The 144,179-nt window shown below is 41.6% G+C and overlaps 1 protein-coding gene across 2 annotated transcripts; it reads right to left on the reverse strand.

Annotated features, from left to right (window-relative positions):
• Positions 1–29,704: 29,704 nt before the first annotated feature.
• ercc6l2 (excision repair cross-complementation group 6-like 2) lies at positions 29,705–116,169 on the reverse strand. 2 transcript variants are annotated; one of them, XM_078396148.1, is made up of 20 exons: positions 116,125–116,169; positions 114,215–114,302; positions 113,664–114,085; positions 108,754–108,873; positions 98,227–98,420; positions 94,339–94,500; positions 92,008–92,215; positions 89,497–89,637; positions 85,669–85,785; positions 82,562–82,681; positions 70,987–71,058; positions 61,703–61,848; positions 61,492–61,587; positions 60,059–60,158; positions 55,932–56,084; positions 53,466–53,546; positions 41,581–42,760; positions 39,751–39,905; positions 36,955–37,025; positions 29,705–33,699 (listed from the first exon to the last, which is right to left on the reverse strand). In XM_078396148.1, exons 2-20 carry the CDS (start codon positions 114,225–114,227, stop codon positions 32,946–32,948), a joined length of 4,305 nt encoding a protein of 1,434 aa, XP_078252274.1. In that variant the 5' UTR covers positions 114,228–114,302; positions 116,125–116,169; the 3' UTR covers positions 29,705–32,945. The 2 variants fall into 2 exon arrangements, with proteins under 2 accessions (XP_078252274.1, XP_078252275.1); XM_078396149.1 differs by lacking the exon at positions 29,705–33,699 and having other exon boundaries at positions 37,009–37,085.
• Between the last annotated feature and the right edge of the window lie 28,010 nt (positions 116,170–144,179).

The following is a 144,179-nucleotide window of genomic DNA, read 5'->3' on the forward strand; positions in this document are numbered from 1 at the left end:
TTTCATTGAAATCGGTGTTATATTTTTAAAGTTATTCACATTTTAAAGTTTAAATCTATCTCCTAGGGAGGGAGGAGGGAGGGAGGGAGGGAGGTGGAAGGAGGGACAATAAGGGGGTTGAGGGGATGGAGGGGAGGGGAGGGGAAGGGGAAGGGAGGGGGAGGGGAGGGGAGGGAGGGGAAGAGGGGAGGGAGGGAAGGGGATAGAGGTGTGGCACCAATGCAGGAGAGGTTTGGGCCCAACGGGTCCACTTGGTCTAGTATATTGGTGCTCTGTTTGTGCTCTTCCTGATTTATAGATTATCTCGCACATTCATGGACACTTTCCTCTTTTTAAAAATGATTGCAAATAAATCAGATATTTTGCAATAAGTGACAATGAGTAAGTTACACCCAAATATTATGAACAATGCTGTTTTAGAATATCCAAGCAGTTTTGAAAGTCCATTTTCTATCTTGGAGTTGTATCAGCACCAGTATCATCGTTTTCTCTCAGTGAAGGAGCTGACAGCCCATCTGATGTGGGAAACTTCTCTGCATAAATTAGTTGCTATATTGCCTACAATGGAAGTCAGAATCCAGTTGCACCTGATCCACTAATAATCAAAGATGCTGGAGTAACTCAGTGGGACAAGCAGCAACTCTGGAGAGAAGGAATCAGTTACTTTTCAGGTCAATTTATTCACAAAATGCTGGAGTAACTCAGCAGGTCATGCAGCATCTCGGGAGAGAAGGAATGGGTGACGTTTCGGGTCGAGACCCTTCCTCAGTCTGAAGAAACGTCATCCATTCCTTCTCTCCCGAGATGCTGCCTGACCTGCTGAGTTACTCCAGCATTTTGTGAATAAATCGATTTGTACCAGCATCTGCAGTTATTTTCGTATACTTTTCAGGTCAAGACCCTTCATCATTCTGAAGAAGGGACTTGACCCGAAACGTCAACCATTCCTTCTCTCCAGAGATTCTGTCTGTCCTGCTGAGTTACTCCAGCATTTTGTGTCTATCTTTGGTTTAAACTAACATCTGCAGTTCCTTCCTACTGCTAATAATCAAGACCAGTTTTGATACATTTTATTTGGTAACATTCCTGTGATGTATCATGGGCCGTATTGCTGAATAGTAGAAATACATTGTCATCACTGCGGCATTTTAGGGACATCCTATGGTGAGGAATCATGCTAGTTTACAGGAATTTGAATCAGGTCTCTCATGCAGAGGTTGTGGCTCGAAGGTAGACAGGGTTAGGTATCTCCTACGTTCAAAGTTGCCCACTCTGGTTGAACATATTCCTGGAGGTCCCATCACATTACTTCTCATCACATAACCCCCAATTACTGACAGGAACAGTCAGCTTACAATAGTTTTCTGGATAATATCACCCCTCAGCCTCTAGTGTTCCAAAAAATAAAATCCAGGCCTGCCCAACCTCTTCCTATAGCTCAGGCCCTCAAGTCCTGGCAACATTCTCGTAAATCTTCTCTGCACTCTTTCTAACTTAATGACATCCTTCAAAAAGGAAGGTGACCAAAACTGAACACAAAATTCCAAATGCGGCCGTACCAACATTTTGTACACTGTAACATACCATTCCAACTATACTCAATTCCCCTTCTGATGAAGGTCAATGTACTGAAAGCCTCCATGACCACCCTATCTACCTGTGACACTACCTTCAGGAAACTATGTACCTGCATTCTTAGATCCCTCGGCCCTACAACACTCCCCAGGGCCCTGCCATTCATTGTGAAGTCCTGGGTTTGCAAAATGCAACATCTTGCACTTATCTGCATCGTACTCCTTTTACCATTCCTCAGCCCACTTGCCCAGCTGATCAATTCTTGCTGTAATTTTTGATAACTATCTTCGCTGTCTACAGTACCACCCACTTCATAAAAGTTCACAGTTTAGATCAGTGTTGTGTAGCGTTCAAGAGCCTGATGGTTTTTGGGAAGAAGCCATTTTTGAACCGTGTGGTCATAGCTTTCAGACTCCTATACCTTCTTCCCGATGGTAGGAGTGAAATGAGTGACATGCCTCCTGCAGATCCCATTGATGGTTGAGGGATAAGTACCTGTGACAGACTGGGCAGCGCTTCGTTGTGAGAGAAGATTACCAGGGAGAGCAAAAGATACAACATCTGTTCAAAGCGTCCTTGAAGAACTGTAACATCCCCTCTGCCTGCTGGGAATCTCTAGCCCATGACTACTCAAAGCAAAGGAGAAACATTCAGGAACATTGCAAACCTCGATGCCCTTCATCACGAGCAAACAAAATCCTTGTGCATATGATGGAAGGGTGACACTACCTCACAAACTAATCAGCCCATCAGTCTCCTCCTGCCCTGCCTATAGAAGAGTCTACAGGTCCCATATTGGTCTCATTAGCCATCTCAGAATCCAAAACACTGGGGCTGGAGCAAGTCATCCTTGATCCTAAAGGCTAGCTTGAGAGAAAGAAGAGAGTGAGAATTGGAAAGAGTCTGCACATACCATGGAAGGACATGTGGTTTTATTCTTGAGTTGTCAGGATCACTAACAAGATCAACATTAATTATCAATCCCTGTCTAGTATATTCATCGGACTGTTCCAAGCATTTAAATGTTTGTTGACCACTTCTGATGACAGCTTACTGGTGCTGCAGGACTAAGGCTGTGCACAGACCAGCTTGAATGAGCCGGCATTCTTATCAAGACTTTTACAAATGAATTCACATTCCTCCTCTGCCGTTAGAACACACCTTCCCCAAAAATTCCACTCACTGGACATATACTTTAGTAATTTAACCACTAAGTTATAATACCTGCAATTCCCTGCTGAATGTTTTTCAGTGAAAAATGTTCCCATTCATTATGGCTGATTCCTTTTTTGCAATGGCAAGGACAATACAGCGTTCAGTGCTGTAAATGGATACCGCTAATTACATGTATCCCTCTTCAGTTTATCCTGTACCAGGGGTCTCCAGTAACTCTTAGTACGGGATCTGTGTGCATCTGTTGATCAAGAATGTTTCTGTTCTCCTGGCATGTTAACACATGCAGGACTATAGACAAAAATGTGCCTGAATTTGCTGTTTTTTACCTCCACTTTGCAAAGGTTTATTCTCGTGAAAGATTTTTTCTCAAGTGGGTAATGTCCCTCCAAAATAAAGGAATATGGCAACATGGATATTGGCACAATTTGGGGAACTATTTAATCATCATAGGTTTCACTATTCTAACAGCAATTCCCATTTGAACCATGTCTTTTATGTACTGGAACCCTTTTACATACTCCTTTCTCACTAAAGTGCCAACATTTATCCCAATTTCCGTATTCTGGCTTAATTTTTTTTAATGTGCAGCTAAAAGATGCCTTCTTCCATCAAAAAATGTTTGCATTTTATGCAATAGTCTAGTTTAGTTTAGTTTATTGTCACTGAAGTGCAGTGAAAAGCTTTTTTTGGTGCATGCTACCCATTGGGTGGAAAGACTATATATGATTACAATCAAGCCGTCCACAGTTTAGTATAGTTTAGTGTCACGTGTACCGAGGTACAGTGAAAAGCTTTTTTGTTGCGTGCTGACCAATCAGCGGAAAGACTATACATGTTTACAATCAAGCCGTCCACAGTGTACAGACACTGGAAAAAGGGAATAAAGTTTAGTGCAAGATAATGTCTTTTGAAATAATTAGTTGAAATGTGGTTGCCTTTCTCAACGTCAAACTTCACAAGCAAGACAGGAATCTAAATGACTTGTTCTGTAAACAAGTCAAAACAAGAGATGTTGTAAATTAATTTATGATCAAAGTAAAAAGTTGCTTCTCGAGGAATCTAATGGAAAGTGGGATCCACGTTTTTTTAAACTTCATTGAGAGACAGGCTCTTATTTAAGTAAAACTGTAGGCTTCTCCGAATATGTTAAGCTGGGATGCAAATGGGTCATTTGCAACATTTGGTTGAAAAATAAATCACGTCATTTTCAAATTCCCATGGCCTCAGAAAATCTTCCAAAGCTGTTTTAGTCAATACCCTGGCTGATCATATCACTGCTCAAGAAATATGTTCCGGAAATATCATTTTAACCTCTTTTAGATAGATTTCAACATAAAAAGGCTTCAATATTCTTAGTGCTCTCTGCATCATCCAACTTCTAAATAAATCTATCAGAATGGCAGGCAGTGACTAGTGGACTAGTGGGTTACTGCAAGGCTCGGTGTTGGGACCGCAGCTATTTACAATATACATCAATGACTTGGATGAAGGGATTAAAAGTACCATTAGCAAATTTGCCGATGATACAAAGCTAGGTGGCAGTGTGAACTGTGAGGAAGATGCTATGAGGTTGCAGGGTGACTTGGACAGGTTGTGTGAGTGGGCGGATGCATGGCAGATGCAGTTTAATGTGGATAAATGTGAGGTTATCCACTTTGGTGGTAAGAATAGGATGGCAGATTATTATTTGAATGGTGTCAAGTTAGGAAAAGGGGAGTACAACGTGATCTGGGTGTCTTAGTGCATCAGTCACTGAAAGGAAGCATGCAGGTGCAGCAGGCAGTGAAGAAAGCCAATGGAATGTTGGCATTCATAACAAGAGGAGTTGAGTATAGGAGCAAAGAGGTCCTTCTGCAGTTGTACAGGGCCCTAGTGAGACTGCACCTGGAGTACTGTGTGCAGTTTTGGTCTCCAAATTTGAGGAAGGATATTCTTGCTATTGAGGGCGTGCAACGTAGGTTTACTAGGTTAATTCCCGGAATGGCGGGACTGTCATATGTTGAAAGACTAGAGCGACTAGGTTTGTATACACTGGAATTTAGAAGGATGAGAGGGGATCTTATCGAAACGTATAAGATTATTAAGGGGTTGGACATGTTAGAGGCAGGAAACATGTTCCCAATGTTGGGGGAGTCCAGAACCAGGGCCCACAGTTTAAGAATAAGGGGTAGGCCATTTAGAACAGAGATGAGGAAAAACTTTTTTAGTCAGAGAGTTGTGAATCTGTGGAATTCTCTGCCTCAGAGGGCAGTGGAGGCCAATTCTCTGAATACATTCAAGAGAGAGCTAGATAGAGCTCTTAAGGATAGCGGAGTCAGGGGGTATGGGGAGAAAGCAGGAACGGGTTACTGATTGAGAATGATCAGCCATGATCACATTGAATGGCGGTGCTGGCTCGAAGGGGCGAATGGCCTACTCCTGCACCTATTGTCTATTGTCTATTGTCTATTGTTTTTAAGCTCAACTGATGGCTGAGCATTATGTTATGGAGTTACGGCTATGCTCAGCACTCATTCAAACAAAGAACATAGAAAATTACAGCACCAGAACAGGCCCTTCGGCCCACAATCTCTGTGCCGACCAACTCTTATCTGCATGCACATAATTCATATCCTTCCATTCCCTACAAATCATGTGCCTGTCCAAAAGTCTCTTAAATACTACTACCACAACTGCCGCACCACCACTCCCAGCCACATGCTCATGACCTGTATTCTTTCTTGGGCTGTCAAAATTTAACACAGTACCGTACTGAAGACTCAATACAAACACAGCGCTGTAGTTTTAATGTGATAGCTTTCAGCAAGATGATTCAGCATTTAATTCTATACTCCTTTCGCACTCAAATTCCAACAATTATCACAGTTTCAGTATTTTTGCCTTTAACTTTCTATCTGCAGCTAATAAAAGGTTTTCTTCCTCCATGCAATTAGCAAGATGTTTATATTTTATGCAATGGCCTTTTGAAATAATTAGTTAAAATGTTGTTACCTTTCTCAAATTCAAACTTCATAAGAGAGACCCGGAATCGAAATGCTTTTTGTTCTGTAAACAAGTCAAAATAAGAGATGTTATAAATTAACTTATGATCAAAGCAGAAAAGCTGTGTCTCAAGAAATCTAATGGAAAGTGGGATTCACAGATTTTTTTTAACTTCATTGAGAGCCAGGCTCTTATTTATTGGAAAACTGCAGGAGCTAAATCTAAAATGTAGGAAGGAACTGCAGATGCTGGTTTAAACTGAAGATAGACACAAAACAGGCAGTGACGTTTCGGGTGAAGACCCTTCTTCAGACAGGCCGCGTTGTGCAAACGTTTTGAGGAGTTGATGAAGGTGATTGATGCGGGAAGGGCAGTGGATATTGTCTACATGGATTTTAATTTGCCATTTGATAAAATATCCAATAGTTGACTGATCCAGAAGATTACGATGCACAGGATTCACAGTGACCGTTATATGGATTCAGAACTGGTTTACTGAAATAAGACAGGGTTGTGGTGGAAAGACATCATTCAGGTCGGTATCCAGTGGGGGTTGTGCTGGGATCTGTGCCTGCTGCCTCTGATGTTTGTGATGTAACAAGAGGAGTTGAGTATAGGAGCAAAGAGGTCCTTCTACAGTTGTACCGGGCCCTGGTGAGACCGCACCTGGAGTACTGTGTGCAGTTTTGGTCTCCAAATTTGAGGAAGGATATTCTTGCTATTGAGGGCGTGCAGCGTAGGTTCACTAGGTTGATTCCTGGAATGGCGGGATTGTCGTATGTTGAAAGGCTGGAGCAATTAGGCTTGTATATACTGGAATTTAGAAGGATGAGGGGGGATCTTATTGAAACATATAAGATAATTAGGGGATTGGACACATTAGAGGCAGGAAACATGTTCCCAATGTTGGGGGAGTCCAGAACAAGGGGCCACAGTTTAAGAATAAGGGGTAGGCCATTTAGAACGGAGATGAGGAAGAACTTTTTCAGTCAAAGAATGGTGAAGGTGTGGAATTCTCTGCCTCAGAAGGCAGTGGAGGCCAGTTCGTTGGATGCTTTCAAGAGAGAGCTGGATAGAGCTCTTAAGGATAGCGGAGTGAGGGGGTATGGGGAGAAGGCAGGAACGGGGTACTGATTGAGAGTGATCAGCCATGATCGCATTGAATGGCGGTGCTGGCTCGAAGGGCTGAATGGCCTCCTCCTGCACCTATTGTCTATTGTCTAAAACGTACACGGGTTGGTTAGTAAGTTTGCAGATGACATCAAGATTGTTGAGGTCACAGATTGTGAGGAAGACTGTCAAGGTATACAGCGGGATGTAAATCAACTACAGAAATTGGTGGAGAAATGGCAGATGGAGTATAATCCAAGAAAGTGTGAGGTGCTGCACTTTGGCAGGTGGAATGTAAGGGTAAAGTATATAGTAATGGCATGACCCTTAACAGCATTGATATACTGAGGGATTTTAGGGTCCAAATCCATTACTCCTGCAAGTGGCAACACAAGCAGATGGAGTGCTAAATAAGGCATACGGCATGCTTGCTTTCATAGGTCAGGACATTGAGTATAAGAGTCAGGAAGTCATGATGCAGCTTAACAGGACTTTGGTCAGACTACATCAAAAGTGTTTAATTGTCATATATATACTGAAAAGGAACAATAAAGCATTTGCAGTATTGTGCATAGCTCTGGTCGCCCCATTACAGGAAGGAAGTGAAGGCTTAACAATTTAAAGAATGAAATATGACTAAAACTTGAAATTGGGTCACTGAAAACTGTTCAGAGATACTGCCCGTCCCACTGAGTTACTCCAGCTTTTTGTGTCTATCTTCAGTTTTAACCAGCATTTGCAGTTCCTTCCTTCACATCCTTACTCAAGAGGGGAGCTACCGATCCCATGGCAGGCCTGATCCACCACAGGCTGCTTCAACAGATTATGTACCATGAGAGATGGGGAATTGCCCTGACTGTGCACGTGTACTCCATGAAGAGTTCACCAAGTCCAGGTATATTCATTCACGCACACTTGTGTGAAAATCCCTAAACATTACGTTAATGCAGGGAATTGCCAGCAGTTGAATGTGGAACTATTTGAATTCCCAAGCCATCATTTTGTCCCAACATTTCTGCTATATTTCCTCTAGAGGCCAGTAGAGAGCCAAGAACATAGGAGTCTTGCATTGCTGCAATGAAAGAATGCTTCAAGCATTTCCAGACTTTCAGAGTGGAATGGCAACGCATATTTCACCGTGCGCAGTTTGTTTCCTGGTACTGCTATTTTCTTTTCAAGACGTCCTTTGCTCTTGGAGGTCTGGCTGGTTGAACCGGCTTAGCTTATTTAGTTAGCAAATAATAGAGCATAAAGAGTGACTACAGAACACTTAAAATCCATTAAACATTATGCAACTGCCTGTGTCTGTTTGCATAACAGCTTTCTGTTCCCCTTAATCCAAGCACAGATCTAGTTTGGACAGTGTTCAGGTGGGTGTATTCCATAAAAAGAATGAAGACCACACACACACGCATACACACACACACACATACAAAGCGTGTTTTTTTGCTTGATTGATGTTATTTTCCTCAAAATGAAAGTGGGAATGAATGACAGGCTAAAACTTTATAAGTACGACAATTTGTTTCTTTGATTTTCTGAAGCATTAGCAGAAGCAACATTTTTTTAATGCAGAGGCAGCTGAGGGAGAATTGGAAAAGTTACAGAAATGCAGATTGTGGTCAGCTTTAGAGGGGAAGACTAGTATGGAAGCCAAGCTCCATAGAAGCCAAGCTCACTCTTTTCACCAAACAGAAGCAGAACACAGCATTTTCCTTTTCATAAACTGGGATGTGACAGGTTGATTTGTTCAATTCCCCAAAATAAGACAGCAACATTCATAGTGTGACACATGGACATACATCTACTTTGCAATAAATCTGAAGAAAGGCCACATTCAAACGGTGCAGAGCAAATTGAATACTACACAGGCAGAACCTAAAATGAGTGAGGCCAAATTATTAAAAGCCAGTTCTTCGAAGCAATTGCCCATTTCAATAGAGCTCGGGCTGGGCTTGGTCCTTTAGGTTTTATTGTCCATATGTAGGCACGTCCGAAAACAGAGTTACTCTTCAAGGAGCAGCGATTGTATTTGAGATTCCGAGTACTGCATCTGAGGGGAGCTGAAGCTGCTTCAGCAGGGGATCAGTCAGTTCAGCATGGTGTGGTGGTAAGAGACTGAGACATTCTCAAACCTGCCGAGTGTTTTCAGCAATTTTGGGGTGGGGGTATCTGGCTTCCAATGTCGTCACTTTTTTGCATTTTGATTATTTTCCCAGCCCCTATCACTGTTTGTAGCTTCACAAATGGCAGCTAAGCTTGAATTTAGAGGCTCGGAATTAGAAGCTTGGAAAAGATCTTGCTCATTCTCGAGCTTTTCCACCATATACAATGGAACAGATAGACTGGCTCTGAATGAGTTACAAACTAAACTAAATAAAGAAGTGTGGGGTAAAGAAAGAATTTGGCTTCTCTTTTAACAGATGAAAGCAAACCAGGCTTTCAGGATGACTGGGGCTTCATTTAAATGCTGAAGTCATATTATTTGTACTATTTTCAATTGCCATGAAGATTTGTCTGCTTCCTTACTCTTATGGTCTATGAGCCAATGCTTTAGGCCACCCAGGTTGCTCGAAGATCAGATTAAGCATGTCAAAATCTGTCAAATTTTACACAATTAAAGGGAGTCTCATTTATTTTGGTTTTATAGAACCATATTTTGATGTACTTCCTTTAAAAAAAAGGGATGTGAAATAAGAGAGTGGGTAGCACTACTGATCACATCAGTACTTAGGATGTACTGGAAGGAGTGTCCAATGAGGTAATTTAGGTAGAATTTGGCAATTAAGATGTGATAATTCTTCTGGAATTATACTATTGGCCTCCCAATAATCAGCAAGAATAAGCAGAACAGATATATAAGCAAATCACAAAAAAGGTGAAGGGCAATAGGGTTATCATCGTGGGAGATTTTACATTTCCCAATATTGACAGGGATTACTTTCCTGGAAGGATTTAGACGGGACAAAATTTGTTAACTGCAACCTCAAATTAATGTCTGAAATATAAAGAAGGCCGATTCCAATAGCATAAGAGAGTAGCTGGCAAAAGTTGATTGTGGACACAAGAAAACGTGGATGCTGGAATCCTGAGCGAAAAACAAACTGTGGTAGGAACTCAACAGGTCAGGCAACCAGGGCCGTCTTAACGCATGGGCCTGATGGGCACTTGCCCGGGGGCCCACGAGCATAGGGGCCCCATGCTGATCTGCGTATGTTAAGTGACTTGCAATAAATAAATACTACTTTAAAAATGTAGGTTCAATAAGTGCTTTTTTCGCAACATTTTCGGTCACTAAGTGCTTCTCACAGCGATCTGTAAGTACTTTTCGCAACAATGTAGCACCCTAAGTCCATCGCTAAGTGCTTTTCGGTAAGTGCTTTTCGCCGGCACGACAGGGGGGGGGCTGGTAGGGAAAGGGGGGTGGGGGAGAGTAACGGTAGGGGCCCCAGTACACTGCTTTGCCCCGGGGCCCATAATGTTGTAAAAACGGCCCTGCAGGCAACATCTGTGGAGGGAAATGGACAAATGACATTTTGGGTTGGGACCCTTCTTCAGACGGCGAGGTAGATTGGGAGCAGATGCTGGCGGTTAAAGCAACATCTGACAAGTGGGAGTCTTTTGAAAGAGAGTTAGCAGAAGTTCAGGGACGGCATGTTTGATAAAAGGCAAATTTGGTATGGTCAGGGAACCTAAAATTGAAGGTTTGATTTCGAAAAAAAAACTGGAAGTATATGACAAGCATGGGCAACTTGAATTCAGTAAGCCTCTTGAGAAATGTAGATGGTGCAGGGAAAGAAGTCAAGAAAAGAATTAGGAGGGCAAAAAGGAGTCAAGAAATATCCTTGGCAAATAAGATTAGGGAGAATTCAAAGACATTCTGTATGCATATGAAAAACAAGTGAGTCGACAGGAAAAGAGTTTGTTCCCGAAGGGACCAAAGGGACAAACATGGATAAGATTCAAAATGAATATTTCTGATCTGTATTCACCAAGAAGGACATGGAACCTAGTGAGTTCAAAGAGGGCTATGTTCAGTTTGGAACAGGTCAATATTAACAAAGAAGAGGTGTGAAATGTCATAGAACACACCCTGAGTCAATAAATACCCAGGGTCAGATGCGATCTATCTCAGGATGTTGTAGGATCCAAGTTAGAAGATAGCTCAGGTCCTGGCAGAGATTTTTGCATCTTCATTTGCCATAGGTGAGGTGCCAGAAGACTGAAGGATAGCTAGCATTGCTCCTGTATTTACAAAGGGCAGCAGGGAGTTCCTGTATTTACAAAGGGCCAGGTAAGCATATGTCATTGGTAGGGAAATTATAGGAGAAAATTCTGAGGGATGTGATTCATGCACATATTGACAGACAAACAAAGGTACTAGTAAATGGATTGTTTTGCCTCTGCATACCCCCAAATATGCTCTGGTTGTGACAAGGTTGGCTGCGCAAGGCACAGTTGGGGTCAAAGACTGAACGGCAGCCAGGTGAGGTGAGGGAAGATGGTTTGTGGGTCAATGTGTGCGGATCGAGGAGTCAGTCGAGTGGGCTGCTGGAGGCCCTGCATCAGCCTGGGGCGCAATTGGATCGGGTGCATGGGTCTGATGCGGCATCCGACAACTTAGCATGGCAAGGCCGACCCTGCAACGCCACCAGGACAACAGGCCTTTATGGCCAAGTGAAGAACTCTACATTTATAACAAGTTTCAGACTTGAATAAGAGTAATGGTGTATTATTCCTATACACTTATAATTAACTAAGGTTGTGCTTATGTATAATAATACTTTTACTAATCTGTATGCAAAAAAAGGAATTTCACTGTACCTTGGTATATGTAACAATAAAGTATCATTGAACTATTAGTTCCCCTCCTGTTCAGGTGCAACCCGCCCCTCTTATTCAGGTCATCTTTGCCCCAGAAGAGATTTCAATGGTCTAAAAAATATGAATCCCTGTCCCTTGCACCAGCTCCTGAGCCACACATTCATCTGTCCTATCTTTCTATTCCTACCCTCACTAACAGCAATACGGCGAATAATCTAGAGTTTACTTCTCTCGATGAAAGCTCAATGAAATTTATCAGAATTTTTCATTAATCTCGCTTACTGATGCTCCCATTATACCTGAAGCATAATGAGTCAGCCTCATGCATTAACCTTGCTTGAGTCAGAAGTCTACTGGTTCAAACCTCATAATGGCAACTATGAGCACATAATCTAGGCAATCGTTGTCATGTACATTTAGCTGGCAATTCACTTAGAATTGCACTGTCAGACTTACAATCTTTTAAAAGCCAGGCTTAACTTCGTGAAAATCAAGAAGAAAATTGTACAAGTTGGAAAATCCAAACTGAAAACAGAAAATATTAAAAACATACAGCAGACAATGCAGCATCTACTGAAAACGAAATATGTTAAAGTTTCAGAATGAAGACCCTTCATTTGAACTGGGAAAGTGAGAAATAAGTTGGTTTTAAATTGAGAGAGGATAGGACAAAGGGAAGCTCTCTGACAGGTTTGCTGAAGTGATTCCATTTGTCAAATATTCTTCCATTGCTGACCAGGAAATGTGAGCAGAGCAATAAATGTGTTTTCTTATTGCCAAAGTTTGTCGCTTGGAAAAAAGAGTGTTTAAATCAAGAATGTTAAATCATTTGAAACTAGTTTTTATTTCTTTTTGATTAACAGTTCACTCTCACAACAATTTGTTCAAGGTGATTAGCAAATGACTTTGTATCACAGAGAGCCCCAGCTCAATCAATGAGCTTCAGATCACCATGGTGTAGACAATAGACAATAGACAATAGGTGCAGGAGAAGGCCATTCGGCCCTTCAAGCCAGCACCGCCATTCAATGTGATCATGGCTGATCATTCTATCAGTACCCCGTTCCTGCCTTCTCCCCGTACCCCCTGACTCCGCTATCCTTAAGAGCTCTATCTAGCTCTCTCTTGAATGTATTCAGAGAATTGGCCTCCACTGCCTTCTGAGGCAGAGAATTCCGCAGATTCACAACTCTCTGACTGAAAAAGTTTTTCCTCATCTCTGTTCTAAATGGTCTACCCCTTATTCTTAAACTGTGGCCCCTGGTTCTGGACTCCCCCAACATTGGGAACATGTTTCCTGCCTCTAACGTGTCCAACCCCTTAATAATTTTATACGTTTCGATAAGATCCCCTCTCATCCTTCTAAATTCCAGTGTATACAAACCTTGTCGCTCCAGTCTTTCAACATATGACAGCCCCACCATTCCGGGAATTAACCTAGTAAACCTACGTTGCACGCCCTCAATAGCAAGAATATCCTTCCTCAAATTTGGAGACCAAAACTGCACACAGTACTCCAGGTGCGGTCTCACTAGGGCCCTGTACAACTGCAGAAGGACCTCTTTGCTCCTATACTCAACTCCTCTTGTTATGAAGGCCAACATTCCATTGGCTTTCTTCACCGCCTGCTGTACCTGCATGCTTCCTTTCAGTGACTGATGCACTAAGACATCCAGATCACGTTGTACGTCCCCTTTTCCTAACTTGTAGTGATGGTAAACCTCTCGATTAAAAAAACGGTGAGCAGAAAGAGGACAGATACAATTGCTGATATTCAGAGAGAAGTAGAATGTATTTACCGTTCCAAAATAAAAAAATCGTTGGCCAATTTGCGTTATAAACAAGTTGTTAATCACGATCCGATTATTCATTTTAATAACTGAATAAAGGGTGAAAAACATCCTGTGGAACAAAGAAAAACTCATCTTAGTTTTTGTCAAATAGTGCCAGTGGATCATATATATGTTGATATGTTCACCTGCATAGTCAGGTTGCATCACAGCTTAGTTTGGGAACAGTTCTACCCAAGAGTGCAAGAAGTTTCAGGAAGTTGGGGATGCAGCCCAGTCCATCACACAGCCCAGACTTCCCACCACTGACTACATCTACACTTCACGCTGCCTTGGGAAGGCAGCCAACATAATCAAAGACCTTTACCACCACTGTCAATCCTTCATCTATCCATTCCCATCAGGCAGAAGATAAAGATGCTTGAAAACATGCACCATCAGACTCAGACACAGCTACTTCCCCTCTGTTTTCAGGCTTCTGAATGGTCCTTCCATAAGCTACTTTTAGATTCTCCTCTACCCCTTTGACATTGGAATTATCTCTGGAATTGCTGTGTTCCAATGCTGAGAACTATATTCTGCAGTCTGTAGCTTTCCCTTTGCTCTACCTTTTGTACTTGAGCTTGGCCTGACTGCATTAGCTGATTTGATTGGATAGTATACCAAACCATGATTTTCACTGTACCTCGGTCAGTACAAATGACAATGATAAACCTAAACCTGTGACAGTAGACCCGGAGCCTGGAGAGTGGAGGAGGGGGCCACTGGCTGTGAAGGACGCGAGGAGTGGGCTGGTAGGACAGGGACTGGGATATTGCCTCCAGCGCCTTCAAGGTTGGCTGCAGGAGGCGCTCCCGGGACACACAGGCAGTCGGGCGAGGAGTGGGATATCGGGTCGTGGGCTTGCAGCATCCTGGGGATTACCTGGATTGGTGGCACTCCAGCATTTTCAACATGTGGACAGGAACTTGGACTTTGAACTTTTTCTTTGTAATCAATGCCAAAATATGGTGACTGTGCTTTTGAGGGTTGTGCAAAAGAATTCCACTGTGCTGTGCATGGGTGGCAATAAAGGATCACTGAACCAATGAACCAATGAACCATTGAAGGCCTTGGTGTAACCTCTTCTGATACAGCATATCCATATGGGAGCATTTACTGAGTAGTGGCTTGTCAGTCTAGAATTTTGTGTTCTTAGCACTTAAAATGTTCTAATTCAGAGGCAAGTGAATTTCCAAATAAGCCACAACTTAATTTGTATCTGGATGAGAAAGTTACCATCTCCTCATTCCAATTGGCCCTCTGCAGAATTTCTATTACTGAAAACATATGCTGACATGTACAAAAGTGATAAACATTGCTGTATTGTCTAGTCAGCAGAAACTGATCACTTCTCAGACTAGAGGGCTCAGCTTTAAGGTCAGAGGGGGAAAGTTTAAAGGAGATGTGCAAGGCAAGTGTTTTCATACAAATTGTGGTAAGTGTTTGGAACGGCTGCCTCGGTTGGTGATGGAAGCAGACACAATTGTGTAATTTGAGGCTATTAGGCACTTGGACATGCAAGGCAATTGATGGATACGGATCACATGCAGGCTACGGAGATTAGTTTAAATGGGTATCATGTTTGGCACAGAAATTGTGAGGCGAAGGGCCTGTTCTTGTGCTGTACTTGTCTAACTTCTATGTCCTATTTCCCTTCAGCATGGTATCTTTATAACTCATACCCACATAATTGAAACTAAATAAGAAAACACATTGCCAAAGTTTGGGAAATATGTTGCACAGTGGGTGAGCAACCTAAAGCAGAATATTGCAGTAGTTAGTTAGTTGGTTTAATTTATTGTCATGTGCACCGAAGTACAGTGAAAAGCTTTTGTTGTGTGCTAACCAGTCAGTGGGAAAGTCAATCAAGATTACAATCGAGCCATCCACAGTGTACGATCAAAGTCTGATTAAAGATAGTCTGCGGGTCTCCAATGAGGTAGATAGTTCAGGACTGCTCTTAAGTTATGGTAGGATGGTTCAGTTGCCTGATAACAGCTAGGAAGAAACTGTCCCGAAACCTGGAAGTGTACGATTTCACACTTCTATACTTCTTGCGTGATGGGTGAGGGGCGAAGAGAGGGTGGCCAAGGTGCGACTCATCCTTGATTATGCTGGTGACCTTGCCGAGGCAGTGTAAGGTATAAATGGAGTCAATGGAAGTAAGGTTGGTTTGTGTGATAGTTTGGGCTGCGTCCACAATTCTCTGCAATTTCTTGTGGTCTTGGATGGAGCTGATTCCAAACCATGCTGTGATGCATCCCGATAAAATGTTTTCAATGGCGCATCTGTAGAAGTTGGCGAGAGTTGTTTGGGACATGCCAAACTTCCTAAATCTTCAGAGGGAGTAGGGGCATTGGTGTGCTTTCTTCGCTACTACTTCCATATGGGTGGTCCAGGAGAAGTTGTTGGTGATATTTACACCTAGGAATTTGAAGCTTCCAACCATTTCTACTTTGGCACCGTCAATGAAAACCAGGGTATGTGTACCTCTTTGCTTCCTGAAGTCAATTATTATCTCCTTTAATTTGCTGACATTGAGAGTAAGGTTGTTGTCTCAACAAGGTCACGAGGTTCCAAATCTCCTTCCTGTACTCCTTTTCATCATTATTTGATATCTGGCCCACAATGGTGGTGTCCTCTGAGAATTTGTAAATTGAATTAGATTTCTACATGGCTCCGCAGTTGTGGGTATACAAGGAGTAAAGAAGGGCTCTGAGAACACATTCTTGTGGAGCACCAGTATTGGGGATTATCATAGTAGATGATACAGTGCCGTCCATAATGTTTGAGACAAAGACTCATCATTTATTTATTTGCCTCTGTACTCCACAATTTGAGATTTGTAATAGAAAAAATCACATGTGGTTAAAGTGCACATTGTCAGATTTTCATAAAGGTCATTTTTATACATTTTGGTTTCACCATGTAGAAACTACAGCAGTGTTCCCTCGTTTCATGGCACTGTAATGTTTGGGACACAGCAATGTCATGTAAATGAAAGTAGTCATGTATTTTGTTGCATATCCTTTGCATTCAATGACTGCTTGAAGTCTGCGATTCATGGGCATCACCAGTTGCTGGGTGTCTTCTCTGGTGATGCTCTGCCAGGCCTGTATTGCAGCCATCTTTAGCTTATGCTTGTTTTGGGGGCTCATCCCCTTCACTTTTCTCTTTAGCATATAACAGGCATGCTTAATTGGGTTCAGATCGGGTGATTGACTTGGCCACTCAAGAATTGACCATTTTTTAGCTTAAACTCCTTTGTTACTTTAGCAGCATGTTTGGGATCATTGTCTTGCTGTAGAATGAGGTTTGAGGCATTTGTTTGAACTTGAGCAGATAGGATGTGTCTATACACTTCAGAATTAATTATGCTAGTACCATCAGCAGTTGTATCATCAATGAAGATAAGCGAGCCAATACCTTCAGCAGCCATACATGCCCAGGCCAGAACACCCCCACCACAGTGTTTCACAGATGAGGTGGTATGCTTTGGATCTTGGGCAGTTCCTTCTCTCCTCCATACTTTGCTCTTGCCATCACTCTGATATGTTAATCTTTGTCTCATCTGTCCACAAGACCTTTTTCCAGAACTGTGGTTTCTCTTTTAAGTACTTCTTGGCAAACTGTAACCTGGCCATCTTATTTTTGCGACTAACCAGTGGTTTGCATCTTGTAGTGTAGCCTCTGTATTTCTGTTCATGAAGTCTACTGCGGACAGTGGTCATTGACAAATCCACACCTGACTCCTGAAGAGTGTTTCTGATCTGTCGGACAGGTGTTTGTGGATTTTTCTTTATTATAGAGAGAATTCTTCTGTCATCATCTGTGGAGGTCTTCCTTGGCCTGCCAGTCCCTTTGCGATTAGTAAGCTCACCAGTACTCTCTTTCTTCTTAATGATGTTCCAAACAGTTGATTTTGGTAAGCTTAAGGTTTGGCTGATGTCTCTAACAGTTTTATTCTTGTTTCTCAGTCTCATAACGGCTTCTTTGACTTTCATTGGCACAACTTTGGTCCTCATGTTGATAAATAGCAATAAAAGTTTCCAAAGGTGATGGAAAGACTGGAGGAAAGACTAGGTGCTGAGAGCTTTTTTATACCTGCATTAAGGAGGCACTTAAACACACCTGAGCAATTACAAATGCCTGTGAAGCCATGTGCCTCAAACATTATGGTGCCCTGAAATGGGGGGACTATGTATAAACACAGCTATAATTTCTACATGGTGAAACCAAAATGTATTAAAATGTCCTTTTTATTAAAATCTGACAATGTGCACTTTAACCACATGTGATTTTCTCTATTACAAATCTCAAATTGTGGAACACAGAGGGAAATAAATAAATGATGGGTCTTTGTCCCAAACATTATGGAGGGCACTGTATGTCCCCTGTCCTCACTGATTGGGGTCTGTTGATCAGGAAGTCGAGGAAACAGTTGCACAGATGAGTGCTGTCTCTAAGTCCTGCGAGTGCAAATAATGTCTCCCCACAAAAGTGAACAAAATGTAATTTTGAATATTATTCGAAGGGGAGTACATAAAAAAAAAATTAACAGGCTTCACCTGTCTTGTTGGAAATAGCACCTAAAAGCAAGAATTCTTTGTGAAGGCTGATCTGACAAATCACCTTGCCATTTCTTGACGCTACTCAGCTCACACTGCCAGGCAGTGGTAATGTGATTTTCTGTTGGGGTTTCAATTTCTGAATGTACGAATTCAGCAACACTAAATGAAACATGAGATTAAAAGCTTGGTGCTCAGCAGTAAACAGGATTCACTGCTCAAATGTGACCTTTGGTGGAAGCATCCAATGGAATTCACTAAAACTTAAAACCCGAGAAATATTAAGGACTTACCTCTTTATCATAAGATCATAAGTGATGGGAGCAGAATTAGACCATTCAGCCCATCCAGTCTACTCCTCCATTCAATCATGGCTGATCTTTCTCTCCCCCTTATCCCATTCTCCTGCCTTCTACCAACTCTTATCAACCAGCCAAAATCAGCTGCCTACCTTATTGCCCGATGTATGGAATATCTTTGCACAATTTGGACTGAAATCCAGACGCACCACAAAGAGCATACTTTTGTTTAAAAACAGCTGTACAGACCAGTGCACAGAAATCACATTCGTTCTTTTATGTTTTGAGCTCTATAAGAGAATCATAGTTCATGCTAAAACATGTTAATATAACAAAGATTGCTTCAATGTTTTCAGGCTTCACTTGTTTTGCAAACTTTTATGCTGAAACTTGTCAACAGGCAAGGGAATCGCTAAAGCATTCAGAGTTTGAACTGCAAAACACCAGTCCAACCTTAGTCAAATGTTTTTACTTGTCTATCAGGTAAAGTTTACATGCAATTAGTACTGCTTGTGTTCTTGTAGTTGTGGATTATATGCATTTGGCATTCACCTCCTGAACACCTCATTCTATATCCAATCTCAAGTCTGCTGCCCAGTTACAGGTCTCCATAGTGAATCTGTTGGTGCCGATGGATATTTGGTTCTTGTTTAGGGTCAATCTAAAGCAGTCAAGAAGCCACCTAGTGTGAAAACTTGGAGAAAGGCATGGTAATACAGAGTTGAGATATGGCAATCAAAATTTCAGATGATGAGTCCGGATACCTTGATAGACCAAGTGGAGAGAAAGAGAGGTTCTCCTGGCACAGGGACCCAATAAATCCCAAGCCTAAAAGGAAAATTATTAGTGGGGAAGTTAATGAGTTATTTCAAAGCCAGGCGCAAAGTCAAAGTAATAGATGTAACACTGTCAAAAGTTTAATGATCTCATGTATGGATCAATCAAATCCCACTTTCCACCTTCCAACATCTGCATTAAAACAATACAGTGCATTCAGAAAGTTTTCAGGACCCTTCACTTTTTCCACATTTTGTTACGTTACAGCCTTATTTTAAAATGGATTAAATTCATTTTTTTATCATCAATCTACACACAATACCCCAGAATGAAGAAGCAAAAACAGGTGTTTAGAAATTTTTGCAAAGTAATTAAAAATAAATAACTGAAATATCACATTTACGTAAGTATTCAGACCCTTTGCTATGACACTCAAAATTGAGCTTAGGTTCATGTTGTTTCCATTGATTATCCTTGAGATGTTTCTACAACTTGGAGTCCACCAGCGGTAAATTAAATTGATTGGACATGATTTGGAGGCACATACCTATCTATATAAGGTCCCACAGTTGCATGTCAGAGCAAAAACCAAGCCATGAAGACGAAGGAATTGTCCGTAGACCGCCGAGACAGAATTGTGTCGAGACACAGATCTGGGGAAGGCTATAAAACAATTTCTGCAGCATTGCGGATCCCAAAGAGATCTTCATAGTGCTGGCCGCCTGGCCAAATTGAGCAATCGGGGGAGAAGGGCCTTGGTCAGGGAGGTGACCACGAACCCGATGGTCACTCTGACACAGCTCCAGAGTTCCTCTGTGGAGATGGCAGAACCTTCCAGAAGGACAACTATATATGCAGCAGTCCACCAATCAGGCCTTTGTGGTAGAGTGGCCAGACGGAAGTCACTCCTCAGTAAAAGGCACATGACAGCCCACTTGGAGTTTGTCCAAAGGCATCTAAAGGACTCTCATACCATGAGAAACAAGATTCTCTGGTCTGATGAAACCAAGATTGAACTCTTTGGTCTGGAAGAAAGCAGGCACCATACCTACGGTGAAGCATGGTGGTGGCAGCATCATGCTGTGGAGATGTTTTTCAGCGGCAGGAACTGGGAGACAAGTCAGGATCGAGGGAAAGATGAACGGAGCAAAGTACAGAGAGATCCTTGATGAAACCCTGCTCCAGAGCGTTCTGGACCTCAGACTGGGGCGGAGGTTCACCTTCCAACAGGACGACCCTAAGCACACGGCCAAGACAACGCAGGAGTGGCTTTGTGACAAGTCTGTGAATGTCCTTGAGTGGCCCAGCCAGAGCCCGGAATTAAACCCGATCGAACATCTCTGGAGGGACCTGAAAATAGCTGTGCACCGACGCTCCCCATCCAACATGATAGAGCTTGAAAGGCTCTGCAGAGAAGACTGGGAAAAATTACCCAAATACAGGTGTGCCAAGCTTGTAGCATCATACCCAAGAAGACTTTAGTCTGTAATCGCTGCCAAAGGTGCCTCAACAAAGTACTGAGTAAAGGGTCCGAATAGTTACGTAAATGTGATTTTTCAGTTATTTATTTTTAATTACTTTGCAAAAATTTCTAATCACCGAGGAGGAAGATCTCTCCATATGGGATGCACATCAGTGTGTCATGTAGATTGTCATAGAATCGGTCCATGTCTTCAGCCACGGCAACCAGGGTTGGTGTATATGCACTGATGATGTTGATGAAACCTCCTTTTGAAGGAAGACGGAGAGACGCGAGGCGCTCAGATTTTGCTGTGGGGGTCTCCAATGACTGCAGTAGTCTGTTGGAGACAGCGAATCCTACACCATGTTCCCTGCGATCATTAACCCTTTTGCCGTGCCAGTAGAAGATGTAGTTGGTCTCGCGGATGGATCCTGTCAGGAAGTCTGACTTCTTGGAGTGCAGCAATATCGATGCCGAAGTCTGTGAAGTTCGCGATCGATAATAGCTGTCTTCCGACAGTCAGAGATAGACTGCAAGTTCTCATTGATGCCAGGGCACATAGTCCTGACGTTCCAGCTGCCAAGCTGGAGACGTTTCGTCTTTTCTTTTTGTTTCTTGGGTACCTGGTTGACGTCTGCTTGTCAGGAAGTGAACTGAACTAAACAAGTTACCAAAATCTCCTATTGCTTGGTCTTTGTTTAACCGTAAAGAACACCACTTTAAAAATAAGCGAGGCAATGACCTTCAGATTTTTTGCAAAGTTTCTTGCCTTATTAATGGATCAGGACATATGCAGAAAAGCTGAAAAATTATAATGATCATTTCATCACTTCGCAAGCTTAATTTGGCACTGGCTAATTTCACAAGATACAAACTAGTTATTGCATTCAGAAGAATATGAATTAAAGTTAAGTCAATAACAATGGTTTAAAGGAAGAGAAGGGCTGGGTGCAAGGGTGGGGCTGGGACTGGGTGCAGTTAAAGACTAGAGGACCCTAACGAGATACATGGTTTCAATCATTATGCCTTCGGCTCTTTCCAGTTTAGAACAGGGAACATCATCAGGATCTCCTGATGGATTTGCACTCTCATCTCTGAATCAGAAGGAAAGCATTCCAGGGGTGGAGTACATAATCTGGACTGGCATATGTTATTTATTAAGCATTACCTGTATAATGTCAGAGATGCAATCATGGATCATGAAACCGAGTATTCAACTACTTCTCCATGTAGATATTTAATTGCTCATCGTAAAATATTGATGCATATAAAAGGACAAAATATAGAAGTTGGTTATGGGCTTTCTTTAAAAATGCCTTTTACTACTTGTGGCCTTTCTGTGCTTCTCTGACCCAGCACAGAACATCAAAATGCCTGCAGAGGAATCAGATTTCAATCAGAAATCCTGAAATAGTCGCGACTCCCCGTTAATTAACATAGGTGACCCAATGCCAAAACACTGCCTTATGGGGTGAGATGGATTTCAGGCGTTAATTGGTCCTTTTGATCCTGGAAGGTGCTTTTTTTAGAGAAAATATATATTTGCTCATTAAAATCTTATTCACTGTCTTTTGATGATCGCCACATACAAATGTATATGTATGTATGTATGAGGAGGATTAATACATAAAAGAACATTACTATAATAGAACACATCCCTCTTCCTTTTAATAACACTGGGTTCAGGATAATGGAGGTGGACAATGAAGATGGACTTTCCAATCTAAAGTAGGATTCATAGCTGATAGATTTCTATCACTTGCCAACCCTGACCACGTCACCCGCTCGTTATTTACCCTTTCCATAAGCTGTTAAAAGAAAATTAAATATCAATAGGTATGTAGGTTAATTGGCTGGGTAAATGTAAAAAAAAAAAAAATTGTCCCTAGTGGGTGTAGGATAGTGTTAATGTGCGGGGATCGCTGGGCGGCACGGACTTGGAGGGCCGAAAAGGCCTGTTTCCGGCTGTATATATATGATATGATATGATGATAATGTTAATTTTTTTTAAATTTAGCCACTTTTCATCACATTTATCAGTGTGCAAGAGATTAATCATTAACTCTCGTAGATTCTTTGCACATCTTACAAGGTTTAGCTACATTAATTCCAGTGGTCAATAGAAATGCTGCCCAATTGTTAGCGCTCTATAAAATTATAACTGAAGGGTTACTGGTGCTTGTACAAGAAACATGAGATGCTGCAGCTGCCCTTTAATATTCTTAACAAATCCTAAAGGTGCTGCCAAGCTTCATATCACATTTCCCTAGCCTCAAAACCCTCACTAGAAATTCGACTTCTGATGTGCAGAAATTGAAAATCTGAACAATTGCTTGTGAATTTCAATAATTTCGCCAAATTTTGTGCTCATTTCCATGGATGTCTGGGGTTCTATCCTAGTTATGCAAAATAGACCACACGATGGCTGCCTCACCTAGTCTGTCTGTCCTTTTCAAATGCTTTTTGTTATTTTTGGTAAATTTTAAGTTTGTGTAAATGTTCCCTTGTTTGTTTTATGTGGGGGGTGGGGGAGGGGGTCGGGGGAATCTTTTTTTTCAATCTCTTAAGGGGCTGTCCCAGTTACGCGATTTTTAAGGCAACTGTCAAAGTCGTAGCAGATCGCCAAAAAACTTAATTTTTTTTTACCCTACGACAATGACCACGACAATACCCGTGACAACCTACCACCTAGGCGACGGCAAGCTGTGGACAACCGGCAACCCAGTCTTCGCAACCTAGGACGTCCACTACGACAGGGACCATGACAAGCTTCGACAACCGACGACAACCTGACCTCCGCCCTCGACAAGCTTTGACCCTGTCAGGTCACAACTGATGACAACGGGGGCAGCCATTTAACGTGATTTTGGCAAGTGTCTGGCCCCCTTTGACAGCATCGTGGTCTCCGCCTCCATTCCACAGCTGGCTGTTGCAGCTACATTTCTGTGGACGGGTTTTGACCACAGGTGTTAGCCACGGAGGCGCCAGTGACGTGGTAGTGGTCTGGCCGGACCTTGCTGTCGGTATGGTCAGGTGTCCATACCCACTTTAACAGCATTAACTCAGTTTGTCTTTGTGTTAGTTGTAAATGATAAGTGTTTGCCTTTCAACGTAGTGAAATGCTTGTGTATGTGTTTGCTTCATTGATCTAAATAAATGAATGAAAAGAGTTCTCATTTACATGCAGTGCAGTGCCTGTGTCAGTGTTTATTTCATTGATCAAAATGAATGAGATTAGAATCTTTGAATGAGATGCCATGATAAAGTTATTAGAAATACAATAAATTCAGACTCCAATTTTTTTTTAAATCACCAAAATCAACTTTATTCAAACAGAATATATTCTTATGAAAGATGGATAACACCATGCAAAAATCTTTTTAAAAAACTTCAAACAATTACAAAATATACCTATAAAGTGGACTGGTCGGACCTTGCTGACGGTATGGGCAGGTGTCCGCCCCCCTTTGACAGCCTCGCGATCTCCGCCCCCATTCCACAGCTGGCTGTTGCAGCTGAACTTCTGTGGACGGGTTTTGATAGTTCCTGTCGCACCTTGTCTTCTCCTGATCCCGATACCTGTCGCCAGTTGACGTTGGTAGTCGACAGTGAAATTAATCCGTCCTCAGTACCGGCGACAACCTACCACACCTGGCGACAACCTGCGACAGCGCCCGTGACAAGCTACGATCATTGGCGACAAACCAGCTGTTGCCGAAATATTTTGAACAGGTAACATTTTCCGCGATGAGCCAAGATCTGCTACGACTCATTGAAGACTACTCACGATCATGCCCGCGACACCCCGGCGAACGTGCGGCGACAGCCTGGTTGCCGGCAGTCGCCTTAAAATCGCCTAACTGGGACAGGCCCTTTACCTTGCCGGAGATCCAATTGCTTTCCGGATCGTATCTCCGGTCGCTCTGCGGCCTAATATCATGGAGCTGGAGGCCTTGCCTGGGACTGACTTTGAGCCCCCGTGGACTTAACATCTGAGCATGCGATCCTTGCCTAGGATCGACGCTCCAATGCGCCCTTAACATCAAGGAGCTCGCAGTCTCGGGTTGGGACCAGTCGGGAGCTCCAAGCTGCACAAGGTTCGACTAGTCCCGACCCGGGGTCAGATCGTCGGTGCGGGGGCGTTGAGATCCCCCCGATACAGGAGCTTGATCGTCCCAATGAGAAAAGCCTGCCACTGGCTACGGGAGTATGATCGTCTCATCAACGGAAGGTTAGAGGCCCCCGATCGTTGGAGGACAACGAAGGGAGAGATTGAACTTTTTTTCGCTTTCCATCACAGTGAAGAATGCAGAGGAGTCACTGTGGTGGATGTTCATGTTAAAATGTATTTTGTGTGTCCTGTTGCTTTTTATTGTTATGACTGTACAGCAAATGAAGTTCCTCATATGTTGCAAAACATACTTGGCTAATAAAGTGTGATTGTGATTGTGAACAAAAACAGGTTTAAGGTGAGATGTATGTCAACGATAATGACAAATTATTAGTAATAGACATGCAGAACTTCCTAATGTTCTCAACAAAAGATACGCATGTGGCATGAGATGAAAATAATCCCAAAATAAACTTTTGATGTCAGTAGCCTTTTGATAAGAAACTTTAAAATGCTTTAAGATACTTCCTGGGAGTTATAGAAAAATAACATAACATATAGTCAGAGTAGTTTTAAAGAATGGCTTCTCGGAGGTGAGGAAAGGGAAAAGAAAGGCTTTGGCTGGGAATTAATTCTCGAGTCCAAGGCAGTGCTCCCAAAATAGAGTTGTTGAGATTGGCAATGAGGAGGATTAATACATAAAAGAACATTACTGTAATATAAACATTGCACAGGAAAAAGAGAGCAACAAAGATAAGAAACCAGATGATGCTTTCCTACAATTGCATTATAACAGAGACAATTAAAATAAATTTATATTGATTTTGAGAACTTTCTTTCTCTGTCTACATTGATAGGATTGATTAGATCATTGCTTTATTTATCAAACTTTGGATGAGTGGCAGTGAAGTCAGGCGAGTATACACATTTGCATATTTGTCTGATTTAACCATAGATATTAGCTCATCAATCGTGGGCAACCAGTGGGCATTATTTGTCACTTTCCCCGAGCATGAAGTTCACAGATTGCCTTATGAAAATAAAGGGACTGATAAAAATCACGTTAATAGGCATTTATATCCTCAAACGTACACCAGGAAATAACATCAAATTTTATGTGACATAATCCGAGCACTTTCAACTATTTTGAGCTAGCAGCAAAATCTTCATTCAAAGCTACATTGGCAGGTTCAAAAGTAGAATCTAAATGTTCTTCCAGTTTATTATATATTAATAGGAATTATGTAGTAGAGACGGCTGAGTAATAAAAAAATGACTGACATTTATATAACATCTTTAACATGGAGAACCCATAAAGAAACTATATAGAAGAGAAGAGAAAACTGCAGCAATAATACATTACGCAGTGAATATACTTGACAGTGAATAATACCATGGAGAATCAACAATTTAAAAAAAATTAGGCAGTGAAAAATTATCTGGAAGAAAATTGTATTTTTGGGTGTCCTTAAAAGGCAACACATAAGAGCAAAAATATTCAAAAACATGTGTCTCTGTTTCAAGAGGACTGAAACTACAAGTTGAACTGGGCCTCGGCCAGACCATCTGGAGTTCTCTATTGAAAGTTAAGAACTGAGGTTCAGGAAAGATACTTCAGATTTTCAATGCAGATTTATCAGAAAGGGTTAAATTATGACAGTTGTAATTTGAACTTATAGTCATGGAGTCATAGAGTGATACAGCGTGGAAACAGGCCCTTTGGCCCAACTTGCCCACCCCGGCCAACATGTCCCAGCAACACTAGTCCCATCTGCCTGTGTTTGGTCCATATCCCTCCAGTTAATAAATACTAATTAATCATGCTAATTAGGTCTATGCTAATTGGAATTCAGATGAGGACTTTATTGAAATGTGAGATTCTGAAGCAGATTGACTGGTTGGCAAATGAGAGAGTATTTCCACTGATGGGATTATCTAGAATCAGGGGACAGAGTTTCAGGATAAGTGATTGCCCATTTAGAATGAAGATGAGGAATTTCCATTCTCCAAGGGATGTGACTTTTGAGTTTCAGAGGTGGAGTTATTGAATACATTCAAGATAGAGACCAACTACATGTGATCCAATAGGAATGGGAAGAGAGCAGAAAAGTGATGTTGATCCCATTTATCTATGCACAGATGCTGTCTGACCTGCTGAGTGTTTCCAGCATCTACTGTTCTTATTACTGCAGAATTCAAGAGAGGGGCAACTGGAAGTTCAGGGCGAGCTCACAGACTGAACAGAAGTGCTCTGCAAAGTGGTCACCCAACCTGCATTTGGTTGCATTTAGTGAAGGGACCACACTAAAAACCACACACTAAATTGGAAGCAGCCCAAGTGCATTTCTGCAGCTTGAAGAATTCCTCAGGTGCCTAAGAAGTGGGAAGAGAAGAGGTAATAGGGTCATTATGAAAAAGGGCCTTGACCCGAAACATCACCTATTCCTTTTCTCCAGAGATGCTGCCTGACCTGCTGAATTACTCCAGCATTTTGTGACTATCTTAGAGATAATAGGGTGATACATGCAAGGGGAAATGGTGGGGTGCCATGTCTCAAATTATGATACAAAGGCACTCATTGCCCCAAATGAGAAAACCTGCTCACCAAGAGTCAGTTTGAAATTATAGTCACAGCATCATAAAGCACGGAAACAAAACACCACATCCAGGCCCACCCATGGGCATTCATCCACATTAATCCCATCTTCCAGCTCATTGACTTCTGTGCCAAAGTGATCTAATTCTTGTCTAGACATTTCTTAAATGCTGTCAGCAGCTCTGCTTTTACCTCTCTCTGACAGTGCATTCGAGGTACTCACCAAAATGGATCCCTTCAGAACCCCTGAGACTATTACTCCTTATCTGAGATCTATCTCCTTTAGTTTTATCCATCCCTCATAAGGGGAAAGGTATCCTGTGACCCTCATAATTTTATATACCACAATCATGTTCCCTCTTAACCTTCTCTGCTCTAGGGAAAATAGACCTAGACTCTCCACTCTCCCATCATAACTGAAACACTCCATCTCAGGCAACATCCTGGTGAATCATCTTTGTACCATCTCCAGCGTTACCACATCTTTTCGATTGTGTGGTGACAAAAACTGCACACAGTACTCAAGCTGAGATCTGACCAGGATCTTATATAAAAAAACACAAAGTGCGGGAGTAACTCAACATATCAAATTGTATCTCTGGAGGACATGATGGATCGGCAAGGTTTCAAAATGGGACCATATGTCAGACTGATTGGGGTTTTTTTGGGGGGGGGGGAGAAAGCTGGAAAAGAATTGGCAGAACAAAGCCTGATAAGTGATAGGTAGATACGTGGGGGGAGGGGGGGGATTGATTGGCAGACGAGTGGATAAGGGCCAGAGATGAAAAGGTGCAACAAGAGGAGTGAAATGTGAAGCTAGAGGGCGGGGTATGGATGGAAGTAGAGCGATGAAGGAGGGCTGCATAGTGGGGAAAAAATGGCATACTAGGGTGCGGCACATGGAAGAGAGGGAGATAACAAGTGCTAGGGATCTTACCTAAAATTGGAGAATACAATTCCCGCCCCTTTTTGTTTCTCCCCCCCTCTCTTCCCTGTGAACATCGAATTTTCCAATCTGGTGGTACGTGCTTTCAAGCTTTCGTATTTTCTGCCTGATGGGAGAAGGCAGAAGCGGGACCCTTATATAAAAGGTCCTTGATTATGCTGGCTGTTTTCCCGATGAGGCGTGGTTTCAATGGAGTTGATGGGGGCGGAGGAGGCTATCAATGTTAAATGTATTTAATTTGACCTGGTATTCCTGATACTTCACCAGAGCACATCTTGAGAATATCAAAGGCAGATGGCTAAATTTATTTTTGTAGGTGTCTCTACCCATTAGGGTCAAATTGATGATCAATTAATATAAATGAATAAGGATGCTAATATATCTATAATTTGCTGCTTCCTACTAGTAGTTAGATTTGTCTAAATTTGATCTGTTACAATCAGCTCTGATGTTGTGCAGACCCTCCCTCAAGGTTCCTGTGAAAAAAAATTCATCAATGAGGTGGTCATGCAATTTCTGCATTGCGTTTATGAATGGAACCACTGGCTTTCTGCAGGACTCTCAAATTAGTAAGAATGGGATTTGCCATGGTCAATCTTTGGTAACAGACTAAGTCTTGCTCTTACTTTCTCTTAGGAAAGTATTCAGTGTGCATTTTTAACATTATCCTTCACTTCCTTTATATATAATCATTTATAGACAATGAGGCAAAATTACCTGAAAGGCAAGCTTCATTGTGCTGTGCTCAGGAGAAGATATGCAAGTGACTATTATAGAGTTAATGAACACTATAACTAGCCCAAAGGAGGCACAAAACCCTTCTGATCATGTTTAGTTCAATAAGAAGTGTTAAAAACCATGTCAGACATACTATTACATAATTACATCAGATGCATGATTTTCATTGTACACTCAACACGACGATTACATCCTCTTTGATTTGATCTGCAGCAGATGAATATTCTCTTGAACTTCTACGGGTGTATGGCAGAGAGCTGAGAGCTCTGCATTCAACACCATTGTGCCAGAGCTACTGCACTCCAAACTCCCCCAGTTGACTGTGCCTGAACCCCTCTGTCAGTGGATCACCAACCTCCTGACAGACAGGAAGCAGCAATGTGAGGCTGGGAAAGCACATCTCGGACCTGCTGACCCTCAGCATAGGAGCACCGCAAGACTGTGTACTCTCCCCTCTCCTTTACTCTCCCTACACCAACGACTGCACCTCCACAGACCCCTCTGTCAAGCTTCTCAAGTTTGCGGATGATGCAACCCTGATTGGACTGATCCAGGTTGGGGAGGAATCTGCCTACATACAGGAAGTGACACAGCTGGCGTCCTGGTGCCATCGCAACAACCTGGAGCTCAATGCTCTTAAGACAGTGGAATTGATTGTAGACTTTAGGAGAGCTCCCCATCCCCTCCCCCCACTCACCATCAACAACACCACAGTCACATCTGTGGATTCATTTAAGTTCCTTGGAACCATCATCTCCAGGGACCTTAAATGGGAGGCCACCATCGACTCCACAGTCAAAAAGGCCCAACAGAGGATGTGCTTCCTGCGGCAGCTGAGAAAACACAGGCGATGATGGTCCCGTTTTATACTGCCATTATAGAGTCTGTCCTCACCTTCTCCATCATGGTCTGGTTTGGCTCAGCCACCAAGCATGACATCCGGAGGCTGCAGCACATCGCTCGATCAGCCGAGAAGGTTGTTGGCTGCAGCCTTCCTCTCATTGAGGAACTGTACACTGCAAGGGCCAGGAAGCAAGCTGGTAAGATCATCTCTGACCCCTCTCACCCTGGCCACAAACTCTTTGCAGCACTTCCCTCTGGAAGGCGACTCTGGACTGTCAAAGCACGCCACAGCCAGACATAAAAACAGCTTTTTTCCACGAGCAGTAGCTCTACTCCACAGCCAAAAGTCTGTAGCCTCCTTTTTCTCTGGTATTTTATTTCATTCTTCACATGTTTAAATTATAATGTGTTATTTTAAATTGTCTACTGTATATCATGGTGTTACTTGCGAGCAAAGCACTAAGGCAAATTCCTTGTATGTAAACATACTTGGCTAATAACATTTATTCAATTCAATTCAATTCAATATTGACTGGTTGTATCACAACCTGGTTCAGTAACTAAAATGCCCAGGAATGTAGGAGATTACAAAAAGTAATGAACACTGCCCAGTCCTTCACAGATACTGACCTCACCATCCAAAGGATCTATATGCTGCCTCAAAAAAGCAGCTAACATCATTATGGCGGCTCACCACCCTAGCCATGCTCTCATTTCATTCCTGCCATCAGGGAGAAGGTATAGGAGTTGAAATCTGTCACTCCAGATTCAGGAACAGCTTCTTCCCAACAATCAACACTACAAACACCAACTAAACCATGACATGTCTAAGTTGCAAGAGGGACTTTGGGCTTTTGTTTTGCACTTGTATCGCTTTTTAAAAATTAATTGAACTTTTTGTTTATTTGGTTACTATGAGAACTGTGTTTACGCACCCGTTATGCTGCTGCAATTAAGAATTTAATTGTTCCATTTTCAATACATGAGATAATTAAACACACTTGACTCTTCACACCTTTGCCCCCCTAATTACCATCTGTACTGCTGTATCATCTTAAAGATGTTTTTGGAGCACAGCAATTATTTTCTGCTTTGGTTTTGCAGGGTATTGGAAGAGTTCTTAAAATCCCATCATTCAGAGTTGGAGCAGCGATCAAAGCATAAAGGAAGACGAGGGAGAGCAGGAGGAGGCGGAGTGGAAGTGGGGAGATGACAATGTTGATAATGCAGACCACCATGCATCTTTATACCCAGCAGCCTATAGCAGTGCCTCAGATAATGGCACTGTGAGGGATGAAGAGTTAGAGAGATAAACACGCCACTAGCACACAGCAGCCTGACAACAGGTAATGGAACTCAAGTGCTGGAGATTACCCAAAGGTTGAGATGGGTGGTGTTCTGCTGCGGAGGAGTCTAATGAGGATTCAGTTGCTTCCATCAATAAAGCTGGTTTCAATGCACAGCCAGGTGGTTTATATGTTTACCGGCCTGTCTCACCCAAACCAGAAGGTGACAAGCAGCATAAAGGAATCCATCTCCAACTTCAGTCTGAAGAAGGGCCTCGACCCGAAACGTCACCCATTCCTTCTCCCCCGAGAAGTTGCTTGACCCGCTGAGTTACTCCAGCATTTTGTGTCTACCATCTCCAATATCTTGGACCTAAGAGGCCAGACCTTCGAGGTCATCTTTTCATCTTTGTAAGACTTGGTGGTGATCTCATTGCACAGTGCCCACTGGTGCAGATGAAGTAGCACCTGCTTCAGAGGCAGATAAAAGCTGCAGTTTTTCTTAAAACCCTAAGGGAACAAGAACATTGCACCAGCAAAAAGCCTGATATCCTCAAACACCAGAAATGCCCCTGCAAGCATAGAGACCATTGCACACGATAGCAAGATTTTGTTCTCTTGGAACAAGGGATGCTACACATCAGCAACTGCCTGTCCTGCATAAATTGCTCTCCTGCAGAGCAGAGAGATGCCAGGATGAACAGGTCCCTCACTAAAAGGTTGTATGCAGGAACGTGTCTTTCTGCAGGAGATGCACCCCACACCCAACCCCTAACCCACACATCCCTGTGTTGCAAACACGGTCCAACTCGGGTTGTAATAACCTCTTGTACAATTTATCATAATTTTGGATTGAAATGTTCTGAGGAAATAGATGCTATTTAATCCAATTTCAAGGCTATAATTTCTTCTGGTAAAGAAACATGGAACACAGATATATAATCTTAAAGTTGGATCTTGGCATGAAAGAGCATCAGGTGATGAGAAGAATTGAAAACCTGCAATGCTCTCCCCAGATGTTGAGAATGCAGAGCAAACATAATTTTCAGTAAATAAAACAATGATGGGTAAATAAAGAGAAGAGACTGCAGATGCTGGAATCTTGAGCTAATAATCAAACTGCTGAAGGAACTCAGAGGGTCAGGCAGCATCTATGGAGGGAAATGATCGTTTTGCTCCACTTCAGAAGTGCTTCAGTCTACTTGCAGGGCTTACTTCCACATTTTGTACTAGAAACCTTTAAATAATATCAAAGGGAAAAATAATCAGACAAACTAAAAAATAATGTTCTTCCTCACACCAACATATCTATTGTTTCGGACAGATTAAAATGAAGAAAAGTTAAAACTAACCAGACCATCATAGACTTGCTGAGCTCGTGCTCCCCACCAAAGCTTTGATTCTACCACTAAATATCCACAAACACTTGATTAATACATTAAAAGGAGATACTCTGTATAAAATTGACTGCACATTCAGATACTGAAAATGTGAAATAAAAATGTTTCTGAGAATAATCTTAATCAATGTAAAATAGTACCCATTGTAATGTCCCAAATGGCCAAGTTCCAATTCTATATCATGTTACCATACCATTCTTCTGCCATCCTATGAAATGCAAATATATCAATTTTGAGAAACAAGCAAAATTCATAATTGCACATTTTGCTTTACAGTTGCGGCATTTAGATCAACTAAAACATTATTCATTTGCACATTTCTTCCTTTCCCCATCCAAAGCTTGAAAGTTCAGTTTCCACAGTTGGCAACTTGCCAAAGATGTGCCAGATGTTGATGCGCTGTAGTCATTCTCTAGGTCACTATTTTTTCCATAAAAACTTTTCATTCTTTTTCCAAAGAGACCCATCACATTCTTTTCCCTTTCCTTTAGATTTCAAAGGTGCACTTTCACACAACCTTTTAATCACTGAAAAATCTGTTAGTGCACTGATATGCTCTTCATTACTTTTATTGAGAAAATCCCAGAAATCCTTAGGCTTGTTTTTTCCTTTTAGCACATGCCCAGAAGCTTTCTTTGGCTGTGCAGTAAGGTTTTTCTTTCTGTCGAACAATGGATCCAGTATGGAGGTGTCACCAAGCAGCTCTGTGATTGAGTCGGTTTTGAGTTGCCTTATTTCTTGGTTGTTATCTGACTTACACTTTGGCCCTTCTGTTGGTGGTCCAATCTCTTCATGATGTTGAAGTTTCACAGCCCCTCTGGAGCTTGTCCCACTTCTGTGCAGTTTCCTCTCTGAGAGCGCAGCAGTTGAAGGACTCGAATAATCCATGCAGATTCCATCATCAACCCCTTCAGCAAAATCACCATCAGATTTGTCAGCCATCACATTATCATTTTTTTTATGAGGCTGCTTTTGTGAACTAGCTTTATCTTGCATTTCAAAACACATCTTTTTCCTTAAATGTTTTACGCTGCCAGCTGATGCTCCACAAATAAAGGAATTGATTGCTTTTTTCGGCCTTTTGTCCCTCGGCATTTTCATTTGGTGCTGCGAGGTGTTGCTCAGAGCATTCTCAGCTAAGCCTTCCGCAGAAGCCATGTCGCAGAATGGCTTTCTGTAACAGAGGGATAGGACTGTGTTCTTAAAATGGAACATTATTGAGTGAACAATTCAATATTTAAATAAAAACAGTAGATTAGGAAGGGGCTTTTAGTTAAACGGGGGAAATTATCTAAATCGCTTCACCTATGGACTATTCATCAATAAACTATGGACTGCTGTTGGTTGTGCTAAGGTCTTCGGGATTTTCATTTGCACTAGTATTGGAGTTATTAAGGAAGTGGCGGCACTGCATTACAGCTGCGGCTCGCGTGTAGTTCGTTTGTCTTTTGTATTTTTTGTTGTTTTTTGTCTTAATTGTAGTGTTTAGATGTGATGTAGTGTTTTTTGTGGTTGTGTACTATGTGTAGGGGGGGGGAACTGTAAAATTGTCTCTTCCGAACGGAGACGCGACCTTTTTTCTGGGTCGTGTCTCCGTTCCCGCTGCGGCCTACCGTCGGCCAAACACCTGGAGCTGGCGGCCTCCACCTGGGACCACCTGGGACTCTGGTCCGCAGAGCCCGCGGACCGGACTTACCATCTGCGGAGCTGGCTGCCTTCGGAGGCTGTGGCGGCGTTGCGAGCGCAGCTGCGACTCGCCTTCGGACGCTCCGGCATGGGCCGCATGGATATCGGAAGCTCGCAGGCCCCTGGGTGGGGGCCGACATCGGGAGCTCCGAATCGCGGGGCTTGGGTCGGCCCGCTGCGGACCTTTCACCATCTGGCACGGCCTGCAACAGGCCGTGAGATTTTCTCCGCCCGGCGGGGGCTTCAATGTCGGGGCCCCGACCGCCCCGACGTGGCAACATCAAACAGCCTGACCACGGGAGAAGACACAGGGAAGAGAAAAGACATTCTGGCCTTCCATCACAGTGAGGAAGTGACTGGAGGAGACTCACTGTGATGGATGTTTCTTTTTTTTGTTTTGTGTTGGTTTGTGATTGTGTGTGTTATTGCTCTTATTGTTGGACTGTGGGTACGGAATTTCGTCCAAAAGACTTGTTTTTTTGGATGACAATAAAGGCTATTCTGATTCTGAATCGATTTTTTCTGTTATATATTACATATTATCTATGTGTTTTGTGTTACAGGACTGTTATAGTGCCATAGGTAAGAACATTGTTCTGTTTCGGTACACATGACAATTAAACACTTGACTCTGCGGATGATACGAAGATAGGTGGAGGTACAGGTAGTGTAGAGGAAGCTAGGAATCTGCGGAAGGACTTGGACCAAGTTGGGAAAGTGGGCAAAGAAGTGGCAGATCGAATACAATGTAGCAAAGTGTGCTGTCATGCACTTTGGTAGGAAAGACTATTTTCTAAATGGGGAGAGGATTCAGAAATCTGAGGTGCAAAAGGACTAGGGAGTGCCAGCGCAGGATTTCCAAAAGGTTAATTTGCAAGTTGAATTGATGATAAGGAAGGGAAATGCAATGATAGCATTCATTTCGAGAGGATAAAAGCAGGGATGTAATGTTGAGGCTTTATAAGGCACTGGTCGACTGCATTTGGAGTATTGTGAACAGTTTTGGGCCCCATATCTGAGGAGGGTTGTGCTGGCGTTGGCGAGGGTCCATTGGAGGCTAACGAGAATTATCCTTCTGAAAGGCCTGGATAAGGTAGATGTGAAGAGGATGTTTCCACTAGTGGGAGAGTCTAGAACCAGGGGGAACAACCTCAGAATAAATGGATGCACGTTTGGAAAGGAGATGAGGAGGAACCTCTTTAGCCTGAGGATGGTGAATCTGTGAAATTTATTACCGCAGACTGCTGTGGAGATCAAGTTATTGGATATTTTTAAAGCAGAGGTTGACAGGTTCTTGATTAGTACGGGTGTCAAAGATAGGAGAATGGGGTTGAGAGGGAACGATAGATCAGCCATGGAATGGTGTAGACTTGATGGGCCGAATGGCCTAATTCTGCTCTTATGACTTATGAATTTTTATGACTCGTGACTGATTTCCCTTGGAACCTCTGCTAACATATTGTAATCATGGGTAACCCTAATTCTTCTGTTGATTTAAATGAAAAATCTTAGACTTTTAAGAAATTAGAAAAAATGTGTTTCTGGACACATTTATGTTTATCTAACCAGGATGTGGCAGGAAGCCCTGTTGCCAGTTATTATAGTAACAACAAAGTATTGAACCGCTACCAACACTTTCTTTATCTTACGCATCCTCCCACCCTCTCATTATCACACAGATATGGGATCCAGTACTTTTTAAATCAGGTAGCAATGTGCATAAAGTGTAAAATTTCCTTCATGCAAGGTAATTCAATACTTTCCTAATGAATCCTCGTATTCTGGCAACAGAATTACAGCAATATGTTTCCTGTCACAACTTCCAGTTTAACATGTTGGCATTATTTTTAGATCTGTCACTAATCCTATTTGCAAGCTCTTTCTTTGATGGTGGGCAAAAAAAGTGTTCGTTGGGAATGTTTCTACAGCTGCAACACCAGGTTTTGAGCAGAGACTGCCTGCATCTGCAATCGAGTCTTCAGAACCTGTGTGGGCTGCGTGCATTATTCAGCACATCGCCAATGAACAGCCGAACACAAACAAAAAAACTGACCATAACACATATGCAATCTTGAGGCTCACACATGATTACAAATAAAGGCTCAATTGTCATTTACCATATAATCAATTCATGCCTTGCTTTCACATTCATCATTGCTCAATTATTGTATGATGGCAATACCTGTCAAAACAAAGCTTCTTGAATCAGTGATCTAGAGAATGAGCCTGAAATCCTGTACAAATTTCCTTACAAAGACCAGATTCACAGAGTACGTGCCACAACAATGTAATCAGAAATGACAGGAAACACAATGGTTTTGGAGAAGTACTGGCCTGCCACTCAAAATGAAGCAGTGCTGGCCAGTCTGCATTCCTAGACTGGCTCTGCAGCTGCGACTGCCTTTGACATGTCCTGCACTCTGACATCTTTACCTCTATGAAATGCTTTAACATCCTGAACGGAAACAAAGTGATCAGTGGAAGAATAGGCTAAGTATTTCCTGTACATGTATTCTGCTGCTGTTCCACCATTTGGCAAATACATTAGGTCAGCCTGCCTATCAAGAATGGTCTGGACTAACAGGATCACATTACCAGTGTTCAATTTCTTCTTGGACACATGCACGTACAAAAGGAACACCTATGGTGTCATCTTTAGGTAGAAGTATCGTATGACGACGCAAAGAGATAATGAGGAAGCAGGGCTTTTTATCCTTTGACCTCGGTCTTCTAGTTCACTCACCTACAGATTCCTTTTAGTGTATCCCCAATCAACGTGCTGGTGCCAGCTGCTTCTTGGCTCTTTCCCTCCGTCTGCGGAGAAAGTTAGGATAAGTTTTGACCCTTTTTTGTTCGTGCTGCTGAAAGCATTTTCTAGGGGAACAGAGTATATGAATAGCTCCATGAAATTCCCAGAATAAAACAAAGTTAAATACTTGCAAGAATTTGGTCTTAAAAAGATTACATGGGATTCAATCCGCTGCTAATTCCAGATAAAAGTAGCTGATCCAAACAAAAAATTCCAAACACCCTATTTACTCTCAGATTGTTTATAATTAGTTCTCCTTAATGTACTACGAATCAACGTTGCATTAGAATGGAATTTACACACTTTAAAACATGGTCAAACAATTAAAGATTGGAAGAGTTATATTTTTAAAATAATTATTAAAGGTAATTGTTTCATAATTCCTCATAGCTTTTTATAAGAGATGATTTTTGAAGCATTTAAAATCTTCATAGGAGACACACGGGACTGCAGGTGCTGGAATCTTGCACAAAAAACTGCTGGGAATAAAGTGGTTTCGATCATTTGCAGGCAGATGAGATTAGTTTACCTGGGCATTAAGTTCAGCACAGACATAGTGGACTGAAGGGCCTGTTCATGTGCTGTACTATTTCTATGTTCTATTTTGCTATTGGAATTCAGTGGGTCATGCAGCCTCCTTTTACTCTGATGCTGCCTGACCTGCTGGGATCCCCCAGCAGTTTGTTAAAATCTTAACAGATTTCAGAATCGGCTGAGTCTGGGGGTGTGCAATGGCATTTGGTCAAAGCTATTTTTCAGTTGTTTCATGGCAGAACTGACCTAATCTGCACATGCCACACAGATCCGGCTGCATACAGGATCTTGCTACTTTAGATCAGGACAGCTTTGCGTAATAAGTCAACATTGGTAGGCGAGTCAGAATTTGTCATATACCCCTGTGGTGAGTGTGGGAGGCTTGCTAACACCTGCAAATTCTAATCCTATAAACAAACATTAAAAATGTGCAAGTAGAGGAACACTAGATCTGTCCAGATTTGGCAATCTTCCACTCTTGGAACAAGGATTTTTTTTTTCTTGAAGGATGAGAGACTACCGTTATGTAGATTCAAAAAGTTGGAATTGTTCTCTTCAGGCAAGATGAAATATAATAGTGACATTCAAAAACATGGAAGTGTTCAAGAACCAAACAAAATAAATCCTGGTTTAACACCTACTGGGTTACCAGCCAGAAGGCACGGTTAAGATAGTTAACAAATAAAATGGGGCCAATATGAAGAATTTTATTTTGTAACAAGTGATTAGGATTTGGAATGTCCTGCTTGGTAGAGCAGTTAGTTTCATGACATACAAAAGAAAATGGGATAATTAGGTTTGAGCAGAAATCTCAGAGGTGTAAGGTAAAGAAAAGAGAATGTTGATTCCAACTAGATTATGCCTCAAGTGCAACTGCAGAATTGATGTGTGAAATGGCCTCCCTCCATATTCTATGTTCAATATTCTGTTACTTTCCATCCCTTATTGGAGCTCAATTATCTGATCCCAACCCTATGGAGACCAACAAAATATGTTTGGGTCAGGTCCAAAGAAATACGTTTTCAGACTCGGGTAATGAAAATAAATTCTGCATTGGTCAGTGTAATAACAGGGAACATATGTCAGTATACTAAAATCAGCATGGAATAAGTTGAAAGATAACTTCTTTAAGATGGAGTTGATGATGATGATGTGGAATTGTGGCTCAAAGGCGATGCCTTTACATTTGAATCCCCAAATCCAGAGATTTGGGTCATAGATTGATTACAATGTCGTTATAGAAATACAGCCTGCTGCCCAGAGGATGGAGGTTACCATGACTCAAGGAGCTTCTTTCCCCTCTTTGCCCGACCGCACCATGTATTCATGCTGGGCATTAGTGATCTTCCCTCTCAGTCCATCATCCCCACATCCAAAAAATGCTGGAGTAACTCAGCGGAACAGGCAGCATCTCTGGAGAGAAGGAATGGGTGACGTTTTGTGTCTACCTTTGATTTAAACCAACATTTACAGTTCTTTGCTACACATCCCCACATCCTGTTGCTAGAGCCTGGCTATCTGACCCAAACCTGATGAACACAATTATATGTGTTAGGTTCAGGTATCAAAATGTTCAAGTTCTCAGGCTCAGATGAAGTTTGCATCAGCCATAGGCAGATCAGAATTTACTCTTATATAGGTTATATATTTTTATTCAAATAAATTCCAATATTCTAAACAAAACTCAAAATATTCCTGTAGAATTTGAGGATAAAAGTGTTCCTTCGCCACACTTAAAAGAATTGCGAGAGCAAGAAATGTACATTTCAAAACAAACTTCAGAAAATGTAGCCAGATTACCTCAGAAATGGTAATAATTCCACATATAATTTATAGTCATTCTGAAGGTCAAGTAATTTTATTAATACAATCCTATCAATTTTGATTAACTACCTGATTGTCATAAAGAGATTTGTTCATTGTGATGTAAGAATTTAAGGTGACATTTTTAAAGGACAAGAGCAATTGACCTTTAAAGTAGACTGGACCAATAAATACTATACTAGAAACTTGAGGTACTAATCGCTTGTATGACTTACATATCAAAAATATGTGACAGTAGAAAATGTGTATTATATAAAATGTGTTTCTTTTGAGGGTCTGTTTAATTTCTTGACAAAACATTGGTATTTTATTGACATTTTCAATTCCTACTACAGGAGATCCCAAGATGATTCCCTTCACTGCACAACTCACCTCACCCAAATGGAAGGCAACATTTGCAGGAACCTGGGAATACCGTCTTAGTTCAAATACATCACGAATTGCTGTACGGGTCATTTGGTTTTCCGCCTTGCTGGATCCAACCACATGCTGGTTTGAATGAACGAAAGCCACTTCTTGTACATTACCTATTAATTGAAGTATTAATAGTAGTTATCAACAATCCCTGATGCTTTGAACATTTTTGATGAAGTGTCCTGAGCAAATCATGATTTTAACTTCTGGTTTGCCACTTCTCTCAAATGGGCATAATTTAATTTGATTTTTATCTCTGATAAAAGTTAAAGGCTTTAAATGCACCAATGTGCTCCACAATTGATGAGACTCAGCTTGAGCGGATGAATATCAGGCAGCAATGTATATCTTGATTCTCAGAACAAGTCTGAACTGAAAATATCCTTCTTTTAAAAATGCAGACTGCTTAGATCTTTGGATTTATTAATCAAAATTCATTGTTTATTTCAGCAAGGATATGGACAGTATAAAATCCCTCTCTTGGAAGCATGGCTGTATGGTAATTCGCATATCACTGTACCTTAATTGGTACACGTGACAATAAAAGACCTTTGAAACCTCTGTTAAAAAAAAAATCTTTGGCAAAGGTGCCCTATTTGACCATTTTTCTAATTAGATCTAACCTGAATAATTCCCTATACCAGCTGTAATTGGGAAAATTCAACAATTTTAATTGAGGCGCACCTTTAAACTTTGAAGGGAAAAATCATCCTTGCAAATATAGGGACAGTTTCTGGTTCTATTCTTCCAGCTTCAAAGGCAGAATATGCCAGAAGTGGGCATCCCAAGGACACCAAAGGAATAGACATTGTCCAAGTCCCAACATATTTGAAATCAGAGTTGGCAAACCTCAAAGATTGACTGGATGTCTCCAACAATTGAAGATTCACCTCTGGACAATTCTCCAAGCAAGAAGATTGAACTTTTTTAAATCTTCCATCACAGTGAGGAATGTGGGGAATCCGCTGTGGTGCATGTTTATGCTAACTTTTAAGTAGTTGTGTGTCCTGTTGCTTTTTTTTTTTCTCGTATGGCTGTAATTCATATATCACTGTACCTTAATTGGTACATGTGACAATAAACGACATTTTAAAATCTTTGAAAGTGGCCATACTTACGTGAGTTAGTAAGAGTTAGCAATAAATGAGTTAAAAGTAACTTGTCAGGATCACATCTCCATTTATATTATAATGACCCCGTGGAAAGCAGTTTCATTTAGTGGTCCATTTTCTAGGAATGTGTCTAGAGCACTAATCGTGGTATTACTGTGGGTTCCTTTACAAAAATCAAATGTGAAATAAAACAGATATGATAAATTGCCCACAAAATAATCCTTAACTGGAGAGACTTGATGAGTACTTGCTGACGTGCAAACATATGTGCTTTAGGTTATTTAGCCTCCTTGTTTCGGACTATTAGGAAGAGGGCCTTAGAAATGTCATAGTTGGATTACTGCCTGCGCTAGGTAGACATGACACTGTTGGATACTCCATTTACAACAGAAAATCAGACTACAAGTACACCAAAGTTTACCTCACAGAAAGTACAGCTTTCCTAACTTCAGTAGTTGGAAGCATTAGTCTGCTTCTACTCTGATTCACTTGGACCTTCACATTAGATTCCTTCCAAGTTTAGTGCCTGTGAAAAGTAGTTTCAGCATCATCCAATTGTTGTGAAATGCCAAGATACCATTAATCTGTACATCCCTCAGAGACAGAAAACATTTGCAATACACGGATAACACACATTCTGACTACTTCATTCTTTAAATGAAAGATCTGTAGTTACCCAACAATTTATCCATTGATGCCAACTGTTCCCTGTGATTTTGTGATTTCTGTTGCTTGGGTACAGCATCATCTTTGACAATTGCACTCTGCCTCTGGTGGGATCCAAACTGAACTTTCTTGCACTCTTGCTTCGTGTTCCTTCGACAGATCTCATTGTTTGCTCTTAATCGGGTCTGCTTGGTGGGAATGTCATCTTCAGAGGACGAAAATTCCTCAATGTCATATCGTTGCGTCCTTCTTTTAAGAGTAGCTTTAGCATTACAGTGAAGGATTCTTTTGCCATCTTCAACTTTGTGATCTGATGGATTGGATGGCATTTCTGGTGACTCTGTGGATATTTCAACATCATCTGACTCATCACTGATGCTGCCTGTCTCCTTCAACTGTGTCTTCAGTTTGGCAACATGGCTCAAAGGTTTGCCCTTTGTTATTTTCAGAGAATCGCCAACAATGCCTGGTTTTGCGCCAACACATTCTGGATTTTTAGAACACAATAAAGTCTTTTGTTTTCTAAAAATATTTGTAACATTTTCATTGTTGGAATCCTCTGAATCTGTAGACAGGAAGCTAAGATTAGATTTCTTCTTGACAAGCACTTTTTTCTTTTGTCCCATCACTTGTGAAATATTAATCACATCATTCTCTTTTCTGCTGTCGTTGGCTCTCATGTCAGTTGTTAATTCGGCCTTGCTTTCAGATTCAGTGGAAGAGTCACATTTCTGACAAAATTTGTGCCTTTCCTGCTTAGAGTTCCCACAAACCTCTTTTATTGGTTGAGCATCTGAACGAATATCTGGAGCCAGGTAACCAGAAAAATCCTTTCCTTTTGCTACAGTGGCACCCAAGCTTGTGCTTGCTTCTGCATCCTGCTTCTCTGATATTTCACCATCAGAACTACAGTCACTTTCACTGGATTCCTCACTGCTGCTTGCTTTTCTGTCAAAAAATTTGGAAATTCCACATTGGAGTAATGTGAGCTGTCCACTAGTCTCCAGTTGATGATTGATTTCTATCGGATCCACCTTGCTATTCTTCAGTTTTGCCACACTTGAAGCCTCTGTTTCACTGTCGCTACTGAAGTTAAAAAATTGTTCTGATTTTCTCAAGACTGCCTTATTTCCTTGTTGCTTCAACAAGTCCAGATTCTCGTCTTCCATTATATATCCGTGGTCCGTGGTCTAAATATTAAAGAGAGTATCAAACATTTATAGATGTACCAAACAATATGTACAAATAAAAACAGAAAATTCCAGGATAACTCAGCAGGTCAGGTAGTATCTATGGAGATAGAATCGGAATTAATGGTCCAATGTTAATGGAAAGGCAGTTCAAAAAACCATGAGTGAACTAAACATAGAAATAAATTTAGTAAGTTGGATTTTGATATGATTGGGTTTTTTCTTTCTAGATTTCTTGACTCCAAGTTGTACATCACAGAGTTATGTCACCAAGAAGCAGGCCTTTCGGCCCAATTACTCCATGCCAGTCCATGCTTAATCAATTTAATCCCACTTTCCTGTGCCTGGCCCATATTTGTCCAAATCTTTTCTATCCGTGTACCTGTCCAAGTGTCTTTTAAATGTTGTGATTATACCCGGTTCTCACACTTCAACTAGCAGCTCGTCCCATATGTGTGAAAAAGATGCCCATAGGTCCATGAGCCAAAGGGGCTATGGCTATGACTATGGCTATGACTATGTATAATGCTGTCTTATAACTCATGTGCTATGGAGTGGTGGGTACATGGAACAAACTGCCAAAGGAAGTAGTTGAGGCAGGTACAATAACAACATTTAAAAGTCATTTGGACAAGAACATGGATAGGAAAGGTTTATAGGCACGTGGACCAAACGCAGGCGAATTGGACTACCTTAGATGAGGTATCTTGTTCGTAATGAGTGTTTTGGGCTGAAGGGCCTGTTTCAGGCTGTATCTATCTGTATATCTATCTATCTATATCTATCTATATATATATATATATATATATATATAACTTTTTTAAAACAATTTACCTTATAAACTTTAATAAATCCGTTGTCTCCCCCCCAAGAGGGCCAGCGGGAGGACCGGCGCCCTTCCCGGTCTGCCCCGAGCCTGACCTTACTCCCATATTGCAGCGCGCCTCTGAGGCTCTGGCAGAGGTTCTAACAAGATGGCTGTCACCCGCTACCCGCAGCAGGAGAAATGCCGCCGAGGTCAGTGCCTTCTCCCTGTCCACTCTCGGCCACCCATGGCCCCAGGAGACGCTACCCGCCCGGCAACAGGTCCATGCTGTCCCCCCCGTTCCCCGCCGCAGATTGCAGCCGAGATGCAGGAGAGGCTTCGGCCCCAAAGGAGAAATGGGGCCGACATCACTGTTTCTCCCCTCTCACCCCTTGCTGGCACACGGCCACGGGGGCACTCCCCACCCGGCAACGGCTCCATGGTTGGGCCGAGGGGGGCTGGAGGGGAGGGGTGGAGTGGGAGGAGGAGGGAGAGGGGAGGAGGGGTGAAGGGGATGGAGATGTGGAGGGAGGGAGGGAGAGGGGAGGGAGGGGTGAAGGGGATGGGGAAGGAGAGAGGAGAGGGAGGGGGAGGGGTGATGGGGGTGGGGAGTTGGGGGGAGGGGGATGGGGAAGGGGTGAAGGGGATGGAGGAGGGATGAGGGTGAGGGGTGAAGGGGAGGAGGGGGTGCTGCACCAATGCAGGAGAGGTTTGGACCCAACGGATCCACTTGGTCTAGTATATTACTAAACCTCTGTGTCGCAGTGAGGGATGTGAGGATGTTTGTTATTTATTTTGGCTGCTTGTGATATAACCGTATTTGTGCCCCCGTCACACGTAGCGCGACAATTGTAGGACCACCTTCCTCACCTTTGCACTGGGGACCCTTTCATCCAAGTTTCACTCAAATTGGTCTTATGTTTTTAAAGTTAGACAGATTTTAAAGTTTAAAAATTCGCATTATAAACGGAACTAAACTGGCATGTGACGTCATAATGGGAAGGGGGGCACAACCAATGAGGGAGGGGGCGGGACCTTCGATCCAGCTCGATGCCCGATAGGTCCGGGTCCCACGTGGGGGCGGGGGGGGGGGAAGGAGGGGCGCCGCCCCAGCTCTTCCCTCTCCTTCGAGCTGCATGAGGAGGCGGCAGAGGGTCCAACAAGATGGCTGTCGCCGTTGTTCGCCGTCGCTGCCATTCCCCGCCAATCAGCGCTGCACGCGCAGGGCACAGGTAACTGGCTTTCGCCGCCAACAGATCCATGGATGGTAGGGCGCTAGACTGATGCAGGAGGGGCTTTGGGTCCATGGTTCGCTCTGGCTGCAGCGCTGGCGGCACCGAGCCGAGGTGAGTGGCACCCGCTCCCCTTCCCTGTTCCCCCTCACCCGCCCATGGCCCCGGGAGACACTCCCCGCCCAGCAACGGGCTTCGTCAGTTGGGGAGGGTTCCCGGGCCCACAGGATCGTCAGTTGGGGGAGGTTTGCCCACAGGAGAGATTTGGACCCAATGGGTCCACTTGGTCTAGTAACTCTATAAAGGCACAATTGACAATGTTGCATGCACTTGATTGACAAAACTTTTTTTCTCAGGAATGCCCAGATGATAGATATTGGTTTATTATTGGCCCCACTGGAAAACAGAGAAGGGCACATGTTTAACATTACGATGGGAAACTCATTTACTTCTGATACAAAAGCAGCAGTGCTCCTGTTCTTCATGATGAGATTCCTCATAACTTTCATGTGCCACGATTGAAAAGGGTTTCCCATGTTTCCCAAGAGATAGCCCACAAGTCAGCTTCCTGGAACAACATGTTTGGAATGTTGGATTGTACTGACATAAACGCATCACAATTGCCCTGGGAATCTGGCCTGTACTGGCATGGCTTTTATCAGTCGCAAGGGGCTTTAGTGTTCAGCTGGTTGACTTTAGTGTTTCGTCAACCAGATGAACACTGAAGGCCCTTGTGGTTAAAACTCTTGCCCATTGTAGTGGAGCTGGGATTGCACACTTACATTTAGTGAACACACTGTGTGCACATGGGAAGGCAGAGGAGAATGAAACGACCTACTTATTCCAGCTTTCTTAGTTACAGAGGAAATTGGTTGGCCTGGCAAACAATCCAGCTGCACACATATTATGGCCACCTGACTGTGTGACCCTTGAAATACTATCAGCAGTTCTGTGGAAGGAAATAGAATTAAAGGAATTGAGGTCAGGGACAACCATGCCAGAGGTACACAATGGTGAACCACCATGTAGTGTAAGAAAATAACTAAAGATGCTGGTACAAATCGAAGGTATTTATTCACAAAATGCTGGAGTAACTCAGCAGGTCAGGCAGCATCTCAGGAGAGAAGGAATGGGTGACGTTTCGGGTCGAGATCCTTCTTCAGACTGATGTCAGGGGGGCAGGACAAAGGAAGGATATAGGTGGAGACAGGAAGACAGTGGGAGATCTGGGAAGGGGAGAGAGGAAGAGAGGGACAGAGGAACTATCTAAAGTTGGAGAAGTCAATGCTCATACCGCTGGGCTGCAAGCTGCCCAGGCGAAATATGAGGTGCTGTTCCTCCAATTTCCAGTGGGCCTCACTATGGCACTGGAGGAGGCCCATGACAGAAAGGTCAGACTGGGAGTGGGAGGGGGAGTTGAAGTGCTCAGCCACCGGGAGATCAGGTTGGTTAAGGCGGACTGAGCGAAGGTGTTGAGCAAAGCGATCATCGAGCCTGCTTTTGGTTTCGCCGATGTAAAGAATTTGACATCTAGAGCAGCGGTTGCAATAGATGAGGTTGGAGGAGGTGCAGGTGAACCTCTGTCTCACCTGGAAAGACCTGGAAAGACATGGTGAACCACCATGTTCAGCAGGGAAATGTTGATCTTGAAGGAGACTACAGCTGTTTAAAACCAACAGCAATAGCAGTAGGCCCTCCCGCAATGTCTCCTGTAACTTAGTTTTAGTTTTTAGTTTTAGTGATACAACACGGAAACAGGCCCTTCGGCCCACCAAGTCCGCACCGACCAGCGATCCTCGCACATTAACACTATCCTACACACAGTACGGACAAGTTACATTTATACCAAGCCAATTAACCTACAAACCTGTATGTCTTTGGAGTGTGGGAGGAAACCGAAGATCTCGGAGAAAACCCACAGAGGTCACGGGGAAAACGTACAAGCTCCTTACAGACAGCATCCGTAGTCAGGATCGAACCTGGGTCTTGTTACTTTTGTCTACTTGTTACTTTTATTCTTCTAACTGGTGTCCTGCATCTCATTCCTGTACATCTGTTTTTTTATTGTGATTATCTCCCTCGCCTGGTATACTCTCATAAATACCCATGGCAACTCCAGCCCGATGGCATACATTTAGAACTTTGAAAGCTTTGACAGCACTTAAAACTATGATTTATAAGTATTTCACATTAATGATCAGAACCATGCAGATATGAGCCAACAAAGAACCAGAAGTAAAGAACAAATGGGTCAAATAAACAACTATTTATGATCATCAGCTATCCAAATAAAAGAAGAAGCAAAGAACACAATCTAAATTTGTAATTCTGGAAGAACACAGGATGCCAAATAAAAAGATGGTGAGTTTCACCAGAACAACGTTGAATGCAAAGGAGTGGGAGTGGAAGTAGTTCAGAGAATTAAAATGCCAAAATTAAAAGCGACCAGGAACTCGGTGTCATGATCATGGGCTGAACAGGAGATACAGTGCCCTGCGTAAAGTTTGGGGCAAAGACCCATCATTTATTTATTTGCCTCTGTATGCCACAATTTGAGATTTGTAATAGAAAAAATCACATGTGGTTAAAGTGCACATTGTCAGATTTTATGAAAGGGTATTTTTATACATTTTGGTTTCACCATGTAGAAATTACAGCTGTGTTTTTACATAGTCTCCCCATTTCAGGGCAGCATAATGTTTGGGACACATGGCTTCACAGGTGTTTGTAATTGCTCAGGTGTGTTTAATTGCCTCCTTAATGCAGGGAGAAGGGAGCTCTCAGCACCTCCTTTTTCCTCCAGTCTTTCCATCACCTTTGGAAACTTTTATTGCTGTTTATCAACATGAGGACCAAAGTTGTGCCAATGAAAGCAAAATAAGCCATTATGAGACTGAGAAACAAGAATAAAACTGTTAGAGACATAAGCCAAACCTTAGGCTTACCAAAATCAACTGTTTGGAACATCATTAAGAAGAAAGAGCACTGGTGAGCTTACTAATCGCAAAGGGACTGGCAGGCCAAGGAAGACCTCCAAAGCTGACGACAGAAGAATTCTCTCTATAATAAAGAAAAATCCGCAAACACCTGTCTGACAGATCAGAAACACTCTTCAGGAGTCAGGTGTGGTAGTAGCATAATGAATTCTGAAGTGTGTAGACACATCCTATCTGTTCAAGTTCAAACAAATGCCTCAAAACTCATTAACCAGCGGTTCATGATCAGCAAGACAATGATCTAGACTTTCAGAAAGCCTTTGATAAGGTCCCACACGGGAGATTGGTGAGCAAAATTAGAGCACATAGTATTGGGGGTTGACATGGATAGAGAATTGGTTGGCAGACAGGAAGCAAAGATTAGGAGTAAACGGGTCCTTTTCAGAATGGCAGGCAGTGGCGAGTGGAGTGCCACAAGGCTCGGTGTTGGGGCTGCAACTGTTTACCATATATATTAATGATTTGGATGAAGGAATTAGAAGTAACACTAACAAGTTTGCGGATGACACGAAGATGGGTGGCAGTGTGAACTGCGATGAGGATGTTAGGAGGTTGCAGGGTGACCTGGACAGGTTGAGTGAGTGGGCAGATGCGTGGCAGATGCAGTATAATATAGATAAATGTGAGGTTATCCATTTTGGCGGCAAAAACAAGGATGCAGATTATTATCTCAATGGTGTCAGGTTAGGTAAGAGGGAAGTGCAGCGAGACCTGGGTGTCCTTGTACACCAGTCACTGAAAGTTGGCGTGCAGGTACAGCAGGCAGTGATGAAAGCTAATGGCATGTTGGCCTTCATAACGAGAGGATTTCAGTATAGGAGTAAAGAGGTTCTGTAGTTGTATAGGGCCCTGGTAAGACCACATCTGGAGCATTGTGTACAGTTTTGGTCTCCTAATTTGAGGAAGGACATCCTTGTAAATGAGGCAGTGCAGCGTAGGTTCACGAGATTGATCCCTGGGATGGCACTCTCTGGGTGAAAAAGTTCCTTCTCACCTCAGTTTTAAATGGCCTTATGACTAAAGATTGAAAAGACTAGGTTGTATTCACTGAAGTTTAGAAGGATGAGAGGGGATCTTATAGAGACATATAAAGTTATAAAAGGACTGGACAAGCTAGAAGCAGGAAAAATGTTCCCAATGTTGGGGGAGTCCAGAACCAGGGGCCACAGTCAGAATAAAAGGGAGGCCATTTAAAACTGAGGTGAGAAGAGAGAGTTGTGAATTTGTGGAATTCTCTGCCACAGAGGGCAGTTGAGGCCAAATCACTGGATGAATTTGAGAGTGTTAGATAGAGCTCTGGGGGCTACTGGAATCAAGGGATATGGGAAGAAGGTTACTGATTGTGGATGATCAGCCATAATCACAATGAATGCGGTGCTGGTTCGAAGGGCCGAATGGCCTCCTCCTGAACCTATTTTCTATGTTTCTATGATCCCACACATACTGCTAAAGCAACAAAGGAGTTTTTCAAATGTAAAAAATGGTCAATTCTTGAGTGGACAAGTCAATCACCCGATCTGAACCCAATTGAGCATGAAAACTGCAGGGGACTAGCCCCCAAAACAAGCATAAGCTAAAGATGGCTGAAATATTGGCCTGGCAGAACATCACCACAGAAGACACCCAGCAACTGGTGATGTCCATGAATCGCAGACTTCAAGCAGTATTGCATGCAAAGGATATGCAACAAAATACTAAACATGACTACTTTCATTTACATGACATTGCTGTGTCCCAAACATTATGGTGCCCTGAAATGGGGGGACTATGTATAAACACTGCTGTAATTTCTACATGGTGAAACCAAAATGTAAAAAAATGGCCTTTATTAAAATCTGACAATGTGCATTTTTTTCTATTACAAATCTCAAATTATGGAGTACAGAGGCAAATAAATAAATGATGGGTCTTTGTCCCAAATGGAGGGCACTGTATAAAAATAGTTGATGAATTTGTTTTATGGTTGTTTATCCAATAAAATGAAAGTTTGCATGCGTTCCTTGTATGCACAGCAGAGAAGGAAATTAAATTCCACTAAGCAATACTGGAGTTAGAATAAAACAAAATCAAAATAATGTAAAGCTCAATTTTAAACTATATTTGTTCCAGAATTGATATAATTCAGCACAAGAGGCTGGCGGGTAAACATAGGTAAAAAAATAATTTTAATTTTGAGGAATAACATGTGGGGCTCTGTGAACAGTAAAATATTTAGTTTGACATTGTTTACTCTTGTTTGTTACAAAAAAATGGTGATTTACACAAAGCAGTAACAGTCACTTGTGCAGATGGTTAAAGCTGGGATTTTTTTAATTTGCCTTGGAAAGGTGAGAACTGGTTTCAATTTTTTTGTTGGGAGATTTTGGCCTGAAGTTACAAATTCTTTGGACCCGAGGTCCCAAATATAGTACTTACAGAATTGTTTTTTTTTAAAGTTTCATTAGTTTCAAAATCACTGTTATACAAAAATCAGTACAGATCACTTGGATCTGGTCTGCAGATTTTGAGATTAGTTGTAACTATTTATGGCATAATTTTGATTGAATGATAAGCAAGATGATGCATCGTGCAATCCACCCAAACATTCCAATCCCCCTCCTCAACCCCATCCTTCATCAATTTCTCCCATTATCACTATTCCCTCTAATAGCTTGACGGAGCATAGTCAAAACAGTTAAAATGCCAGATAAAATGTGAGCGTTTCAATAGTAATTACCAATAAAAGAGAAAGAAAAGTAAACTTGTAGTGATGCAGCTCTTTCATAACTTTGGGCCATCATGAAGTAATTTAAAGCGGATGAAGTAGTTTTGAAGTCTAAATACTTGTAGGAAAATATGTAAGAAATGTGGCACTCATCTGAGCGGTGAATTCTCACAAACAGCAAAAAGATTAAGGTCAGTTTATTTGTTTATCACTAAAATTTGTTTTAGTGATTTGCTTGAGGGATAAATGTAAGCCAAGACACCACTGATCAATTCCCTGATTATTTTAGAAATAATGCCACAAGGCCATTTACATCACATAAAAGTATGGCTAGGGTCTCAGTTTAATGTCAGACCTCAAAGACAATACCTCTGATAGTGCAACTAAACTTTAGCATTCCACTGAATGCCAGCCTAAATGTTTACATTTATGTTTCTGGAACTTATCATATTTTGATTTAGGAGGGGGAATATCACAAAATGAGCCATCAGACACAAGAAGTTGTGCTCACATTACTTACGAGTGGGTTGACTGCTGATTTTTAAAGGGATCCACTAATGATTTTGGAACCCAAGTTCCAAATATATAAAAACAAAAAACTGCAGATGCTGGTTTAAAACAAAGATAGACACAAAGTGCTGGAAGGTCTCAGTAGGTCAGACAGCATCTCTGGAGAAAAAGGATAGGTGACGTTTTGGGTCTGGATTCTTCTTCAGACTGCAATGCAGGCAACATTCACAGTAATGGTGGACGTAATATGGGTTATTCTATGGTGAGCAAGAGCTTTATCTCATCAGCACAGATACATCCTGAGCTATTATCCAACACAGGGAAACTATAAAATACTGTAACCCCAGAGGTGCATCAGGTTTACTTCCATCTTTTTTCTGGAAATGTGGCACAACTTAATCACATAATTGCTGATTTTTAAATTGCTAAGTCAAGTCAAGTCAATTTTATTTGTATAGCACATTTAAAAACAACCCACGTTGACCAAAGTGCTGTACATCAGTTCAGGTACTAAGAACGAACATACAATGGCACACAAACATAACAGCACATACATAAACAGTTCACAGCGCCCCCTCAGAGGGCCTCAAACGCTAGGGAGTAGAAATAGGTTTTGAGCCTGGAATTAAAGGAGTCGATGGAGGGGGCAGTTCTGATGGGGAGAGGGATGCTGTTCCAGTCTAGGATCTGCAACTGCAAAAGCGCGGTCACCCCTGAGCTTAAGCCTAGATCGCGGGATAGTCAGTAGCCCCAAGTCGGCCGACCTGAGGGACCTGGAGATAGAGTGGTGGGTTAGAAGATTTGTGATATGGGGGGGGGGGGCAAGTCTGTTTAGGGCTTTGTATGTGAATAGGAGGAGCTTGAAGTTGATTCTGTACTGTACTGGGAGCCAGTGGAGAGAGGCCAGAATCGGGGTGAAGTGGTCCCTTTTACGGGTACCTGTCAGGAGTCTCGCTGCGGCGTTTTGGACCAATTGCAGGCGGGACAGGGATGATTGGCTGATCCCAGTGTATAGGGAGTTGCAGTAGTCTAGGTGGGAGGAAATGAAAGCATGGATGATTTTTTCAATGTCGTCAAATTGGAGGAATGGTTTGATTTTAGCTATGGTACGAAGCTGGAAGAAGCTGGCTTTTACCACAGTGTTGACTTGCTTGTCAAACTTTAATGCAGAGTCAAATATCACGCTAAGGTTTTTGACAAGCGGTTTGACTAGGGAGGATAGGCTTCCAAGGCTGCCTGTTATCGTTTCGATGGAGTCGGGGGGGGGGGGGGGGGGGGGGGGGGGGGGGGGGGGGGAATAGAATTACCTCAGATTTGCTCTTGTTTAGTTGAAGGAAGTTCTGTGCCATCCAACATTTTATGTCCTCAAGGCAGTGCACGAGGCTGATTAAATTTGACCGGTTGTTGGGTTTCAGGGGGAGATAAAGCTGTGTGTCATCCGCATAGCAGTGGAAAGAAATGCCGTGCCTTTGAATGATTTGGCCGAGGGGGAGCATGTACAGAGAGAAGGGAATGGGGCCTAGGATGGAGCCTTGTGGAACCTCGCAGGAGAAGCTAGCTGGGGAAGAGGAATAATTGCCTATGTTGATAGAGAAACTCCTATTTTTGAGGTAGGAAACGAACCAGCTCAGGGCAGTGCCATCAACGCCAACTCCGTACCGGAGACGGTCAATAAGGATGGTGTGGTCCACTGTATCGAACGCTGCGCTGTCGAGAAGGAGCAAGATTGCACAGTCGCCTGTGTCGATGGCGAGAAGCTAAGACATTTGACCAGGAAGTTATTTGGATGTTGACTTTAAACATTAATGTAGTATAAATCTTAATCAGGAAAGAATTTATGATTGGGATTGGGCTGAAGAATTTTTTTTAAATAATTGTCGGGACGTTGACCACTTGTACCAAAGGGAATTTCAGTATGATGGAGGGGGGCATGGCCTGAGTAGGTAATAAATATGGTGCTGAGTGATCAAAGGAGCTTTTCATATTCCTACATCATGTTTCCAAATGCACTCCTTCTTGGAGTGCACAAACAGCTCTGGAAAGAACAGTTCAAAGTTTCCCATGAAATTTTAGTTATTCACATATACATAAAGTTTGGAGTCATCTGCTCATCCTTGACCAGTACTAATGACAAATGTCAACTGATCAACTAAAAACATACATTGCGAGATATTTAGATGTTCTTAGATTATACAAACACATCAGGGAGCATTGCATGCAGCAGCAATCATCCTGTGAAAAGCATGTTTTAAAAGGTTATGTAATCAAAATCTATCTTATTTCCAGATGAGCCACCCACCCAGAGCTAGAACAGCACAAACCTATGGGAAAGTGAACTATTAACCCAAGCACGTCATTGGGAAGTATCAGGAGGGCGAGGAGTCACTGGAGGTCATTAATATTCCGTGATTTTCAGGTGAAATATTGCATGCCTGCTTGAGATGACAAAAAAACTCACTGTTTCCTGTCTTTCCACTGGAGGTTCTTCTCTCAGCTGTGTAGTGGCTGTCATCACTCCTGCTTCCACTTGGCCTTCCCTCTGCAAAGAAACATACAAGAAATCTCATGCCTTAGTTATATTAAAAACAGAAGAGATCTATGCAATGTCCTAAGGATTTCTGTTGAGCTCTTAAAAAGTCTCAACGAGAAGCCACAGAAACGTAAACCTATTCCACTTGATTGAGTTTACAATTGCTCTCTAAACATTGTATTTTCCTGAATGTAATGAACTGTGACAATCCAGTAGGTAATTTCAGGAAGTGATTCGTTGGTATTTATACCTAGTGGCTCTTTGGGGAAAGACCCAAACTGGTATAAAAATTCTGCATGATTTTAGAGGAATACAAAATTGCATACATTTAAATAACATTTTTTACAGGGTCAAATGTTTCATAGACTATTAATTATTGTTGCTAGGTGGTATATAAAATGAGACACTTAATCCATTCAGGCTCAACAAGATCAAGAGTGACAAAAAAAGGAATGCAGCTGGAAGAACTCAGTGGGTCAGGCAGCATTTGTGGAGGGAAATGGACAGTCGACATTTCGGGTCGACACCTTTCATCCGGAATAAAGGTTGAAAGGAGAAGAGGTGGGAGGGACAGAAGAGGAGGGACAGGGGGTGGCAAGAGCTAGCAAGCAATGGGTGGGGATAGATGGGGAGGAATTGATTGGCAAATAACAGTCAGATGGGGAAAAAAGAGTGGAGATAGCAACAGGGGATGAGAGGTGAGAAGTGCAGATGATAAAGTAGTGGTTGCAGAGACAGTGAACATGGTCATCAAAAATAACATGGCTGTTCATCAGCTGGGCAAGTGGGCTGAAGAATGGCTAATGGAGTTTAAAGCAGAAAAGTGCAGGGTGTTGCATTTTGCAAAGTCATAGCAGTTCAGGACCTTTACAGTGAATGGTAGGGCCATGGAAAGTGTTGTAGAGCAGTTGGGTCTAGGAGTACAGGTACATAGTTCCCTGAAGGCGGTATCACAGGTAAATAGGGTGGTAAAAAAGGCTTTTGATACATTGGCCTTCATCAGTGAGGATATTGAGTATTGAGGTAGGGATGTTATATTATAGTTGTACAAAATGTTGGTGAGGCCGCATTTGGAATACTGTGTTCAGTTTTGGTTATCCTGCGATAGGAAGGATGTCCTTGAGCCGAAAAGAGTGCAGAGAAGATTTACAAGGATGTTGCTACAACCCAAGGGCCTGATTTATAGCGAAAGGTTGGACACACTTAAGACTTTATTCCTTGGGGCACAGAGGGCTGATCTGATAGAGATGTATAAAATCATGAGGGGAATAGATAGGGTGAATGCACTGTCTTTTACTCAAGGTAGGGTAATCAAGAACCAGACATAGATTCAAGGTAGGAAGGGCAAAATTTAATAGGAAACTGAAAGACAACTTTTTCACTCAGAGTGTGGTGGGTACATGGAATGAGTGCAAGAGGAAGTAGTTATGACAGGTACTATTACAGCCTGGACGTGGACAGGTACATGGATAGAAAAGGTTCAGAGGAATAAGGGCCGAATGTGGGTAAATGGGTCTGGCTTAGATGGGGCATCTTGATCAACATGAAGGAATTGGGTCAAAAGGTCTGCTCCCCTGCCGATCCATGCACTTGTTGATTTCACCGTCGATTACTGAAGTACACCCCTGGACACCCTTCTTTGTCTTCTCTTCTGTGGACGAGGTCATCCCTGTTGACCAATCCATCATCCCTGTGATATACTTTGCAATGGATCTTAACTGTTTACCTCACCCCATGGATGCTACCTGACCTGCATGGTATATCCAGCATGTTCTGTTTATATATCAGATTTCCAGCACGGCACGTTTTATTTGTTTTTCTAACTGCCCTCTTTATCCGACATCCTGAGCATTCCTAATTTGATTTTTTCAAGCTTTTAGTTTGCAAATAATCTTGAACTCTGAAGAAATCCTTTCCTTATGGACATCTAACCTAGCAAATTTGATTATGTCAAAGGTGTATACGAAAAAATGTTGTACCTGTTATTTAAAGATTTGAGAAAGACATATGAATTAATAGGATTCACAATCTAAATTGAATTTTCCTATGTAACTAAACAAGACACCAAATATTCCTTTGTTCATGTAGTAACCCATGTACAGTATGACAGCAAAAGTCTAAAATGGGGTAAAGAGTACTTAACATTCACTCTGTAATATCAGAATGATAACAATTGGATGGGGGCATTTGAACGAGGGAATGTTGTGCTGAGAAGAGAGAAAGGAGAATTCCAGAGATTATTGAAATGTGCAAGCAGGGAGCACAGATTGAGACATAAAGTTGGAGGAAGGGAGAGAGAAAGAGAAAAGTGTCTGGAATTTCATGATTAAAGTGATATTTCTGACCAAAAGTTGCATATAACCATATTCTGCAAGCTTGATGCTGCACTCTCACCTGAATGATGTCCCGAGTCAAGCAGGATCCCCCTGTCCGAAAGCTGAAAAGATTCTGAACTCCAAATAATTCCCCGACATGCTCCTTTGATCCTTGCACTGCGTTAAAATAGCGCTTTGCATTTTCATTTCCAACAGCAGCACAGTGTAGTTGCTATTGCAATTGAGAAAATAAATATTTCACAAACATCCAACACAGCTCCAGTGTTTTGTAGTTTTCAGAAAGTTGACGCGTGGCTTTAATTTGAGACAACTATTAATTCTATAGGGTATCTAAGTTGCCAAACTTACTTGAGTAGGTGTTATCATTGTGGTTAAACATGGGTCTGGCTGAATGCTTTGAATACTTAGATATATTTATAGTCTAGTGTATCAGAATGGGTGAGCATCACTGACACAGCTGCTCACCCATGGTGTCCAGGTCACCCTGCAACCTCCTATGTGACAGATAAGGGAATCACATTGGGGTGCAAGGATGATTCTCATCCCAAAGTGTATAAATAAAACTGTTTGTGTGGGCCTGCTGCACATATTGACAGCATTTGAAGTCCATAGATGGCAACCCTTATTTCTACTCAACATCCCCATTTCCCTGGACCTAGCCTGGATTGTTCAGGGGAAATGGGGGTGGAGAAATAGGTTGTAGATTAGGAGGAAGGCCTGACATCCGGAGGCACAATTGTAGTGGGATGCAGTGATTGTAGGAAATACATGAGCCTGAGATTGGAGAATTGGGAGGAAGGACAAATGGAAAGAATGTGAAGGAGTGGAGCCTCGAGGTCAGGGGTTATGTTCAGGTAATTGGGGTAGATGGAGGGGAGTGGGTGTGGGAGGGAGGGTGAAAGCAAAGGATGGAAATCAAACAAGACACCAAGTCTGTTTTCCAAAGGCAGATGCCCATATAGAAACATAGAAAATAGGTGCAGGAGGAGCCCATTCGGCCCTTCGAGCCAGCACCGTCATTCATTGTGATCATGGCTGATCATTCACAATCAGTAACCTGTGCCCAACTTCTCCCCATATCCCTTGATTCCACTAGCCCCCCAGAGCTCTATCTAACTCTCTCTTAAATCCATCCAGTGATTTGGCCTCGACTGCTCTCTGTGGCAGAGAATTCCACAAATTTACAACCCTCTGGGTGAAAAAGGTTCCTTCTCACCTCAGTTTTAAATGGCCTCCCCTTTATTCTAAGACTGTGGCCCCTGGTTCTGGACTCCCCCAACTTTGGGAACATTTTTCCTGCATCTAGCTTGTCCAGTCCTTTTATAATTTTATATGTCTCTATAAGATCCCCTCTCATTCTTCTAAACTCCAGTGAATACAAGCCTAGTCTTTTCAATCTTTCCTCATGTGACAGTCCTGCCATCCCAGGGATCAATGTCGTGAACCTACACTGCACTGCCTCAATTACAAGGATGTCCTTCCTCAAATTAGGAGACCAAAACTGTACACAATACTCTAGATGTGGTCTTACCAGGGTCCTATACAACTGCAGAAGAACCTCTTTACTCATATACTGAAATCCTCTCGTTATGAAGGCCAACATGCCATTGGTTTTCTTCACTGCCTGCTGTACCTGCACGCCAACTTTCAGTGGCTGGTGTACAAGGACACCCAGGTCTCGTTGCACTTCCCCCTTACCTAACCTGACACCATTGAGATAATAATCTGCCTCCTTGTTTTTGCCGCCAAAGTGGATAACCTCACATTTATCTACATTATACTGCATCTGCCATGCATTTGCCCACTCACTCAACCTGTCCAGGTCACCCTGCAACCTCCTATGTGACAGATAAGGGAATCACATTGGGGTGCAAGGATGATTCTCATCCCAAAGTGTATAAATGAATTTCTGGTGATGCAAAATAAGTTGGAAGTGGTCATTACTGCAGTTCACTAGAAAATAAAACAAGTTGATATTTTAATCGCATATTACTAGAAAAAAGGTGTTATGAACTGAATTCCTAGACACAAATGCTTTATTAATTCAAAATCTCAGCATGTTTTGAATCTAATTATTTACACTTAATGCTTATGTTGGTTTTTTACAGACAGAACTGGCAATGTCACAGAAAATGCAGTTTTAACACTTGATGGCTTTTGATGGATTAGACGTTGGAGCTACTCACAATGTCAATATTCTTGTACACATACAAACAGATTTTGCTTTTCTTCACATTAACTCTACCAAAATCTTTCCCACCACCTTCCTGAATACCCAGACGCAGGCCTAGATGCAGTCTACTGGCACTAGCAGCCACCTTGCCCTGGTGGGCTTTCTGGCTGCACGTGCTCATCCATTCCTCGGTGGAATTACCAGACAACAAAGAGAGGCCCTCAACTCCTTTTTACACTTTTCATAGAATCTATCACAAATTACTTGACCTGCCGGACCAGAATAGCCCCCCATCCTCTGCTGCTGGAATTGAAGCATTCACAGTGGGTCATAGGACCCTTTTTTCTAAAGAGCGCAGTGTTCTTTACACAGTGTTTTATTGACCTTTCAAAAGCCAACAGTAGCAATAATATTAATGCTGATGAGATTAGTTCATCTTGGCATCATGTTTGGTACATTGTGGGCTGAAGGGCCTATTAATGTGTTGTACTTTTCTATGTTCTATGTGCAGCACATTGAATCCTAATGCAAGCTTGATTTGATCATCAATTTTGAATAATGCAGAACAATAATGGCAGAGTTGTTGCAAAGAAAAAAATGATCAAATTACAACTATTGACAAATTATTATTAAACATTTTGCCCAATGAAGGATTCACCACAAACCCCTCTGCAGTTTGCATACAGGGCCAATAGATTGGTGGATGATGCAGTCAACCTAGGCCTGCACTTCATCCTCCAGCACCTAGACCCCAAGGGGACCTATGCAAGGATTTTGTTTGTGGACTTTAGCTCTGCATTTAACACCATTGTGCCAGAGCTACTACACTCCAAACTCTCCCAATTGACTGTGCCTGAACCCCACTGTCAGTGGATCATTAACTTCCTGACAGACAGGAAGCAGCATATGCGGATGGGAAAGCACATCTCGGACCCACAGACCCTCAGCATAGGAGCACCGCAAGGCTGCGTACTCTCCCCTCTCCTTTACTTTCTCTACACCAACAACTGCACCTCCACAGACTCCTCTGTCAAGCTTCTCAAGTTTGCGGATGACACTACCCTGATTGGACTGATCCAGGATGGGGAGGAATCTGCCTACAGACGGGAATGTTGGCCTCCGTAACAACCTGGAGCTCAATGCTCTTAAGAGAGTGGAAGTGATTGTAGACTTTAGGAGAGCTCCCCCTCCCCTCCCCCCACTCACCATCAACAACACCACAGTCACATCTGTGGAGTCATTGAAGTTCCTTGGAAACATCATCTCCAATGACCTTAAATGGGGGGCCACCATCGACTCCACAGTCCAAAGGCCCAACAGAGGATGTACTTCCTATGGCAGCTGAGGAAACACAATCTGCCACAGGCAATGATGGTCCAATTCTACACTGCCAACGTGGAGTCTTTCCCCACCTTCTCCATCATGGTCTGGTTTGACTCAGCCACCAAGTTGGCTGTAACCTTCCCCCCATTGACGAACTGTACACTGCTAGGGCCAGGAAGATTATCTCTGACCCCTCTCACCCTGGCCACAAACTCTTTGAAGCACTTCCCTCTGGAAAGCGACTCCAGACTATCAAAGCAGCCACAGCCAGACATAAAAACAGCTTTTTTTCCCACTAGTGGCTCTATTCAATAACCAAAAGTCTGTAGTCTCTTTTTGCTCTGGTTTATTTCACTCACATGTTTAAACTGTAATGTTGTATTCTTAATGTTTTAATGTTTTATGCTTTATTCTTAATTGTTTACTGTATGTTCATGTTGTTACTTGCGAGTGAAGCACCAAGGAACATTCTTTGTATGTGTACATACTTGGCCAATAAACGTATTCATTCATTCATTTATAACATTATTAAGACCTATTTTATATATACATATCCTTACAGCATTGCAATGATAATTCCATCCATCTAACATACAATATAAAACAAGAATAATTGCTTAGAAAAGTATCAACAAGAATTAATTGTTGGTATAAGTAGAAGAAAAATGATTCAGCTCTTATTTGCTCACCTGTTTATAAAGTTGACGCAGGTACATGATTTCCTCAACCGTACCCAATGAAATTAGCCGAAACACTTTAACATCCCTGCACTGACCAATGCGATAGGCTCTGCAATGAAATGGAAGAACTGCATTTGTCAAAGTAACCATAGAATTCATCAATAATCAGCCAGGAGATACATGGATATAAATTAAGATGGCAACACAGTACAACATCAAATTAAGACGACCACGTATCAAAAAATCATCATAGTACCAACATATTGGGGCCCTCCGAAGTTCATCTTGGTGCCTCCTTTCCCTTTTTCTAAGCGACAACACATTTCTAGTTCAGGAATTATAAGTAATCATGTATTTGTCTAGCAAAATGATTTTGTATAGCAAAATGATTTCCAGGAATACATCACCTTTGTAATATATTATGCTAATTGAGTTTTACATCTCTTTATTTGAGTTAATTGAACTTTAAATATACAAACCAAAGAGACAGAGACAAAATTAAACAGAATTTCAAGAAAAAAGCATAAATAAGGGAATAAAAAAACATCACAAAGTTTATTCACACCGTGAGTGGTTAGAATTTGAAACTCTCTGCTTGCGGAGGTGGTGGAGGCAGTTTCTCTCACAACAATTTGAGAAGTACTTGAATTGCCAAGGCTTAGACGGCTTTGGAATAAATGCAGGTAATAGGGAGCTGTATAGCTAAGTACATGGCGAGTCAAATGACCTGTTTCTACATTGTACAACTATCATAACTAAGCAGAGAAAATGTAGTAAATGCATAGCAGGTCAACCAGCAATCAAGAGAGGAAGCTAATCTATTGTGTGGTCCTAATTAAATGGGTACCATTATCATGGATGATAAGTTTATTTGCAAGAACATAGCAGCACTCACAAATTAGGTGCCTAAACTTTCACCATTATTTACATTTAAATGTCAAAGTCACCATCTTTAGGTAATTTGCTTTATGTGTTTGTATGGGAACTCGCCATACTGCTGTAAGTCATCCATCTGTGATCTTCAATTTTTCCTCTCTGCATTGGTGCAGCCTGATCAGTTGGGTATGTTTCATAGCCCTGCTATAAGCAACAAATAACACAGAAAAAGTGTAATTACCAAATAGCTGCCCCCATTGACATGGTATCACTCTATCATAGATATTCACTTTGCCCTATCCATCCTACCTCTGTCTTCACTCGCTTCTTAAAATCTAAATTCTTTCTTGCCTAATTCTGACAAAGAGAAGTGGTCAGGTGATGTGCTTGAAAGAGGGATAGTGGGGAAAGCTTATTCACAGAAGAGGAGAACATTGCAAAGTTGTTATCACAATTAGATTGTGACCGTAGAGGACAGAATGTAAGCTTTAATGTTCTTTGGGAAATCATTGCCAAAAAAAAACATAGGAAGTGCCAAAAAAAGAAGAAATACTTTGATGGCATACCTGTCAATAGCTTGAAGATCATTAGCTGGATTCCATGTTGGGTCAAACATCACAACTACATTTGCTCCAACAAAATTCAGTCCTAGGCCACCAGCCCTGTAAGGTAGCAGATGGAAATACAGTCAAACAGTACTAATCATTTACGGATAGATCTTGGAATAAAAAATTACCAGATGATTGCACAATTGCAAAATTAACATATCTTACTTACATTGTTGACACTAAGCAAATGTTGATATCTTGCAAGCTGTTGAATTCCTTCACTATCTTGACCCTCTCCTCTGACTTGGTTTTCCCATCCAGTCGTCGGTAATCCAATCCAGAAGCCATACAGTAACTCTCCAATACATCCAAAAGCTGAATGGTATAGAAACATAACACACAATCATTACACAAGCTCTACCACTTCTGAACTTTATTCACTTGTTGTTTTGACCGATCTCCTTCTACATCACGAGGAAATATAAAAATAATAACTAAAGTCGTATCCATTTACATTATGCATGAAAATATTGGTCAAATATGTGTGATACCCTTTTGAAAACACTGCATTTGTGCAACATAAATAACTGATTCAGATGTGGAATTGCAGAATCAAAAAATCATCGCAGCCATTCAATCACTGAATCGTTGATGGATCTCTCCACAATCTATTTTTTAATGCTAATATGTTTTCTTTGAAGGGAATATTTTACTTAACACCAGATGAAAAATTGATAAATCTGCAAAGCAGGGAAGAGTTGAAAGTGTTCTTGATTTTTTGTTCAATTGGAAACCAGTGATGTACATACAAGATAGAATAGTACAGCACAAAGAACAGGCCTTTTGCCCCACAATATCTGTGCTATTCATAATGCTGAACATGACTATCACTTACAGTGCCTTCCATAATGTTTGGGACAAAGACCCATCATTTATTTATTTGCCTTTGTACTCCACAATTTGAGATTTGTAATAGAAAAAAAATCACATGTGGTTAAAGTGCACATTGTCAGATTTTATTAAAGGCCATTTTTATACATTTTGGTTCCACCATGTAGAAATTACAGCTGTGTTTATACATAGTCCCCCCATTTCAGGGCCATAATGTTTGGGACACATGGCTTCACAGGCGTTTGTAAAAGCTCAGGTGTGCTTAAATGCCTCCTTAATGCAAGTATAAGAGAGCTCCCAACCCCTAATCTTTCCCCCAGTCTTTCCATCATGTTTGGAAACTTTTATTGCTGTTTATCAACATGAGGACCAAAGTTGTGCCAATAAAAGTCAAAGAAGCCATTATGAGACCGAGAAACAAGAATAAAACTAGAGACATCAGCCAAACCTTAGGCTTACCAAAATCAAATGTTTGGAACATCATTACGAAGAAAGAGAGCACTGGTGAGCTTACTAATCGCAAAGGGACTGGCAGGCCAAGGAAGACCTCCACAGCTTAATAATAATAATAATAATAATGCATTACATTTATATAGCGCTTTTCAAACACTCAAAGACGCTTTACAGGGATTTCTAGAACATAGAGAAGTGAATAAATAGATAAATAAGTAAACAAACAGAGAAAGGAGACAGAAGGTGAGGTGACCTTCAGTGGTTGAAGGCAGTGCTGAAGAGGTGAGACTTCAGTGATGTTTTGAATGTGGTGAGTGAGGAGGAGTCTCTGACGGTTTGGGGTAGTGAGTTCCATAGGGTGGGAGCAGCGATGGAGAAAGCCCTGTCCCCCCAGGATCTGAGTTTGGTCCGGATGGGGGGGGACAGGAGATTGGCAGCAGCAGAGCGGAGGGTGCAGGTGGGAGTGTGCCTGTGGAGGAGGTCAGTCAGGTAGGATGGGGCCAGGTTATGGAGGGCTTTGTAGGTCATGAGGAGGATTTTGTATTGGATTCTCTGGGGGATGGGGAGCCAGTGGAGTTTGTAAAGGACGGGGGTGATATGGTCACGGATCGGGGAGTGGGTGAGTAGACGGGCAGTGGAGTTTTGAATGTATTGAAGTTTACTGATGATTTTTGAGGGTGAGTCATAGAGGAGGCTGTTGCAGTAGTCCAGACGGGAGGTGATGAAGGCGTGGATGAGGGTTTCTGCAGCTGTGAAGGAGAGGGATGGACGGAGACGGGCAATGTTTTTGAGGTGGAAGAAGGCTGTCTTTGTGATGTGTTTGATGTGTTTGTCGAAGGAGAGGGTTTGATCAAAGATGATTCCAAGATTCCGGATGTGAGGGGAGGTGGATACTGGGAGACCATCAATATTGAGGATGGAGTTTTGGGTGGATTTGGTGAGCGTTTTTGGACCAATGATGATGATTTCAGATTTGTTGCAGTTGAGTTTGAGGAAATTTGATTGAAGCCAAGATTTTATTTCAGAGATGCAGTTTGTCAGTGTAGAGTGTGTGGTGGTGGAGATTGACTTGGTGGAGATGAGGAGCAGGATATCATCGGCGAAGCAGTGGAAGTTGAGACCATGACAGCGGATTAATTGACCAAGGGGGAACAGGTAGAGGATGAACAGGAGGGGGCCAAGGACTGAGCCTGGGGAACACCTTGGGGGAGGGGAGCGGTGGGGGATTTACAGTTGTTAATGGAGATGAACTGGTGCCTGTCAGAGAGGTAAGATTTGAACCAGGATAGGGCTATGCCAGTGATGTTAAAGGAGGTTTCAAGTCGGGTGAGGAGAATGGAGTGATTTATGGTGTCAAAGGCGGCGCTGAGGTCAAGTAGGATGAGGATGTTGAGGTTGCCAGCGTCGGAGGAGAGGAAAAGGTCGTTTGTGATTTTGAGGAGCGCAGTTTCAGTACAGTGGTTGGAGCGGAATCCGGATTGGAAAGTTTCATACAGGTTATTGGTAGAGAGGTGGTATTTGAGTTGGGAAGCTACAGCACGTTCCAAAACTTTGGACAGAAATGGTAGGTTGGAGATTGGTCTGAAGTTGTTTGGGGTGTCAGGGTTGAGACCAGTTTTTTTCAGAATGGGGGTAACAGCAGCGATTTTGAGGGATGGCGGGACGATGCCAGTGGACAGGGAGGAGTTTATTGTTGCAGTGATAAGTGGGGAGAGAGCAGGAAGGCAGGCCTTGACAAAGCTGGAGGGGATGGGGTCCAGAGAGCAGGTGGCAGTTTTTATTCCTGTGAAGAGGTCAGAGAGGTCGGTGGTGGAGACTGGGGAGAACTGAGGCAGGGGTTGACAGGATAAGGGGGGGCAGGTGGTTTGAGGGGGAGCAGGTGCGTTGGTGGTTAAGGTGCTGTAGATGCTGTCTATTTTGCTTTGGAAGAATGAAAGGAAAGTGGTGCATTTGTCAACTGTGAATGATTGGGAGATGGTGTCTAGGGGGCTGAGGAGTTTGTTTATTGTAGAGAAGAGTGCTTTTGGGTTTCCGGAGCCAGAGTGAATTATTTGAGAGTAGTAGGTGGAGTGGGCGCGGGAGAGGGCATCTTTGTAGTGCTGCAGGTGGTCTTTGTAGGCTTGGGAGTGAGACCTGTTTTGTTGCGGAGTCTTTCAAGTTGGCTGGCATGAGTTTTCATCATGCGGAGTTCGGGGGTAAACCAGGGAGCAGAGTGGGTGAAGGAAACTGTTTTGGTTTTTATAGGTGCAAGCTGGTCGAGGCAGGAGGAGAGAGTGTGGTTGTAGTAGTCAGTGAGGTCAGAGGGGCTGTGGAGGTCAACGAAGGGAGAGGCGGACATTATTTCAGAGAGGGAGGATGAGAGCGAGGTAGGTGAAACAGAGTTCAGCTTACGGAAGTTGATTTTGCGTTTTTGCCTTGGAGCTGGGGTGGGAATGTTGACGGACATGGTGATGGCTAAGTGATCAGAGAGGGTGGGGTCGGAGCCAGAGAGGTGATTGTAGATTTAGTCCAGTGGAGCAGACAAGGTCCAGAATGTGCCCACGGTTATGGGTGGGAAAATTGACGTGTTGAGTGAGGTTAAAGCAGTTGAGTATTTCAGTGAAGTCAGCGGTTATTGTGGAGTCAGTGGAGTCCATATGGATGTTGAAATCACCGAGGAGGAGGATTGAGGGGGAGAGAGAACAGAGCTGGGTCAGAAAGTCAGAGAAGTCAGAAAGGAATGATGGGTGTGGCAGAACTTATGACAGAAGAATTCTCTCTATAATAAAGAAAAATCCGCAAACACCTGTCTGACAGATCAGAAACACTCTTCTGGAGTCAGGTGTGGATTTGTCAATGACCACTGTCTGCAGGAGACTTCATGAACAGAAATACAGAGGCTACACTGCAAGATGCAAACTACTGGTTTGCCACAAAAATAGGATGGCCAGGTTACAGTTTGCCAAGAAGTACATAAAAGAGCAACCACAGTTCTGGAAAAGGGTCTTGTGGACAGGTGAGACGTAGATTAACTTATATCAGAGTGATGGCAAGAGCAAAGTATGGAGGAGTGAAGGAACTGCCCAAGATCCAAAGCATACCACCTCATCTGTGAAACACGGTGGTAGGGGTGTTATGGCCTGGGCATGTATGGCTGCTGAAGGTACTGGCTCACTTATTTTCATTGATGATACAACTGCTGATGGTACTAACATAATGAATTCTGAAGTGTATAGACACATCCTATCTGCTCAAGTTCAAACAAATGCCTCAAAACTCATTGGCCAGCAGTTCATTCTACAGCAAGACAATGATCCCAAACATGATGCTAAAGCAACATGGTAAATTCAAAGCTAAAAAATGGTAAATTCTTGAGTGGCCAAGTCAATCACCCGAACTGAATTGAGCATATCTTTTATATGCTAAAGAGAAAACTGAAGGGGACTAGCCCCCAAAACAAGCATAAGCTAAAGATGGCTGCAATACAGGCCAGACACCCAGCAACTGGTGATGTACATGAATCGCAGACTTCAAGCAGTCATTGCATGCAAATACTAAACATGACTACTTTCATTTACATGACATTGCTGTGTCCCAAACATTATGGTGCCCTGAAATGGGGGAACTATGTATAAATACTGCTATAATTTCTACATGGTGAAACCAAAATGTATAAAAATGGCCTTTATTAAAATCTGACAATGCGCACTTTAACCACATGTGATTTTGTTTCTATTACAAATCTCAAATTGTGGAGTAGAGGCAAATAAATAAATGATGGACTTTGTCCCAAACATTATGGAGAGCATTGTATCTACTTGCACATGACCCATACCCCTCCACTCACTGCATATTCATATGCTTATCCAAAAGTCTTTTGAATGCCACTAATGTGTATGCTTCAATCACCATTGCCGGCAGCGTGTTTCAGGCACTCACCATCCTCTGTGTAAAAAAACTTGCCCCCACGCATCTCCTTTAAACTTTTCCCCTCTCAACTTAAAGCTATGCTGTCTAGTTTTTAATTTTTCCACTCTGGGAAAAAGATTCTGACTGTCTACCTTATCTATGCATCTCACAATTTTACATACTTCTACCAGGTCTCCCCATAACATACAGCGTTCCACAGAAAACAATCCAAATCTGTCCAACCTCTCCCTGCAGCTAATACCACCTAATCCAGGCATAAATCTTGTAAACCTTCTCTACACCCTTTCCAAAGCCCACACATTCTTCCTGTGATGGGGCAAATCGAACTGCACACAATTATCCACATGTGGTCCAAACAAAGTCCTATAAAGCTGCATCATGACATCCTGACTCTTATATTTAATGCTCCGATCTCAGAAAGGAAGCATACCATATGTTTTCTTTACCACACTATCTACTTGTGTTGCCACTTTCAGGGAGTTTTGGACTTAGACCCCAAGATCCCTCTATATATTAATGCTGTTAATGGTCATGCCTTGTTAGTGGGAGAGTCTAGGACTAGAGGTCATAGCTTCAGAATTAAAGGACGTTCTTTTAGGAAGGAGATGAGGAGAAATTTCTTCAGTCAGAGGATGGTGAATCTGTGGAATTCATTGCCACAGAAGGCTGTGGAGGCAAAGTAGTGGATATATTTAAGGCAGAGATAGATAGATTATTGATTGGTATGGGTGTCAGAGGTTATGGGGAGAAGGCAGAAGAATAAGGTTAGGAGGAAGAGATAGATCAGCCATGGTTGAATGGCGGAGTAGACTGGCATGACATATATCCTAATCGGCAAGGACCTTAGAAGCATTGATGTACAAAAGGACTTTGGAGCGCAAATTCAAAGCTCCCTGAAAATGGCAACAGTTGAGATAGGGTGGTGCTAACCTTTATAGGCAAACTATTGGGTATTATAGTTGGGACATCATGTTGCAGCTGTGTGAGACTGGGCCCATGTGGAAGAACCTGCAGTTTTGTATTTGCATCACTAGCTCCAGAATAGATTTCATAGAACAAGGAAACAGGCCCTATAGCCTAACCTGTCCACGCCAAGCAAGATGTCCCATCTATGCTCATCACATTTGCTTGTTTTGGCCCACATCCTTCTAAAACTTTCCTATCCATGTACCTGTCAACCTGTCCAAATTTCTTTTAAATGTTGTTATAGTATCTGCCTCAACTATCACCACTCTGTGTGAAAAAGCTGCCCCTTAGGTCTTATTACATTTTTCACTTCTCACCTTAAACCTATGTCCTCTGTTTCCTAATTCCCTTACTCTGGGTAAAAGACACTGTGCATTCACCCTATCTATTCCTCTCATGATCTTATACACTACGATAATATCACCACTCATCCTCCTGGACTCCAAGGAATACAGTCCAAGCATGCTCAACCTCTCTCCTTATGGCCCAGCCCCTCAAGTCCTGGCCACATCCTCGTAAATCTTCTTTGCACTTTTTCCAGCTTAAATCTATAAAACTGGAGTGTAAGCAAATCCTCTGGATCCCAAGAGATTGCTGAGGAAGGAATTATATTGATGCTTGGACTGATCTGGTAAACATTCTATATAGGGTTTGTTTTCTTTCAAAACAACATAAATTAAAAGGCTAATTTGCATAGATATTAACTAGAAATAGAAAGGTTAAATATTAATGAATGGGAAGGGGTTTCATGAGGTGAAGTGGAAAACTGCTTCAATTTGTCAATGAACCCAGAATAAGCGGGTGTCATTGAGTTATACAACATGGAAACAGGCCCTAGAGCCCAATTTGCCCATGCCAACCATGGTGCTTTCCAATGCTAGTTCCATTTATCTGCGTTGGGCCCATATCCCTCTAAACCTTTCCTATCCATGTACCTACCCAAATGTTTTTGTGCCACAGTGAGGCCCACCGATAATTGAAGGAACAGCACCTCATATTTCGCTTGGGCAGCTTGCAGCCCAGCGGTATGAACATTGACTTCTCCAACTTTAGATAGTTCCTCTGTCCCTCTCTTCCCCTCCCCCTTCCCAGTTCTCCCTCTATCTTCCTGTCTCCACCTATATCCTTCCTTTGTCCCGCCCCCTGATATCAGTCTGAAGAAGGGTCTCGACCCGAAACGCCACCCATTCCTTCTCTCCTGAGATGCTGCCTGACCTGCTGAGTTACTCCAGCATTTTGTGAAACAAATGTTTTTGTAGCTGCTTCTATCACTTCCTTGGTAAGGTCTTCACATCCACATTAATTCTTTCCCTTCTCACCTTTCACTCTAGTTTTATTCTGCCCTATCTTTGCAAAGTCTGTGCCATTCACCTAATCTATGCTCCTTGTGACTTTTGGAAAGGTCATCTCTCAGCTCCTTTGCGTCAGGTAAACTGTACCAGCCTATCCAGTCTCTCCTTATAACTCAAGCCCTCCAGTTAGGAAACATCCTTGAAAAATCATTAGAAATTATCCACATACAAATCAAATAAAGACTTTAAGAGAAAATTATTTTTGAAGTGCGGTCAAAATATGATACACAGTGTTACATGGAGTGGTTGACGCAAATAGTTTTGATGTATTAAGAGGCTGCTTGATGTATACACAGGAGTGAATAGAATAAAACCACATGAGATAGGATGGAATGAAATGATTGGATTAGTAAATGGATTGTAAGAAGCAATGGCCTATTTATAAGGTGTAGGTTGATGTATTCAAATAATCTAAAACTCATATCGATAGGATTTGATCGAGCAGGTTAAAAGATTGTTGCTTTGCTGGGTGTGAAATACAATAAAAAATATAGATGGTAAAGCATGACGCTCAAAGTAAAGTTGGAAATTGGTAAATCTTCAAGTAACATTGCTTTTGGGAAGTCTAACATTTTGAATAATTTTTACTTAAAAATAAACAGATGATTAGATGATATGGCTGATGTAAACATATAAACTATTCATAGATTTCAAGAATTCATGGACAAATCTGTAATAATTGGAGTAAGATCAGGATATGCTGGAAATACTCAGCAGGTAACGCAGTGGCTACGCAGTATGAAAGAGTAATTTCTTCAGAAAAATAAGACATTATTAGAAGCAAGATTGAAAAAGGGAGGGGGAAATAATGATCAAAACGGAAGGATTGAGATAGGAAATAATATTAACAAAGTGTATAGAATAAATTAATTTCAGAATAAATTTTGTCTCTAGATTCCAAGCCAGAATTTTTAATTGTTAACTGGATTGACATTGAAGCTCTATCTGCAATGGTAATTATCCACTATTAAATCTAATCTCAAATCACTCAGAAATTGAACTCCTACTACCACGTGCCAAATTTGATGCTAAGTGTAAACAGTATTACAGAAGCAGACTTAAATGCTAAGTGATGTGGCCAAAAGGTCAAAATAAAATGCTTCGTTTATGTGGTTTAGCCTGACTTCCTTCACATAAGTGGGAACTTGACGATGGTGGCTCATGGTCAAGCGTTATTTATTTTTTGGCTTTGACGATGCATCAATTCACTTCTATTTAATTCGCATTTGATGGTAGTTGTTAAATGGAATATTTTTCACCGTTGAAAGGAATATTTTCAATCAACAACGGTTGCCAAACGAATAAAACTAATATCACATAGTTTTCCATATTAATTGATACTACTTTATCTTCTTTCCTTGGATCTCAAAATCAAATTTGTTTGAATAGACCTGACATCCATCAAAAGCAGAGCGCAATGTGTCATGTAGCAGCCCTTTAGGGGCAAGTTCTGAAAATATAACTCAAATGTTTTTGTTAATTTTTTATATTTTACAACAATAATTTGTTTAGCAGCCATTTTTGTAAAATCAGCACACTGAACATCACTCCTCAAAACTGCATTTACCTTAGCATTCAGTGGCTCACTAAGATAGCAATTAATGCCATATTTGGCAGAATATTGCTTCTAAATGTTGGATGTTTGTGAAAAGTAAATCATGCCAGATGTACCGTTCAGAATCTGCTCCATAGTTTATTTTTCATAAATTACAGTCCTGTTGTTGATTCACCCCATAATTGTGGAATGAAAAGGGTTTTCAGTCAGTGGGAGGGGGAGATCCCACTAAGAAAGTATTTTAAAACGTCTTCCTGCCAAAAATGCTAGTTAACTCCTAAATAGTGCATTTGTACATGAATCCAACCAGGTTTTAAAAAAATCCTGTATACTCAAAAATATTTTGACTCAATTCATAGGCAACCATATTAGAACGTGGTTACAAACCTTGGTGGAGAAGGAGAAGAGCAGAATTTTGTCCTTGTTTCTTCTACAGTGGTCCAAAAGCCGCTGAAGAACCTGAAAACAGATATTTTAAACACTCTATATTGTGGGGAAACGACAGTGATGGAATGACAAAATCACCAAAGACCTACTCTGCAAACAAGATCTGGAAAATTTAATATCATATCATCATATCATATCATATATATACAGCCGGAAACAGGCCTTTTCGGCCCTCCAAGTCCGTGCCGCCCAGTGATCCCCGTACATTAACACTATCCTACACCCACTAGGGACAATTTTTACATTTACATTTACCCAGCCAATTAACCTACATACCTGTACGTCTTTGGAGTGTGGGAGGAAACCGAAGATCTCGGAGAAAACCCACGCAGGTCACGGGGAGAACGTACAAACTCCTTACAGTGCAGCACCCGTAGTCAGGATCGAACCTGAGTCTCCGGCGCTGCATTCGCTGTAAAGCAGCAACTCTACCGCTGCGCTACCGTGCCGCCCATAATGTTCAACACACACTGGTGGAGAAACTGGTATACAAAGCATCTTGTGAAGTGTGGCTGAAATGTTCTCCACCATCCCTCTGCATTAAAAAAAACCAATGGCATCATTATCCAAGATGATTGTGAGACCATGAAACCTCCTCAGTTATGTTATTTAACATAATTTAACCTATCTGCTTTACCAACATTTTTATTTCCCCCAAACTAAGTCAATCCTTGCTAAACATCTCCTCCACTACATCTGTTTTAGGACCCGATGCCTTAAAAATTGCTGCCAGCTGAGCATTTCTTCCTCATTCTTAACTTACAACTACCACAGCAATCCTTTGGAAAGACACTTGACAAGAGTATCTGATACATGGGTTTCCGAAAAATAGATTTTAAAATATTTCCACCAGTGGAAGAGTCTCAAACAAGGAGACATAATTATATGACATGGGGAAGGTCCTTAATATTGAGGTGTTAAGGCATTTCTGGCAGAGGATAGTAAATCTCCAACCCAGAGGAAAACACAGGCTAGACCAGTGCTTCTTAAACTGGTGAATGGTTCACCCAAGGGTGAATTAAATTATTTTGGGATGAATGAAACTAGAGGGGTAAATGAAGGGTGAACGACTTAATTTATTCAGATATATATATTTTTTTTCTCACAAGGGAGAATAAGATGAAAATTACAAAAAAAACATAAGAAAATTTAGTCGAGGGTGAATGAAATTTTGTGATAAAGACTCAAGGGTGAATGACACTGAAATAGTTTAAGAAGCACTGGGCTAGACCATCAGAGGTATTAAAAGTAGATTGTTTTTTGGAAGACTGGGAAATTGAGGGGTATGTGGAACTGACACAGAAGAGGAGTTGAGACCTTGGGCAGATCAGACAAAATTATTCTGAATGGAGAGACAGACTGAGATGACCCACTCCTCCTCCTAGTTTCTAGTAGTCTTGTGACATCAGATGTGCAAGAGCAGGCAGGTGATTAGACCCATCGTTTTGTATATCAGCATCCTCAAGAGATAAGTAGTCACAATTGCCACGTCTGAATTTTTTAGGGTGACTGCATGACCAACTTTACATGAAACGGAATCAAAAGTATTTAATGTACCATGCTTGTCACATTACCATCTTAGTTTTAGGGCATACTAGACCAAGTGGACCCGTTGGGCTCATTCCTCACAGAGGGGGGACAGGGAAGGGGAGAGGGTGTGAGTGAGTGAGGCCTGGGCCCAAAGCCTCTCCTGTATTGTAGCACCCTCAACCCCCCCACTCAATCCCCCTTATCCCCCCTCCTCCCCACACTGACCCACTCCATCCCCCCCTACCCACCCCCACTTGCCCCTCCCCTACCCCCACTCCCTCCAGCCCTGCCTCCACCCCCATTTCCTCACCCACCCCTCTTCCCCCTTCACCCAGCCCTCAACCCCTCGCCCCCACCTCCCTCCCCTCCCCCTACTCTCCCTGCCCGCACCCCACTCTACCCCCACCCCCAATCTTCCCTCCTCCCCACCCCCACTCTCCCCCACTCCCAATCTTCCCTCTTCCCCACCCCCACTCCCTCTCTTCCCTTCTCCCCACCCCCATGGAGAATATAGGTCTCAGCATTATAGTTTAGTTTAGAGATACAGCGTGGAAATAGGCCTATCAGTTTCAAGAGAGAGTTAGATAGAGCTCTTAATGATAGCGGAGTCAGGGGTATGGGGAGAAGTCAGGAACCGGGTACTGATTATGAATGATCAGCCATGGTCACATTGAATGGCGGTGCTGGCTCGAAGGGCCGAATGGCCTACTCCTGCACCTATTGTCTATTGTCTATTGACCGAGTCCACGCCGACTAGTAGTCACCCGTACACCAGTTCTATACTACACCCAGATACAATTTGTAGAAGCCAATTAACCTAGAAACATGCACGTCTTTGGAATGTGGGAGGAAACTGGAGCATCTGGAAAAAGCCCAGGCAATCACCGGAGAAAACATACAAACTCCGTACAGACAGCACCCAGAGTCAGGATTGAACCTGAATCTCTGATGCTGTAAGACAGCCACTCTACCGCTGCACCACAGTGCCACCCAAGCACAACAGTTCCAGAGACAAAGTCCAATATCCACAAGAAGCAGAGAATTGGACTGCACCCTAACGCATTTTCAATCTTCTGTATCGGAGCTAAAAATGGTGTCTAGATAGACCAGAACTGACTAAGAGGAATATTTAGTTCAGTTGAGTTTATTGTCACGTGCACCGAGGTACAGTGAAAAGCTTTGGAGTTGCGATTGGGAAGGTACCACAAATCCACTACTGGTCTGCAACAACACCAATGGCAGGTGATACTTACATGCCACATTCCCAACAGAAGTTTTATTTTGATCAATTTCAATTGATGGCTTCAGCATAAAATTATTACCAAAACTTATAACTCACAGTTAAATTAAAGTGTGTTTTCACATGGATGTCAGAACCTAGTCCTGGTCTATCCTTGTTTTTAGGATAACATAACCCTCTTGTCTGCAAAAAAATTACTCCATGATTTAAACTTGATTCTTAAATATATTAAATACTGCAGTCTACCACTTTATGGGTGATTCTATTGCCAAAATCAGATCAGAAACGTATTTACTGTCTGGCTACTCTAGGAAATTAGATAGACAGCACAACGGCATTTACCCTCATTCCTATAGATTACGCTATACTTACTTAATTTATGAGATTGCCAAAACAATTTCACAAAAAAATTATTGGTTATAATTCCAACAAAAATAGTTTAATTTTCCAGAGAAATTGAAGCAGGTTTATAAATTGGAATTTACCAAACCAAACTCAAGTTTAGTTCTGAGGTTATTTGGGAGTTGTGAACTCAAAGGCCTTACTTGAACAAAGTTATTACGCTGTAAGTTAAGGAGGGTTTTAATTATTTTAGGCATTGGAGAAGGGCATAAACCCTTCCCTGTGGTTGCTTGTTCACATTATATCTTATAAATTTATTTTCTAAGTTTCCAGCTCACTTGAAATCTCAATCTTCTCATAGCAAATGATTTCACCTCTATTATTTATGAAGGCTGATCGGCATTGGAGCAGAGTTCTCAGGAAGAGTTATATACTCACAATCTACAAAAGTGGGGGAAACTGGCTTGATATCTGATCAAATTTGATCTTTGGCTTGATATCATCTTCCATTGAACTAGCTGCTAGTCCTGGATTGCAGATAAACCTAGGAATTTCTTTCCGTTGATTTGCATATTTAGGGCTCTGTGCCTTGTGAGACTCTCATACCTTTTATTCAGTAGCTACATTTTCCTTTTTCTTTGGATTGTGCATAAAGACCAAATTCCCTTTTCTAGATTTTTGCTTTGGATCACTGAGTTTAATACTTCCAGCTTCTCCTAGCCTAGAATTATCATCCTTCATCTTGGTTTATCTAATGTGTTAACATCAATATCATAGTGTTCGGCTGAGTCCTCCCCACAGGTTAGTACTTTGTCACCATTTTCAGCCACACTTTTTTCATCCAATGGCTCTTGTTAAAAAGACGATGGATGAGGAAAGCACATTTAATTTGGACTTTCAGAAAGCTTTTGACAAGGTATCAAATTTCATACTGCCGAGAGGACTAATAGACATGAAAGTGGGGTTAAAGTTAGCAATGCGATTTGAAAACTCAAAACAGATGAAAATATGAGGTACTTAAAGGTTCAGATTCAAAAGAAATTAAAAGCCATATTTTGTGAATATGATCACCAAAAGTATCTGAGGGTCAACAATAGTTAAATTAGACAGGCAATGGAAAATGGGGAGCAAAGTGATAAAACAACAGAAAGGGCACTTGGATCAGGGCCTTCATGTGCCTCTAAATGCCACAGTTTTAAGGTGACAAGGGAAAGATTAAAAAGGAACCCATGAGGCAAATTCTTCCACACAGAGGGCGGTGTGTATATGGAACGAGATGTTAGCCATTTTATACCATTATAGACTGTTTTTTGTTACCGTCAGCCAGATCGAGACCGTACTAGAAGCTGCTCTGCAGAATATGACAACATACTACCAAAAGAATTCCCTGCGTTCAAACCCAACAAAAACGCAAAGCGCAGCTTTCCACCTCTGGAACGTCAACTGCAGGTGCGATGGAATGATGTCCTGTCGGAACACTGCAAAGCCCCATAGTACCTAGGTGTGGTCTTCGATCGCACGTTATCATATTGCCAACATCTTGAGAAACCAAGGTGCAGGTCAACACCCAGAACAATGTCATCGAAAAACTGGCAAACAGCTCATTTGGAAATGACCCAACAACAATCCGCACTGCAGCCCTGGCGCTTTGTTTCTCAGTGGCAGAATATGCAAGCCCCGTCTGGAGCCGCTCTAAACAAGCACGCAAGGGGGACTCTGCATTGAACACTGCCTGCAGGAAAATCACACGATGCCTGAAGCCGAAAAAGGTTGAACATCTGTACGAGCTGGCTGGCATCGACGAACCATCTCAAGGACGTGATCGGGCAGCTGCAGTAGAACGCTTCAATGCGGACACAGATCCCCATCACCCCTTGCACAATCACCAACATGCCAAGAAATGCTTGAAGAGTCAGAACAGCTTCATGGAACTAGAGCCAACCGTGCCAGGTACCACAACCAAATAACAGATACTACCAGGACATCACCTGCCTTATACTACCTAGAAAGCCCTAAATCATCTCCGCACTGGAGTGGGACGTTGCGGACTCAACCTGAAGAAATGGGGCTTCTCGGACTATGACAAATGCAACTGTGGAGAGGTACAAACAATGGACCACCTACTGACTTGCGGTGGAGAGGCCTGCACTATGGACGATCTCCGCAGAGGCACAGACGTGGCACTGGCTGTGGCAAAGCAATGGCAGAACCTCGTTTGACACACAAGGGAACAAATAGACTAGTTGGACTGAACTATCCCTTCTCTGTTGCAATTTACCTAAAATCTGCCTAAAAAAGTAGAATAATCCACTCCTGTGCAAGATAAAGTCCGATAAAGAATAGTTCAAAAATCTCCAATGAGGTAAATGGGAGATCAGGACTGCATTCTAGATGGTGAGAGGACGGTTCAATTGTCGAATAACAGCTGGGAAGAAATTGTCCCTGAATCTGGAGAAATGTGCTTTCAATCTTTTATACCTCTTGCCTGATGGGAGAGGGGAGAAGAGGGAGTGGCCAGGGTGAGACTGGTCCTTGATTATGCTGGTGGCCTTGCTGAGGCTGCGTGAAGTGTAGATGGAAGGGAAATTGGTTTCCGTGATGGTCTACGTCACGTCCAAAACTCTGCCATTTCTTGTGGTCTTGGATGGAGCTTGCAGTGCAGTGATGCATCCTGATAAAATGCTTTCTACGGCGCATCTGTAGAGATTGATGAGGATTGTTGGGTTTGTGCTGAATTTCCTAAGCCTTCTAAGGAAGCAGAGGCATTGGTGTGCTTTCTTGGCCATTGCTTCAACGTGGCTGGTCTAGGACATATTGCTGGTGATATTTATTCCTAAGAACTTGAAGCTTTCAACATCTCTACTTCAGTGCCATCAGTGTTTTCAGGGGTCTGAGTACTGCTTCGCTTCCTGAAGTCGATCACAATCTCCTATGTCTTGCTGACATGGAGGGAGAGGTTGTTGTCTTGGTATCAGGTTCTGAGATTCTTGATCTCCTTCCTGTACTTCATCTCATCATTATTTGATATCTGATCCACTCCAGATGATGTCATTGACAAAGTTTTAAATTGAGTTGGATTGGTATTTGGCTGCACAGTCATGAGTATATAATGAGCATAGTAGAGAGCTAAGAATGCATCCTTGCGGGGCACCAGTGTGGAGGATTATCATAGAGGATGATCAGTCACCGGTCCTTACTGATTGCGATCTATTGGTCAGGAAGCCGAGGATCCAGTTGCAGAGGGGATTGCTGACTCCAAGTTCCAAGAGTTTGGAGATGAACTTGGTTGAGATAATGGTATTGCAAGCAGACCTGCAGCCTATGAATAGGAGTCTGACATAGGTGTCCTCCTTATCCAGGTGTTCCAGGGATGAGTGTAGGACCAGGGAGATGGCACCAGCCATGGACCTCCTGTGGAGGTAGGCAAATTGCAGTGAATCAAGGCTGCCTGCTAGATTGGATTTAATGTGCACCATAACCAGCCTCTCGAAGCATTTCATGATGGTGTAAGCCAAGGCCACTGGATGGTAGGCATTAAAGTACAAGATCTTGCTTTTGGCACCTGGATGATAGTGGTCTTCTTGAAGCTGGTGGGTATCTCAGAATGGAGTAGGAAGAGATGAAAGATGTTCGTGAACACTCCTGCGCAGTTCCTAAGCACATGGCCAGGGACTCCGTCTGGGCCAGTTGCTTTTCGTGGGTTCACCCTCAGGATGGCCAATCTAACTTCTGCAACAGTGACCCTGGAAAAAGGCACACTCGAGTCTGACGAAACGGACATAGAATGTATCTATTGCATCCGCTGCTCTGGATGTCAACTTATTTACATCGGCGAAACCAAGCGCAGGCTCGGCGATCGCTTCGCTGAACACCTGCGCTCGGTCCGCATTAACCAACTGATCTCCCGGTGGCCGAGCACTTCAACTCCCCCTCCCATTCCCAGTCTGACCTTTCTGTCATGGCCTCCTCCAGTGCCATAGTGAGGCCCACCGGAAATTGGAGGAACAGCACCTCATATTTCGCCTGGGCAGTTTGCAGCCCAGTGGTATGAACATCGACTTCTCCAACTTTAGATAGTTCCTCTGTCCCTCCCGTCCCCTCCTCCTTCCCAGATCTCCCTCTATCTTCCTGTCTCCACCTATATCCTTCCTTTGTCCCGCCCCCCTGACATCAGTCTGAAGAAGGGTCTTGACCCGAAACGTCACCCATTCCTTCTCTCCTGAGATGCTGCCTGACCTGCTGAGTTACTCCAGCATTTTGTGAATAAATACCTTCGATTTGTACCAGCATCTGCAGTTATCTTCTTATACATAGAATGTATTAAGTTGGTTAAGGAAGGCTGCACTATCACCAGCGATGCTGCCTGACTTCGCTTTGCAGCCAGTCTCATAACTTCTATCATTATTTGCTGCATTACAGCAATTTAAGTAGTTCAACAACTCATTAACATTTAAAATGATTAGGTTTCTTGACTGCAATACATCGTTGAATAATGAAGTTGAACTTTAATTGATGCACTTGATTCTCACTACTATACTTAAACCTAATTTTTGAAAAAATAAATTAAATTTAGACAAATAGTTCAATTTACTGGAGACTACATTTAAATCATCACAATTGCATTAATCTTTTCAATGCAAATTAGCGAACCAGCAATCTTGATTGTACAGGATCATTATATTTTTTAATATGAAAGAGGAATGGTTAAACAATAGTTCACCAATGTGCATCCTAGCAATCACATACCTCTGGGGTTTTTTTAGTTCATGAGAGCAAAATAGATAATTCCATATCCTATATATGCAAGTTTGTTTCATTTAATTTTTAAATGCTTGCAATCATATTTTTAACATTTCCCAAAAATTTGTTTTGCAGAACTGACACTATATATTAAAGTCAATTTCCGGTTGACTATGCAGAAACATTAAAACAAAATAAAACTGCAAGCAACAGCAATTTAGTTTAATTGAATATATTTGGCCTACTTTTAACAAGTGGATGTAAGCACACTTCTGGAAACCTGGAAAAACTAGTTTATTAACACACGCTTTGCTTTAAGCCCACATTGCAAGTTTCCATGGAGAATCGGAGAACACATCACGAGTTCAATAAATCCATTCACTGAATAAGTAATCAAAAAATGCCTGTTAGAATGGGTATGCACAGAGCTCAGCTTATCTGAATATTCCTTTAGCAAGATTTTAGCTCAATATCTTCTTGGAACTCTCTTCTCTAAATAATCAGTCAGTTGCCCAGGGGGTGCTCTTATGTTGTTCTGTTTACAGTAGGCCTTGGCTTCACTGAATGTGTACAGATGTGGATCTGCCAATAATCTGATTTGCAAGATGTTCCATGGCTTGGGGAAGCAAATAACTGGTGCCTTGTGTACAAAGGCTGGACTGTTATTTTCAAAGGAAGCATATCCACATCTGGCAGAGGCAGACTGAATGGACTATGCAGAAGACAAAATGCACCAAGGGGAAATGAGGAATTTTCTGCACCATGTCCAGTGCTTTCATTCATTCAGTAATAAAACATTACAACTACTGATGTGCACTTCAGTGTTTACAGAGCTTTCTAACCCAGCTAGGCTGCAATCTGCCTATATTTATCAACTTAGCTACAGGTTCAAATTTACTTCTTGAAAATGAAACAACATGCTCCATGCATTTAGACAAGCAGAAATAGCAATAAAAATACATGTAGTCACTAACCTAACCTATACATCAATTTTAGTCTGCTATATTTAGAAGATATAATTTATGCACCTCATTTAAAGCATTTAAAAATATTTATTTAATGATATATCTTTATCCTTACCCTGACAAATTTAATCCACAGGTGCTCATTTGCTGTCTAAGAGACTGAAAGTTGGAAAATATACTTTTTCAATCAAACTTCAACTCAAGACTTCCACCAGTAGGTCAAAAAGTAAAAACAACAATTGGTGTGATTCTGGGGCATATTGAGTAAGTAAACCCGTAAAATTAATCCTAAATGTAGGATTATAGAGTTATAGCCTAGTCATGACAAGGAAACTGTCTTTTCAGCCAAACTTGTCCTCGCTGACCAAGTTCCCTAACCAAGCTAGTCCCACTTGTCTGAGCCTGGCCCACATCCCTCAAATCGTTCCTGTACATGTAGCTATCCAAGTGTTTCTTAAATATTATAATTGTACCCATCTCTACCACTTCCTCTGGCAGCTCGTTCCATATACACACCACCCTCTGTGTGAAAAAGGTGCTCCTCAATCCCCTCTTCACTCTTTCCCTCATCAACTTAAACCTATGCCCTCCAAATTTAAACTCCCCCACCCTGGGGAACCAGCTGTAGCTATTCATCTTATCTACGCCCTACTTGGTTTTATAAACCGCTGTTCGGTTACACCTCAACTTCTATGCTCCAGGGAAAAGGATCCAATCATTCCAGCCTCTTAATAACTAAAATCTTCCAGATTTGGCAACATCTTCATAAATCTTTCCTGTACTCTTTCCTGTTTAATGCCATCCATTCTACAGCAGGGCCATCAGAACTGTACACAGTACTCCATATGTTGCCTTATGAATGTTGTCTTGTACAGCTGTAACATGACGTCTCAACTCCTGTATGCAATACCCTGACCAATGAAAACAAACGTGACAAATGCCTTCTTCACCATTCTGGCCTTATCACTTTAAAGGAACTTTGCATCTGCAACCCTAGGTCTCTCTGTTCTACAACTCTCCCCAGGGACCAACCATTTATTGTGCAATTCCTCCCTCGTTTGTCTCACCATAATGCTACATTTTGAATTTATCAGAATTAAACTCCATTTGCTTTTCCTCAGTTCATTTGCCCAATTGATCAAGATTTCTGTTGTAATCTGATAAACCTTTTCACTGTCCATTGTACCACCAATTTCAGTATCATTCGCAAACTTACTAATCATGCCAGCTACATTCACATCCAAATTAGTTTAATTTAGAGATACAGCATGGAAACAGGCCCTTCGGCCCACCGAGTCCGCACTGACCAGCGAATCTCGCACATTAACACCAGCCTACACACACTAGGGACTATTTTACATTCATACAAAGCTAATTAACCTACAAACCTGCACATATTTGGGGTGTGGGAGGAAACCGAAGATCTCGGAGAAAACCCACGCAGGTCACGGGGAGAACGTACAAACTCCGCATAGACAACCACGCATAGTCAGGATCGAAACCGGTTTTCTGGCACTGTAAGGCAGTAGCTTTACCGCTGTGCCACCGTGCAATTTTAAATTGTTAAAATAAATAATGAACAACAACCAGCACCAATCGCTGTGACACACCACTCGTTGCATTCCTAGGTCTGAGAAACAACCCTCTGTCTCCTACATTCAAATTTTAGATCCATTGGTTAACTCACTCTGGTTCTCATATGATCTGACCTTCTAGACTAACCTACCACGTGGTATTTTGTGAAAGGCTTTGCTTAAGTCCGTGTAGACAACATCGAGTGCAGTGCCCTCAATTCTCTTGGTTTACTATCAAATTGGTGAGCCACGATTCCCCCCACATAAAGCCATGTTGACTCTCTTGAACCATCCCTTGCCTTCCCACACGCATGTAGATCCTGTTTCTCAGAATACCCTCCAATTTCTCCACCAATGATGTGAGGCTCATCCATCTATAATTCCCAGGCTTTTTGTTACACCCTTTCGTAACTAAAGGAACAAAATTAGCCACCCTCCAACCTTCTGGCACGTCACCCGATGACACAAATATCTCTTCTCTAGCTTCCAACAATGTCATACACTTAGAGTAGTAGATTCATACAGTATGAAAAACAGGCCCTCTGGCCCACCTATCAAACCTTTTGTAGTTTCCGGTAATATTTTATCTTACATTATTTTTAGAATTTACATTTATATTATTTTGTCTGGCATTTTCTTAGTTTTAATTTATTAGTTTTAATAAACCTTTAAGGGAATTTTGGATTGTGCTTCTGTGGATTAGTATTATCCTAGACAGGCTTAGGTTTAGAGTAAACAGAGAGAGGTGTGAGAACCATCCGCAACCCTTGCAGTCGCTTTCTACATTTTTGTTTGGAAATTCCTTGTCAACTTGCCTGAGGTTCTCCAACATCTTTTTCTTGAAATCCCATTACTGCTTTCTTTCAGCACTGAGAAATAGCATTAATAGAGTACAGAGAAGATTTACAAGGATATGGCCAGAAATGGGAAAAGCTGAGGGATATCGGCCAAATGCAGGCAGGCATAACGAGGGTAGATAGGGCAATTTGGCCGGCATGGGCAAGTAGGGCTGAAGGGCCTGTTTCAATGCTCTATGACTCTATGAAAATTAAGTACAAAACCTTGCAACTGAAAATACAAGCAATCATTTGATTTAGTTATGTAACATTCGTCTATTTTCTTACCTTCATTTTCCCACTGTATTTGGGATCAGAAATGGTTGCAAAAGCAGCTTCTCTACTCTGCTTTACAAACTCAGGAAACTTGGAAAATACATGTTCACAAACTTTTCTGACGGTGGATTCCTAAAACAAAATGCAAAAATCAAAACAGTAAATTGAATGGTGATCAAAAATCTTCTTTCACGTCACACAGCACTGACAGAAATATGAAATAATCAAAAGTCAGGAAAGGAAGGTCCTATTGCAAATATATGTCTCGATGTTGCAATTAAAACTTTAAAAAAAGTTGCACCAGCTTTTTATTACAGTGGGGTTCTGGGAAGCATCCATTTGTTCATTGCAGCGAAAGTCTTTGAATTATTATTGGTAATGAACTACAACATTACAATGGGTTGGATCTTCCAACTTGCCTTCTGACATTTAATTACGTTATTGCTGTGACAGTGTCTTTGGGTCAGAAGGCAGGTGGCTCCATGATGACTTGCAATGATTGCCAAATGTCCAATGTCCCCAGTAGCTGGTCTGTTGACACGGTATGGAGGTCTCATGGAAACTCCTAGCCTTGGCTCGCGAGGGAGGGGGTGGGAGGCAGGATAGGTTTCATACTGAAAAAATGGATAGCAAATTCAAAACACAGGTCATATTTTAAGTAGATCAGTAAATTGCAATAATGGCAAATCAGCTGTCCTTTACAAATGGGAATCTTTTTTTAAAAATCAGTCAATTTTCATTAACTGGTGCAAGGCAAATAATTTTTGAAACTGTCTAGTGATTTGGGGGGGGGATGAAAATTCCTTTTAGTTTGCAGACCCATATTGCTAGCTTAGAGTAGTCAGAATTCCTAGCTTTTCCCCACTTTCTTACGTCTTAAGCTGAGTCCACTCTCATCTGGACTTCATCTACTTCAATAACTTTCTACTGAAGCAAATCAGCTATGGCAGGGCCAAATTAAACCAAATTGAAAATCTAAACACCGAAACCTTAGGGTAAAATCAGGAAAAAAGTCAGAAAAAATAATAAAAACTCACTAAGCATATCAGGTTAAAGATCCTTTATCAGAATATTGCTGGCAATTTCTATTAGTCTTTCAAATTAACCCAAACCTTTCATATCAACATTCATTTCGGAGTACAAATAAGAGGGGAAACATTGACTGAAACATGCTCTCTAACTGAAAGGTTATGGATTAATGGAAACAAGCTGATCATCATATCTAACTACAGGAGAAACACTTTGCCAGTATGAAATTGGTGATCAAGGGAGCCAGGGTGAGGAAGGGCCAGATAGCCAGAAAATGCTGATGATTAGTTGGGATTTGACCCCAATCTGATTGAACATTGGACTTCCAGTAGGGCTTTCACTACTAAATGGAAACTGGCAATGGGTATCAGTTTCTTGAGGGATTGTGAATGCCCAAAATGCTCAAGGTTTCAATGTAAGGCTCTACCAAGACCAAAATAGATGGTGCCGATCGGAGGGAAAGGAACCTGTTACAAAATGTTCTCATTCCATGTGGGCAATCGCTTTACTGTCAATCTCCAGAAGATAATGCTTCTGCTGTAAATTCACTGTGAACTATATTATGCTACACAGCTACAAAGCATGGGAAGGGAATTATAAATGTGTCATAGCAACTCCCTCTTTCTCGTATATACACATACACACACAAATGATGTCAGTTAGGCATATTGCAACTATCACGAGCCAATTTCTAAACTCCACTGGGAGTTTGGCAGAACAGGTCGGGGCAATGAAATGGTCTAAGTTCTGCTTGCAAGTACACGTAAAGTTGCCAATCAGAAATGATGCCTTGGTACTCAGGGTGCCTTTCTGCAGGAAACGTTTATTTTCTTTCCCCAAATCTACATTATTTCCAATAAAAGTCCCATTCATTGCATTATCCCAATTAATGTGGGCGTACTAATTAAAAAATAACTCCCTGGCACCTCTGAAAGGGGCAGCTCGTCTCAATCCTGCAATTTACTTGAGCAAAAATCAAGATGCTGAAGGAAGCATCCATGGAAGCAAAAGGTCAGATGACATTTTGAGTCGAGACTCTGTATGCTGCCTGGCCCACTAAGTTCCTCCAGCAGCTTTTGTTATGCTCCAGGTTACAGCACCTGCAGTATTTTGCAATTTACTGACCTGCTTGAAATGAAATCCTCATTTCACAACGTAATTCCATATACAGTGGCCTGATCTGTATGAAATTCCCTTCTTCTAAGCCTGTAACAGCTACAGAGTGGAACATCTATTCCCATCACCCCCCCAAAAATAGTTTGATTGCCTAATATTGCACAAGGGATCTTGGACTCATTTGAAAGCCATCAGATAGCATCGCATCAGTATTTCACTGAGGCATAATCTCAGTTATGTACCCTGGTGTGGAGTGATTGCCCACAATTTTTGACAAGAGATTAAAAGTGTTACCGACTAAGCTTTAAAAATTGATCCTAAAATTCAGTCACATGACCCTGTTTTTCACGCTGCCATTATCTGAAAATTTGTTCATTCTCAGACTGAATTGAATTGTGCCAGTGTTTAAATTTAAATGGATACTTTATCGCAAATCACCCATATACTGATGACACCGTTTCCTGGTCAGTCAGGAACAAGATGATGTATTTTCCTCAGGTTGCAGAGCACAGCCTGGGAAATTAGGTCACATTGTCCAAGGAATAATGTCACACCCTGAACATCCAAAAATATTAACATGTTACTTGATTTGCAGTAATATTGATAGTAGCCACCTAGTGCGGGGTCTAGTCTAGTGTTTAATTGTTTAAAAGCTTCCCCTCAGTTTTAACCCCAAGTACTCCCTAGATCTTCTTCCCAACACCCAGAACCCAAGTAGGCATCTATATATCATGCATATCTCTGCCAGCCTAACCTTGCTGGCCAGTCCTTGCTCTTTGCTCTTAGCACATTTTCACAAAGTGCGGAACGAATTATTAATATTATCTAAATCCTGGAAGCACAGACACCAACCAAGACTTGCACCCTGGACAGTTAATGGCGTTCCATACACTGACCCTTTACGATATCATTAAAAATGCAATGCATTTTTCATCTGCTGATTCTATTGCTGAAAAGCGAAATCAAGCAAATACCTGCATCTTGCTAGTGTTCTCATTAGGCTGCAGGAGTGCAACATGATTTGATATCTTACGGAGGACTGCCAGATAACTAAAGTAGATTTGACGTACTGTAGAACCTTCTCCATTGCGCTGAAACAAACAACAAAAAATTCTGTATTAGTAATTTCAAATCGATCATATGTTTCTATTAAACAACTTAATAGAACCTCTGCCGGGTGCCATTTTTTCAACAGGTTCACGTGATGTGCCCCGAGCAAGTGTGTATGGGCCAGTTGTAACACTGTGAGACGAAAAGCTTTTGGCACTAACAACTGCTCTGTTACCTCATCTTGCCCTTTTTTCATCTGGTACAGAAGCCCATTCTTTATAGCAAAATGAGGGTTAAATTTGCATGCCTCCATGACACTTTTGGGACAAGTTTCTTCCCGGCTGCTATCAGAGTTTCCAAGATCAGATTAACAGACGGAACTCAGAAATAAAAAATATATCATCATTAGACCCTAATTTAGAATTGTCTCTTTTAGTTAAGAAAAGGAATGTTTTGCCAGGTGTGGCAAACTTTTAGGGATGTGCCATTTTCATTGCATTTATGAATCTGATAGATCAGTAATGTTCAACAATTGTCTTTATGCTTGGATTTCTTTACAGCTTCAGTTAATCTAGTGCAACATCACTAGAGACTGAGAGGTGTCACTGTGATAAAGAAAGACTTGATAAAAATAAAATATTTCATATGAAAGAATGGCAATGCGCATGGTACTGTTCCATAATGAAAGTCCAAGTCACCTTGCAACCTCCTAGCATCCTCTTGGCAGTTCACACTGCCACCCAGGCTTTGTGTCATCTGCAAATTTGCTAGTGTTACTTTTAATTCCATCATTTAAATCATTAATATATATTGTAAATAGTTGCAGCCTTGTGGCACTCCACTCGCCACTGCCTGCCATTCTGACAGAGACCCTTTTATTCCCACTCTGTTTCCTGTCTGCCAATCAATTCTCTATCCATGTCAATACCCTACCCCCAATACAATGTGCACTTTGGCAAGAACAAGGAGGCAGATTATTATCTCAATTATGTCAGATTAAGAAAAAGCGAAGTGCAACGAGACCTGGGTGTCCTTGTACACTAGTCACTGAAAGTAAACATGCAGGTACAGCAGGCTGTGAAGGAAGCTGCATGTTGGTCTTCATAACGAGAGGATTTGAGTATAGGAGTAAAGAGGTCCTTCTGCAGCTGTACAGGGCCCTGGTGAGACCACATCTGGAGTATTTTGTGCAGTTTTGGTCTCCTAATTTGAGGAAGGACATCCTTGCTATTGAGGCAATGCAGCGTAGGTTCACGAGGTTAATCCCCAGGATGGCGGGATGGTCATATGAGGAAAGATTGGAAAGACTGGGCTTGTATTTACTGGAATTTAGAAGGATGAGAGGGGATCTTTTAGAAACATATAAAATTATAAAAACACTGGACAAGCTAGATGCAGGAAAAATGGTCCCAATGGTGGGGATGTCCAGAACTAGGGGCCACAGACGAAGAATAAAGGGCAGGCCATTTAAAACTGAGATGAGAAAAACTTTTTCACCCAGAGAATTGTGAATTTGTTAACTGCCACAGAAGGCAGTAGAGGCCAATTCACTGGATGAATTTAAAAGATAGTTAAGATAGATCTCTAGGGGCCAGCGGAATCAAGGGATATGGGGAGAAGGCGGGCACGGGTTACTGATTATGGATGATCAGCCATGATCACAATGAATGATGGTGCTAGCTCAAAGGGCCAAATGGCCTCCTCCTGTATCTATTTTCTATGTTACTTGGCCAAGGAAAGAACATTGATCACGACATAACGACCTCCTACTTTTTCCAAATGGTCTCCTTAAATTGTTAGCTGCACACTTGAATGACCAAAACAGTGAGAAGCTCATCATTTCAGTCAATTTTAACCTTGAAGGCACAAGAGACTGTAGATGCTGGATTCTGTAACAAACAAAAAGAGCAGCTAGAGGAATTCTGCAGGTCAGACAACAACATGCTGAGTTTCTCCAGCTGCTCTTCTCAATTTCAACCGTGCCCTATTCCTTCAGTGCAGCAATAGAGTGGCAACCTGGATTTTATGTCCAATTCCTCAGTGAGTTTTTAATTCAGAGTTAAATTTAATTTAAGCCAAGATGAGGCACAGTGGAATTCTGAATGATTATAAAGAAACTGCTTTGCCAGCTATAAGGCTCCCACGTAAGGTAAAGTTGAAGAATTTCAACTATGGGGCCACAATTTCAAACTGCTCACATTCCTGCGCCAAAATGCAGTGAAAAAAATCACACTAATGGAAGGAAATGGAAATGTTGTAACACTTCACCAAAGGGTTAATGCATAGTGGAACAGAGGGGAGCTTTACTCAAACTAATTTGTGCAATTCCCGACCCAAATTTAATTCTCACACTGACTGCCAAAAGGAAAAAAAAAGAGTTCCATTCAGAAGCCCTTGACTCGATGAGTAGAAAACCCAGCCAAAAGTATATATTAGAGAAATAGCAGTGTTTACTTAAAACAATCCAGCATAGGGAGAACACTGAAGAATTGCTAAGAAGGGACACCCAGAATTTACTATGTGTAAGTTACAAGGTGATTCAAAACTTAACAACGTAGCTTAAATGTTCATCGGAGTGTATCCCCCTGTTACTGGTGGTTTAGCTGGTATAAATGACTCCAGCATCATTTAGCATTTAGCACTAAGGATATAAAATGGGTTTTTTAACTTTGAGCTTGCACAAATAATTTGGGGATTCTAATACCTCGGTCTCAACTGAGAGATATGTTCCTTTGGGTGGATGCAGGGAATTGAGGCTACTATTGAAAGTTTGGGAAAACTAGTTTCTTGAAAGTCCTGTAAAATTTAACTGAAGCATTCCACCTATTGCCAGCAAGATCTGAACTGAAACAGAGCTCAGCAAAATCCCTACTTTACTAAGTTAAAGCCTACAGCCCCCCAAAAGGACGTCAATCTCTGTTTTGATGAGTAATCAGTCTGATCCTCTGGTGTAGTCTCAATCACAGTCATTCTAATCTTGATTTTGGGGAGGGCTGGTAGAAGCGGGGGAATGAAATTCATTTTGCAGAGAGTGTAGGTGGAAAATTAAGGCTACCAGATTCCCACAGTGAACTTGCCAGTCATCCTTCATTCTCCCTCTGTTAAAACTTCAAGTGATTGCATTTGAGGCTGGCTCAGTTCTTGTTCCGAAATCTTTGCTTAACCCATAGCATGTCCCCAGCCTATTTTCTGGAGTTACAATACAATGCTTAGCTTCTCATTTCCATTTGAATGTAATGTGGACATGGAGACTGGGCCAAAACAGAAACTGTTTGGAAATTTTAATGAAAAAAACACACACAAGTATGCATTATATTATCAATGCCAATGTGATTTAATTTAATCAAATTTAGCACCTGTCTGTTTGACTTTCATTGAGTGAAACATTGAAAGATACAGCAATGGAAATAGGCCCTTCGGCCCACTGATTCCACCACGACCATCAATCACCCGTTCACTCTAGTTCTATGTTATCTCACCATTGCATCCGCACCCTGCACATTAGGGGCAATTTGCAGAGGCCAATTAACCTGCAAACCTGCACTTCTTTGGGAAGTGGGAGGAAACCAGAATATCCAGTAGAAACAGACACAGTCACAGGGATCCATGCAAACACCGGAGACAGCACCTGAGGTCAGGATCGCTCCCTAGATCTCTGGCACTGTGAAGCAGCAGCTCTATCAGCTTTGCCACAATGCCTTCATTAACCAATTCACCAATAAGACCATCGATCTCCAATTCTCGTGGCTGACCTTATAACAGCAGTTTTTCCTTTTTCGGCCACTGCTGCAATCACATGGACTCCAGCCACGCATCACCAACTTTATATCTTCTGTCTCCAACACCGCCTTATACACAGACTGCTGGAATCCTGTTAGAGAGCAGTAAACCACCTGAGAAGAAAAATATGCTTAAAATGAGGAAATTCTGGACTTCTTAACTCATCTATAGATAACCATGATCGCATTGAATGGCAGTGCTGGCTCGAAGGGCTGAATGGCCTACTCCTGCACCTATTGTCTATTGTCTATTGTCTATAACCAGTTAGGTCATTTGTGACCAGTTTAGGCACTAATCCTGGATGTCGGTAACTTATTAAATTACAATCATAATTGTACCATACCTATATAGAAACCCGAGATCTTTCACTTTATTTGAAAATCAAATATATGTAGATGCTGGAAATCTAAAATAAAATTGACCTGAAACATTAACCCTGGTTTTCTTTCTTAGATACCACCTGTGATTTTCAGCATTTTCTGTTTTTATATTAATTACTAAGTTTCTTTGTGGCTTCGATGTGAGGACACATATAAGTAGACGTGTATCAAGCCAATGGAAACAAGACGTTGGCAGAGGACAGTACCATCTAAAGTTTTCTGTCCAACTTTAATTATAAATTATAACTAAATTAACATTAAGAAAGATGCTGAGCAACGTTAACAGGGAAGTATTACTATACTCATGGTTCAGTCAGAGAATGGTTTTGAGACAGATTTTGACACAAGGAGGATATTTGAAACAGTGATAACTTAACTTTAATTAGCTAATTTACAGTGTTCACTTAATCAATTACAGTTTCAGTAAAACAAAGGAAAACCTAATGAATGTTCAGAATTCTTAATAAAAATATTTTAGAAATATTCAGCAAGTCAATCACTGCAGAGAAAATATCATGTCTAACCTGACAATGATCTTCAGCATTATCCTTTTTCAACATAATTTATTGTTGTTTGACAATTCACACCCAAAAATTACAGCTGAATAGAGCAATTATTTAACTACCTCCCAAAATTAGTTTTAAAAAAAAGAGGTAAAAACTCTAGGTCCAAATAAAGTGATGAGTTTTCTGAAATCTTTGCTCTTTCCAAGTTACTTATGTACTGAAAAGCAAAGTGGACACTAAGAATTACAGGGAACAACAGCTTGGCTCCAGGTGTAGATTAGGACTCTATGACATTTGTATTGAGGTCACACATCTACCTAAGCATTCCAAAACCTCACATTTATACAGGCATATATGTTCAAAAATATTTACCTTGTAATTCAAACAATTTAACCCAACTCTACTTAGTTGTGAGCTGAGGTCTTGTGAATACTTAATTTCATTTATTGTGCACTTATGTTGAAGAAATTTGAGTGAAAAACATGAATAATGTCAACATTTCAGCTTGAATAAAAATATCAGAAGTTTGGCTTGAAATCACCTTTAGCTCATACAACAATGGGAAAGTATGGGACTGCCAGGTAATGGGATTGTCAGATATTGGGTAGCAGCAGGATGAGGATATACAAGTTCAAGGGAAAGACATTTTAAAAATATTACCATCAACTTCTAGTTTTTAAACAGAAAGCGACTGATGGTTAGCTGAATAACTTTACAAATCTGGGTCTGCTAATATGTTTATAAGGCACATGCCTCAAACGTAAGCCCTATGCTGGATTTAATACCTGCAGGTTTGGTAGTAACGTAGCCACAGCTGGATTCAAAGGTTTTCCTACACTAATCATGGGCAAAGAGCAACAGATCATCAAGCAAATGTCAGCATTCCTCCAGTTGAAATCACATTGACCCCTGAAATATATGCTCCCCAACCCACCACCAATTTCTTGGCTCTCTAGATTTCTCCAGAACTTCCCTCGTGACCCACTCTATCTTGTTCTCACTCCTCCCTAACTCTTACTGCAGCATTGTTGCCTGGCAGCAAACCAGCTCTCTGTTTAACCAGCTGCCGTTAAAGAAGTGCACCACAATCTCTGGGAAATTCATATTGCAGATTTCTTAGTGATTCGTCTCTTCACCTACTCCACAGATAGCACATTCATCATAATTATATTTTAGAGCAAAGCAACAAAAATCAATTGTCATTTCTGCATGTTGCACAACAAAGCCATAGATGCTTTGAGACTGTCAGTATGAATTTACCTTACGTGCATAAACTGTAATGCATTACTGTAATTATTGTGTTATACAGAACATCGGAAACAAGAGATAGACACAAAATGCTGGAGTAACTCAGCGGGACAGACAGCATCTCTGGAGAGAAGGAGTGGGTGACGTTTCGGCTTGAGACCCTTCTTCACACTGAAAACAGGAGCAGGTAAACCCATTTGGTTCCATGAATATGCTCTACGATTCAATAATGTCATGGCTGATCTCATTGAGGAGTTTATAAGCATTCCTCGGCAGATTTTGATGCAAAGGTTAGCAAACTGCATTCATTCAGAAATACTGATACATTGCCAGGTTGATCATAATTTACCAGGTCTTCTTTTCTTGGGAGTTGATCACTGATGAGGGATTTGGTACGCCTTAGAAACCAAAAGGACATGCGTTTTGCCAACCGTCTCACTGATTTCCTTCCAACAGCTAGTTCTCGTTTAGTTGCCCCATGTCTCTGACCATATTCAATTGGATTGCCAAAATCTTCCTTAAAACGAGCTCTGTTGCCTAGGCAACCTGGTAGGGCCCTACAAACAAAGAATTGCGAGTGACATTTCATTACCTCGGCCAAAGAGAATCATAAACAGAGCAAGGAATAATTTACACACTCACACACTTGCTACAATTCATTCGGCAACACCTGTGAAAATGCAACATTCAAGACCTCTATAGATAATCTTTGCATAAGTATATATTTCTTCAGGAAATAAAAGTAATTTGAGCTTGCTTCTCCCTCTGCCTCAATCCTTCAATGACAAAAACCAGCTTTACCATGGAATACTTTGAATCTTTTTGGGAAATGTTTTGACTGAAAAACTACTTTCAAGAACTTAAGTTTTATTTTAAAGTAAACAAATCTATGACAGGTTGACTGAGCAATCCATGATAAATTGTTAACAACTAAGTCAACAACCAAGGCTCAAAAATGTATAATATAATTAAACATTCAATTGTATTTAGATTATTATCCAAAAGTACTAAACTGCTTCGATATAATTTAACGGATTGCTAGTGAAACATGTGGATTTGTATAAGACCTTCTCACTTTGCCGCACCTTAATCTGTTTCACAGTTCCTTGTTGGTAAGTAAATGAGGCATGCATTCTGGAGGCTTAATATTAAACATTAGTTCAAAAATATGTTCAGAGAATTCGACTTAACAAAATCTCTCATCCATAAATAGCTAGGAACTCTGCTCACTGAGCCTTCAACCATCAATATCTTGGGGGTTATGATTGATGAGAAACTAAACTGGCATAGCCATATAAATACAATGGTTACAAGAACAGTTGAGAACGGGTACTGCACCAAATGACTCACCTCCTGATTCATCAAGGCCTTTCCACTATATATGATCAGGAAAATACTCTGCACTTGTCTGGATGAGTGCAATACAAACCACTTTCAAACGCTCAATATCATCAAGGACCAGTCTGCTTCTTTGGCATCCATCAACAACCCTAACATTCATGTTCTCCACCACCAGAGCAGAGTGACTGCAAGAGCACCATCTAGATAACATACTGCTGTTATTTGCTCAGATTTCTTCAACATCATCTCCCAAAACAGTGATTTCTACATCAAAGGACAGCAGCACTGCATGAGAACATCACCATTTGAAGGTTCCCTTCCAAGTTGTGACCATCAATAGACAATAGACAATAGGTGCAGGAGGAGGCCATTCGGCCCTTCGAGCCAGCACCGCCATTCAATGTGATCATGGCTGATCATTCTCAATCAGTACTCCGTTCCTGCCTTCTCCCCATACCCCCTGACTCCGCTATCCTTAAGAGCTCTATCTAGCTCTCTCTTGAATGCATTCAGAGAATTGGCCTCCACTGCCTTCAGAGGCAGAGAATTCCACAGATTTACAGCTCTCTGACTGAAAACGTATTTCCTCATCTCAGTTCTAAATGGCCTACCCCTTATTTTTAAACTGTGGCCCCTGGTTCTGGACTCCCCCAACATTGGGAACATGTTTCCTGCCTCTAACGTGTCCAACCCCTTAATAATCTTATACGTTTCGATAAGATCTCCTCTCATCCTTCTAAATTCCAGTGTATACAAGCCTAGTCGATCCGGCCAAATTGCCCTATCTACCCTCGTCATGCCTGCCTGCATTTGGCCGATATCCCTCAGCTTTTCCCATTTCTGGCCATGTCCTTGTAAATCTTCTCTGTACACTTATCCATGTTAAACTGCATCTGCCATGCATCCGCCCACTCATACAACCTGTCCAAGTCACCCTGCAACCTCATAGCATCTTCCTCACAGGTCACACTACCACCCAGCTTTGTATCATCTGCAAATTTGCTAATGGTACTTTTAATCCCTTCATCCAAGTCATTAATGTATAAACACTAAAATGCAGACAGGAGCCTTAAAACTTTAACAGTCATCTTTTTCATGTATTTCTATACACCTGGCAACCACCAGAATTAAAACTTGGAGATATTTATCCTTGCACCAGTTGCCTCCTGGTGAGATTTGTTAACACTTGGAAAGCAAATACAATTGTTAAGTGCTGCTACCAGTTTGATCAACTGCTCTGTCATTGAACAAATATGCCTGTTCTAGTTCCTACTTTGCAATCAAACATATCAGAAGTTTAACTGAAATAATTTGCAGACTTAAAATAAAGAGTGCTTACCAGTCCATGACACACCATAACTCATCCATGTTATTCTGCAAAATGGTCCCAGTTAGCCCAATTCTAATCTTGCATTTGAGGGCTTTCAAAGCCTGTGTGATCTGAGCTTTAGGATTCTTGATCTTGTGGGCTTCATCCACAAACACTGCAGACCATTCAATACTGTGGAAGAAGCAGAACTACATTTAACATAATATTCTATTTCTTAGGGATGTCTATGACTCAGCAATGGAACACATTTGAAATATAGTAAATCATCAACAAAAATTGCAAACTAACAATAATAATTTTACACATGTCTTTAATAACAGGACTTGTTAACAGAATCAGAACTAAAATAATTGTAGGATCTTTTGTTTTTTTCCAGTGGTACCACGGAAATGTAGAATACATTGTTATTGGAAAATATTAAACAAAAACATTACATTCTGAACAAGCTAGATCACTCCCAGTTGATAGCAGTGCGACTTTCTCAGAGAGGCCTAGGTTTATTATTGTCACATGTACTGAGATACAGTGAAAAGCTTTGCTTTTCATACTATCCAATCAGATCAGATACTATACATAGATATTATCAAGTCAAACTCAAATACAATAGGTAGAGCAAAGAAGAAAATCTTGAACAGTGCTGTTCCAAATCCAAGTTGTTGGCTAGTTGTCTTAGAGATGAGTTTCGGGCCAGGGAGATAGTGTCTGCAGTAGACCTGTTGCAAAGGTAAGCAAACTGCAGTGGATCAGGCTGCCTACGAGACTGCACCATCACCAGTCTCTCAAAGCACTGAATGTCAGAGCCACTGGACAGTAGTCATTGAGGCACGCTACCTTACCTTTCTTTGGCAGCGGGATGATAGTGGTCTTTTGAAAGAAGTGGGAACCTCAGAATGGAGTAGTGAAAGGTTAAAGATGTCTGGAAGTATTTCTACAAGCTGATCTGCAAAGGTCGTGAGGACGTGGGCAGGGATTCTATCCCGGATCGTCACTCTACACTTATGATCTACAGGTAATTTCCATTGTTACCGATCACAGCAAGCTACATTGAAAAAAACCTAGTTTGGTTGAAACTAAACACCAATTCCAATCTTTAGATTTGCAAAGAAACTGGGACTAATTCTTCCACTTTCTTCGGTACACAACATCAAAGTTAAGAAACTATTCAAGCACTTTGGAAATAAGCTAACATTTAAAAGTAAAATAATTTAACAGCAGGCGTAAGTATCTGATAGCTTCTCAGAGAACATTGAGGAATTCCAATTAGTTTAATTTGCAAGTTCAAAATCTTAGGGAGATCCTAGGCAAGACGAATCAGTCACGATCAAGCTCAAGTGGCCACTTCAAAATGGCAGGGATTTAGTTAAGGACATCGACCTAAACCAGAAGCACAAAGCACAGCATTAATAAGCTGAGAATAAAAACCAAAAGCAGGAGACCGGAGACTGAAAATAAATTGGGGGGGGGGGGGAGACGGCAAAGGAACAAAACTAAAGTCATTATATTAGGGGGGAAATTCCGGAAAGGCAAGGACCTTTAATCAGTCTCATTCTTTGAGTTCAAATCAACCAGGCTTGGCAACTAAAATTAGTAATCTACGTTGATGACATTATTGAAATTCCAAGATTATTACATGTGCTGATCAATGTTTAACTGGCTCTTGGGAGTACACATCTTCCAATTCCATTCAATTTGGATAAAAGTTTCAAGTGCACATTGTGTCGAGATAATTCACATAATACATTACTTGGGAAATCAGCACCTTTTAAAACATTAATTTCATTTAAATAAAGTTTGGAGACATACAAATGCAAGATACAATGGATATTGGAAAAGCTCAGTAAGTGGAGAAGTATGTCTAGTTAGTGAACACAATAAATGTTTCAAAAAAGATGAAATTGTAGATCTGATAAAACGTCATCAATCTGAAATATTGATTTTATTTCATGAGTAAAGAGTCAAGAGTGTTTTATTGACCAGATTGGACAATTAAATTCTTACTTGCAGCAGCACAATGGAATATGTAAACATAATACACTGTGAACAATGAGAAAAAAAGTTCAGTGTGTGTAAATATACACACACACATGCATACGTACACATAAAAACAAACAATAATGGTACAATAACAATAACTATGTAGTTCAGAGCTTATTTGGGGGGACAGGGCTTTCTCCATCGCTGCTCTCACCCTATGGAACTCACTACCCCAAACCGTCAGAGACTCCTCCACACTCACCACATTCAAAACATCACTGAAGTCTCACCTGTTCAGTACTGCCTTCAACCACTGAAGGTCACCTCACCTTCTGTCTCCTTTCTCTGTTCGTTTACTTATTTATCTATTTATTCACTTCCCTATGTTCTCTAAATCCCTGTAAAGCGTCTTTGAGTATATGAAAAGCGCTATATAAATGTAATGCATTATTATTATTATTATTATTATTATTTGACATTGTAGTGTTTAATAACCTAATGGCTGTAGGGAAGAAGCTGTTCCTGAACCTAGACATTACAGTTTACAGGCTCCTGTACCTTCTTCCTGATGACAGGGGTGAAATGAGTGCGTGGCCAGGGTGGTGTGGGCCTCTGATGATGCTGGCTGCCAATTTCCCCAAATATTGCCTTATCTTCAGAGTAGTTCTAACTTTGGAAATGGTGCAGCTCTCAGCAAATGTCTATCTAAAAATGTTTTTATCTTCAAGAAAGAAAAAGATAAAGTTCAGAATAATTCTGAATTTCTCTGAATCTTTACTTAGAACAAAATTCCAAATTGTTTTAAATTCCTCCATTACCACATCTACAACTTGTCTCCATGACTATCTAAGCCTCACCCTACCAGAGCCATTCCATTCATCCTTTCCACCATTCCCTCTTCTCTGCAAATTAAAACCAATGTTTTTTCTCTCTATCCCAGTTCTGACAAAGAGACCAAGCTGAAGTATTAACTTTATTCTTCTTATCAGATAAGCTGAATGCTTGCACCAGATTTTGTTTTTATTCTAATTCACCCCCTGGGTTGAAAGTCTACTCTCCAAAATTTAGTTCAGGATCAACAAACTGGCAGTAATACAAACTCTACCATTTCTCTTGTGCATCCGTCACCTTTGTTCAACTAGATGGAGTAATGCACCATCTGCTACCCCTATCCTCACAACCTGGTGTGGATAGTACCCTGATTGAGTCAAGCAACGCAAACAGTACCCTGATTGAGTCAAGCTTTCCAGAAGAGGGACGTACAGTTTCTGGAACAATTGAGAGAGGCTAGAAGGCAGGGATGAAAAATACTAAACATACATTGCACATTCCTTTCTGATTGAGAATGATCAGCCATGATCACATTGAATGGTGGTGCTGGCTCGAAGGGCTGAATGGCCTACTCCTGCACCTATTGTCTATTGTCTTATTAGCTGTGGATTTACTGTAAAACAATATAACTGTGGAACTAATGCATGGGGATAAATATCATACCCATCCTCCTCTCTAATTCACTGTGAATACCTGGCAAATATGAGTGCAACCATAATTGATTGGATCTCATACCTACAGAACTGAAATCAACTTACGGAATTTTCAGGATGTATGCACCATTCATCATGCAAATGGTGCTGGTTTCTGTATAACAGCTTTTCCATTGGAATCCCTCAAATATTATTTTCACCTGGGTTTTAATTCCATTGACCTAACTATGAAATATACATGAGAATATTGAACTTCCATATCTTGTTAAATTAGTATTCCAAGCAGCTAATTTGATAAATTAATTCTGGCTGGCATCAGGAAGATAGCTCTGAACTCGAACTATTCCACAGTAAATGTGCTATAAATATAACAAATATATATTAGTATCAGCTAAAAGCAATCCAATATTAAATGCATTGTAATGTACAAGCTATTTACCTGTTGATCTCATCTAGACAGAGGCGGACGGTTTCATAAGTAGACAAGGCAATTTCACACTTGCTCCGTCGGATGCAGTTGAATGCGTGGTCTTTCTTGCTGCCATGCAAGATATACACTCTAAAGTAACCCCAAGTGTCCAGTTCACTTTTCCAGTTATACAGCACGGATAAAGGAGCAATTATCAGAAAAATCTTCGAAAGAGAATAAAAAAGAAGTTTTAGGTCCAATGATATCGACACAAAAAGCTGGAGTAACTCAGCAGGACAGGCAGCATCTCTGGAGTGAAGGAAAGGGTGACGTTTCGAGTTGAGACCCTTCTTCAGACTGGTTAGGGATAAAGGAAATGAGAGATATAGGTGATGTGGAGAGATAAAGAGCAATGAATGAAAGATATGTAAAAAAGTACAATGATAAAGCAAACCAGGCCATTGTTAGCTGTTTGTAGGGTGAAAATGCGAAGCTAGTGTGACTTGGGTGGGGGAGGGATAGAGAGAGAGGGGCTGCCTGAAGTGAGAGAAATCAAAATTCATACCACTAGGCTGTAAGCTGCCCAAGCGAAATACTATGAGATGCTGTTCCTCCAATTTATGTTTAGCCTCACTCTGACAATGGATGAGACCTAGGACAGAAAGGTCTATGTAGGAATGGGAAGGAGAATTAAAGTGTCCAGTGTAGCGACCATAGGGATTGGTCCTGAGAGTCGAACCCGCTGATTGGCCAGCAAGGTCACGTGGTGGTTTTGGGGCCCAAAACCAGGCAGTGGGAAGAGAACTTCGATGTGAACAGTTTGAGTTAATGGTTGTCTGTAATCTCGTTTGTTATCCTTTGTAATTGAATATTGCTGCCGCAATAAACTTCTTTAACAAAGTACAAGCCTTCAGACTCGCCATATTGGTGACCCCGACGTGATCTAGCCGATCATCTACCATGGAGGGACAAGACGCCCTTCTTTGGTTCTAACGCCCGGCGTACCGCAGCTAAACGCGGTCAGCGTTCATCTTCCTCCGTTTTGGGCGCATCAACCACAACTTTGGTTTGCCCATGCTGAAGCTCAGTTCCACCTGAGAAACATCTCGGTGGACGAGACAAAGTATTATTACCTGGTCAGCGCTCTACCGCCTGAGACGTCCGCACGGGTGATGCAGTTCATCACCTCCCCTCCTGCAGACAGCAAGTACGAGGCGCTGAAGGTACTCTTGCTTCGAACCTTCGGATTCAGTAGGCATGATCGAGCTGAGAGGCTTATGCACCTGCCGGATCTCGGAGATCGGCTGCCGTCCGCCCTCATGGCCGAAATGTTGGCGCTGGCAGGTGAGCACAAGGATTGCCTCATGTTCGAGCAGGCATTCCGAGAGCAACTTCCAGAAGATGTTAGGCTTATGCTCACGGATTGTTCTTTTAAGGACCCCGTGGCATATGCGGAGAAAGCCGATGCGCTCATGGCGTCCAAATCGAAAAACCACAGTTCGATCAACAGGGTCTCGGCACCATCAGGCAGCCCGCAGCGGCACCAAGATGGCGCCGCGACTCCCACCATTTCTTCAAAACCCCGCCAAAAAGATCCGGACAAACGCGGCTGGTGTTATTATCATCTGCGATGGGGTGGAGAAGCCCGCAACTGCCGCTCACCTTGCACCTTCTCGGGAAATGCCTCGGCCGATCGTACATAGAGGCGGTTGCGATTGGCCAGAACCGAAGCCTCTACGTCCGAGATCGATTCACGGACACAGAATTCTTGGTCAACACGGGAGCCATAGTCAGCATCGTGCCGCCGACCGACCTCGAAGCCCGATCGGGTAAGAAAGGGCCTACCCTCATCGCGGTTAACGGTAGCCCCATCCGCACGTATGGTACGCGGGCAATGTCTCTGGCTTTCGGCACCCGCACGTACGAATGGTCGTTTATCGTCGCGGAAGTCGGTCAGGCGATCCTGGGCGCAGATTTCCTCTGGGCCTTTTCACTAGTCCCGATGTCCGAGGTAAAGGCCTTCGACCCTCCGCTAACAGCGATGAGCCCGCTGCTCCACCGCCGGCCAACCCGCCCAGCCCGACTGTCCAGGCTGTTGTTGCGGCCTCCGACCCGTATGCTGCGGTCCTGGCTGAGTTTCCGGAGCTGCTCGTTCAGCGTTTCGATGCCCCTTCTGCCCGGCACAGCGTTGTCCATCACATTCCCACCGAGGGGCCCCCCGTTTTCGCTCGGGCACGGAGGTTGCCGCCGGACAAACTGGTGGTGGCGCGTGCAGAATTCCACAAGATGGAACATATGGGCATTGTCCGTCGGTCCGACAGCCCGTGGGCCTCTCCGTTACATATGGTCTCCAAAGCATCTGGGGGGTGGAGACCATGTGGAGATTACCGACACCTTAACGCCGTCACCACGGCAGACCGCTACCCCATACCGCACATCCAGGACTTCTCGTCTGGGCTGGAAGGTGCCATGGTATTCTCCAAAATTGATTTGGTGCGGGGCTACCACCAGATTCCTGTGCGTCCGGAAGACATACCAAAGACTGCCACGACCACTCCGTTCGGGTTGTTTGAATGGTTGCGTATGCCTTTCGGTTTGAAGAACGCGGCACAGGCTTTCCAGCGGCTTATGGACCATGTAGGTCGGGATTTGTCTTTTGTTTTCATTTATTTGGATGATATCCTGGTCGCCAGTCGCTCGGAGCAGGAACACCTGGTCCATTTGCGGACCGTGTTCCGGCGGCTTCAAGACCACGGGCTCATCATCCACCCCTCCAAGTGTCAATTTGGCCTCCACTCTATTGATTTCTTAGGACACCGGATCACCTCTGCCGGCGCCACTCCTTTGCCCAAAAAAGTGGAGGCTGTCCGTGCCTTCCCGCGACCCACCACAGTAAAGGGGTTGCAGGAGTTCCTGGGCATGGTGAATTTCTACCATAGGTTCGTACCGGCAGCAGCACGAGTCATGCGTCCGCTCTTCCAGTGTCTCGCAGGCAAACCTGTCGAGTTGGAGTGGTCCGCGGCCGCTGAGACGGCCTTTGAGGCAGCTAAAGTGGCTCTGGCAGACGCCACCATGCTCGTCCACCCAAGCACCTCCGCCCCCACGGCCCTGACGGTCGATGCGTCGGACGTGGCGGTGGGAGGGGTTTTGGAACAGCAGGTAGATGGCAGTTGGCAGCCCTTGGCGTTTTTCAGCCGACAGCTTAATCCGGCTGAGCTGAAGTATAGCGCCTTTGACCGAGAGCTTCTGGCTCTCTATTTAGCTGTCCGCCACTTTAGGTATTTTCTAGAAGGCCGCCCATTTGTGGCCTTTACGGACCACAAACCATTGACTTTTGCTTTTTCGAAAGTGTCCGACCCATGGTCGGCCCGCCAGCAGTGGCACCTGACTGCCATCTCAGAGTTTACTACCGATGTCCGACACGTCACGGGTAAGCTTAATGCCGTTGCTGACGCCCTGTCCAGGCCAGCCATTTCCCCAATTTCAGCGGTGGAATGCGAGGTGGATTTCCAGGAGCTTGCGGAGACACAGCGCCTGGCAGACACTGCCTCAGCATACCAGTCCACCAGTCCTTCCGTCGGTTTTAGCATCCCTCCGGGCACGAGTGGGTTCCCTGGCTCCGGTTCCTACTTCACGTCACGGGTGTTCCATGGTGCACGAACCGCCTGCCTTGAAGGACTGTGAATTTGTGTTTCTGCGTAGAGATGCCCATCGTTCCCCGTTGCAGAGGGTCTATGAAGGACCGTTCCGCGTGTTGCGTAAAGGGACGGTCACCTTCACCTTGGATGTTGGGGGCAGGAGTGAGCTTGTCTCTGTGTCCAGGCTCAAACCTGCACACTTGGATCAGGACCGCCCTGTCCTGGTCGGCCAACCGCCTCGGCGGGGCCGTCCTCCTGCAATTCCACCTGATCCGGGACCCCCTGCTCCTGTGGTTCCTGCAGCCCCTCTCCTTACTCGTTCTGGTCGCGAAATCCGGCTCCCTGCTAGATTCCGTACTTCGGGTTCTGGGGGGGGGGGGGGGGGGGGTCATGTAGCGACCATAGGGATTGGTCCTGAGAGTCGAACCCGCTGATTGGCCAGCAAGGTCACGTGGTGGTTTTGGGGCCCAAAACCAGGCAATGGGAAGAGAACTTCGATGTGAACAGTTTGAGTTAATGGTTGCCTGTAATCTCGTTTGTTATCCTTTGTAAATGAATATTGCTGCCGCAATAAACTTCTTTAACAAAGTACAAGCCTCCAGACTCGCCATACCAGCAACCAGGTGATCAGGTAGGTTCAGGCGGACCGAGCGAAGGTGTTCCGCGAAACGATCGCCCAGTCTGCGTTTGGTCTCGCCGATGTATAAGAGTCCACATCTTGAACAGTGGACACAGCAGATGAGGTTGGAGGAGGTGCAAGTAAACCTCTGCCTAACCTGAAGGGTCTGTCAGGGTCCTTGGACAGAGTTGAGGGAGGAGGTATAGCGACAGGTGTTGCATCTTCTGCGGTTGCAGGGGAAGGTACCTGGGGAGGGGATGGTTTGGGTGGGAAGGGATGAATTAACCAGTGAGTTGTGGAGGGAACGGTCTCTGCGGAAGGCGGAAAGGGGTGGAGATGGGAAAATGAGGCTCGTGATGGGATCCTGTTGGAGGTGGCGGAAATTTCAGAGGATTATGTGTGGTATGCGACAGCTGATCGGTTGGAAGGTAAGGACTAGGGGGACTCTGACCCTGTTGCGTCTAGGGGGACGGAGGAGACACGAATGAGGGTCTCATCTATGATGGGAGAGGGGAACCTCCGTTCCCTAAAGAATGAGGACATCTCGGATGTCCTAGTATGGAACACCTCATCTTGGGCGTAGATGCGGCGTAGATGGAGGAATTGGGAGAAGGGGATAGAGTATTTGCAGGAAGCAGGGTGTGAAGAAGTGTAGTCGAGATAGTTGTGGGAGTCAGTGGGTTTGTAATAGACGTCAGTTTGTTTTCTGTGATCCAATTTTAGGTCCAATGTTTGGATACAGATTTGGTTACATGATAGGAAGCAGAGGATTGTGGTGGAAGGTTGTTTTCGGATTGGAGGCCTGTGAGGCCTGGTGTGCCTCAGGGACTGATGCTGGACCCATTGGTGTTTGTCATCTATATCAGTGATTTGGATGAGAATGTACAAGGCATGATTAGTAAGTTTGGACTGACACCAAATAAGTGATATTTTAGACAGTAAAACAGTTATCAAGAACTACAGCGGTATCTTGTCCCAGGTGAGCAAGTGGGCCAAAGAATGGAGATTAGTTCAGGTAAGTGTGAGGTGTTGCAATTTGGGGAGTATAGTAGAGCAGAGGGTTTTAGAGGTACGATAGTTCCCCAAAAGTTGCATGATAGGTAGATGGGGAGGAGAGGGGGGCTTTTGACACACTAGCCTTCATCTGTCAGGGAACTTAGTATAGAGGTTGGGCATTTTGTTAACAGTTGTACTAGACGTGGTGGGGCCACACCTGGAATATTTTGTTCAGTTTTGGTCACCTTGCTATAGGAAAGATGTAATTGAGCTGGAAAGTGTGCAGAGAAAATTCATGAGGATGTTGCCAGGATTCAAGGGCCTGAGCTACAGGGAGAGTTTGGGCAGGATTTTATTGCTTAGAGTGCAGGAGGCTGAGGGGTGATCTTATAGAGGTGTATAAAATCATGAGGTGAATAGATAAGGTGAATGCATGCCATCTTTTTCACAGGGTAGAGGAATCAAAAACAAGTGGGCTTGGGTTTAATGCAGATGGGGAAAGATTTAATAGGAACCTGAGGGGCAACGTTTCACACAGAGGTTGGTGGGTATACGGAACAAGTTGCTAGAGAAAGTAATTGAGGCAGATAATATCAGCATTTAACAGACACTTGGACCAATATAGATAGGAAAGGTTTAGAGGGCCATGCAGAAAGGGACACCTCCGCCTCCCCATCACACGTCTCCTTACTAACACTTTTTAAAGGTATCATCAACAAACAGGTTAGACAGTAATTGATTTCTTCCAGCTGTGGCTACAATTCTATGTTTTTTGTGTTATCAAGTTGTAAGTTGCTTGAACCATGGAGAAGTTTCAAAGAATAAGAGGGCTTGATTAAAATGTACAACGTAGAACTACACAGCCAGGAACTAGCCCCACTAGCTTACACCACCAACCTTGACAGCAAGTGCCTGGCATCTAACACTCTCTGTGTAACAAACTTGCCCCACAAATCTCCTAAAGTTTTGCTTCCTAAACACCTTAATGCTTTGCCCTCTCGTTGGGCATTTCCACCTTGGAGAAAAAGGTTCTGACTGTATATCCCATTCATGCCTCTCATAATTTTATATGCTTCCATCGGGTTTCACCACACCACCGACACTCCAAAGAATCAATCCAACTTTATCCAACCTCCCTAAAGGGCCGTTCCCACTAAGGCGATTTTTTAGGCGACTATTAGGCTGTCGCCACATAGTCGCCTGTATGGTCGTGAGTGGTCTCCAGAGTCGTATCGTCTTTCTGGTCGCCGCTGGATTTTCAGAATGTTGAACATTTTTCGCCAATTTGACGCCAATGAGTGTAGCTTGACGTATCCTGACGTAGGTGCTGTCGTAGGTTATCGCCAGGTGACGTAGGCTGTCGCCGGTGCTGACTTCAGTGAATTCCAAGTGTGGACTTGATCTGATCACCCATCAGTGTAATGTGTCCATAAATGATGTTTTTGCACTTGTATTCTGTTTAAAGTTTGAATTTTAAAGTTTGACATTTATTGAAATTTATTGAAGTTTATTACAAAAATTTTGTATGCATTGTTGTATGTTCTTATCAACATTTAAAAAAAATTTGTTCTTGACATTTTGACAGAAAAAATGATGTATGAAGTTATTGTATTTCAGAGTAGTTTCTCATGGCATCACTTTCAAATAGTCATGATGCAGAATGATTGGAAACACTATAATACACCCATTTTTATAGGGAAACTGGGTGAAACGTGAATTGTCTTCAGTTGTCTTCAGGGTCATAGCTTGTCGCGGGTGGACATAGGTTGTCGCCTCTGTAGTGGTAGGTTGTCGTAGGTGTCGTCGTAGGTTGTCGTAGGTGCGGTCATAGGTGGACGTCCTACTCGCGACGATTGGGATGAGGGGGGGTGCTGCACTAATTCAGGAGAGGTTTGGGCCCAATGGGTCCACTTGGTTTAGTACCTACTACAAGCAGATTAATGTTTCATAAAAACATAGAAAATAGGTGCAGGAGTAGGCCATTCGGCCCTTCGAGCCATTCAATGTGATCATGGCTGATCATCCACAATCAGTATCCCGTTCCTGCATTCTCCCCATATCCCTTAATTCCGCTAGTCCTAAGAGCTCTATCTAACTCTCCTTTGAATATGGTATATAAGAAAAGGATTAGGAAATGGAATTAATTAGCTCTTCAGAGTGCAGGCTCAGGTTTGACAGTGAATTGGCCATGTGATAAAAGTTTAATCATAATTACTCAGTAGAATTAGTTTCATCTGTCCTGAGCCTTTACTTTCAAGATCTAAGATCCATGGCAAAAATAAGTAAATTTAAAGCTCCTTGCATTTTTTATTCTTCAAACTGGTCAGCATTTCTGAAGAGAGGAAATTGCAGTTGACTTGAACCAAACTTCACGATTTGATTTAATATTGTTGGGGTCACAAATTACTGCTGCAGTCATAATAATTGAAGACAGATGCACAGGGCACAAATAAGATGGAAATCAAATTGCAACCTCTTAAAAAGATGTTTAAACAATGTAAATGAAACAGTGCATCAAAGACTTCAGAAGAAAATATTTGAAATATCATCTTTAATAGTAACTTCCTTTCAGATTTAATGAAGAAATGGTCCAGTATTAAAAACACAGATTACTGATGGACAAATGAATGAGGACGGTGGCCAATTGGCCTTTCAAACCTGCTCTGGCTTTCAAGGAAGCCCACTGTTCATCTTATTGGAACCTCAGCTATCCATTCCTATCTACCCATAGTAACATTCACCTCCTTTCCCATCACGTCTAGCTACTTCTACCTTAAGAATATTCAAGCATTCAGCTTCCACTGCTCTTTAAGGAAGAAAAGACTCACATTCCCGAGCCTGTACTCTTGTATTCATTGTTCTGTCTGCAGAAAGTTAAGGGCCTGTCCTACTTAGGCGATCTTTTTGGCGACTGCCGGCGAATGTCAAAGTTGTAGCAGATCGCCGAACTTTTCTTTTACCCGACGACAATGGCCACGACAATGCCGAGTCAGGTCGAGATTACAGCGTCTGCTGAAACATCATGAAAATTCCCACGATGTCAATGCTTCTCTGGCGTCCTGGTTTTCGCTGAAATCACTGACGTCGGTAAGTACTTGAGAGTTTTGAACTATTACACCATGTATGAGTTACTTAAAAACCAAGCTTCAGTGTAACAAGGAATAAACTGGATTTACTTCCAGTTTACTAATAGCTGTATTAAAATATAATAATTTAAAAAGTGGTTAAGTGGATTTTTGTGAAAAGTGTGTGGGCATTCTTTGAAAATGTAAGGGAGATGCATATCTGGTTTCTGGGTTGAATATCTGGGTTTGGAGCACACTTTAAATGTAATGGCTGAGGCCAAAAACATCGCGTAAATTCCCACGCTTACCTGACCGTCAAACTGCCGCCTCCAATCTACCTGCCAAATGTCCCGATGGTAAATAAATTGGTTAAACACAAGCATTTTATGGTATTTTGAAATGACTTTACTTATTTTAACATTATGTGTTTCTAAATGCATCTTAAGAGAACCTATCAAACCTGGGGACAGCATGCGACAGCGAACACAATAAGCTACGATGCCTGGCGACAAGCCAGCTGTCGCCGAGAGATTTCAAACCGTTTGATTTCTCGGCAACGCGCCAAGATCCACTACGATCTTTGGAAGACTCCTCACGATCATGCCCGCGACACCCCGGCGAACTGTCGGCGACAGCCTAGTCGCCGGCAGTCGCCTTAAAATCGCCTAAGTGGGACAGGCCCTTAAGGAAACCAATTGCCTTCTTTACCTCCCTGTCTACCGTTATCGATTTGTTCAGGGAACTATAAACTTGTACCCTAAGTCTCTCAGTTCTACAACACCCGTCAGGGTCCTGCCATTTACTGTTCAAGTCCTCCCCTAGTTTAACTTCTGGCACCTTTCATTTTATGCGTTTGATTTACGTTTTTTTAATAAATAACATGCTTGTTCATTTAATATCAAAGCATGATTTCTGCACTCATATTTTTGGAATAACGTGCTCAAATTTACACCTGGCAATATAGTAGCTTATATGTTTAAGTTTTGAATTGTGCGCTGATTTTCAAGAATGTAACCCTCCGCGTAAAATGCAGGATGCCTGTACTTTGCACATACGAGTTATCCTAATTGTCCTAGTTCTATTTGCCTGCGTTTGGCCCATATCCCTCTAAACCATTCTATTCATGTACCTGTCCAAATATCTTTTAAATGCCATTATTGTACCTGTCTCAACTAGTTCCCCAGGCAATTCGTTCCATATGCACCCCCCTCCGCACGAACAAGTTGCCCTCAAATTCCAATTATATATTTTCTTTCTTGCCTAAAACCTATGCCTTGTAGTTCTTGATTCCCCAACCTTGTAAAAAAGACTATGTGCATTCATTCACCTATCTATTCTCATGATTTTATACACCTACATAAGATCACCTTTCAGCCTCCTGCGCTCCAAAGAGTTAAGTCCTAGCCTATGCCAAGTGGGACCACACCAACATTTTGTACAACTATAAAATAACATCCCAACTTCTACACTCAATACCCTGACTGATGAAGGCCAATGTGCCAAAAGCCATGTTCACCATCCTATCTACCTGTGACACCAGTTTAAGGGAATTATATACTTGCGCTCCTAGATCCCCCTGCTCCACAAGACTTCCCAGAGCCTTACCATCATTGTGAAGGTCCTGCCCTGGTTTGACTTCCCAAAATTCAACACCTCACATTTAACTGAAGTAAACTCCATTTGCCATTCCTCGGCCAATTTGCCCCGCTGTAATTCATGATAGCCATCTTCACTAACTACGATACCACCTATTTTAGTGTATCAGCAAACTTATTAATCATGCCTTGTGCATTCTCATCCAAATCGTTGATATAGATGACAAAAAGCATTGGGCCCAGCAACAATCCCCAGGCACACCGCAAGTTACAGGCCCCCAGTGTCACATTCTCCAATATTATTCTCCATTTGCAAAATCTTTGCCCACTGACTTAGGCTATCTTTTTCCCTCTGTCTACTTCACAATTTACTGTCCTACCCATTTTGGTGTTGGCAGCAAAAATAGCAAGCATATCTTAGATTATTTCTCTGAAATCATTTGTATAAATTGTAAAAGGTTGAGGTCCCAGCACTGCTCACTGTGGCACTTTGCCAATCCAAAAATGGCCCATTTATTTGTGTTTCCTGTTAGCCTGCTAATCTTCTATCCATACCAATATGTTACCTACTACACCATGAGTTTTCATTTTCACCTTGACTTCTTATAAAGTGAGAACTGAAGATTGAGGTTATAAAGAATTACTTTGTCATTGAGAGACTTGGATTCCTTCCTCATAGTCTTCAGTACAAACTCGGGCATGTTATTTTCAATATCCTCTCGGGTCCCCGTTTTATGAAGTACAGCTGCTAGAAAGGAAATAACCTATGAGAAGAAGACATTATTACATTAATCAATTGAAAAATATTGTTTTTCAATTATAAATAAAGAACAATCTCCACTCAATTTGTTAGTTAAACAGGTCAAATAAAACTTAAATTCACTTTAGGTTTAACAGAGTAAATATGTTTTCACGGAAGATAAATATCAGTGATGTATTAATATGAGTGACAACTGCCTTCACTCGATTCAGTGCAGATAAAAGCATCAAAAGAGTAAATCCCGTTTTCAGAAAATGAATATTATTGATTGTGTATTAAAGACAGTGATTTTGCCAATATCTCATAGTGGAGTAAAACTATTGCCATCCTGACTGGGGATTAATTTTTAATGTAGTTCACGAGATCAGTGTATCAAGGGTATTTATTTCACAAAATGCTGGAGTAACTCAGCAGGTCAGGCAGCATCTCAGGAGAGAAGGAATGGGTGACGTTTCGGATCAAGACCCTTCTTCAATGTATCAAGGGTAAAGACTACATTGCTGATTCTCCACCTGACCTGCGAGCAAGAGAGCATAAAAGTGAACTGGCTAGATTTGTAACCAATCTTCATTGTCAATTTTATAGTATTATTATGCTTTGTGATATTAAATTTCTCCACCCCATCCCTTTCTTCCCTTCCCTTTCTTCGTCGTGTTTCATTTCCTCATTATTTAAATTTAATATACACTTCCTTTAAAATCACTTCCTTTTTCATAAGCCATAACCTGTGACATCTTTACACACAATGCATAACTTATATTCCTACCTATCATTTCCTCAATAGCAAATTTAACAACCATACTTTTGTCCCTTCAACCAAGTCATCATGTAAAGGCGAAAAGTTGAGGCCCGCGGTACTGTTTGTTGTGGTCAATAACTCATGATATTGCACACTCCTACCAAATTAACCATGATTTCACAAATAATCCAGTGGCAGTAAAGAAAATTGAGGTAACTTCACAGGGATGTGAAAGATGCAATACAAATCCAAGGCTTTGATTCCTTCCTTTCACAAAACCCTCCCAAACTTTACAACTTCTGCATTTTAGAAGCTGCTGGCAAAGGGACAAGGTGAGAGATCGCAGCGCCCCCTCGAAACGTCCCTCCTCGCCGCCGCTCAACCTGGGGAGGAGGGGGAGGGAGAGAGTTGGGGTAGAGGGAGCAGCGGGTGAGAGCGGGAGTGCGGGGAAGGGGAGGGTGTCAGCGGGAGCTGCTCCCTCCCTCCCTCTCTCCCAGAACCAGCGAGATCTCCTCCACTCTTTCTCCGGCCTCGTCTCCTCGAACGCGGTGAAATAAGAACAAACACATGTGAAACTTCCCTCCTCGCTGTCAGATTAGTACAAAAATGGGTGCTTAATGGTCAGCATAGATTAGTGGTGCAAAAGACATGTTTCATTGCTGCATCTCTCTATGACTAACTTCATTCTCTATCCCTCCTTTCTACCTCTCAAAGACAAAGTATAAGAATACAGCATAGAAACAGGCCCTTCGGCAAAATTTGTTTGTGACAAAGTTACCTCCTTGAGCTCGACCCATTTGCCTGCATTAGCCTTTAAACCTTTTGATCCATGAACCTGTCCAGATGTCTTTTAAATGTTGTAATTGTACTTTTGTCTGCCATTTGTCTGGCAGCTCATTCCATATACCTACCACCTTGAGTTAAAAAGCTGACCCAGGGGTCTCCTTAAATCTTTCCCCACAAATCTTAAATCTCTGTGCTCTAACTCTAGATACCCTACCTCCCCCAACTCTGCTAAAAAGACTGTGACCGTTCATCTTTATCTATGCACCTAATGACGGTCACCCCTCAGCGTATTATGCTCCAAGGAAATAAACCCCAGCCCATTCAGTCTCTCTTTGTAAATCAAGCTCTCCAATCCTTTGTCCATCTTTTCAGCTCCCTTTCCAGCTTATTGAAATCTTTTCTACAGCTAGGCGAACAGAACCGCACGCAACTCTCCGAGTGCATGCCAAATGCCTTCTTCACCATTCTGTTGCCATTTTCAAGGATCGATGTATTTGGATCCATAGGTCTCACTGTCCTACAATACGCTCCAGGGCCTTGCCAATTACTGTGCAAGTCATGTGCTAGTTTAACCAACCAAAGTGCAAAGTTAAATTCCATTTGCCATGCCTTGGTCCATTTACCCAATTAACATTAATCCTGCCATAATCTTAGATAACCTTCTTTAGTTTAGTTTTTTTTTTAGTTTAGAGATACAGCGCGGAAACAAGCCCTTTCAGTCCACCGGGTCCGTGCCGACCAACAATCCCCGCACATTAACACTATCCTACACCCACTAGGGACAATTTTTACATTTACCAAGCCAATTAACCTACAAACCTGTACGTCTTTGGAGTGTGCGAGGAAACCAAAAATCTCGGAGAAAACCCACACAGGTCACGGGGAGAATGTACAAACTCCGTACAGACACCACCCGTAGTCGGGATGGAACGCGGGTCTCCGACGCTGCATTCGCTGTAAGGCAGCAACTCTACCGCTGCGCCACCATGCCGCCCTTCTCTGTCCTCTATACCACATATCAGTTGGTATCAGTCACATACTTATTAATAATGTCAACTACATTCTCATCCAAATTATTAATATGGATGACAAGCAACGGTGGACCCAAGTTCGATCCCTGCAGCATATCATTGGCCACAGTTTTCCAATCTGAAAACCAATCCTCGACCACCATCCTCTGACTCCTGCCACCAAGCCAATTTTGTATTCAATTGGTTAGCTCACCCTGGATCCCATATGGTCTAACCTTCTGGACCAGACTACCATGCAGGATCTTGCCAAAGTTCATATAAACAACGTGATTACTGAAAATGATTACTTTCATCACAAAGACCACTTCCATTTCCTTGGCAGATTCTCTGCACTCAGGCATTTACTGCCACAGCCTTATTCTTTCTCCAATCACATCATAGCTTCTTCCAATCTTCTCTCAGGCCATCACCAAAATTCTCTTTGTTCATGGATCATTTACCTCCAATATTAACAAAGGGATTTCTGCCTGCTCAAAGTTCCAAGCATGATTTCAGACCACATCTCCCCACCTTTCCGAATTTGTAGTCTTCAACATCCCTCTCTTTGAGCTATTCATTGGAGAGTCATCCTTCGATCTGCTGTGTTCATGCCAGCCATGAAGAGGTAAGATACAGTGAGAAACCTTTCCCTTAGCAGTGCTCCTTAGACCAGACCACATAGGTTTAAGATAAGCAGTATGTGACTTTGAAAGCATTTGAGGAAAATATTTTTGGAACCAGAGAATGGTGGAAATCTGGAATGCATGATGGAGAAGATATCCTCACAACATTTAAACAATACATTAAATATTTCCACACTAATCCCATTTTCCAGCATTTGGCTGATATATTTCTATGCCATGGCGTTACAAGTACTCATCTAAATAGATTTACCTGCTGCCATTCTTGAACAAAGGTATCAGATTTCCTGCCCTACGGTCATCTACCGAGTCTCCAAAGACATTTAAAAAATCCATGATAGCCACAGCACTCTCTGCCCTTACATCCTGGAATACATCTCATCAAGCCCTGGTGATTTATTCACCATTAAACCACCTTGTATCTCCTTTTAGACAACGAATTATCTGCAATTGCAATATACTGCTTCCTGAATTCTCCACATTCAATGTTCTCCTCCATAGTGAATAGAGATAAGGAGGTTTCATTTACAACCACACATATTCTCCAGCTCCATGCACAGATTAATGGGTTCTACTTTTTTTTCCTGAATATCCTCTTGCCCTTACCGTACTCATGATATGCTGAGCAAATTTCCTAAATCTTGCCCACTGATTAATCTTGCCATTTAATGCCCTCTGTCTTCCTAATTACTTTATTTTAATTCACCACTGCACCTTCCATATGTCTACTGGCCCTCATCCAATTCATTTCTCTAAACCTTCCAGTTTAAAAAAAAACTCAATGTAAACTATCCCTTGACATCCAGTGTATAACTTCAGATAGCCCTTGCTTTCTCTCTCCATCCCCTCCCCAGTTCTCCCACTAGTCTTACTGTCTCCGAGTACATTCTATCTTTGTCCCGCCGCCTCCCCTGACATCAGTCTGAAGAAGGGTCTCGACCCGAAACGTCATCCATTCCTTCTCTCCCAAAATGCTGCCTGACCCGCTGAGTTACTCCAGCATTTTGTGTCTATCGTGACAACCAGGGTTCCTTGGACTTGTAATGGTGAAAGATAAGCTGTACTGTTCAATTCACCTCCACCCGTCTTATTGCAGACAATGATCTTTGTCTCCGGAACTGGTATATCACAATGCTGAGAACTATATTCTGCGCCTTTCCTTTTGTTTTACCTATTGTATGAGATTGGCTTGATTGTATGTATCTATAGTATTATCTGCTTTAATTGGATAGAATGCATAACAAAGCTTTTCACTGTTCCTCTGTACACATGACAATATAATAGACCTATATCTAAACGTATACAACTATTCAAGTTATTATAATGTAATTTCTTAAATTGAAATCATTGCAATGGGTAAATCTTGCAATAGAATTCAATAGGCATCCTTTAGGGATGTCTCAACACCAGTTTTATTCTGCTGTTAATAAAGAGCTCACTTTGCATTTGAAAAATACAATGCAGTCATCTTTCATTATAATGCAAATTATCTAGCCCCAAAATGTAGAAAATGTCCAATTTTGCAGTAAAGGGAAACCAATTGTGGGCTCCTCAGGGTCAATACTGTAGCTCACACTCTAATATTACAAGGAGGCTATCTTGCAGTCAAATTATTTACCTGTACAGTCTTTCCAAGTCCCATGTCATCACCAAGGATACATCCATTTCCATGAAAGTAATGTTGGCAGATGAACTGTATTCCATCTCTTTGGTAGTCTCGCAGGTATCTGTTAATTGTATGTGGAACGCATATACCTCCATCGGATAATTTGAAAGCGATCTTGGGCCCTGATGTCTTTTTTTCATTGAAGAAAGGCTTCTCCAAGTCTTCATCATCAAATATAAAACCCTTCCAACGTTCACTTTTACTTTTCTTTTGTAGTCTAGTTATTGGCACAACCTCTTCATTGAAACTTGAAAATCTTAAAAGTGCTATAGTTTCTCCATTTTCATCTTTAGAAATAGACTTTATTGTAGCTTCTGACAGCTTCTCATCTCCAGGAACAGGTGCAAGAACAAGATCACCAACAAACCAGTTTTCTGCATACAAAGGAATTCAGTAAGTGAATAAACAAAATAAGTGTCCATCGTTTGGTATTGCCTTTAAAGCAAGTCAATTGCATTTGGCAAACAACATTATTCATCTGCCTATGGCTCTCCGATACTTACCTGCCATTAGCATTGATGTTCATTTCTAAGTTTGAGGCACTTAACTCGATTTGAGAGAAAACCTTCCAGTGCATATTTTCCACAGCTTCTGAGAAAAATAAATTACAAAACAAAATTTAATAATCTATAATTATTTGGTAATGCACTTTAAGATCCTCTTTACCCTGTCATGGCCAGATGTTTTCAGCAAGTGAGGAGAGTGGGGTTATGAGGGAAAGATAGATCAACCACGATTGGATGGCGGAGTAGGCTTGATAGGCCGAATGGCCTAATTCTGCTCCTATCACTTATGAACATGAATTATCAAAAAACCAGAAAATAATGGATTAGGCAGCATTGGTGGAAAGTGTATCAATTAACATTTAATTTACCTTTCATCAGAACTAGAAACATTTAAAAATCAAACATTGACCTGAAATATCAACTCAACTGCTCTTTTCGCGGATGCTACCTGACCAGCTGAATGTTTCCAGTATTTTCCATTTTTATTCCAGTTCTTCATATTCCTCATTTTCTTTCTGCTTTTCAAATAGGATTTATCTTAATATTGTCAATATCTCCTAAACCAAACTTCAACCATAAATGCTAGCCGTGTTTCTCTTTCCACTGATACTGCCTCAAGTGTTGAGTGTTTCCAGCTTTTACTGTTTTTATTTCAGATTTCCAACATCTAAATTCATAGTCACAATGGGCATGCATTTAAACAAAGTATTTTCTAGATTATTAAAGCATGGAGTACTGTAAAACCAAGAACTTGAAGGACGTTGAATAAATGCAAATCTTTTTATTGTTATTATTTGCCCACATTAAAGAACATTCACTGCTCATCAGACCAAGTTGAAGGGAAGCATTCTGTTGAGACAAAATTTAGAAAAGATAAGGGGAATAGTAGCAGACTAGGTATTGATGACTATACAATGTGTATGTATCCAATTAGAACCAGAGAAGGCCAAAAGTGACCTAAAGACAAAACTGAAGACTGATTACACACAGCATTTGAAATAAGATGAGTGAATTAATAACGTATAAATAAATTAATGTGACTTAGTATCCATTATGTGATTGCAAAGTGATCAATGATTGGAATTAAGTATTTCAAAATATTTACTTTTTGGCAAGATGGTCAAAGTGGTCGTTACTGCAAAGAATGGACTAGCTGCGAATGTGTGTGATCGTTGCACCAAGAATACAAGATCAGAAAAATCAATAAAATTTGAGCTGAAATTAAGAACAAGAGATAAAATATGAGGTAGTATAAGAAGATAACTGCAGATGCTGGTACAAATCGAAGGTTTGTATTCACAAAATGCTGGAGTAACTCAGAAGAAGGGTCTCGACCCGAAACGTCACCCATTCCTTCTCTCCCGAGATGCTGCCTGACCTGTTGAGTTACTCCAGCATTTTGTGGATAAAATATGAGGAGCTGCCAGCAGACGTCCTCCCATTTCCGACAGTTGGAAAGACACGCCATGAATCACACGGTGAGTGATCTGACTGCCATGGACTTGAATAAGTCCAGGTTTAGACACAATAAACTGCAGATACTGGTTTACAAAAAAAAGGACACAAAGTGCTGGAGTAACTCAGCGGGTTTGGAAGCATCTCTGGGGAACCCGAATTCGAATAGGTGACATTTCTGCAGTCTTAAAGGGTCCCGACCCGAAACGTCACCCATTCCTTCTCTCCAGTAGTCAGATGCTGCCTGTCCCGCTGAGTTTCTCCAGCATTTTGTGTCTATCTTCGGTGTAAACCATCCTTCTTACACGAAACGTGGTCTAGATGCTGCCTGACCCGTTGAGTCACTCTAGCACTTTGTGTGTGTGTGTGTGTGTTTTGGTGGGGGAGTTACAGGCCTGCCGGTGTGAATGGTGCAGCGTGGGAGGCAAGCGGTCCGCCCGCGGATCACTCACCGCCTGAATGTTGCCCTGTACCGTCGCCCCGCCAACCGGCCCGGCCCGACCCGGAAGTGTTCCCGCAACCCCCACCCGCCACGTGACTGAGCGCCCCAGTGCGCCACGTGACCTGAGGCGGCGGAGGCCGAGCGGTCTGGTCTGGTCTGTTTCAGAGGGGCGCTTAGTTCTGAGGGGCGCTTAGTTTAACCGGTGCAGATCACATCGAGAATATTTCGCTTTGAGCCGTCGACGCAAAGTCCGAGCTCCAAGTTTTTGTGCGGTCGGAGTGTGAAGCTGGAGGGAGGCGGCGGCGGCGGCGGCGGCGGCATGAACACTGGTCACTGCTGTGGCGGGAGGTTCAGCCAGATCCCCGCAAGTGTCAGGCGTTCAGGCACCTACCCAAGGCCGAAGCAAGGTTGTAATGCAACATTTAGCACCAGGAACCTCCCTTATGCCTTCCCATTTATTCTGCTGTTTATGTTTCGTCAGGTAATTAGTTAATTGATGGAGACCCATCGGTTGGCTTAAAAATCATCAACTACAAACGAATGAAAAAGTTAAAATGTGAAGATGTAGGAATTGTTCAGCAGGGCAAGCAAGATCTTTGGAGAGAGAAGAAGGGTCTCGACCCGAAACGTCACCCATTCCTTCTCTTCCCGAGATGCTGCCTGACCTGCTGAGTTACTCCAGCATTTTGTGAATAAAAACCTTCGATTTGTACCAGCATCTGCAGTTATCCTCTTATACTCTTTGGAGAGAGAAACAGGAGAGGACTGTTCATCTAAAACTTAGGAAAAATTTATGGAAACAGTTTGCTTTCACAAAATGTAATTTCAATTCCAATTCCATTCCACAAGATGCCCATGAGATGTCCAGATCATATATACTAGCACACTCGGACAACTTAATCTTATTCGGATTTGACCTCTGTTTCTGTTTCCATAGATGTTGACCAACCTGTTAAGTGTTTCCAACATTCACCTTGTTTTATTTTAATTTGCAACAGCTATAGTTTTGAAATTTTGATTCACATTTTAAAGAATTTGTATTTTTTCGTTCACTTTGCCAGAGAATTTGTAATTCTAGCCATGATCTCAAATGTTTTGTAAGACTTAGTGTTGTTGCTTATTAGTGGAAGCAGTTTACCACTAACTTTTACCAAAAGCCCTTTCGTAAATGTTGAAGAGCTCAATCTCCGCTTGGTTATTTCATTAGCAGAATGTTAACATATGAACTCTGGTACCATGAAGATATGCTGAGCTTATGTTACTTTAGCCCACAACTGTTTCTTTAGAGTTTATAAAATCTGGGAACAATGTTATTTATTGTCCAACTGTAAACATTATTTCAATAAATTATGTGGGCTGCTGGTGTCTCATGTATCTCTGCATATTCATAATCTTCCAATCTACCTTGCACTTTTGTCTGCATTTGTCCAACTAACCCTATATAGTCTATGCACTCTGTTTATTTTTTTCTTTTGCATATCTTTGGGTTGTGGGAGGAAATCGGAGCATCCAGGGGAAATCCATGTAGTTAGTAGGAAGAACCTGCAAACTCCACACAGACAGCACTGGAGGATTGAACCGAGGCCGGAGGAGTGAAGCAGCAGTTCTGCTAGCCACTGAAAATCTGAAGGAAATTTTTGTTTCATTACACTTTTATATACAAATAACATTCAGCCAGAGATTTTATTTTGCATTGAATGTTTTTTTTCAGTTGTATTATTGAATTGTACTGGTAGGTTGTTAAGAATGACTTTCAAGACATTTTATTTTACTATTTATAACATGAGAGAATGGAAGGCTGTTTATGTTTTTTGTTTATTACTAATCACAAGCCAGTTGTTCACTATTTTCTTGTGCTAAACCTTTGAAAGAATTTTGACAATGATAAGAGAAATTATTTTCACTAGCAGGAAGATGGAAAACTAAACGAGAAGTAATTAAAGTAATTGGCAAAATATCTAGAGGGGAGATGAGAATTTTTAACTCACTGTTAGGAGACACCTGTTGAAAGTGCTGGAAGTGAATTCAGTATAAATTTTCAAAAGGAAATTGGGTTTATGTTTAAAAGGAAAGGATTTGCTGAAAAGAACACTGCCACGTGGCCAATCGCAAAGGTGATGGGACGAGATAATACACATATGAATATCTAAATAGTTCTTTCTGTGATTATTCTGTGTTTCCATGGACATATAAATAATCTGCTTAGTTTCTCAGTACAAATTCAGGTTTTTGCTTTTACCCGCAACCAGCTTTAAGTACAGAGAGGTACATTGATCCAAGATCCAAAACATATGTTGTCAAAAAGTTGGAAATCCAGGCACAATGAACCATAAAATACTGAATTTATGGAAAAGACACACAGTGCTGGAGTAACTCAGTGGGTCTGGCAACATCTACAGAACATGAACAGGTGATGTTTGGGTCGGGATCCTTCAGACTGATTATAGAGTGGGGCAGGCAAGCTGGAAGAAGGGATGGGCAGGAGAAAGCCTGGCAGGTAATGGGTGGATACATGTGACGGGGGGAGGGTTGTATAGGCAGATTATTGGACAAAGGCCAGAGATGAAAAGACACGGTGTGAGACAAAAAGATTGAAGAGTTGCAAATTGTGAAGCTAGAGGAAGATGTGTAGTTAGGGGAGGGGCAGGGAAGAAATAGTTGCAAGTCCAAGTGGATTCAGGGGAGAGGGGACACCTCTGATGTCCTGGAGTGGAAAGCATCTTGGGAGCATATGTGGCAGAGGCAGAGAAATTGAGAGTAAGGGATAGCATTTTTTGCAAGAGGCAGGTGTGAGGAAGTGTGCAGATAACTGAGAGTCTATAGGTTTGTAGTAGACATTAGTCGATGGTCTGGACTGGACCATAGTTGACTTGAATAGTTTTTGTGTTTATTTGGAGGGGAGAAATGCATAGAGGGGATTGGTAAGGGGTCCTTGTCAGCAGCTAAATCTTAACATTCCATATTTGATGTGTGGCAAGATTTACATCACATTGAGAATTTGTACTTTGGGTCGAGCAACCAATGTAGATTTATGGCTCATTGTGCTCAGTAGGATGAGATGGACTAGCTTGAGCAATATTGGGTGTCATGCTGCTAAGGTTACAGGATTAAAGAATGATCATTGATTGTGTGATCCTCACTTCTGAGACTCAGATATTTAATCAGATACTGAGGTCTACATCCCACCCAAGGCCGATGCGAAGCTTGCTCTTGAAAAACTACACTTTCACTAATAGCCTTGAAACAAAGTATCCCGAGGCCTTGTACATAATAGCTGGGGGGCTTCAATCAGCTATTGTACATAATAGCTGGGGGGCTCGAGCATGAATACTATTGGCACATCTCCTGACCAACTAGAGGTCCAAATAACCTCGACCACTGTTACACAACCATCAAAAATGCATACCTCCATTCATAGACCACACTTTGGTAAATTTCATCATCTGGCTGTGCTTCTATTCCCTGTTTACAAGAAGAAACTGAGGGGGAGGGGGAGATGAGGGATCCAGTAGAGAAGGCCATGCAGTGATGGTCAGAGGAAACATGACTACTCGGTGGACTGGTCCATATTAAAGGAATCTGGCTATCCTAATATGCCATTGCTGTCACTTTATCAGCAGGTGTGTAGTGGACTGTTCCAAAGAGGATATGTGTTTGCCCAACCGGAACAATGGATAAACCATGAAGTCCACACCCAAGTGAAGCCGTGATCTGCAGCATTCAAGTCAAATGATCTTGAGTGTTACAATATATTGAGTGTTACAAGAATTCTATGACTTTTGCTGGGCCATTTAGAATGCCATGAGGGAATTCTGGACAAAACGAGTCTTGAGGCAATGTCACATGTACCTGTAGATAGTGGCAAAGGCTTGCACGCTCTAACGTGCTCCAAAGTGAAGGTGTTTAGTATTACTGGCATCAATGGGTCGCTCCCCGATGAACTCAATGCATTCTATGCCCACTTTGAACAGAAGGTCAGTGGTAAAATGCCACCCGCTCCACTATCTTGGGTGCGCCTGTACCAACGGGTATTGATGTGGACAGAAGATCGGCTTTTCTGAGAGTGAATCCATGGAAAGCAACTATTCCAGATGGAGTTCCTGGCTGCGTCCTCAGGACCTGTGCAGATCAGCTGGCAGAGGTATTCACAGACATCTTTAACCTCTCACTATTCCATTCTGAGATTCCCACCTGTTTCAAAAAGGCCACTCTCATCCTGCTGCTGAAGAATTGTAAGGTAGCATTCCTGAATGACTACCATGCAGTGCCAATGACATCCACCATCATAAAGTGCTTTGAGAGACTGGTGATGGCTCATATTAACTCCAAGCAGCCTTGATCCACCAGTTTGTTTACTGTCGCAGCTCGTCCATAGCGGATGCCTTCACCCTGGCTCTAAACGCATCTGGAACACCTAGACAAAACTATGTTAGACTCCTACTTATCGTCTTTAGCTCTGCCGTCAATGCCATAATCCCAACCAAACATATTCAAACACTGGGACCTAGGGTTTAGCGGTAGAGCTACTGTGTTACGGCGCCAGAGACCCGGGTTTGATCCTGACTACAGGTGCTGTCTGTACGGGGTTTGAACGTTCTCCCCTTTCTCCAAGATCCTCAGTTTCCTCCCACTCTCCAAAGATGTACTGTTTTGTAAATTAATTGGGTTGGTGTAAATGTAAAAATTGTCCCTAGTTGTCAAAAGGGCGAATTTTAGAATATTTCACTGTTGTCTCTCGAAAAATGTGAACGAGGCACTTGTTCTTATTAAATAAATGTTAGTGTTAATAAATAAATAAATAGTGTTAATGTGCGGGGGTCGCTGGTCGATGCGGACTTGGTGGGCCGAAGGGCCTGTTTCCACGCTGTATCTCACGCTGTAAAACAAAACTAAAAAACAAAAACTCCAGGACCTAGTAATCAGCTCCCCACTCTGCGCATGGATCCTCGCCTTCCTGACCCACAGACCTTAATCAGTGAGGATAGGTGACAAAACTCATCAATAATTCTCAATACTAATGCCCCACAAGGATATATTCTCTGACCCCTGCTATACTCCTTTTACACTCATGACTGTATGGCCGAATTTGGATCAAATTCCATCTACAAGTTTGCAGACTACACCATTGTAGTGGGTGGAATCTCGAACAATGACAAGGAGGAGTACAGGAAGGAAATAAGGAACTTAGTGACATGGTGGCAGGACAATAACCTCTCCCTCAATGTCAAAGATGAAGCTAGTTATTGACTACAGGAGCATGATGAGGCCCCAATCAGCATTGATGGTGCACATATAGAAATGGTTGAGAGCTTCAAGTTCCTTGGCATTAATATTACTAATGATCTGTCTAGGACTAACCACATTGTTGCAACAGCCTATATAGTGCACCAACGCCTGCACTTTTTGAGGAGATTGAGGAAATGTGGCATGTGACTCTTGCAAACTTCTATAGATCCCCACAGAAAGCATGTTGTTGGGTTGTACCACAGCTTGTTTTTGGAACTGCTCTGCCCATGATTGCAAGAAATTGCAGAGATTTAATGTAGCCCAGTCCATCACACAGACCAGACTTCCCAGCATTAACTCCATCTATACCACGCTGCCTTGAAAAAGCAGCGACGTCCCACCCCGGTCATTCCTCTCCCTGTTGCCGTCTAGCAAAAGCCATATTAACCTTAACTGTAAAGGTGATGGTAAAGGCACAATGAGCCAAATGGTTAGCAATTTAGGTGCAGGCTAGTGGAAGCACTAAACTACATAAAATATGTTGTCTAGCTGAGCAAGACCTATTATTAGTCAAAAAAGTTAAATTATGAGATTCTGAAAATACTCAAAAGTAACACTGGGGCATGGAAAATGATTGGAAATCTTCACTGTCCTTTTTTAATGCAAACTGCCAATAACATTGACATTTGGTTTATTGGCAGAAAGCAGTTCTTTGTCGCTACATTTGGATCGTCAATCCCATCTGTGAAGTTAGGTTTTCATTGTCATCCGTAATGACAAATACACATACTGATCTGACAAAATTACAATTTTAGATTCAGAAATAATAGATAAGAATATAATTGACATGAAATTTGAATATATATCCCTATGCCAGTGCAATTGTAAATAGTACCTTACAAACCTATAGCAGTCAAGTCCTTGGGTGGTAGAGGTTGCAGATTTAGGAGACAGTTAATGAAAAAACTTTGATGAGTTGCTGCAATGCTGCTTATTGTACATGTGGCACAAAAGTGGTGGAGTGAATTAACATTTAAGGTGGAGAGTAGAATGATGATCAAGCTTGCTATTTTATCTTGGTAGTTTGAGCTATTTGAATGGTAGAGTTCTACTGTCCCTAAAATGGAAAATAACATAAAATCAAATGGAAAGCAATCACATTTTATTACTGACATGTCTTTCAGATGTTGGAAAGACTTTAAAAATTAAGTTGTTCACTCAGTACCGAATACCCAAGCTATGACATATTCTGTCCTTATTTACTTGGCTGCCTCCAGTTAAGTTTGTGAACAATGGTAATCTAGCATATATTGATGGTGGTGATTTCAGCAGTGGTATTATTGATGACTTTGAAGGGGAGGTGGTTTCGACTGTTTTGTTGGAGATATTGCCCGATTTATGTGTCCCACAAATATTGCTTCTTATCAGACCAAATATGTATGTTAGCAAATTACTTCATTATCTGAGGAGTTGTAATTGTCATTTGGTGCTGTACAATCCATCAATGAAGGTCCCTAATACTGATGTTATGATGGGAAAGTCAGGTATGAAGAGCTGAAGGTGGTTAGGTCTGAACAACTGCACTAAGAAACTCCTGCATCAATATTCTGGAGGTAAAGAGATTTGCCTCTAATCACCATAACTTCACAATAGAGTGGAGTGTCTCTCCCATGATTCACATTAACATCAACCAGTCAAATGCTGTGTAGTAAGGCTAATTACTCTTAGAATCACCTCTAGAATGCAGCTCTTTGTCTGATAAGAAGTCCAAAGCTATCTGTGCTAGATGGAAAACAAACCAAGAATCAGTAAGTAAATGATTGGTAGCTCAGTGCTGTTAATTGCATTGGCTATAACCTTTTCTGTCACTTTGCAGATGTTTGAGAATATTCTGATACAGCTGTAAATTTACAGATTGGATACCTCCTTTTGGTGAAAAGTAGCCTTTGTGTAGGGAAATGACGGGCGACATTTTGCGTCGGAACCCTTTGTGTTCCTATTTTATGGAGCAGTTTTGTCACAATACTCGATGTACCTGGCTAGAGGCAGCAAGTTTTCAGGACTGCAGCCAGAATGTTACTGGGACCTATAGATGCTCCTGTATTTAGTGTAATTACTGCTTTCAGCATGGATTTACGAAGGGGAAATCGTGCTTGACTAATCTACTGGAATTTTTTGAGGATGTAACTAGGAAAATTGACAGGGGAGAGCCGGTGGATGTGGTGTACCTCGACTTTCAGAAAGCCTTCGACAAGGTCCCACATAGGAAATTGTTGGGCAAAATTAGAGCACATGGTATTGGAGGGAGGGTACTGACATGGATAGAAAGTTGGTTGACAGCCAGAAAGCAAAGAGTGGGGATAAATGGGTCCTTTTCAGAATGGCAGGCAGTGACTAGTGGGGTACCGCAAGGCTCGGTGTTGGGACCGCAGCTATTTACAATATACATCAATGACTTGGATGAAGGGATTAAAAGTACCATTAGCAAATTTGCCGATGATACAAAGCTAGGTGGCAGTGTGAACTGTGAGGAAGATGCTATGAGGTTGCAGGGTGACTTGGACAGGTTGTGTGAGTGGGCGGATGCATGGCAGATGCAGTTTAATGTGGATAAGTGTGAGGTTATCCACTTTGGTGGTAAGAATAGGAAGGCAGATTATTATTTGAATGGTGTCAAGTTAGGAAAAGGGGACGTACAACGTGATCTGGGTGTCTTAGTGCATCAGTCACTGAAAGGAAGCATGCAGGTACAGCAGGCAGTGAAGAAAGCCAATGGAATGTTGGCCTTCATAACAAGAGGAGTTGGAATTCTCTGCCTCAGAGGGCAGTGGAGGCCAATTCTCTGAATACATTCAAGAGAGAGCTAGATAGAGCTCTTAAAGATAGCGGAGTCAGGGGGTATGGGGAGAAAGCAGGAACGGGGTACTGATTGAGAATGATCAGCCATGATTACATTGAATGGCGGTGCTGGCTCGAAGGGACGAATGGCCTACTTCTGCACCTATTGTCTATTTCTCAATCACAAAGACAGAACTGAAATGATTGCTGGTTAAACTAGATCTCACACTGAAGCCAAATTTGACCAGCTGAGGGTGCAAACATAACCGTCTCTAATAGTCAAAATTCCTTTGATCTCACTCTTTGATCCCCTTTTGTCATTTTGTGATATCTGCGCATTGAAGGAAATTGATCTTTCTATTTTGGGTGTTGAGACCAATAGTTTTTCCAAACAAGGACACAATGTGCCTAGAGTAAAACATAAATGCCAGGTCACAGGTTTCGCTATCTGCTTCAAGCAGGTCCCTAGCTTTTGGAAACAATGTTTTTAGGGTATGTCGGATAAGTAGTCTCAAATCGACTGAAACAAACTCTTTTTTGATGGTTGCCAGCTTTGCATAACCCCAAGTGAGGAAGATGTATAATGTCACTAAAGACTCACTTCAAGTATAATTTCTATCATTACAGAGTCGGAGCCATGATTTAGGGTTCTGCTTAGAAAGCCTTATAAAGGCTTAACAGTGATTAACTTTGTTTGGGGGGGATTTTGAATGCTTTTGACACATTCTCAAAAATCATAATCAGGCTTCTGTTTCTAATATTTGCATCAGCATTGAACCTGAAGTAAACTTGAACAACAATAATAGACCAATTCTTTTTAAAATGGTTCCAAATATGCTTACAGAACTTCACAAAACTGTCAGCCTTTCCAATAAATTATACTTTTGCCACGTGTATCTTCTTGAAAAGAGGTTTGTGATGTCAGTGTTTGGCTATTAAACCTTGAGCACCTAATATGCACATATCTAATATGTACTGTATGTACCTACAATTACCCTCCACTCCCATGTAAAGAGCTGGTAGATAAAGGCCAAGTGGATGACCTACATAGGTTTATTATTTAGGCTCCATATTTGCCATTTCACAGTCAGATCTCTAGATGAATGAATGTGTGTAATCAACAAGTGTGGTAATGAACGGCAAGTAAACTGTTAATGAACAGAAAATTCACTGGATAAAAATAGAGCTACTTGATGAATGAGTTGAAGCACTTAAGGGCTTGTCTCACTTAGACGATTTTTTAGGCGACTGCCGGCGACTGTCAAAGTCGTAGCAGATCGCCAAAATTTTATTTTACCCAATGACAATGACCACGACAATGTCGAGTCAGGTCAAGATGACACCGTCTTCGGAAACATTGCGAAATTCCCACACTCAATGCTTCTCCGGCGTCCTAATTTTCGCTGAAATCACTGACAAGTCGGTAAGTACTTGAGAGTTTTGAAATATAACATCTTGTCAGGGTTACTTGAAAACCAAGCTTCACGGTAAAAAGGCATAAACTAGATTGACTTCCAGTTTACTAATAGCAGTATTAAGAAATCTAATTTTAAAAGTGGTTAATTGGATTTTTGTGAAAAGTGTGTGGGCATTCTTTGAAAATGTACGGGAGATGCATATCTGGTTTCTGGGTTGCATACCTGGGTTGGGAGCCTACTTTAAAAGTAATCGGTGATGGCCATAAACATCGCAAAAATTCCCACGCTTACCTGACCGTCAAACTGTCGCCTCCAATCTACCTGTCAAATGTCCTGACGGTAAATAAATTGGTTAAACACAAGTATTTTATGGTATCTTCAAATGACTTTACTTAATTTAATATTATGTGCTTCTAAATGCATCTAAGACAACCTAGCAAAAACCTGGGGACAGTATGCGATAGCGCCCGCAATAAGCAACTATACCAATAAGCAATTGTCGCCGCGAAATTTCACTCTGGCTGATTTCTCAGCGACGCGCTGAGATCCACTACGATTCTTTGAAGACTCCTCGCGATCATGCCCGCGACACCCCGGCGAAATGTCGGCGATAGCCTAGTCACCGGCAGTCGCCTTAAAATCGCCTAAGTGGGACAGGCCCTTTAATGTAAATATCTGAGGACACAACATGTTTGAAACTAGAATTGACAATACAAGAACTTAAATCGGGACCTGCTTTGCTCCTAAAAATCTATCTTTTGTTCCAACTTTGTTCTACTTCCTTAACAATCAAATGGATTGACTTATAAAAATAATGTACAAACAAAATCAAAATAAATGCAATGAATATACTGTAGTTCTGAAAAGTATCCAGTTGAAATAGGAACTTATTTTTGCCTACATCAAAGGTAGACGAGGATGATGAACACTGTTCTACCCATTTCATTACATCCATTACAACCCATGAATCTATCATCATAGCAATTAGCTATTTGTAATGATTTCATTTTTCCTCTCCACTGGTATTCTTTGAGGTCTGTTCTGTATGTTGATTGCTCTTTGTACATATGCTAGCTTCCTGATGTTTCACATTTGAATTGGAGCTGCTTTGTTCTTCTGTCACAGTTATCCCAAAGTAATGTTGCGGCTGTGCCTTTTCTGTATTGGTCGCTATCTTATATCACTTCATGACTCTGCCCATAACTCAGTGGAGTACAATGTCATGGCACTTTTTTGAGATGCCTTCGGGGCTTTCAAACATTGCCATTATGTCTTATTGAGTGAATTGTGATGTATATTTTCTACTCTTTGTGGAAGGTGTCAGGTTTCCTGTACTGGGAAGTTCTTTTTCATCTCTATTGGTTGACTGTAAAAACGATCCTGTTAACAAGTTATTGCAGTGAATTCACATTTCTATTTACTACTGTAATGATTTAACAATTTTGTAGTTAGTAAAAATTAACATTCAGAGCTTTGGAGGTAAACATTTTAAGTTCAAAGAATATTAAAGCTTTGCTTTATATAACACACAACTCAATAAACGTTAAGGTGATTTTCCACTTGAATACATTTAACTTTGTAAAGATCTCTGTAGTGTTGTGCATATACATTCCTTTTCATAATCTATTTGCCATGTAAAGCAAGAGATTACTTGTATGGGAACAAAGCACTTTGAAATTAGTTCTAGTCTCTTTAGAGTTCTCTTTGAGTAGGAACAAATACCAACAGGAAGGGGTTAATGACTGTTACATTCTAAGATGCTGGAACTGGTGCTTCAAGCTTAAAACATACCTGGTAATGGGCAAATTAATGATGTATCAAGATTTATAATGCAGAATAAAAAACATTTCTAGCTGTGACACAGGAGCCTGTATTATCAGTAATTTAGCTGCTATTTCCTTTTTTTCAGAACTGGAAATACTTGTCTAATTGTTGTGGGCTCTGCCATTTTCTCTTCTAAATCCTTTTTGGCTTTGACTCAAATTGAACTCTATTCATTTCCATGTGAGGCGAATACTAAAGGCTCTTCAGCTAATTAGGTTGTAACACAAGACTGAACACAATTAGAGGAAGGTTTAAAATGCATGGTAGACACTCTTCGAACACAATCCAAAGAAAATAGAAAGTTTTAACTTTGTTTTCAACCATAGGATTTATAAGCACTGTCACAGTATTTAAATAGAAAATGGTAAAATGCTTTAAATTAGGAAAAAAAGTTTGTGCTTTTCTGCTATGTCTAAATCTATTGTGGATTCTTATTTACCATGAAAATCATCACCTTGTCCAGAGTTTCACTGCGAGAAGTACAGGGCTGACTGTAGAAGTTCGCATGGATGAGCAATAAATTCAAGCTCAGGAATAATGAGTGAATGTTTGCCTTGAGCCTAAAATATCCAAAATAAGATTATTCATTCTCTGTTTCCACAGGTTGTGAACCTGATCATATTTTTTTCTAAAGAAAGTTGCAAGCATTATTTTCTGTGCATGAACTGGAATTAATTTGATTTTGTTTGTCTCAGTTCTCCAGTTCAACATCCGACTGAACAATCCGTTGAAATAGCAGCAATGCATTCATCACCCACCAGGACGACAGTAATCCTGTGGGAGAAATAACTGGGAAGCAAATGCCTGAAACTACCCTTTCCAATAATTTCATAAGGAAATGCCACCTAGAGTCCAGTGTAAAAAAATCCATAAGTTCAGGTGTTTGAGTAAGATTAACTTTGGATCTATTCCTATTTGAAATTTGTTTAGGCATTTATCCCGGTTCCATTTTTCATTGATTTGTGAACCACCTACTGATTCATATAGTCAAAAAATACCATTTGAATCATTTTTGTGCTATATTCAATATATAAAATACAGAAAATACATCTGTATAAACAACATAAATACAAAACATTAGATGATGTGATTGTGATTATTGTCCAAACAAGAATACCATTGCTGGTGAGATTGCTGATGGTAGAATCATGCACAAAACCAAATTTGGAGAAACTCTGTGGCAGTCTGTGGACAGAATAGGCAGATGACATTTTTGGTCATGAACCTTCTTCAGACTGATAGAGTGGTGGGAAGTAAGCAGTAGAAGAGAAGCAGGGGTGCAGAAAACCTATCAAGTAACAGGTGGATATGTGATGGAGGATGGTTGACAGATGAGTGGAATAAGTAACAACAGCTAGAGGTGAAAAGAAGACAAATGGGTGTCAGAAGAGGAGCGGCAAAATGTAAAACCAGAGGGAGTGTGTGATGTTGGTAAAATGGGTAGGGGAGAGGAAAGAGGGAGATAAAGAAGAAATATGGGATTTGCAGATGGGAGATGAGTATACAGATGAGGGGAAATGGGCAAAGTGACTAGGGTGGGAGAGCAGCAGAAAGTGAGGGATGGGTATTACTTGACATTGGAGAATTCAGTGTTCATAGCATTGAGTTATAGGCTACCCAAGTGGAATATGAGGTGCAAATGTTCAGCAAAACAGTCACCTAGTCTACACTTGATCTTGTCAGTGTAAAGGACAGTTTCTGGATATTCTTTAAAAAGCTTAATCTCTTGTATATGATTCAAACTTGGCTTTTTATTCACCAGTTATTCACTTTCAAGCACAATTAAAATGCCATATTAGTGAAATGACCATCTTCTCGGGGCTTGTTGGTTTATAAATGTTTTCACATTTGCTCAGCTGATCTACAAAAAAATCATGAATGCATATTGAACAAAATCTCTGTGCTACGAATGTTAGGACAACAGATATTGAAAATCACCACTTATTTAGCATTAAACAATATAAAGTCACTCTCTCATTCTGTAAGGACATAGCCACTCACCCGTATCTCCAAGCTAAGTACAGTTAGATCAGTGATGTGTACAAAATCAATTCAAATAGCACAAATACTGAGAATTTAATTTTAAATGGCTACAAAACTGTGTTGCTTAAAGTATAAAATCTACTGTTCATTCCTTGCCTTATTTATTATACTTTGTCCATTCGGATTGAAACTGCTTCAATGCCAGTTTTGAAAATTCTGTGATATATAATGAGGCCAACGTGGCAACCAAAGAGGTTTACACATATGGGATGGGAGAAGATTGGACTTTTTTGCATTCCATCACAGAGGAATGTGGGGAATCCGCTGTGGTGGATGTTTATGTTAAATTTTATGTATTTGATTTTTTTTCGTATGGCTGTATGGTAATTCGCATATCACTGTACCTTAATTGGTACACGTGACAATAAAAGACCTTTGAAACGTTTGAAACCTTAATTTGAAAACAAATGTATAGAGAGCTCATGTCGTCCATAAAATTGGTTAAAGTTAATTCATTGTTGGTCTCAGTGGTTCTTTTGAACATTAATGGGCATGTTTCAGCAGTGTTTAAATATAGCCTATTTTTCATTAAGAAACTGATCATATGGATATAAATAGTTTCAGAGTTTAAAACTGGTATAGTTATATGTGATGGGCTGAATGCTCATTATGTTATTATTAAATCCATTTTAGTTATATTAACCAAAGTACACCATTGCTAATTTTAAATATATCAAGTAACATTTTATAAATGAATTTTGTTTTTATCAAAGGATACCAAAATGAACCATCAACTTTGCTAATTCATCAAAGATTTTACACTTGATTACAAGAAATTTGAATGAAAATATTGTAAAAATATTGTAAAATCCAACTCAACTTGCTGGTTTGTAATGATAAATCTCAATAATAAACGAATGTGGCTTTTCAACTGTTAATATGCTACAGGCTAAATTGAAGTCAACTTTTCTGTCCTGCTACATTAGGCACAATGTAGCATCAATCAACAGGGGAGGTTTGTTCTCTCTGTCTCCAGCATGGCTTTTGTTGATCTCATTCCCTGGTTCAGATTATATCTTTCATTCCTTTAGCAAATTATGTCAGTTCCCATGTCCTTGTAGTTAAAAAGGATAAATATCAACAATTTTCTGTTTTGAAAAGGAATGATTTATAAACAGTTCAGTAGAAAGAGAGCAAATTGCACGAGGAACAGAATTTGTTATGCTGCCAAAGTGAATCTATTGAGAGGCCTTATATATACTGATGCAAATTTCTGTGTTGGGCAGAACTTTTCCCTCACCCATTGATAGGAATGTCTAAACTGATGCTTCAAGACCTTCTTTTCATGCAATTCATCAAGGATGACTTCCTTCTGCTAAGGTTCTGTTGGGTTTGAGGTTATTGAGGAACCCACAAACCCTCCATGGATGGGGCAGGATGTGATTGATATGGCAGACTGGGGAGGTGGGCTCGTAAGTTGTGCAGTGGTGTGCTTCTTCCATTGTTTACATTGCACTTCTGTGTCCTCTCTGCAAATGGACTCGAGGCTGTCTTTTAATCTGATTGTTCCTTCTCCACATGGACCAATCATGTCCCAGGGATTACCAGGAGTAAGGTGTCGGTGGGGTGTTGCAATTTTTAATAGCTTTCGCAACATCCATGAATCTACTACGTACACCTTGCAATCTCTTTCCATTCAAAACCTGTTTTGGCTCAATGGAAAAATCCATCATCAAGGCTGTGTCGACCACCTATTATTAGGCATATCTAACCGAGTTGTCCATCGTGTACTAGATATATTAATTTATTAAATAAATGATTTGATAAAATATTACAAAATGATCTATATTTAATTATATCATAATTAATGTAATCCTTAACTAATATGAAATCATATTAGTTATGGATATTGATTAGCTTTGAATATACTTGCATTAGATGATCAACAAAGGAGCAGCAATAGATAATTTATCCTCTAGAAACTGTTCCACCTTTAAATATCATAGCTCATCCACTTTTCCAATGCCATATACATGCTCTCACCCCATACCCTCAGATGCTTGGGAAAGCATTTATCTACCTCCTTCCAAAATACTCTCATCATCTTAGTTTAGACCACCTTCTGTGGTTAGTAATTCTTCATCTCATCCTTAAATGTCCCACCCCATATCCTGAGAATATGGTCTTATGTTCCCCTTAGTATCCCCCAGCCAGCGGAAATATAGAAATATCCACCCCTCCACCCCCCCCCCCCCCCATTTGTACCAGCATCTGCAGTTATTTTCCTACATATCTAAATTAGTTATAATACTTTCTAGATTCGGACATTATCACATAGGAAGAATGGTATTTGTATTGGTTTATTATAGTCAAATATACCGAGATGTATTGAAAAGCTTTTGTTTGCATGGGTGTTATCCACTCAAATCAAATCATAGTATACATGAGTACAATTAAGCTGTTAAATCAAATTCTTTACCTTCAGTCTGAATAATCACACGTGATACTGGATTAGCACATCAGATTTATTCCACCATGGGGTTCTTCCCGAGAAGATCTCCAGACACAACACTAGTGTCTGAAGGGACCTCAACTCAGGGCAGGGGAGGGGAAGAACAACAACTTCTCCACCATTGTTTACTTTTTTATACAGAAAAAGAGAGGTGTGACAAAAAGAAATCAAGGACCAATTACACATCTAATACAAGGACCAATTACACATCTAATACAATTCCCATGGTTACAGAGAAGACAAAATCATTGATACAGGTCACATGCTCGGAAACCAAACCATTAATATAAGTCACATGTTTTTAGAGAAACGCATCAATTTACCTAGAGTGGATTCAAAACTTTTCCTATTTCACACGCACCCAAATAAGGAGTTGTTACTAAGAAATAAACTTTCTTATCTCTATAGACGAGCAATCTCGCAGCTGCATGACCTTGCTTTACTGTTTCAATACACAGTACTCGCAGTCAGACAGAGTGGGAGAGGACAATAGCCCATCTCTTCTGTACACTCCTTATCACTCGTAAAGGGACAAACACATTCTGTTCCCAAGGATAACGTTTCTGCCACAAGCATCCATCTTACTGCTTTCCTCTAAAATAAGCATCCATTTTATATTAGCTAAAACAACAAAAGAAACCATCTTTACTACAACAAAATATAATATCTCTAATTGACTATACCAGCTAATAGCATAGATTCTCAAAGCCACACACAAATACAACAGGTAGTGCAAAGATACGCTGTTGAACCAAAACATTATGACCACCTGCGTAATAAGATGGCGGCGCGCACAGACGCAGCGGCTTGGGCGCCCAATACCCTTTTGCCGATTTGTGGTTTGTCCCTCCTTGGACCACTGTCAGTAGGTACTCACCACTGCTGACCGGGAGCACCCCACAAGCCTTGCCGTTTCAGAGATGCTCTAACCCAGTCGTCTGGCCATATCAATTTGGCCCTTGTCAAAGTCGCTCAGGTCTTAACCTCTGCCCATTTCTCCAGCATCCAACACATCAACTTCAAGAACTGACTGTTCACTTGCTACCTAATATATCCCACCCCTTGACAGGTGCCATTGTAACAAGATAATCAATGTTATTCACTTCACCTGTCAGTGGTCATAATGTTTTGGCTCATCGGTGTAAAAATACCAGTGTGCTGAATGTAATGTTACAGTAATTTTGGCATTACAGTTACGGAGAATAAATCCAAGGTCAGTGATCACGTAGGTTGGAATATCAGGACTGCACCCTAGCTTATAGGAACACCATTCAGTAGTGTGACAATAGTGGGAAAGACTTTCCTCTAAATCAAAGGCGGCTCCATGGGCACTCGCAAGGGGGCCCAGCTATGCCTGCCTCTTTGTGGGGTACGTTGCACAATCCCTATTCCAGGTCCTATCCCCGAACTCTACCTAAATTATATTGACGACTGCATCGGTGCTACCTCCTGCACCCATGCAGAACTCATGGACTTCATTAACTTCACCACCAATTTCAATCCTCACTCACATTCACTTGGACCATCTCCGACACCTCCCTCCCCTTTCTTGATCTCTCCGTCTCCATCACAGAACATAGACTATCGACTGACATCTATTACAAACCCACTGACTCCTAAAACTATCTCGATTACACTTCTTCCCACCCTACTTCCTGCAAAGACTCTATCCCCTACTACCAATTCCTCCATCTACACCGCATCTGCGCCCAAGATGAGGTGTTTAATACCAGGACATCCGAGAAGTCCTCATTCTTTAGGGAACGGGGGTTCCCCCCTTCCATCATAGATGAGGCCCTCACATGTGTCTCCTTGATACCCCGCAACTCCTTGGTTAACTCATCCTTTCCCACCCCAACCACCCCCACCCCAGGTACCTTCTCCTGCAACAGAAGGACATGCAACACCTGTCCCTATACCTCCTCCCTCGACTCTGTCCATGGACCCCGACAGTCCTTTCAAGTTAGGCAGAGGTTCACTTGCACATCCTCCAACCTCATCTATACGTATGTTCAAGATGTGGACCCTTATACATCAGCGAAACCAAACATAGACTGGGCGATCATTTCACTGAACACCTTCGCTCGGTCCGCCTGGACCAACCTGATCGCCGTTGCTAAACACTTTAATTCCCATTCCCACACTGACATTTCTGTCGTAAACCTCCTCCGTTGTCAGAGTGAGGCTAAACGCAAATTGGAGGAACAGCATCTCATATTTCGCTTGGGCAGCTTACAACCCAGGAGTATTAATTTGATTTCTCTCATTTCAAGTAACTCCTGCATTCCCTCTGCATCCCTCCACCACCCAAGTCACACCAGCTTTTGTTCTCACCTAGCTACAGCTAACAATGACCTGTTCACTTTATTATTGTTATTTTTTGCATATCTTTCATTCATTTGTTCTATATCTCGCTACATCATCGTCTATATCTCTCGTTTCCCTTTCCCATGATTTTCACTGAAGAAGGGTCTCGACCCGTAACGTCACCCATTCCTTCTCTCCAGAGATGTTGCCTGTCCTGCTGAGTTACTTCAGCATTTTGTGTCTATCTTCGGTTTAAACCAGCATCTGCAGTTTTTTCCTACACATAGTGGTGAAGAAGCTGTCCCTGAGTCTGAAAAGTACATGTTTTCAAATTTTGTATCTTCTGCCTGACAGGAGAAGGAAAAAGTGGTGACTGGGATGAGAAAGGTCTTTGATTATGTGGCTGCTTGACCTGCTGCATGAAAGTAAAAACTTGGAGCATTATTCTGCATTTAATGTTTGTCTCAAGGAACAAAGAGAATATATATTCACAGATCTTGAAGGTAGTAGGATAGATCTATAATATGGTTGGAAAAACATTCAGGATGCTTTCCTTTAATAGTCAAGGCTATTAAAAATAAAAGGTATTATGCTGGAAATGTGTACAATACTTGATCGAGCACAGGTTGAATACTAATGTACAATTCGGCTTTCAGGGACAATGTGGACTGCACTGGAGGAAGTGCAAAGGAGATTCATTAGGATATTGCCAGGACTGGAAAGTTGTAATTATGAAGAAAGATTGGATAAGTTGTAGTTGTTTTCTTTGGAAATATGGAGTCTAAAGGGAGACAATTATGAAGGGCCTGGAAAAATAAATAGGAAGGACCTATTCCCTTTAGCAGAGTAGTCAAAAACCAGCAGTCGTAAATTTAAAGTAATTGAAAGGTCCAATGAAGAAAATAGGCTGGAAAGTATCAGGAATTCACAACCTGAAAGAGTAGTGGCATCACAAATTTTCCTTTCATTTAAAAAGTTGTTGAATATGCACTTGAAGTACTTTCACATGCAGAGCCACAAACCTGGTGTTTGAAAATTGGATTAGGTTGCATAGCTTTTTCTAACCAACATGGGCACCGGGCCTGAATGGCCTCCTGTGCTATAAGTTTTATGTGATCTCTTTACGTTTCATTTGATGCAAGGCAGAAATTGAACTAATGCATCTACAGACTATAATCCTAGGGAATCTTCATAAAAATAACAACGTTAATCATGTTCTCTCATATTCTGGCAATATTTTTTCATGTCAGATTGTATTAGTGTTTTCATAAACCTTTAAAAAAAATATCCAAGAAGCCTTATGCAGAATCCTATACAGAATTGAGTTCAAACACCAGCCTTTGTAACATGCTAATAAAATGAATATTGTGCAAAATACCCAGTAACATAAGTGAAGAATTTGTGTCATTAAAATTTTAAAAACCTTATGCTTAACAGGAGCAAAGGTTCAGCTTGCTTTAAAAATATGTTCAAACCAAGAGGAGAAACTCAGCAAAAAAAACAGACATTTCATGCTTCCTTTGATTTGAATCATTGCAGCTGCCACAAAAGCATGATTTTGCCCAACTACTATTCCAGGGCTACATTTTACTGTGACAGCAGCATCAAACTTCTGTGGTGAATGATATGTTTCAGTGCAGCAATTTAATAAGATTGAAATGTGTACACAATAAGAAAGCAGCATTGCAAGTGACCTATGGCTGCATTTATGAATGTGAGCAGACAAAAGAGAAGAAATACTTCCAGACGATATAGAAGAAAGACCCACCCATCTCTCCAAAGCCTCATACTTGAGCGTATTTCAAATGAGTATATTAAGGACTGTGTTTGGAAAGACTTCAGTAGGTAAGGTATTAATTTGACAAGCATGACAAATAAAGAAATTAATTACAAAAGAACTTCCACAAGAGCAGAAGGTCATGCAGGTTCATTACTGAAATTTAAACCACTCATTTACCTTTGTGCAGTTCTTCAAACCTGTTCCAAGGATTTACTTTTAAAGTCAGAATATTCTGTGTAAAATAGTTGTGCACAACAGTTAGTAAATGTAAATCCAAACTATAACTGTGCAGAAAAATCTGGGCTTTAAGATATAGAAAGTAAAATTTCCCAAAGACAGATGGGGTGAAATTTCTAAACAACAAACTGGGCTTAAACCACTTCTGAATTGCCTGGTAATATGAAGTAAATACATTTAAAACACAGCCTTTGATCTCAGCATTGGTAAGAATGTTTCCCTCAGGCCTAATAAACTCTTGTTATTGGTGTTGGTTTATTATTGTCTAGTGTACAGTGAAAGACTCTGTTTTGTATGTTATCCAGTTAAATCATACCATACATAAATACAATCAAGCCAAATGCAAATACAACAGATAGTGCAAAGAAAATAAATAACCATGGTGCAGAATTTAGAGTTACAGTTGAAGAGAAAGTGAAGATTGTAAAAAAGTGCAATAGCCACAGTGAGGTAGATTGGGATATCAGGATTACTCCCTTAGCATATGAGAGATCTGTTCAGTGGTTTAATGATGGTAGAGAAGAAACTATTCTTAAATCTGCTGGTATGGGATTTCAAGCTTTTGCACCTTCTACCAACAGGAGAAGGGGAAAATGAATGACTGGGTTCTTGATTATGGTTGGTTTCCTATGGCAATGTGAAGTGTGGATGGAATAGAAGGGGTGGGTGGCTGGTTTGCATGATAGACTGCTTGATGGACTGCACTCACAACTCAACAATTTATTGCAATATTGGGCAAAGCAGTTGGCAAACCAAGATTTGATGCATCCCGACAGGATGCTTTCCATGTGCATCTATAGAAATTGGTGAAAGTCATTGATACATGCCAAATTTCCTAAGTCTTCTGAGGAAATAGAGGGATTGGTGTGCTTTCTTAACCATAGCATCAATATGGTTGGATCAGAACAAATTGTTGATAATATTTACGCCTAGGAAATTGAAACTCTCAACCATCTCCACTTCAGCTTGCTGTTGCTGTCTGGGGATATGTACACAACCCTGTTTCCTGAAGTCAATGACCACCACCTTCATCTTGCTAATATTGAGAAGAGGTTGTTGTCTTGACACTATGTTACCAAGCTCCCTATCTCTTTCCTGTTCTCTGTCTCATTAGTCCTCAAGATCTGGCTCAGTAAGGTGTTGTCATCTGCAAGTTATGAATGGAGTTAGAGCAGAATTTGACTGCACAGATTTGAGTGTACTGGGAGTATGGTAAGGTCAGAGAATGTTCCCCATTAGGAGCACCAGTGTTGAGAATTATAATTGAGGATGTTTTGTCGCCTTACTGATTGTCAGCAAATTGAGGATCCAGTTACAAAGGGTGGCACTGTCCTACATCCAGAAGTCTGACGATTAGGTTAGTTGGAACAAACCTCTGCATAGTCCCTATGATTGACTTACTCTCGTCATTTGATCTGCCACTTACCTGGCATAGGTCCCCTGGCTCTTTTATTGCCTAACAATTATTTAGAAAATCTGCTGAAAACAATTCTAATGATGTCCTGTAAACAATTTCCATAATAGATTCCCGGGAATCAGATTTAGAGTCATACAGTGTGGAAACAGGCCCTTCGGCCCAACTTGTCCACACTGGCCAACATGTCCCAGCTACACTAGTTCCACCTGCCTGCGCTTGGTCCACATCCCTCCAAACTTGTCCTAACCATGTACCTATCTAACTATTTCTTAAACGTTGGGATAGTCCCAGCCTCAACTACCTCCTCTGGCAGCTTGTTCCATACACCCACCATCCTTTGTGTGAAAAAGTTACTCCTCAGATTCCTATTTAATCTTTTCCCCTTCACCTTGAACCTATATCCTCTGGTCCTCGATTCCCCTATCCCTATTCAAGAGATTCTGTGCATCTACCTGATCTATTCCTCTCATGATTTTATACACCTCTATAAGATCATCCTCCTGCGCTCCAAGGAACCAGCCTACTTAACCATCCAGCCTACTTAACCATCCAGCCTACTCAACCTCTCCCTATAGTTCAGACCCTCTAATCCTGGCAACATCCTCGTAAATTTTCTCTGAACCCTTTCAAGCTTGACAATATCTTTCCTATAACATGGTGCCCCTCTGGGTTATCTGCCCAGGATTACGTCCTCCCTCTCTACAATTCCTTCCTGCTCCCTTCATGGCCCTGAGTGAACATTAGAGCCTTATTTTCTGGCAAACTGTCCTTCTGAACAGCATTGAACATCCTGTGCCCAAGCCTTTAACAAAAACCTGATACATCTTTATTGTAAATACTTGGCCAGCTTCTTTAAAAAAATTATTATGGAATCAACTTCTTTCACTTTCTAGATTAAATTTATGAAATCCACAGAAATTAATTAAAATATTCTCCGTGGAACAGACCTATGTGAAGCAGGCATCCATTATTTAAATAATGATAAAAATGTTTCCAGATAGCTTTTTTTGCATCCTACTTTCCTGAAGCTTCACACCCTTCTACAGCTAGTTTAGTTTAGTTTAGTTTATTATTGTCATGTGTAGCGAGGTACGGTGAAAAGTTTTTTTGTTGCATGCTATCCAGTCAACGACAAGACTATACATGATTACAATTAAGCTGTCCTTCCACTGATTCCCCCATAACCAGTTGAATTATGAATGGGATTCTCATTGTGGATTACATTGAATCATGGGATAATTTATCATGAAATGACCCCATTGTGCATCTTTGATAAAAGGATAGAAGGGTCCCAAACTAATTATTCTCCTGCAAAATGTGACATCCTCAAGCCTACAACATTTTGCATGGTTTCTAAAGCTAAAAAATATACCAAGCCTTTTCTATCTAATTATAGCCAGCATTACCTTCTCTGCATAAGCACAGATTGTTGACATGTACGAGAGGTCACATCGCAGAGCAACTTTGATCAAATTTCTCCGTGGGAGCTATAGAATGTTTGTATAATATGACCTTTGGAAGGAATGTTTAGTTTTTAAACATCCTTGTCAATTTTGTTTACATTTTTGGCAATTATCGTATGAAAGATACGCAGTGGAGAAAGGGAAAGGGAAACCAAAAAATTGGGAGATGTAAGTACTCAGGTGATTCTTTCTGAATGCAAGCAATCTATAAAAGTTACTACAAAAAAAGATGCTGATTAATTTTTTATTAATTTTGTATCCAGTAGACGTATTCATGGTATTTCAAGGCCAGGTATATCCCTAATTACATGCATAAATAGTATGCGGCAATTAATGTCAGACATGGAGATGTATTCTGGCTCCCATTTTGGAAAAATATGCATTATCCTTTTCGGTAATTCTAGTCATTTGGAATGTTATCCAGTTGGAAAGCTGGGGGAAATAGTGCATTAAAGCACTAACAGTTATTTGCAGTGTTAACAAAGAAATGCAAAAGGTTTATGTGATGGACCACTACCACTGGAAGGAGCACACAGTTACAACAAAATAATATTTCCAGGTATATGTCCAAGAAACTCTCAGCAAATACAAACCACCTAGGAATCTAAGCAATTCCTTCCAAACGAAGCAGAGATTCACCTGAAATTCTTCCAATCTTTCTACCATATTCATTGCTCATGATGTGGCCTCCTCGACATTTGAGAAAACACGAGTAATCTAAGTGACCATCTTGCAGAGCACCTGCGTTAGGTTTACAATGGCCATTTCGAGCTTCCACTTGCATGGCATTTTAACTCTCCTTCCTATTCCTCCATTGACCTGAACATCCTAAGAAAATTGGCAAATTTTGCAAATATTTCTTAGCTTGGAAAGCTATGCTTCGTATCACAGAATTATGATTCACTAAGTTATGATATGCTGAGATTCATGTTGCCAGTTTAACTGTCCCAGAGAGAACTACGAAGCAGGTAGAAGTAGCACTGCAGGTACATGTATGGCTTGGTTCTTGACCCTGGTGCTAACACTAACAATATGAGCAATAACAGCAATATGAAATGGTGATGGAGGATGGTGAGGTTGTATTAAGCAAATTGGAAGAACATCTTGTATTCCACTTGGATAACTTACAACCCAATAGCACAAACACTGAATTTTGAAATTTCAGGTAATCCACATTCCTGTTATTCTTGTCCTGCACAACTCATCGTCCACCTAGGTTTCTATATTTTTGTTCATCTTTCCCATCCCCTCCTACCATCCTCACCCCTAGCAAGTTCATATCATCCTCATTCCAGTCTGGTTCCACCTTTCACATACCAACCTCTGCTCCACCCCCCCCCCCTCCCTCCTACTGCTACAAATTGGCAAACATGCCTCTGCTCTGTACAGAGTAGGTACTGCTGCAAGCCTTGATCCGAAATGTTGAAGTGTACCTTTTATCTCCACAAATGATACTTGAGTTCAGCAGTCTGATTTTTCTTCCAGATTCCAGCTATGCTACATTTCAACCATTAGGTCTGCTCTCTAACTTATCAGTGGGATCCAGGACCCAGCACAAATGATGGCAAGTGGAATATAGAAACATAGAAACATAGAAAATAGGTGCAGGAGTAGGCCATTCGGCCCTTCGAGCCTGCACCGCCATTCAATATGATCATGGCTGATCATTCAGCTCAGTAGCTTGTACCTGCCTTCTCTCCATACCCCCTGATCCCTTTAGCAAAAAGGGCCACATCTAACTCCCTCTTAAATATAGCCAATCAACTGGCCTCAACTACCTTCTGTGGCAGAGAATTCCACAGACTCACCACTCTCTGTGTGAAGAAATGTTTTCTCATCTCGGTCCTAAAATCTATAAGATTCGTCAGACATGATTTGCCTTTTGTAAATCCATGCTGACTTTGTCTGGCCCTGGGGATTTATCTGCCTTTAATCCATTTAATTTACCTACCACCACTTCCCGACTAACCTGGATTTCCCTCAGTTCCTCCATCTCATTAGACCCCCGGTCCCCTGCTATTTCCGGCAGACGGTTTATGTCTTCCTTAGTGAAGACAGAACCAAAGTATTTGTTCAATTGGTCTGCCATCTCCTTGTTCCCTATGATCAATTCACCTGTTTCCGACTGCAAGGGACCTACATTTGCCTTAACTAATCTTTTTCTCTTGACATATCTATAAAAGCTTTTGCAGTCTGTTTTTATGTTCCTTGCCAGTTTTCCCTCATAATCTATTTTCCCTTTCCTAATTAAGCCCTTTGTCCTCCTCTGCTGGAGTCTGAATTTCTCCCAGTCCTCTGGTATGCTACTTTTTCTGGCTAATCTGTATGCTTCATCTTTTGTTTTAATACTATCCTTGATTTCCCTTGTTAGCCACGGATGCACTACCTTTCCTGGTTTGTTCTTTTGCCAAACTGGGATGAACACTTGTGTTCACATTCTTCTGGTGACAATCTCTATCAAGATCGCGGTTGCTTAAGCCAACCTCCTCACACTCCATCACCACCTCGTATTGCTGTTAGAGTGAGCAGCAGAATGGAGAAATAGGCCATGCATGCACCTACCTGCTCCATACTAGGACTCATTAAACTGGTACTAAGAATCTCAGGATACCATAATTCAGTGGAGCATTATTTAGTGACATGAAACCCAACATGACAAGCTGAGAAATATTTGCAAAATGTCTTTAAGAAGTACTTCTTGAGGAGAGTTCATGAGAGGAGACACAACAACTTGATTTTATTATCTACCAAAATAATGTGTACAAGCTAGGCAGGTATTTGGTGAGGAATGGACCAGCAAGATGTCTGAAGTAATCTGAGCACTGGCCACCATATGAAAATGCAATATACTCCCAATGCCTCAGAAAACAGTACTGATGCATTGGAGAGTGTAACTAGTGAATTTTGCAGGGCGTAAGGTTTCTAGAAGGATGATGATAAAACTGCTTTAATTCATTGTAAAGAGACCTGAATGAGTACACATTACTCGGGTATGTGATACGATTAATAAATGGTAAATGAAAGGAAAGTATGAGATTATTTATTTGCATTGTGGTGCCAGCCATTGGACCTGCTTTATATTATAATCAACATTATTTATGAACTATGATTAGACACTGTTCAATATTTGCTGAAATAATTATATGCTTCCCAAGAACCTCCCTTAATTTCTCACTCTGGACATGAAATGCAATTGATAATTAATTATTTTCACTGATGCATGTGACCATATATAAAAATAATAAAGCAGACTTAAAGCTTCTGTCATGAATTAGCAAAATAACATAACAATATAGAAACACACTTTAATCCTTAAAATATATTTAGCATGCTGTTATAATAATTCTAGCTATAGAATTTTGTGTTATTTTCATTGTTTGTGGGACATATCGGTTAAATATATCACAGCAATTTAGCGAAAAGGACCAGGTAAAATCATATACAGAGACCCTTCTTGTTTATGGGAACAGATCAATGTCAGACATGAGTCTGGGGTCTATTTGGAATTCTACCTCTAACTGAGTTTAGTGGGAATCCTTTTGTTTTGGATACACACTTTGAATGAAGGCTTTCTTTAGAGATATAGCATGGAAACAAGTCTTTCGACTGACTGGGTCCATGCCGGCCATCGATCACCCGTTCACACTAGTTTTATGTTATCCTACTCAGGAGTAATTTGACAGAGGCCAATTAACTTACAAACCTGCATGTCTTTGGGACGTGGGAGAAAACTAGAGCACTTGGAGGAAACCCATACTAACACAAGGAGAACGTACAAACTCCGCACAGACAGCACCCGAGGTTAGGAATGAACTCTGGTGCTGTGAGGCAGCAACTCTTCCAGCTGCGCCACTGTCAAATAAGCTTCTAAATCTTTTTATTGTAACTTCCTCAGATATGGACAATATTTTAGTTTGGCTATTTCCAATTGGAGGAAAATATGCTTTGTACCAAATATTTAAGATCTTTTTCTCCCTACAGTTCTTGGCATCCTAGCAATTTAAAAAAAAAAACATTTTTCCTCATGGACCTTCCACTGAAGAAAATGTATTGTTTGCAAAATATATCTGCAGTCGTTTTACACTAATTAATCAATGATTTATTACTGCCTAAAAGTTACATGTAGCTTTGTGTTTTATCTCTGCCTCCATTGGTCACCCATTGCTGCCATCTTTATAGCAAGATTAAGTGGCTCAATTCCACAGCTTTTCACTAGCAGAAAGCTGAAAACTCAATGGACCAACAATAAGATTGGTGGTTTGAGTGCAATTCTCCGTGGTTACAGCTGCAAACCTATCTTAAATGCCATTCCATCTCATTCCGCAGTGAGAATAGAAACCCTTCCCAGATATCAAGATTTAGGCCAACGGTCAAAAGCAAAAATAATTTCAGCTAGAAGTAATTAGTTAAAGCTACTTCCCCACATTAAATGTTTGCAATAAAAATTCAGTACTGGAATAATGACTGAGGTGCAGACGAGGGTTGTGCACTTCATTTACACATGTGTCAGAAAGGATCAGCAATGGCTCGGGAGAAGATTATGGTTTCTGACAATTTTGAGTGATTGCCAGTATTGACTAGCGTGGTGCAGTCAGGCGGTTGGAAAAATTAAGGCAGTGACTCAGGACACAGAATGGGATCGAAGCTAATGGTCGATGGTGGAATGAGAAGGGTGCCCAGGAAGACGCCAGCATCAATTAAGTTCATTTTGTCTTTATTAGTTTACAAAGATCATCGTACAAAAACATCCTGCAAAAACATTCTTGTTCACGTTCTAATTGAGAATAATTAATTTTCAATTGAAAAGTCTTAACGCAAACTCACAGCCTGGAATTTTTGTGCAACCTTTGTTATTAAACAGTCGTACTATCTGCAAAGTATTAACCAGAAATTTTGTTTGCAGTTGCCTTCATTTGGAAGCTATGATTAATATCTTGATTGATTATTGTTAACATCTTGTTTTATAAACTAAAAACTAATTTCTGAGATTTGCAACGTGCAATTCTAAACTATATTTAGCCTTTGATATGATGTGGTGAATCTTGCGTTGCTCCTGCTTT

The sequence above is a fragment of the Rhinoraja longicauda genome, chromosome 3 (assembly GCF_053455715.1).
Source record: "Rhinoraja longicauda isolate Sanriku21f chromosome 3, sRhiLon1.1, whole genome shotgun sequence".
Classification (NCBI taxonomy): Eukaryota; Metazoa; Chordata; class Chondrichthyes; order Rajiformes; family Arhynchobatidae; genus Rhinoraja; species Rhinoraja longicauda.

Bases quoted from the DNA above. Each gene is read 5' to 3' on its own strand.
- ercc6l2 (XM_078396148.1), bottom strand. The intron at 82,682-85,668 runs GTATTTGCTTGA...ATTTTGTTTTAG, and splicing joins AGAACACTAGCAAGATGCAG to GAATCCACCGTCAGAAAAGT. The intron at 56,085-60,058 runs GTGAGCAAATAA...CAATTGCAATAG, and splicing joins TGCGTCAACTTTATAAACAG to CAACTACACTGTGCTGCTGT.